At 40.7% G+C, this 144,179-nt stretch overlaps 1 protein-coding gene and 1 pseudogene across 2 annotated transcripts; one reads left to right on the forward strand and one right to left on the reverse strand.

Annotated features, from left to right (window-relative positions):
- The first annotated feature begins 25,543 nt into the window (after nucleotides 1-25,543).
- On the forward strand, nucleotides 25,544-99,091 carry CEMIP2 (cell migration inducing hyaluronidase 2). 2 transcript variants are annotated; one of them, XM_037061679.1, is made up of 24 exons: nucleotides 25,544-25,621; nucleotides 42,711-43,053; nucleotides 46,946-47,086; nucleotides 47,682-48,243; nucleotides 52,450-52,619; nucleotides 55,079-55,267; nucleotides 56,930-57,099; nucleotides 58,565-58,774; nucleotides 59,118-59,323; nucleotides 59,461-59,530; nucleotides 63,319-63,447; nucleotides 65,960-66,048; nucleotides 69,920-70,051; nucleotides 71,130-71,165; nucleotides 71,948-72,103; nucleotides 74,348-74,525; nucleotides 75,796-76,011; nucleotides 79,513-79,721; nucleotides 85,230-85,412; nucleotides 87,732-87,951; nucleotides 91,342-91,440; nucleotides 93,905-94,059; nucleotides 96,616-96,719; nucleotides 97,060-99,091. In XM_037061679.1, exons 2-24 carry the CDS (start codon nucleotides 42,723-42,725, stop codon nucleotides 97,254-97,256), a joined length of 4,152 nt encoding a protein of 1,383 aa, XP_036917574.1. In that variant the 5' UTR covers nucleotides 25,544-25,621; nucleotides 42,711-42,722; the 3' UTR covers nucleotides 97,257-99,091. The 2 variants fall into 2 exon arrangements, with proteins under 2 accessions (XP_036917574.1, XP_036917573.1); XM_037061678.1 differs by lacking the exon at nucleotides 25,544-25,621 and adding an exon at nucleotides 26,166-26,673.
- Nucleotides 99,092-131,341: 32,250 nt separating this feature from the next.
- On the reverse strand, nucleotides 131,342-132,686 carry LOC118997806 (keratin, type I cytoskeletal 18-like; annotated as a pseudogene).
- Between the last annotated feature and the right edge of the window lie 11,493 nt (nucleotides 132,687-144,179).

Below are 144,179 nucleotides of genomic sequence, written 5' to 3' on the forward strand. Positions count from 1 at the left end.
AGTCTCAGGCAGGTGGTGGTCTTTATCAGTTTCCTGGGTGGTGGGTAAATTACACTCAGAATAGAAAACCAGAAAATCCAGTCTCAGGCAGAGGGGAATCAGAGACTGTGTATGTCCCTTGGACTAGAACAGAATTAAGGAATCTACTTAAACTTTCCACAACTTTCTTCAGAACCCTGCTAAATTTACAAAGGAATTGAATTGTTAGAACATTTGATTCTGGCCATCTTGACCTAATCCAATTAATATACATGCTGGGTTATAGGAACAAAACAATGGAATTACTGAATAAGACCTGTTGGGAAATTCCTGTAAAAGAGTGTGTTTTTATTGTTGAAAGCCAGGTCGCCTTAAGAAATGCTTCAGAAAACTGAAATGGGATTTAGAAAGAAAAGAAACTGAAGCAGGCATAGTGTTGCACCAAGGACCACGAGAGGACATTTCTCCTTCTCCTTGCTAATAGTGATGGGGGACTCAAATGTTGGAATATTTTAGTTTAGGTAATAGCTAATAAGCTTAGCAATCAATGTCTGTAAAAAGCTATTGTTCCAGGAACTGAAGGTACAACCTACCCTGAGTCCAGGAGACCATAAGCAGTCCCACCTTTGTGCCTCAGGAGGACTGCAAGCAATCAAGATGGTATCTGAGCCATTGTGCTCCAGGGTGAGATGTTGTATTCTCTAGTGTATTCGTACTCCACCGGGTCCCTACGGGCAAACTGAAGTACTTCTGCTGGGTCTGCCCACATTTGGCCACCGTCATTGTCATGTTTGTCAGAAATGGACAAAAACTGGAAGCCATGGTGATGTTTCGGTTGCCGCTTTAGCTCATGTATTCAGTGACATGAAAGACTGCGTGGGGCCTTGTGCAGGCCCTCCACTGCAGGTCCAGGCTGAGGTATGAGTAGCCCTGTCTTTTGGGCCATGTGATCCTGCAGACTCCATGGCGTTAGAGGTATCCATGGTGGGGAAAAACGCCAGGTGGGTTTTGTGGCAAGCTCCAGTGCGAGAATCACTATTCAGGGCCTTGGGAGTTAGGAGTATGGCCATGCTATCCGCAGTAGAGAATCATATCTTAAAAAAAAAAAAGCAACAACAACTAATGCCCTGCTATGAGGCTTTGGAAGAGACAGGAGACCTGTCAGTGATGACGAAATGACCATGCAGTGAAATTTCTCATCATGAACTGGGATAGATGAACCAAGCCACAACGGGGTCCTAGCAGCAGTCCATCACAAAACGAAGATGCTGTATCCCAGACTGAGCATGAGCAGGACCAGAAGACAAATAAGCAGCAGGATCAGCAGCTCAGACCTAACACTGCTGCCCAGTGCCCCTCCTCAGCTCACACCGTGGCTGTGTCGGGGATTCTGCATGGGCAGCTGGAGGAAGAAAAAAGAGTTTGAGTTTGCAGATGGGTCCACCTTCAATATGAATGTAATCTGGAAATGGATGGTAGCTTCTTTATAGTCCTCTTAGAAGCAGCCTAGAAAACAATGGCAAGGCAAAAATGCTCTCAGTGGGAAGAGCTTTAAATGGTGCATTTGGTCCTTCATTTTGTAAAGAAAGAGAAGTAGCCTGAGGTTTGAATATATACAATTTCACAGGCAGTGGCAAATGGCCCGGTCAAGCTGGCTAAAGGCCTGGAAGGAAAAATAGATTGAAAGGTTGCAGACTTAGAAGTCTGGAGTAGGAGCATGTGGATATCCATGCAGGAGTGGGCATGAATGGCATTAAATGTTAACACCTACCAGAGAACATCTATTGAGGGGGAACTAAACAAGATGGACAAAATGACCTGGCCTTTGACGGACAGCCAGCCTCTGTCATCAGTCAACCCACATGAATCAAGTGGCCATGGCACTGGGGATGTAGACCACGGCAGAAACAGGTGTTATTGATTCCCACTAACCAAGACTGCCACGTATGAATGTCCAGCTGCCAGCAGCAGAACAAAGGGAAGAAGCTGACTATATTGAGGCTTCTTAACCCTGGGAGGGCCAGCAGTTCTTTCTCAGGAATAGCTACCTATTCTGGGTATGGGTTTGCCTTTTTCCTGCACTCTGGGCCTTAGCCAGAACCACTTTGGGGGGCTTACAGAGTGTTTAATTCCATGTAACTTAGTTGTCAGTCCAGGGGCTCTGTAGCAAAAGCAATGTGGAAGTGGGTCCATGACCACTGGCCCCTCATATACCATGCCAGCCAGAAGGTGCCACGCAGAGGGCATGTGGGAACAGCCCACAGAAGGCACCGTTGAGGGTCAGCTCAGAGGCAATATTCCGACAGGGTAGCCTGTGCTGGGATTCTTCACTGGGGCTTGCTCTGAACTCCACAGTGCGTCTCTGACACCATAGGGCCTGACGGCCCGCGCAGCCCGGTGTCAGGGCTGCTGGTACCAAAACTTGGACTTGAGGCAAAGCTTCTTTCTGTTCTGGCTTCACTCAAGTCTGGCAGCCTTTGATATCACTTAGTATAAGGTCAAAAAAAAATACCTTAAAGTGTGAGATGTGTTGTCTTTGGAACCCAAAGAGGCCTAGCAGACATTGTGCTTCCTTCTTCATGGTAGGCGGTGCAAGATGCAGTAATTAATCTTTTACTTTGGAGGGATATCCTGACATACCCCTTACTAATGGGCCCCTTAAAATTGTACAGATGTGGCAAGCTCTGAATCTTCACAGGGCATCTCTCTCACTCTCTGGAGCACATGCATCTTACCAAGGCCCCTTGGAATTGCTAGCTGTTTCTTGCTCATCTAGGCCAGTCAACACAATGTCATTAGTGTAATGGACCAGTGTAATATCCTGTGGGATGTCCAGAAGGTCAAGGTCTTTTTGGGCTGTATTGTGACAGAAAAAGGGAGAGTTGACACAACCCTGAGGGGAAATTGGAAATATATATATCATTGTCTATTACATGTGAATTCAAATGGTTTCTGGTCCTTTGCTGACTGGGATGAAAAAGAATACATTTACAAAATTAATGGCAAAATAAACTGGGATAGAAAAGACACATTTGCAAAATCAAAATCATTGTCTGTGTCCAAAATCATTTGGGCATTGCCATTGTCCAAACCATTGAAGGAGTTTATGGTAATTTACACAGAAATATTTTCAAAGTGATTAACAATAGTGGTCGTTCTTTGGAATACGTACAGAAGTCTGACACAATGTGATTGCTGATGTATGTTCCATTGCTGGAATATGGCTTTCTAGGGAAAGTACAGATTTAGCCAGAGGTGGCACTACTGTCTAAAAATTCAAGGGTAGCAGATACTTGTAATGGCATCCAAAGCTGAAGTAGAAAGTGGACATGAATATTTACAAAAGTCATATAAGAACAGTCAAGTACATAAAGTTGATCCATGCAAAGGTATCTTGATGTTCTTCCAGACTGGAGGGAGAAAGAGACTTCAGCCACTGGCTTCATTCCCAGTGGGATGCTATTGGTTTAGACCTTAAAGGTGAAGACTTGTCTCAGAAATTAAGCTATCAATACATCATCATCTGTGCTTGCAGCTGGTACTGCTGGGTACGTGTATCCAAGAGACGCGCTGTGCCTACACCAATGTCTATTGAAAGATCCTCTTCAGTCTGTATTCTTGAGACCATATTAATCTCCCCTTTCTTAGATGACACATCTGGCCTGGCAGCTGTGTTTAGGCTATGACTCGGTTGACTCTGCAGCAGTCTATAATGCTGCTAGCAAATCCACTTTGCAGGTGCCAGGCTGGGGAATGAATAGAGCCATAATGGGGGGCAACAATCCCTAAATCCTTTAGATCCTAGGATACAATATTGTTTCTTTCTTTATTTCTTTTTTAAAAGATTTTATTCATTTATCTTTAGAGGGGAAGGGAAGGAGAGAGGGAGAGAAATATCAATGTATGGTTGCCTCTCATGTGTCTCCCACAGGGAACTGGCCTGCAACCCAGGCAAGTGCCCTGAGATGGAATCGAACCACAATCCTTTGGTTCACAGGCCTGTGCTCAGTCCACTGAGCTACACCAGCCAGGGCTGTTTATTTCTTAATAAGGAGGTATGGGCTACACCTGCAGCCTCAGAAGGTCCAAAAGAATCCAGGAAATCAAAATCTTTGGGTATGTCTGCCCAGATGTCCCATCCCACGTGTCAAGAGTCCCCAGTGTCCCAAAAAGGACCTGACCTTAGCATGACAGAGCTTCTTTGGCTAGGCTTTTAATCACTTTTGAAGTTCAGCCATTCTGTTAACACCTGGGCTTGGACCTTGACTTTCTCCACCTGCAGGAGATGAGAACTTCGTATGCAACCCAAGGGGCCCTCTGTCTTTACACACAGCTTTCAGTTTCCTGTGTTTTATTCTCAGCTGTTCCCTATCTTCCTGCAGCACACCAGCAATGCTTAGCAACTACCCAGTGCTGTTATTCTCACAGCTACCATTTCTTCCATATGTCTGAAATGTCTGATTCATTGCACCCGCTAGGGTATTCCCTTTCACGGGCCCACCTTCTCAAACCACTGCCAGTGAAAGTTTGTGACAGAGACTGTCTGTGCCTCAGTGATGGAGTCTTTATTTGCCAGTGTGGGCAGTAAGTAATCCAGCTCCAAACCCCATCTTACCACGTGCTCTTTCAGACGCTCCTGGTACAGTCAATGTTCTCCTGAAGAAGATGCAAAGATGGACTGGGTTGCAAGATATTTCTTGGGAGTCCGTACTTTTTTAAGGAAGAGAAAACAGAGGAAGAAATGTGATGTAGGCCTGAAAAAGTTTCCAGTAACTCGGGGGGCAGGGGAAGTGTTGCAATTAATTTGCCTTTCATAGTTGTGCATAAAATAGCGAGGCCTTCATATCCCTCTTCTATCAGCCGCCTGATGCAAGCTACCCTGGGAGCCACCTTGGATGAGGTGGCTCTCTAGCTAGTGACAGACCCAAAGGGACTAATAGTTGGAGGCTGTCTGCTGATTGCAAGCTTTGCAAGAGGCTCTGAACAGTGCATGTCTGACTGCTACATAGACTCATCTCTTTTCATGCACTACTGCCACCCCTTTCAAGGATTCAGGCTTCCACTCTGTCTCTTTCCCATTGACTTTTTCTCTTTTCTCCTCTGTTTGCCCCTACCCTGCAAAACCCTAGCCTGCTCTCCAAACAGACATCTCCAGGGCTGATGCAAGACAGTCAGTCATGGGAGAACATTTTCTTTGTTTTGTTATCTCACTTCTTGTAGTGGCTGCCAGGTCTGAGCTGGATTAACACCTTTTTTTAAATAAAAATTTTATTTAATTATTTTTAGAGGGAGAAAGAGAGGGAGAGAAACATCAGTGTGTGATTGCCTCTCATGCACCCCCTACTGGGGACTTGGCCTGCAACCCAGGCATGTACTCTGACTGGGAATTGAACTGGTGACCTCTTGGTTCACAGTCCATGCTCAATCCACTGAGCTACACCAGCCAGGGCTGGATTAACACCATTTTGTATGAAATTCACAAAGCCCTTTCAAACACATTTTTAAATTTTACTTCTTGTAACTTCTCTGTGAAAAAGCTGATTATTTCTCTTCTTAAAGATGAAGAATCTGAAGTCTAAAGAGATGTGACTTCTCCAATTTATTCAGACCCTGTAAAGTATCAGAAACAGGACTTGACCCAGGTCTTCTGATACTAAGTCCAAGCATGCTGTGTTCCAGCTACAGTGGCTACCTTGTAATGGGAAGATTGAGGGCAAGATAAGCAAGAATTTACATTAAAGAAAATAAGAGCTAATAATATGCTGGTATCAATTCTGGAAACCATTGGGATGGGGCAGTGCCCCCACACTACCAAGGAGTTTTCAGACGCCAGTTGAGTGTGCTCTAATTCAACTCAATTCGGACACTGTCTACCTGGAGATGGGGTCATATTCTACAGGTCAAGGCCTCAGTCCTATAAGACCGCTCCCCGCCCCGCCCACTTCAGATGCTAAACACAAGTCCAGTTTGTTACCTGGGCTTTTGACAGGCCAGCTATAGATTGGAGGTCCCAATGACCCCCTCTTGAAGTTTAATTAATTCACAGCAGGCGCTCATAGAACTCCAAGAAACATTTTACATAGTAGATTACCAGTTTATTGTAAGAGGATAGAACTCAAGAACAGCCAGGTAGAATGGATGCATACGGCAAGGTACAGGGAAAGGGCTTGAAGCTTCCGGGTTCTCCCCAGAGCTTGCCACTTTCCTGAATCCCCAAGTTTTCACCGACTTGGAAGCTCTCTGGACCCTGTCCTTTTGGGGTTTTATGGAAGCTTACATAAAAAACACATAAAATCAAATAAAAACACAACTGATCAAATCATTGGTTCTCGGGGATTGATTCAATCTCCTGGCCCTTTCTTCCCAGGAAGTCAGTGGGTGGGACGGAAAGTTCCAATCTCTAATCATATGATTGGTTCTCCTGGCAACCAGCCCCATCCTCAGGTATAGCCCCAAAGTCACCTGATTCATATGACAAAAGACATTGTTGTCACTCTCATCACTTAGGAAATTCCAAAGGTTTTAGGAGCTCTGTGCCAGAAACAAGGACAAAGACAAAATAATATATATTCTGTTTCTTTTCTTTTCTTTCTTCTTTTTTTAAAAAGAACATGCAGCCCTGGCTGGTGTGGCTCAGTGGATTGAGCGCGGGACTGCGAACCAGATGATCGCGGTTCAATTCCCAGTCAGGGCACATGCCTGGGTTGCAGGCCAGTTCCTGGTTGGGGCCAGTTCCCAGCAGGGCATGCACGAGAAGCAACCATACATTGATGTTTCTCTTCCTCTCTCCTTCCCTTCCTCTCTAAAGATAAATAAATAAAATATTAAAAAAAATAAATAAAAAGAACATGCATATTGATTTTAGAGAGAAAGGAAGGGAGGAAGAGAGCAAGGGGGAGAAACGTCGATGTGAGAGAGAAACATCGATTAGTTGCCTCTTGCACAAACCATGACTGGAATGAAACCTGCAACCTAGGCATGTGCCCTGCATAGGAATCAAACCCACGACCTTTTGGTTTGTGGGACAACACTCCAACCAACTGAACCACACTGGCCTGGACTATATTTCTTATTATAAATGACAATATCACAGTTAACACTAGGTGTATGATTTCTGTCTTGTTTCCAGAATCCACCAGCTGGATGTTAGTGTTGTACTGGGCAGAATGAACTGGTCTAAAGGATGCATTTTTGATCCTGATAATCTCTGTATCTATGTTTTTGATCCCAGGGCCCCCCCAAATCTCTGGTTACCATGTGGAAATAAAAAAGAATTTTCTATTTCCTCTTCTCTGCCTCCACGGTCACCCTCTCCCTTTCCCCACAGCAGCTAGAGTGACCCATCATAAAATAGAAGTCGGTTCAGAATCCTACCCTCCTGAAAACCTTCCAGTGGCTTCCCACAACTCTGAGAACACAACTCAAAGTCCCTGCCAGGGCATCCAAGCCTTTACGTGGTTTGATCCCAGGATACTTCTAGGACTTCCCACCTCCTTTCTCCCTTGCTCACCTCACTCCAACCACAGTGGGCTCCTAGCTGTTCCTCAAACACATGGAATACATCCCCTCCCCGCTGCCGCCGGCCTTTGCATTTCCTTTTCTGTGATCCTGGAAAACTCTTTCCCCAGACACTTGTGTGACTCATTCCTTCATTCCATTCTGGCTTCGGTTCAGGGGTCTGTTGCTCAGCCAGGCCTTCCCTAACTGCCTTCTGTCATTCAGCCTTCCCACTGCGCTCTCTTTCTCCGGCTGTGTTTTTCTCTCGGGTGTTTATTACCATGTGAGATTACATAATAAAATTGTTTGTTTACTTGTTTATTGTTTCCCTCCCCCACCTCAATAAGAAAGCAAGTTCCATGTGGCAGGCACTTTGCCTATTTTGTGCTTCGTACTGGAACAAGGCCTACTGTCTAGTGGGACTTTAGTATAGATTTGTTAAATAAATAAAGGCATCCTCAGTTTTCTTTCTTTTCTTTTGTAAGGAATCATGGACCTTTGTCCTTAATTCACCATTTGCGACTATGGCGAATTATTTATTGTAAAAGGCCTTGTTTTAATTTCAGGTATTAACTAAAAAATGTATTAACTCTCATCCTCTTCCTTCCTAACTTTAAGTGCCTTGTTGTTTCAACTATTTTCAAGGTAGCTAAGATCCCCTATGTCAAATAGAAATACATGGGATTGGCCTCCAAAGCTATTATGGTCAATTCTGCCTATTATTACCAGGTCCAGTCATCTCCTGCTATAGTTTAGCTTTGAGAATTCTTAACATGGAGTTGGGGAACCTACATGAAATTAAAGGTTGGGACTCTGGGGACTCAAGAATCTCCTGAACTTGAGCCAGAATTGCGTGTGCATTTTCTTGGATTTTAAAGGAGACCCAACACCTCTTACAGAGCTTAAGAACTCTTCAAATAGTGGGGGTGGGATATCACCATTCATTCATGCCACTCTTCATTGTTAATAAAGGGCTATTGATTGGGCAGAAGTTTCAGGCACAGCAGAGGTCTGGAGTTCTCCCTTCTCTTCCTTAACAGGCTGTAACGACATTTAAAATGATGGTTATTGTGAGAATAAACTCTAAACTACTAAGGGATGAAAACCTAGGATTAATCTGGCAGTCCACCTCTCTTCCCAGTCACCTCCAGATCCTTTATGTAGTGATATGCCATGCACATTCATAACATACTTAAATCCATTCATCTGTCCACCCATCCACATATCCATCCTTCTACCCATCTACCCCTAAAATGCCTCACAGCATGCTGTTCTTAAATGAGTGAACACATCTTGTTTTCTCTTCCGATTCTAACTCCAGTGACATCACACCATTTTAAAATATGATGTTGGCATGGCTTTCTTTAGTGTAATTCTGATCTTAGACATTAAGAATAATGTCTCCAGCAATAATTTTATAACACTGTTCAACACACTCTTGGGGTGGTTAATATTCACCGGTGAAAATGAAAGTGAAAAGAGGATATATGCTTCTTCTTGCAATAAAATAATAACTTTGTTTTTCCTATTTAATGAAGTAATTATATAAAAAATTCACACATTATTAAAGATAAAAAAATCAGACGTAGCTGGTGTGGCTCAGTGGATTGTGTGTTGTTGAACCAAAGGGTCGTTGGTTCAATTCCCAGTCGGGGCACATGCCTGGGTGGCAGGCTGGGTCCCCAGTTGGGGGTGTGAGAGAGGCAACCGATCGCTGTTTCTCTCACATATCATATTTCTCTGACTCTCTTTCTCCCTTCTTTCTCCTCTCTCTAAAAACAAATAAATAAATAAAAATCTTGTAAAAAAAGATTAAAAAATCAGTTGAAATCAATTCTAGTCTTGCCTAAAGGCCATCATTAGTGATATTTTGGTGTATTTCTAGACTCTTTACACATTTGCTTTTGTAAAAATGGGATTATACTATACATAATATTTCAGAGTTTACTTTCATATATATACAAGGTCTGTCCAGAGAAAGTCCAACCATTATTAATATAACGAGATTTCAATGTAACTTGGCAGCCATGGAGAGTGGACTGGAATGCACGTGTGTGAACAATGACAACTTCATTGCACTAGGCAGTGGGGGCAGTAGATGCCGATGAGTGAGCGTGTATACTGTGTGGCCATCACATTCAAAATGACTCAGTGAGTAGAGCAATGAATCTGCATCAGATTTTGTATTAAGCTTGAACCATTCCTCCACCAAAATTATTCAGGTGATTCAGAAGGCCATAGCTATGGGAAATGTAATTGTCAGCTCCATCGTGACAACATGCCTGCTCATGCGTCATGTCTTGTGCATGGTTTTTTTGAGAAACATCAAATCACCCAGATGACTCAGCCCCCCTGTAGCCCAGCTTCGGTGCCCTGTGACTTCTGGCTTTTCCCCAAACTAAAATCACCTTTGAAAGGGAAGAGATTTCACCAGAGGGGAGAGGAGAAAGGATAATGGGGGAAAAGGGTAAAGGGTTTACAGAAACAATCATAAAGGACACATGGACAATAACCAGCAGGGGTAGAAATAGGGGAAGGAGGTAGGGAGGGCTGGGGTGGTGGAGGTGGGGAGAAGGCAGAAAACTACTTGAACAATTGAAAAAACAAAAGAAAAAGAAGAGATTTCACATTGTTGATGAGACTCAGGTAAAAATGACCCGGCAGCTGGTGGTGATTGGGAGAACTGTGTGAGGTCCCAAGGTGCCCAATTTGAAGGAGACTGAGGTGTCATTGTCCTATGTACAATGTTTATTGTATCTTCTGTCTTCTCTAATAAATATCTCTATTTTTCATTATTACGTGGCTGGATACCATCTGGACAGACCTTGTATATATAATGAACATCTTTCATAAAATATACATTTGCATTATTATTTAATGACCATGGAGAATCTAATATACTGACAAAACAATTTTAAAAAACAACCTCCCATTGACAGACATTGAGATTATTTTCCTTTTCATCTTTACTGTAGACAGTGCTGGTTGAACACCCTTGCACAAACATTCACAGTCTGGGCCATGCCCTTGTTTTCTGTGAAACAAGGAGTTGAACTGGATGATCTTTAAGGTTCCTTTTCTTCAAGCATCCAAATTCTGGAGCATATCTTACATTATAATTTTATTTTCTTGCTTTTGTGTAAACATATCTTACACATCTCAGATAAGGACATTTTTATGTTATTTTGAAAAGTTAAATGAACAAATAAAAAGCAAAGAAGCCCAGACTTTTACAGACCACTAGAGATTCCCTTAGTAATACATTTTAATGTTAAGCGATTATAATCACCTATTGCCTTTTTGCCTAGCTAAGACCTGATCTTGGCGTGTAAATCTTTTTTTTTAATATTTTATTTATTTATCTTTTTAGAGGGGAAGGGAAGGAGAGAGGAAAGAAACATCAACGTATGGTTGCTTCTCGTGCACCCCCTGCAGGGAACTGGCTCCTGCCGGAAAGTGGCCTGCAACCCAAGCATGTGCCCTGACTGGGAATCGAACCGCGATCGTCTGGTTCGCAGGCCCGAGCTCAATCCACTGAGCTACACCAGCCAGGGCTTGTCGTGTAAATCTTTAAAACTAATTTTATTCACCAGTGGATCCCCTCTGAACCCTCTCTCCCTGAGAATAATGTTTTATATATGTACTTTCAAGACGTAACAGTCAAATGTTTTTCTTTTCTTATAAATAATTCAAGCTCTTCTTGGAGAAGAGAGTGGCTGAATGGATAAAATCCTTGGAATTATAGTTTTAGTCTTTAGTCTATAATCATTAGTCTTTCTGCCTGAATGAAGGGAGGTTCTACAAAACAGTTTGCCTGTGCTCTTCACTGTCCATGACACAGGGACTAAAGGACTGCTCCAAAGTAGGAGGGACCGAGAGGCACGATGGCCGAACACAAGAGATGACCCTCAGCTGGGTCCTGACTTTGGGATTGAGAGATGTTTGGACCAACTGGCAAAGTTTCAATATAGACAGTGTCTGCTAAAAATTTTGGTTTTGATCATTATGTTGTTATGTAAAAACAGTCCCCATTCCAGTGAGATACACTCTGAAGTATTTAGGGGTGAAAGGGAATGTCATCTGCTGTTTATTTACATATCATTCAGAAAAATACACATTACTGTGTAGATAAAGAGATAGAGGTAAGCAAATGCGGCAAAGTGTCAGCAATCGATGGATCTGGGTGAAGACTACAAGAGTTCTTACACTATTTTCAGAGCAACTCCTGTAAGTTTGAAATTATTTCAACATGACAAGCAACAAACAAAAGACAAAAACAAAAAACAAAAACAAAAACCCAACCCCAAACCACCATTTTCTTTCCTTTCCTTTCCTTTCCTGAGGCACCTTTCACAGTCTGCGAATTGGGTCCCGGTTTGTAATCTGGTGTGGGTGGGTATGATCAAAACAATTTTAAGCTGCCTAATTCCAGTCAAATGTGAGATCAGAACTTTTCCTCCAGTTTTGTCTCACACCCAAGTTTTCCATACACTGAAAGAGAGTTCAGGAAAAGGTTAAAATACAAAGAATTTAAAAATCCAAAGATATTCAAATGTAAAAGGAAGAATATGGTCACATGGCGCATTATTTTTTAATGTATTGTAAAGAGGCCATGACATTCCACCCCTAATTCTTCAGGGGAAGCTCTAAAAATAAGAACATTTAAAAATATTTTATTTACTTTTAGAGAGGGGGAAGGGAGGGAGAAAGAGAGGAGAGAAACATCAGTGTGTGGTTGCCTCTCATGCGCCCCCTAATGGGGACCTGGCCTGCAATCCAGGCATGTGCCCTGACTGGGAATAGAATTGGAGACCCCTTGGTTCACAGGCCACTGCTCAATCCACTGAGCCACTCCAGCCGAGGCAGAACATTTTTCTTTATAACTACAACACCATTATCATACCTAACAAGACTAACGAAAATTCTTTAATGTCACCTAATTCCTAGTCCATATTCAAATTTTCTGGTTTGATCCTAAATGTGTCTTTCACTGATTCATTCAAACTGGAATTCAGTCAAGGACTACACATTGCACGGTTATTGTGTATTTTAAGTTTCTTTTGATCCAGAACTCTCTCCCTCCTTGTTCTTGGCTATAACTTTTTTCCTCTTGTGACCAGCAAATATAATTTGTGTGTGTATGTGTGTGTTGGGCTTGGGTGGTGGGGGAGGTGACAAAGGCTGAGTCTTTATAAATAATATGGGCTAATCATACAAAAGTATTTAACTTAAAAACTGGGGATGTTTTTATTTCTTGGAGGAAAACAGAACACTGTTTTGAATAGTATTTATCATATTCTTGAACCTCACTTTTCTTGTCAACATTATGGGAGTTTTATTTTATTTTTTTAAAGATTTTATTTATTTATTTTTAGTGAGGGGAAGGGAAGGAGAAAGAGAGTGAGAGAAGCATCAACTTGTGGTTGTCTCTCCCACGTCCCCTATTGGGGACCTGGCCCTCAACCTAGGCCTGTGCCCTAGACTGGGACTCAAACGGGGAGCCTTTGTTCGTAGGCCGGCACTCCAGCCAATGAGCCACACTAGCCGTAATGGCCATTCTAATTCTTGTGTCTGTTCTGCAGGTGTGTCATGAGGATCAAACAAGACAGGTTTGTAAAAGCATCTTGTTCACTCATATGCACATGTAAGTCAGCATTTTTTAAATGATTTCTTCCAGCAGAATGACTTTTAAACTTTGAGAGTTAGCATAAGATCTAAATGCTGCTAAAAGGCAGAGGAGAGCAAAGGAAGAAAATCCTGTTATGACCTATTAATCCCCTTGAACCTTTTCCCCTCAAAATCCAAACTCCAAAACTAAATCCACAGTAGTAACTTTTGAAAATTAAATGTATTGGGGGTGACATTGGTTAATAAAATTACGTAGGTTTCAAGTGTACAATTCTATGATACATCATCTCTGTGTTGTATTGTGTGCCCACCACCCAAAGTCAAATCTTTTGTCACCAGATATCTGAACCTCTTTTTACCCTTTACTACCTGTCTCCAACTCCTGTAAGGTAGGAACTTTTAACACCAAAGTTTCACATATGTAGTGCGGCTTCCCGGCAGCCCCTGTGAACAACCTGAGCCTTGTATAAGCAGCTGCCAGACATGGCCAGGGGCACGGGAGAGAGATGCAGCAGGCGGAGCGGCATGACCAGCTGTAACCTGTGAGCACAAACAGCCGGGTTCTCCCACCCACTCCCTTTCCGCCCTGAGTGCGTCAGCGCCGCACATCACACGCCCGAGGCACTGTGCTGGCGACAGTGTTTATTTCCTGTGTGAATGAAAGTGCAGAAGGATGCACTGGTTACTGGTCGTTCTGTCACAACGGTGACACCTAGGGTCTGACTTTAGGAAACGTCTTTGGTTCGCTGACCTGCTTGTAATGCCAGGCCTTCTCTGCTGCTTTCCCGCAGCTTGGGAGATGCTGCGCCTTTGGCTGCACCAGCTGTGGACAGTCTAGTGCTTTAGGTTTAGGTCGTTGCCGCCAGCATCCACCCAATAACAAGTATGCTCTTCACACTATTGCTAGTAGGCAATTAGAGAAGTGGTTAACACCAAGACTTCCTGCGTTCAAATTGCACCCACTAGCTGTATAGTCCCACACAAATTACGTAGCTGCACTCGGTTCTCTCATCTGGAAAATGTGTATAATAATACATCTCCCTCATAGGGTTGTTGTAAGGATCAGCAGAATTTACCTACGTATCTACATCTGCACCTGTAAAGCTGAATGAGGCACAGAGGATTTGGGAAACCTGCCCAGAGTCAAACAATGATTAAATGGTTCAGTCAGAAATTGAACTTGGGCCTCTTAGGCTCCAATATCTTTTTTAAAATCATTTTTAATTGTTGTTCAATCCAGTATCTTCAAAAATTGGAAAATAACTGTTATTTTTCCCATTGAAACTTTGTTTTTCACAGTGGTTGGCACATAAGTTCTCAAATGATAGGATTTATTACTGTTAATTTCTGTTAATACTTTATATGCTGCTTGTCCTTTAGAATCATCTTTTCACTCTTTTTAAAAATTTTTCCCTGTGCTGAGGCAGGCTGCTTGCGGCATTCTACTTTCCTTGACTTTTCCTGTATAAAATATCAGCAGAGGGGTCTTGCCCCTGGACAGCTGTGTCCCAGAGAAACAGTGACTCAACAGGTGTGGAAGCATATGACCAAGTCCCTTTGGAAGTTCCTTTCTCCTGTAGCGAAGGAACCCTTAGTCAGGATGCAGTCCCTGAGTGGTTCTCAAAGGAACTGCCCTCACTGCATTTTGCTAGGATCATTTCTCTTTCAGACTCAGGTAGGAAAGTTCCATGTATTCTAACCGTCCATCAGACACTTAGCTGTGGTCTCTCTTATACAGCCAGGATGGCGAAATCCTGAAGCAGCCTGTTCCATTTTTGGTTGCTCTTATTATTTACTATTTTTAATTTGTTCATTTATTCAACAAATATTTGTTGAGAGCTGAGAGCTGTTGCCAGGCACTGAGCTTGGGGGTACGATGGAAAGTGAAAACAGCAGGTTCTCTGAAGGACAACCAAATCCTGCATCCCTTGATTTTTCTACCTATTGATACCACTTCTGCCCTCTGGAGAAACAGAATAAGATTAATTTCTGATCCTCACAATAACCCTTTATAGACTTGAAGACAGTGTTCCAATTGCCTTGTGTGCCTAAGAATTTTTTCTCTGGGCTTTCCTTGTAAAGATAGTACTTTAGTTAATGTTGGCAGATGACCTAAAGGTGATGAAAAAAAAGTGGGTCTTATTTATTTTCTCTGAGTCTCAGTTTCTTTATCTGTGAAATGAAGATAATTATACCCAATAGGTGACTGAAAATTTGAATTATTGTGTTACTTGTCTGAACTAGAATAAATATATTCATTAATAATATTAAGAAGCCCTGGCTGGTGTAGCTCAGTGGATTGAGCTCGGGCCTTCGAACCAAAGGATCTCTCTCTCTCATTAATAACATTAAGTAACTTTAACTGTATGCATGTATGTACTGGGTACTCTTTTAATTGCTTCACATTTAACTCATTTACAGTCATAATAGCTCTATGTTGTGGGTACTATGAGAATCCCCTTTTTATGGATAACAGAACAGAGGCATAAAAAACTTAAGGAACTTGCCCAAAGTCACACAGCTAGTAAGTGCCGGATCTGAGACTTGATCTGAAATGGTGTGGCGCCAGAATCCTTGTTTATGGATCTTTAAAAAAAATTAAAAATTGATTTTAGAAAGAGAGAGAGTGAGAGAGAAACATCAGCCTGTTGCTCTATCCATTCATGCATTCATCAATCGACTCCTGCATGTGCCCTGACCAGGGATCAAACCCACAACTCTGGCACATTGGAATGAGGCTCTAACCAACTGAGCTACCTGGCCAGGGCCTGGCTTATGTGCCTTGGTTGGTAGCCATTTTTATATTAGGAGGTTCTAAGAGACAGACAAGAGTGAAATGCTTTAGAAGGTAAACGGGAACTTAGAGGAGGATTTGATCTGTGGCATCATCTACTGATTTAAATAATTGCCATCCATTTGAGATTTAGCCTTTCCGGTCCACAGTCCGGCCGCAAAAGGGGCTCCTTTTTCCCCAGGTGCAGCACCCAGCCCATTCAGCCTCCTTCCCCACTCACACGGGCTGGTTCTCTTGTGAGGTTCTTGGCAGCAAATACTTGTTTTCTTTCCTCGGCACACCATTTGTTAGTTTCTTAGACTGATTCAACTCACCAACATATTTTTTCACTTAAGAGTGGTTTTCTTGGTACAGTTTGGTTTCTAGCTATTTACCTCTCTAATCAGCCTGTTAACCTGGAAAATCACAGTTGTAGCTCAAATCACAAACAAAGGGATAATGTCCTTAATACATACAGAACTTTTACAAATCAATGAGAACCAGAACAACATCGAAGTAGAGAAATATGTGAAAAGACACTCACCCTCAATTATTACTAGAGAAATGTAGGATCAAGTTACTAAGTTTTTTCTATGGCAAAGGTAGGTACATATCTTTCTGTCTATTTATACCTGTGGTCATAAAGTCTGCTGGTGAGGCAGTAGGAAAATAGGTATTCCTACATGTTGCTCTTGGTAAAATATATTGGCATAGCCTCCATGGGAGACTATTTGGCATTTACCTATCAAAACCATAAATGCCTATACCCTTTGTTAAGGTCAGAGTTTCTCATCCTGGGCAGCAGTGACATTGTGGGTCGCATACTTCTTTGTCCCGTGCACGGCAGCATGTTTAGCAGCACACCTGACATCTGTCCTCCAGATGCCGGCAGGACCCATACCCACAGCATGGCAACCAAAGCGGCTTCCAGACACTGCTGAATATACCCTGGGGGACAGAATGGTCTCCAGTCGAGAACCACTGTTGAGGTTCCTTATTGCTGCATAACATCTGTACTAATCTTAGTGGCTTGCAATAACAACTATCTCATTTGCACGTAATTCTGAGATCTGGATTGGGTCCGGCTGGGCAGTTCCTCTGTTATTCTTGCCAGTAGTCACTCACATAGCTGCATTTATTTGGTGGGGCAGATGAGGCTGAACTTAGCTGGGGTATTCAGAGGGCTGGATTTTCTCTCTCTCTGATATCTCCAGTCCTCTTTCCCCAGACATGGTCTCTCCACATAAGAAGAAAATCAAGTCTCCGGCCATACCACCTTGAACATGTCCAATCTCATCTAATCTTAGAAGAAGAAAGTAAAGGCACAACACTGTCTTCATGTGGTTTTCCAGCGGGGTAACCAGATTTTTTTACACAGCAACTCAGGTCTTCTAAGGACACAAAAGTGAAAGTCGATTGGCCTTAAAATTAGTGCACATTTTCAGCTGAGCAATTTTTTCTTTTCCTGTTAAAAATGTTTTTAATTTGTTTAAATTTATTGATTTGGAAAGAGAGAGAGAGACAAACATTCACCCATTGTTGCAGCCGCCCATGCACTCACTGGCTGATTCCTGCCTGTGCCCTGAGCAAAGATCTAACCTGCAACCTTGGTGAATCCGGATGATGCTCCAACCAACTGAGCTACCTGGCCAGGGCTCAGCTAACCAATTTTTCTACATTTCTATGTAAAGTAAGGAATCTGCCCAGAAAATTCTTGGGCCTTTATGACTTTTTCTTTTTGATTTATTTGGCATCTGGATAAGATCAGTTCAAGCAAAATCATGCAAAATGCTTGCCGTTGGCTCTCCTGAATCTACAACATTCCAAGCCTGGATTGCCTGGTCCTCAGGACTTAATCTGCTTTGGCCCTTCCCTTTTACCATCATAACTTATCTTTATTCTCAAGTTTCTGTTCTCCAGGTTGACATCCTTTAGACTCTAGCTTAGCTATCACTTCTTCTGTGTCCTCTGACAACATTATACAGCATTCCCTTTCCCTCTGACAACATTATAGAGCATTCCATTTCCCTCACCCCAGCTGCATGCAACAGGTGGCAATGACCACTTGTGCAAGTGCTTCGAAACCTCTGCTTCCATCAGTGCTGTTGTTGCATTGGCCGAAGCAAGTCACATGGCAGAGTCCTGAGTGAATGTGGGAGGGGACCTCACAGGAACATCGATACTGAGAAGTGTGATTCATTGTGGGTCATCGGTGTCACTTCCATCGTATGCATTATTTCTAATTGTATTTATCTCCTTAACAGAGTTTATCACAATTTGTGGTATCACTTGCTAACCTGTTTGTCAGTGCCTTCTGTTTGAAAGAGGAAGTACATTCGGTTTGCTGTCTCATTCGATTCCAGAATCTATCAGTGTCTGGCATGCAGAGCAAGAGTGGTGGTTGAATAAGTAACAGTTCTGAGTTTTCTAAGCTGGGTTAGTCTTATTTACAAAAAGACTGGTTTTGATGTGTCCGTTGGAAAGGTTGAAATTCCTCCTTTGGTTTTCAAGCACTTTGTACATTTTTAACAGTGGTTGTCTTTCTTTTTTTAAAATAGTAAAATTTAAAAATATTTATTTATTTATTTTTAGAGAGGAGGGAAGGGAGGGAGAAAGAGAGGGAGAGACACATCAGTTTGTGAGATACTGTACATTGATTGGTTACCTCTTGCAAATTCCCAGCTAGGAACCTGGCCTGCAACCTAGGCATGTGCCTTGACTAGGAATCGACCTGTGACCTTTAGGCTCACAGGCCATCACTCAATCCACTGAGCCACACCAACCAGGGCTAATATTAATTTTTAATAGCAAAAGTAAAATGAGTCATTGTTAGTGATTCTTCTTTAAAGAATTTTTTAAACTATTATAACTGTCCCAATTTCCCCCCTTCACCTCCTTAACAGTGATTTTCTGAAAATAATGCCTCAGTTTAAAAGTGATAAATTCTTACATCTAAACTGTTGGGAACCACTCAGCCTGGTTTCAGGAGTTGTAACTGGCCCCCATGGCTAAGACTCAGTGATTGACTTCCAGAACGTGAGCCACAAAGGAGACAAAGCTTGTCTCTGGTAGCAAATGCTGCTTCTGCTTCATCCCCCAGCCCCCAACACTTGGTTGGATAGTCAGAGATGAGTAAGACCCCTCAGAGGAGAGGAAACCTAAGCCAGACATAATCACTTGGGAGGCCATCATGGAAGGACTTGGGGGGGCGCTGCAACAAAGAAGGAGTGATGGACCCTCGCCCCCTGGCTATTCTGACATAGCCCCAGTCCCCTTGTCGTCTGGGAGAAGTACTTCCTGGCTCTAATCCACTTAAGCCTGAAAACTTGTGATGGGGGAGGTGGTGCAGCCCCTTGCCCGCTAGAGCAGAATCTGGGGTGATCAGGCATAAGAAAGAGTTCCTAAAGTCCTGTGAAGCCTGCTTTGCTAAGAGTGCTTTCATTCATATGATAAGGGTCCAAGCAGGAAATGAGCATGTCTCCCAAAGTTTCTGCAACCCCCTTACCTGACAGACACTGACTCAGACACTGACTCAGGCCCTCAGATTTCTTTGAAATGTTATCTACTGTTTGATCCTTACCGCCTGTATTCCTGTGTATTACAACCCAATAAAAGCTGTTGAGGAAGGGACTCTTAGCCTTTCTCCTCTGAGAGATTGACCACTTCTCCTCCCCAAGCAGATTATGTCTTGGTAGTGTTACTTTCATCTGTGGCAGGTGGGGGGACTTACGGATAGGGGGACTTGCAGGCCAAGTTGCCCCCACACTAAACAGAACATAAAATCAGATTTTTTTACTTTTTAAATTTTTAGCATTTTATCATTGTACTCTTAGAAACATGGGGAACATTTGATGACTTTTGTTAGTATTTCAAGTAATCTTGATTGTCTTTCAAAATAGTCCTGGCTGGTGTGGCTCAGTGGATTGAGTGCCAGCCTGTAGAACAAGGGGTCGCTGGTTCCATTTCCAGTCAGGGCACATGCCTGGGTTGCAGGCCAGGTCCCCAGTAGGGGGTGCATGAGAGGCAACCACACCCTGCTGCTTCTCTCCCTCTTTTTCTCCTTTACTTCCCCTCTAAAAATAAATAAGAAAAATCGTAAAAAAGAAAAAAACCCAAAATAGTCTAATATTCTTTTTTTTTTTAAAGATGGATGTAGAAGGAGATGTATGAAATTGAGGTAGACTGGTGGTAACTTCTGACAAGTTAACTGGATTTTTGAATCAGTGATGATCTCAGGTTCCCTGGAGATCTTTTGAGTGTGGCCCTGATATTGTAGGGATATATGATTTCTTTCTTGTTTTTTTAATTTAGTTTTTAAAAATAACTATAAAAATGCAGAAAGCTTTGATATATTTTGGGAAAATTTGACAGCTATGAATTTATGCAGATAAGGTACTCCTAATCTTGCCTTTCCTTTCTAACTGTGTTTTTCTGAGGAGTATACAGATTTTTTAATGTTTCAAGGTAAAGTGGATTTATGCTTCTTTGCTGGTTGTCCAGAAGAGAAGAACAATAAAGAAGGGATAAAACCCAGGAGATAATGGATGACTTCAGGATAATGGTGTTATTTTAAATAAAAATCTCTTTACATAACCAACTTCCTGAAGTTTTATACAATTTTACTATCCTTAGTACACACTTATATGTGAATAGAATGAAAGGATGCCACATTTCTCAGGTGTGTTTCTTCAGCTCATATATGTCACACAGCAAACGTAAGATCGTGGTGGCAACACTGCAAGCATCTCGGGTATCATAAAAGCAAATATTAATCCAAAATAGTAGCAACTTTGTTCTGGCTGAGTGACCTCAGTCTACTCATTTCCCTTCTCAAGGACAGTGTCCTCAACTGTGAGATGAGACAACTGGGGATATGTCCCTTTGGTTCTTGGGTCTGGGTGGCAGCAGCAAGCTTTAGAACCACTTCTGTAAAGATGCCTGTTTGGGTCCTTTAAACAGAAAAATACTAAGGTTATGTAACTTAAGAGGGTTTGTAAAGATGTCAGGTGGGAATCAGGAATCACTTTTTTTTCTGAGAAAAAAGGTCATGTTTTTGAATGAGCAAAAGGGAAGAAGTTTAATCCCTACTTACCTAATGGAATTCAGAGGCCTAACATAAATAAATACTATTTTCCCTGTCTCTGAAATGGCTGTGTCAGAGTTTTGGCTATATGAGAAATGCTTACATCATGCTGTAAAGCCAGTAACCAGAGAGTTTAACCGGAAACATGCAGTCTTCCCAGGATGCAGATCAAGTGTGAGAATGAGGTTAGTTTGTCCGTAGGAGGGCATAAAAAAAGAAGAGATGGTTTTGTAGATATTTGGCTGAACCACAGCAGCGGAAGGTCACACCAACATTCCTGACGTTACTGTACTAGGTCAATGGGGGAAAATTTTTCCAAGTCTTTCAATAAAAGTGAGGATGGCAAACAGCATGTTAACGTCTTCCTAGTGAAGTATTATTAGTCACCTGGAGAATCATTTCCACATCCATCCACTCCGTGTAACAGGGAACAAATACGAACAGGAAAACAGGACTCAAAAACAATCTGTTCAGACCCTCATGGAATGCAAGGCCAGTAGGAATCAGTAAATCCTACAGCCTGAGGGAAAACAGGAAGGGAAGGAGTGGGTGATAAGTCAAGTGAAGTTTTATCTTAAAAGGGTTTGAGCTAGAAAATTCAAGCAAGCAAAGGTTCCAAAGTGCTGAACACAGAGGTGCACAAACTCTTTCCAAATCTTGGTATTTGGTCCTTTCTCTTCTCCCGATGTTTTTGCACATTCCTTTCTCATCCACTCAGCAAGGGGTGTCACTCTGCAAAGTGTGGATTTAGCCATGAGTGAGGTTCCATCTTAAATTCTTAATCTTCAGGTGCCCACTTTACCAGCTCTGAGGAGGTGGGCAGGATGGGAATGGCTGGGGTAAGACTCATTTAATAATCATCGTATGATGTGGAATGGTTGTAGCAGATGTGTGTACAGGGCCATTGGGGCTGAGGGGAGACCCCGAATGGCTCTAGAATGTCTATGGGGTGACATTTAATATAGTCCTCAGGAGATGAAAAGGACAGTGGCAAGTACGGTACAGGGTTGGGCCAGCCAGGCTGTGGAATGGGAGAACTGGCATTTTAGACAGATGGGGAAAGGGAAGCACACAGACAGCCAGAGAGGCATGAAAGAACAAGACATGTTTGGAGTGAGGCTGCCGTTTCTTACTTCCATTTCCTTTAAGTGACGCTCACTGCATGTTTCTCACGGCCTTCACCTCCAATCTAGATCCCAAGAGCACTCGGTTTCCTGTCTCCACTGAAAAAGTCATTTTGAGTGTAACCTGATACAAGATTCCAATGTCGCCAGTCCTGGAGGACTAAGGAAGAGGTGACCAGAGGCACCCATAATACAGTCTGCTCAGCACTTGTGGGTGTGTGGTTAAGTTCCTTACAGCATTGCCATGTTTACTTCTCATAATGACTACTAGACTTGGTACTGTTATAATTCCTATATTAAAATATAAGAATTCTATTTTGAAGAAACTGAGCCAGAGAGAGGTTAGGTATATTTTTTCTTTAAGTTTAAGTTTTAAAAAACATTATTTTTAGTGGAGATGGGAGGGAGAGAAGGAGAGAAACAGGCTGCCTCTCAGGGGCCCCCTAGTGAGGACCTGGACTGCAACCCAGACATGTGCCCTGACTGGGAATTGTACCTCTGGTTCTCAGGCCAGCGCTCAATCCACTGAGCTACACCAGCCAAGGCTAGGCCTCTTGTCTGAAGTTCTATAGCTAGAAAGCTACGGATCCTAGTTCTAACCTAGGCAATCTAATCCAAGGGTGTCAACTCTGAGCCAGAATGTCCTTCTGCCTCAAGACTGAGCACTGCCACTACCTGGAAAAAAATCAGGTAAGTATCCTACTCACCCTGGGACTTCTCTGCTCTAGTGCAGAGGACAGCACAACAGTGACAGTGTCACATATTGTGTGAGTGGGTGACATGGAGGTGTGCTGACCAGATCTGCCTTCAAGGAGGAACATGCTGCCCAGCTCTGAGTACAGCTGAGTGTGGGCCCTCTTAGGGACCATTTCAGCTGCTGAGTTTCCTGGCCCAAGGTCATGCCAGTTCCCAATGACTGATTCAGGATGGCTTATGAAAGTGCAGCCGTGTAGGCCCAACAGTTCTGAAGGACCGTGCTGGCTCCAGGGCCTGTTGTTAGACCCACACTACAGCTCAAGATCTCCCTCGGCCCTGTCCTGCTTCCTGTTCCTCTTTCCTCAGGTGTCTGCTTCATGGGTGTATACCTTAATGGACATACCGCCACTGAGTCTCAGAGCCTGCTGTCCTTCGAACCCAGTTGGTGACATTAATTCCACTGACCAGAGAAATCTTTGCCCTCTCACTTTGCTCTATCTCGTCTGTAACTTCCTTTCACATAATGTTTCTTAATTTTTTTCATGTTCCTGATAAATATCTAAGAACAAGTGTTTATAAAATTCTCAAAGGAAAGCTACACAAAGATTCATTCACTTTTTTTTTCTTGTTAGTATGCTCTACTTAGAGCAGTTTTAGGTTCACAACAAGACGGAGCAGAAGGTACAGAGATTTTGCCTGTATGCCCTGCCACCTTCCCCGATGAATGACCTCTCCCACTATCAATACCCATTTCCCCCGGTTTTGCTGATACAGGATATGCAAGTAAGGACCCTTTAAAGCCAAACATTTTCATTAAAAGAATACATGTAAACTTTTAATTTTTATTTTTAGTGTTTGAGGGGTTGACATGATTCCAAGCTTTTTGAGTCCCAGTATCCTTGTCTCCAAAATTGGAATAATCATTTTTGAGGGGATTAGATAACAGCCCAACTCCAAGCAACGTGCCTGTCACTTAATACAAGTTCATAAAAGGGACATTTTAACGTGAATCCGGCACTACACCAGCCACGGGGGGTGTTTTGTTTCCTGTGGCTGCTATCACAAAAAGTAGGTATTTATTCTCCCAGGCCTGAGGCCCTAAATCAGTTTCTCGGAACTGGAATCCAGCTGTCAACAGAGCTGTTCTCTCTCTGGAGGCTCTAGGGGAGAGCCCTCACTTGCTTCTCTTCCAGCTTCTGGTGGCTGCTGGCATCTCTTGACTTGTGGCTGCATCACTCCAATCTCTGCTTCCAGGGTCACATGACCTTATCTGTGTGTCAGATCTCCTCTCTGCCTTCCTTTTATAAAGATACACCAGACTGCTGCCAGCGCTCATCCTGATAACCCAGGATAACCTCCCCAAATCAGGACCCTTAGTTAAATCCCATCAGCAAAGACTCTGCATATAAAGGAATATTTCCAGATCCTAGGATTAGGACATAATATCTTGGCGGGGAGGGGGGAGGTGTATTTTTTGGCCTACCATATGGGGTGACACAATTCCTGTTCTGAATTTTTTTTTTATTTTAAAGACTTTAGGTATTTATTTATTTAGACGGAGGGAGAAAAACATCAACCAGTTGCCTCTTGCACACGCCCTCCTGGACCTGCAACCCAGGCCTGTGCTCACACCTGAATAGAACTGGCGATCAATGAGAAACCAACTGAGCCACGCTGGTCAGGGCAGGGCTTTATAAGCCATGTTCCTAAACATTTCACCCTTGAACCACTGAAACCGTTGTCATTGAAAGCCAGTTGGTCACTGAAAGCCAGTTGGTCATTGAAAGCCATCTTCCTTATTTTTAAAGCACGGTGCTCCCTCTTTCAGAAGGGACTGTGGCTCCCAAATTTGGGTGTTTCTTTAAGGTCTTACTACTGAACCGTGTTGCTGTTTTGCAGGTATCTTTCCAGAGCTTTAATTTGAGGATGCTCTTTAGCACTGTTTCTCAAACTTAGATATTCCAGGCCCCTCTGATTCAGTAGGTGTGAGGCTTGGTAATCCAATATTTTCAAAATGCTCGAGGGAACTGTTATCATCAGCTAAGATTCAGGAACATTAATTCCTACAAAGTCCTGAAACAACTCTTGAAATAAGAAATTCTCCTTGTCGCCTGCTGGGTGTGTCATGGTTACATGACTGAGTTTTTATTAAAAGGAAAAAAAAACCCATTCTGAAAACGGAACAACTTTATCTATCTTACAGTACTTACTGAAAGAGTTCTCTATCGGGAAAACTCCCAATTCCGAATTAAATAAAGGATGATGACGGCCCGGATTTGGCAATCCTGCTGCTACTCCTAGGTCTGACTGATCAAGNGCTGGGTGTGTCATGGTTACATGACTGAGTTTTTATTAAAAGGAAAAAAAAAACCCATTCTGAAAACGGAACAACTTTATCTATCTTACAGTACTTACTGAAAGAGTTCTCTATCGGGAAAACTCCCAATTCCGAATTAAATAAAGGATGATGACGGCCCGGATTTGGCAATCCTGCTGCTACTCCTAGGTCTGACTGATCAAGCTCCGGCCTCGCCCTCAGCTGGAGCCAAGCTTTTCCTTCCTAAGAGCAGATCCCCGAGGGGCGCGGTGGTGGTGAGCGGTGCCACCCTAACGCCGGTGGGTGCGTCCTTACAGAGGTACTCAGGCACTGGGGTGGGCCGGGGAGGGGCTTCAGCGGCAGCCATTCCTGAGTGGCGCGGGCAGGGGGCGTGGGGAGACGTAGGTGTATTTATTCTGACTTTAGAGCAGTGTGCTGTCAGAGCTGTGCGAGGAGCTGTCCTGACCCGGGGAGCTGGCTCGTTCTTCCCAACAGGCTAAGGACCCAGCGTCCTTATTGGCCAGGTGGGGGCGGTCGTGCCGCTGTGGCTGGACAAGCTGAAAATGTGCGGGAGTTGCGGAAGTCCCTTCGGGGTGATGGGGCGCAGAGTTCCGCTCAGCCGGGAGCGATGAAGGCGCGGTGTCCAGCTCAGCCGTGGGGGATGCGGCCGCGGTGTCAGGCTCAGCTGGGAGGTAATGGGAGTGCACAGTCAGGCTCAGCTGAAGGTGATGCGGGGGCAGAGTCAAGCTCAGCCGGGAAGTACTGGGAGCGCTGGGTCAGGTTTAGCCAGGTCCGGGGCTAGCGGCACAGCAGGGAAGAAGTTCTCGGCTGCAGCTCCAGGCGTAGGTTGGGCAGCCTGCCCCGCCAGCGGTGCGCGGGACAGAGGTCCCCGGGAGCCCAGCGACAGGCTCTGAGTGCCGTAGCCCGCAGCTCGAGCGAGCGGAGCCGGTGTGGCGGGAGGAGCCATGCGCGGCCACCGCCTCCTCCCGCCTCAGGCTCCTCCTCTCCCTCCACCTCCTGGATTCTGACTCCCCGCCCGCCGGATCCGCAACCCTCGGCCCAGGAGAGCCGGGTTGCTTGTCTGGCTGGCGGAGGCTGAGCGCGACCTTAGCAAGCCGCGGCGCCCGCCGACCAGGGACAAGCGCGACTCCGGGGAACGCGCTCTGCCTGGTGCTGCCGCCTCCTCTCCATAGTCGCCGGGACGCTCCGGCCCGCTCCTCCGGGGCTGCGATTCTCCTCCTCTTCCTCCCGAAGGGGAAGGAGCAGGAAAGCGGTGCAGCTGCTCCGGTATACTGCGAGCCGAGGCCCCTGCCCGGGAGGCTCGGGACTGGAAAAGGGGGAGGAGGAGGCGGAGGGAAGGCCGCGTCACTTCAGGGAGGACAGTTTCACCTCCAGGCTGCGGCTGCGGCTGCCAGTTTCATAAAAGCAGCCGCAGCGGCCGAAGGCGCCGAGGCTCAAGGGGCTCCCTGGCCATGGAGAGGAGACCCGAAGCCGAGGACGCCAAGAGCTCGGCCGGGTCTCTTTGGACCGCTGTGTAGGCACCTGAATTAGCCGACGCTAAACGGGAGGGGGAAAGGTAAGAAGAGATGGGGCCACCCGCCCTCCGCCCCGCCTCCCTTGCTGCCCCCTGGGGGCCACTGTGAAAACGCAGACCAGGATTCCCTCTCCAACCCCCGCACCTTCCCTGCTCCCGGCGGTTTGGCATTTGGGCATTTCTGCTGAAATGGAAAACATCCTCTCACTCCCCCCACATCCTCGCATTACCCTCCCCCCACCCCCTTATCACTGCGCGCCTCCTTTTCCTTCTTTGGATTGGAAGTAACGAGACTACCCCTGAGTAAATCTTCACCATAAGAAAGGGTCTTTGGGAACCTTCGGTCTGTGACTTCTTTCTCTCCCTCTCTCTTTTCAGTACGTTTAAGGGGAAGGAAACAATGGACCTTTGAAAGTCTGTGAACAGCCTCAAACTTTCTGGAGAGGGCTGGCGTGGGGGAATAAGCCCCACAGGAAGCCGCCTACAGTGAAAGGTTGATGGAATGTGTGTTGCAGAGTCTCGGCTTCAGTCCGCGCGCGCGCGTGTGTGCCTTTGGGTTGATCTTTGTCTTTTTACTCTTCCCTGGGGTTGGTGGGCCCTTACTCCCACCTCTCTTTCTGTTAAAGTAAAGCGAGGCTTTAAAATCGTGTGCAGCTTAGCACTGGACACCAGCCTCAATGGTGAGGCTGCATCTTTCCAATGCAGAGTTGTGAGGTCTTGGCAAAGTGTGGGGAGAGACCCCGAGGATCCCAAAATGCTGCAGTTCATGCTAGTTGCTACATCCCTGGCGGTAAAACCTAGGACCTGACATCCCTCGATACTCTCTGCTGAGTGGTGATGCGTATCACCAGACCTAGCCGTGGAGCAGAAATCGCTCACTTAAATTCTCTAGGTAAGGTTAGGAAAACAGGCTTTCATTCATGTCTCCTTTCATCAGCAGTAGGGGTTAGGAATAGAGTGTTTAGTGTTAAGAAGTTTCATTACGCATAGGAGCCACTCACAGTGTTGACTCGTCTTGCTTGGGGGTGACAATGTGATGTTGCATAATTATTGCACGTGTAGAGCCTACGTCGCTGTCTTCCTGACCTCTTACCAGAACAAAGTGAGAAGAATTTAGAGGAAATGGGGTTGGAGGAAGGTTTCACCTGACCTGAGGGAGGGCCTGCGTCTTCGTGACAGCCAGGCATGCCTGTTGGAAATAGCTCTGTGTTAAAAACAAACACAATGAAAGGATTCGGCCTTAAGGTTATTTGGTTGGCTAGAATGGAGCTGTCGCTGTTTCTTTAACCCTTGAAAGAAGCTTGCTGCTTTCCAAGTGGGTCTGGGCATCATACTCTGGTTGTGTGCCTTTGGCTATTCAAAGGGCTCTTTGAGTTTTGCATTTTGGGCAAAGCTGAAGAAAATGCTGTATATTTACTGAAATGCTGAAAATGCTGTAATATTTACTTCCTCGGCTTAGTAAATATTGAGTGTAGCACCTTTTGGTGCTTTACATTAAAATCACTCCCCTCAGCTTTCTGTGTATGTGCTTTACAGGATCACAGTGCTTGGGAGTGAAACTGGGAAGTCAGTTTTCTGGCTTTCAAGTCAGCCCCTGTAATGTTTTTTATCTCATGAATGTGTGTTTACAGGCTCAGATAATTGAGGTTGGAAGTGAATTCTGAGTCATCACTTGTTCTGCTTTAACAGTCTGTGCCCAAGTGAGCAAGCTGAGGACTAGTCACTGTGTGTGGACAGGGAAGTTGAATCAATGAATCTTACATGATGTCCCTTGTAACAGCTAATTGAGTAAAGCCTCCCTTCTTGATCTGGCCTGTAACCCACAGATTTTCGGAAGTCTCCGGTTTCACAACTGGAAACCAGAATGGGACAACACCTTACTCGTGTTCCTTTTTAAAAAAGATTTTATTTGTTTCTTTTTAGGCAGAGGGGAAGGGAGGGAGTAAGGGAGAGAAACAGCAGTGTGTGGTTGCCTCTCACACGCCCGGTACTGGGGACCTGGCCCACAACCCAGGCATGTGCCCTGACTGGGAATTGAACCAGTGATTCTGTGGTTCACAGGACAGCACTAAATCCATTGAGCCACACCAGCCAGGGCAATTCCTGTTCAAGCCTATTCTTGAGCAAGCAACCTTGGATATAGAGAAGAAAAGCAAGAGAGTCAAGTAGTTGTGGGCCATACTGAAATTAAAATGCTGCTACTTATTAGCTAGGCACCTCTGGGCAAATTTCTGAAATTGAGAATGATGATGTGATGAACTACACTAAAGAAAAATTTAAAAAACTTATTTTTATATATTGATAGAACAAGAGATAGACAGACAGAGCGAGCGAGGGATTTGTTATTCCACTTACTTGTGCATTCGTCGGTTGCTTCTTGTATGTGCCCTGACTGGGGACTGAACCCGCAGTCTTTGTATATGAGATGACTCTAACCAACTGAGCCACCTGGTCAGGGCCACTAAAGAAAATGTAAATGATTGCTATTAAATTCACAGTTTAAGGCTCACTTGGGATGCTGTAGGTAAATGTGTAGCTTGTAAAGTGCTGTAAAATATGAACATTGCATCATGCACCCTCCCGCCACCATCCATTTAACTAACAATTATTCATCACCTATTGTGTGTCAGACTCTACAGAAGCAAACTGAATGTCTGCCAGCTCTGTGGAGTGTTCTTGTTGTTTGAGGGAGGGAGTTGGATAGAGTGACTGAAGCTTGGGAGGTGGCAGGGAGCCATGGTGATGTGTGGTGGCTTCCATCTGTAAAGGCAGATGAGACAATCTCTGCTATAGAAGAAATGAGTCTAGCCTCGGAGAAAAGGAAATGAACAATGAGGAGGCCCAGTAAATGTGTGTTTAGAGTATTATGTGTAGAATGCTTTGAGAACCCAAAGGAGGACCAGAGCTTTTTGGGGGGGAGGAAGGCAGAGGAATTTAAGCAAAAGTAAAATTTCCTAAATCAGAAAACATAGTAGGGACTGAAAACTCATCAAAAGTACCATTTCAAAATGTAAAGATTAGAGGACTTGAAATAAGAACTGAGTTTAAAACAAGAATCTGACAGTTGCTAAACATTTGTTATTGGGCAAATCCTCCAATTTTTCACACTTTGCTTCTTCATCTGTAAAATTCAGAAAACATAATGGAATTCTTGGAGGATTAACTCAGATTTAACCTGCTGTGTATATGATAAAGTACCACACAAGCTAGTGTCTTTTGGTATCAAAAGGTACTTTCAAAATATGTTCTTTTTAAAGCCATAAATAAAGATAAGTCATAAGGTATTCTGATGGATGTCAGTCACAGATTTCTGTTTTGTTTGAATTGTGCAAGTCTTCAGACTTGAGGTTAGCTCTTGTCACATGGCATTCCTCGTTTGTTCAGGCATCCTAGCCTTTGGAAATCTTTTCATTGCATTTGGCTTGGAGCACTGCTTGGAAGGATGGGCTGTGTAGTGTAGTACATCAGTTGAGAGGAGTTTGTCTGGGTCTGTTCTGTGACTTCCATAGCTTTCCTCTCTCTATCCTAGCACGATGAGTATGAAAAAGGAAGAGAAAGCTGTGCACCTGCATTGTTGAGACCATAAAGTCATCCTTGCTAGATGGGTACTGGATTTTTTGGAGTGATACTTCATTAGGTCTCTAAATGTCTGATCACTGTGTTGTACACCTGAAAACAATATAGTTGTATCTCAGCTGTAACTGAAAAATAAATGGATAAAATCACCCTAGTTTAACTAGTTCTCTCCATTTGTAAAGAGATGTAATTTTCAACTACGCTGAAAAAAAATATGCTGTTCTCTCAATAACAGCAGCTGCTGTCTACGTGAAACTTGACTCTTTAAGCACTACTTATTTAACATACTTGCCTTACTTCTGGTCTTGAAATGGACTGAAGTTCCATTTCAAGACTTGAGGTTAAAATGTCAAGATCTTGACATTTTAATAAATGGCCTTTGACAGAAACCCATACTCGGATGTTTAAAATCATCATATTCAATGTGTCTTTTCTGGGGAGGAGGGCAGTGTGAATGTAAATGAGTTTTCAAGTTTGTGTTAACACATGCTGAATCTTAGCATGCTGTTTTAAAGGGCCTTAAAAATAATAGTAAAATGAGGAAGTCGAGACCCAGAGAGGCAAACTAATTAGGTAAGGTCATATTGTAAATTAATGGCTAAGCAGGGACAAAAACGCCTTTGTCTATTTCCAGTTAGCATTTTTCCCTCCAATGTACTCTAATTTGTTACTGTTTGGTTTTGTTAGTAATTTAGTTATTTTAATGTTTTAAGGTGAAATTATTTGCATTTGGGCTTAGAAATTCATTGCACCCAAGTTTAAGGCAGACACTCTTAACTTTTTTCTTTGGGAGAATTTACACATGATATGTGCATATAATGGGGTAATGTTACTTGCAATAAATGTTTGTCAAATAAGACCCTCAATGTAAACTTGCATTTTCTATATATAGTAAAGAAATTTCAAGTATTGTAGAAGTGAACTTTTAATTTTTTTTAAAGATTTTATTTGTTTATCTTTAGAGGGGAAGGGAAGGAGAAAGGGAGAGAAATACCAATGTTTGGTTGCCTCTCCTGTGTCCCCTGCTGGGAACTGGCCTGCAACCCAGGCATGTGCCTTGACTGAGAATCGAACCTCGATCCTCTGGTTCGCAGGCCCACGCTCAATCCACTGAGCTACACCAGCCAGGGCAGAAGTGAACTTTTTAAAAAGGAAAAAACCAAGTTCCTGGAAATATTATTCGGGTTTGTGTTATGAATCACTGGGTAGAAGCACATAACAATGTTTGCACATTCTTTTCTTTTCCCTGTACTTCCTTTATTGGAAGCCTTTAATGCTGGTCGCCAGGAACTGTGTTTAGCAAATATTTTATTGCATTCCTAAGATGTGCAAGGTGGTGTACTGGTTGTTGTGAACAACACAATGATGAAGGAGGCATAGGGTCTTTATTAAAATGTCTGTTTTAAAAAAAGGGAAACAGACTCAGAAGCTATGTATGACCTAAAACACAAAGTTGCTATCGCCAAACAAATCAGTCCTCTGAACTAGTGGGCACAGGTGCTTCAAAACTGTATTACACTAACCTTTCAGCCAGATTTGTAACAGGGCATTTGTTTTCATCACATGATGACAAGTGATAAACATTTTACATTTATTTTATCAGGACTTCATCTTAGTTTGGACAAGAAGCAAAAACCAGGCAACTCTTGATGGGGTTTTATCTTGTGAAGTTTGCCCAGAAGAGCTCTGGCAGTCTTAGCTTTAATGTCTTTAAAAACCGGCTTTTCGCTGCGCAGAAGTCCAATGGAACGCTATTGTTTCCTGAAAGGGTTGCAACTTTAGGCAATCCATAGTGAGCCGCGGAGAAAAGAATTGTCCTGGTTGATTCTGAGTTTGATGTGTCTTGAAACATGTGAACATCTACCACAAATGAGATGTCCCAGTTACGTTTGATTGCGAAGTTTCTCCAAAGAGTGAAATTGATGTTGATTTGGGGCTCTTTGCCTCATTATTGGGTTGTACTTGGAGCTGATCAGCTTTCTGTTGTCTTAATGGCCTCCACCAATAGGGACTCACTTCCTTGAAGGGTGAATTGTTTCTTTACTTACAATGAGGTTGGAAAACTAATTAATAGTATTACAGTGATTGGAAAGCTTAAGTTCAGCACAGGGACAAGTGCCTGATTTCTGTTTCAGAAAAAATGACTTATTGTTTGGTTTTCTTACTGTGGTACAAAGGAACATACACAACATCGTTTGTTTAATGCCATCCGTGCCACCAGTATAAAAAATAAACTTTATGTGAGGATTTAAAAACTATTATACCTCATTAATGCAAAGGATGTGGCTTTAATTGTTTAACAGGTGTTTCATGATAGCCCTTCCCCAGTCATTCTTGGCATCCTCAAGACAGAAACAAAGTTCTAGCAATGTTGAGAAGCTCTTTGTCCAGTAGGAAGTAGGTTGCGTATGAATGTATAGCTGAAAGGTCAAATGGGAGGTGAATTGTCTTTTCAGCACGGTTAATAATGTTTTTTGATGAATGTAATTGCTGCTTTTCCAAGAGCCTGCACTGATTTAGACACTGTCTGTTCTTACCATGTGGCCAGCCTTCACAATGTATGGTCAGCTCATGGATAACTTTCCCCAGCTGCCTGGTTACTGTCATCTGAGCTTGGCTTTAACCTCAAAGTCTTTCCTCTTGCTCCCTGCTTGTGCTTGCATCATTTGAGCTCATCACGCAGCCCCCTTTTGCATGCCCTGCTGATTGTATTCTCTCTCTGTTCAGCCATGCAAAGTTCCACCACCGCTCTAGTGCTGAGAGGTGCTCGTTCACTGGGGGTCCTGCCTTTTTTCTCTCTGGCACTCTCGAATTTTGAGGAACATCAAGGGGACTGTGGAGGAGGTGTAATAAGGTTCCTTTGGTAGGTGTAGGTTTCATATGACCCAGGAGGACAGGGACTGTGGCTGACTGTTTTGTATTTTGGCCTGGAACTCCTTTGCAAGTGACTCTACCTTCCAGAGAATACAAAGGACGTCATAAGACTGTTCCTCCCGGCCCCCAATGGTCACTGCTAGATGGTCTGTTGTCATTTTAGTGGCAGAGGTCAGTGGTGGATTTTAGTTCACACACACAAAGTAAAGAAACTATTAGGAGTGGTCTGATTATATACATTTGGGCAAGTAAGTTTGCCAGGGCTCTTAAAACTGTAAACTCTGTTCCCTTCGTAGAGATTTAATAAACTCAGGTGATCAGTTCTTTAGATTCATCAGCCCAGTCTCTTTGCCCCAGCATGCATGGTATTTACTTGATTACTCTGGTTATCTCCCGACCCCTTCAGTCCTGGCCTTTGAGCTCCTTGAAGGGAGAGACTATGTGTAGTCTTTTTTGCATTGCTAGGTCCCCATCCTATAGCAGAGTCCTTGTCTTATGGATGCTCAGACTTGAATGTGTTCCCCTTTTGGCAAGGCTTTACCCTCAGTGGTTAGGACTATATTTAAAATAGGCTGTGTTGTAGATATGAGAAATAGTACACTTGTGTTCTGGTCCTGGCCCTGCCATTAATAGACACTTTGCTTTGATCCTGGATTGAGTAGCTCTGGATCTCTTCAGTCTGCACATCTCATTATTCATCTGGAATATTTCTTAGTTGGAAAGGCGTGTCAAAACATACTCGTTATACGTTTCCTATTGTTCCTGCATTTTGATGTTTGTATATCACTAGATCATGAACTTTTGGTACATCTGTGCCTATTTATCAAACACATCTCTACAGGTCATCCCCCCGCTCCCCCCCCCCCCCCCCAGTTAACATTNCCCCCCCCCCCCCCCACCTTTTAACATTCTACCACATAACTTCCCTGGATCTTTCTTCTTGGGGAGTATTTTAAAGCTTTGTCCCTGGTGCTTGACAGAGAATTCAGCGCACAGGCAGCTCTGCCCTTCGCTGTGACCTTAATTAAATCAGCCTCCCTCAGGTCAGACTTTGGTTTGGGTTCTTTCTTTCAGAGGCCAGCTGCAAGGCTGATGACATGCCTGTGCCTGCCATTGTGTGCCTCTGCACAGCCATCCGTCACTGTCAGCAGGTTGGGAGCCTTTCCGCTGTGTCCTCCCAGCCAGGGGGGCGCGAGGGCGAAGGGGGGTGGTCTCAGGAGAATTGGGAGGGAGAAGAGAAAGCAGAACAGCCTTTCAAAGGAAAGAATTAAGGAGAAAAAAAGAATCTGAGGAATAATAGGCGGAAAAAGGAAACAAGTGAAAAGCAGGAGACTGGTAGGTAACGTGACCTTCTTCTTTCTCCAGCTTTCCACCCCGAGAAACAATCTTCCTCCAGTTTTGTTTGCCCCTTAGTTCTTCCACCCAGAGGCCTATGGACTTTATTTTTTAACATTTTTTATTTTTTGATGGGGCAGGGAGTGTAGGATATTCTGCACTGTCACCCTTTCTGTAGATTGTCACACCGTGGGTGTGTAGATCTGTATTCTTCCGCTTCTGCTTCTCTTTTGTTGCCCACGCTAGTGTCTCCCGCCTTTTCGCTCCATCAGCCATCTTGGCTTTAGGGTCAAGCCTTGCTTTTCAAGGACATACTTAATGGACTTGGAAAAAAGACAGGATTAATGAGTTACGTGGTGGCAGAAAAGTTAGACATCTGCCTGGTGTCCCTGGGATAAATGAGAGGAATAAATGAATTAAAATATTTCTTAAAGGTCACTTACCTAACTTTAAAAACAGGAAAGTATTCACTTGGTTTAGTTTGGGCATTAGATATTATACATAAAGATTCTTTGTTTTGAGGGCTCCATATTTTACTAGGAGATTCCGATGTCACTTGCTGAGGGTATATCCACTATCATGATTGTAGCTAACTTGCCAACCTGAATTCCTTTAATACAGATCCATAAGCATTTGTCTTGTTGTTTTCAATAAAAGCAAACTCTTAGACTTTGTAGCTAATTTTTGTTTTCCAAGGATTTACTATTCCTTGACAATAGTTTTCTAGCAAGAGTACACTATAGCTTAACTGAACAGTGAATTTCTAAGCAGGAAAACACACACATGTTTTTTCTAACTCACATGTTTATTCCAGCTCAAATGCTTAGTGGCCCCCCAATTTTTTTTTCAGCAAATTTAGTCCATTTAGGACTCTGTGTTTGAAATATTGCTTATTTTTCTGTATGATGTTTTAACAGTTAACATATACTGGGAGAGTTGTTTCCTTTTCAGGGAGGAGCTAATGAGAACAATACGTGGTACCAAACTAGAAAGTCTGGTATATGTTGGTGTTTACAGATAATAGTAGTTTAATTTGGGGGAATATCATTCATCATACGTGTCTAAGTCAACGAAGTTTGAAAAGAAGGTAGGGGAGTGGAATGAAAGTTTCTCAGCCCCTTATCCTGTCACTTCATTGAGAGAGGGTTATAACGAAAGGTTGGTGCATTCCCCTTCCACCTCTAAACGTTGGCCTGGGTATGATCAGCTTAGTACAAGTGACCCAGAATCATTGTAAGTGAACTAACGGCGGAATGTCTTGTTTCTTGGGAATGTGTCAGACGGTTGCAGGGGATAGTGCTCATCTTGATTTTGACAGTGGGGAGGAAAAGACAGAAGGGCTAAGATAAGTAGAAAAGTACGGTAATGGGTAATGAATGGAGAATGTGTCGTGTGCAACCGTATGAAAGCATTGTCCTGTCTTGAGATCGCAGGGTATTTGATTCTTTGGGACTAAGCCTAAACAAAGCAAAGCGCATCTCTGAACTAAATTGAACTTCATTTACCCTCACCGTTTATCTGTTTTATATTTTCAAAAAGTTATAGGTTTAGACCTAGCATTTATGTTGAATTTCTTCATAGTGGTTGTAGAAAGATGTATTTTACCCTGAATGCTCTGGGAATAGAATATGTAATGAAAGATATTCCTCTAAACTATATGCAAAAGTATCCCTCCGGAAAACTCTTTGTTTCAACATATGTTTCTGAAAATTTTTATACTATGTAACTGTGTATTTAAATACATAGTTTAAAAATCACAGTCTTCATGAGAATATTGATCACATTTAAATATATATTTGATAATTTGACAAATTAAAGGCCCTAAAAGTCAACCTTTTAAGTTTATTCCTTACTGAACACTTTTGTATGATTGACGTGTTGAGCACATTGTTTATCTATAACTGCAGGCATGAGCTGAATCTAAAAAACTAAATGAAACACCCTGTGTCCCAGCCCCTCAAAAAACCCCAAGCCTGAAAATCACCTTGATGTTAATCTCTGTCGTTTTTCTCCTAAAGCGGAAAATTGGAATGTGGAACCGTTTACTGAAAGTTCAAGGCCATTAGGAGTGGTTACAACTTTATTAGCTCATAATTACGGGAGGTTATGAACATCTGTCCTTTGTGTCCATGGAAACCCGTGAACACCTCTCTTCCTGGTGTGTTTTACTTATTGCCGTGATGAGCACATGAGTCAGTATGTTGTAAAGACCGACTTCGACCTCAATAAAAGATTTTGGATAGTTATACTGAAACTCTTGTAAAAAGACTGTAGCCTGTCAGGACTGTAGGTTGGATACTGTTTTAAGAATTATGTCTTTGATCAGAGAAGAAAAATACTTGATGAGACCATGCCAGCTTCTTGCCTACTCGTACCAGCCTGGATTTTCCATGAAAACATATGTTCTCATAACAAGCGTAAGCAGGATTTAAAAGAGCTTACATGAGTCAACACCACTGCATTTTCTGTAGATGTTCAGAGTGGAGGGGCCAAGATGCAGGGCCCGGCGTCAGCAGTAGGCCCTCTGTGTTGGGTTGGTGGGGCTGGATGATGGAGCTTATCTATCATAGGGCCTACAAGGGTATGGAAGTGAATTTATCTTCTATATTAGCATCTCAGCAGTTAGAAAGAGCATGAAAACTCAGCCCTTTTCAAGAGCCCTTCTTAGTTTTGAGTTACTGCTGCTGTCTCTGCATTGAGAAGACTTTCCCGACTTTCCCTTTCATCACAGCATTTGCTGGCTCCCAGCAGAACAATGTGAAGTGGAATGGAACATTTTCTTTTTTTCCTATGTGCCGACTGCATTTCATGGTGGTGTTAAAACTGTTACAACATATTGTGAAAGATTGAACTTGTCTAGATAGCTTGCTGCTCTTTGTCTTTCAAATTCCCGTTAGTGGTTGTTATTAATACTTTTTGCCCACCAGATTGTGTAGTAGGATTGCATTTTGTAAAAATTAGTGCATTGACTTTTTTTGCTTGAAGGAGTAAACATTTTCAGTTTTTCCCCAATTCTGGGAACCTGATACAGAGAGATTAGACACGTTTCTGAGAGCCTCACGGATGTTGAAGAAGGATTGAATGCAAAATTTCTGTGTGTATATGTGTATATGAGATGTGTGTGTGTGAGAGAGAGAGAGAGAGAGAGGGAGGGAGGAGAAAGAGAGATAGAAATTGTGACCTAAGTTCAACAAGCATTTATTGAGTACCTACTATGTGTAAGCTCCTGGGAGAATGCTAAGATCAGTATTAAGACCTCATCCCTGCTTTTAAGAGGCTAGTAGTCAACTGTAGGAGATGGACAGGTGGACAAGTACATATATTAACTGAAACATAAGACAAAAAGCAAGACAATCTAATAAGAGTTTTAAACAGAGAACAGGAGAAAACAGGCAGGGAACTTGTGAAATCCTGAGAAGTTTTCAATGGATGAGATAGGCACCATGTTTGAAAACTTTAAATAATGAAAATAGCTGAATTTTCTTAAAAGCATGTTCTTTTTATAGTTTACCCCCAACAATCTTCTTTAGTATTGAAATTTTTTAAAAAATTACTTTTTTGATTACTTATTGTAACATGCTACCAAATAAATTAATTGAATGCTCTTACCACTGTATAAACCAATCCCACCTTGAGTAACTATTTGAGGTTATACATTCTTTTATCCAAGTAACAATTTTATTTAAAATGACAGCAGGTTTTTAAGATGTTTTTTTTTTTCTTCTTTTTTTGTGAGGGCAACTAAGAATTAGACAAAAGTACTGGGTTTTGAATGTTTACCCCTTTTCAGCATTTGTATTTGCATTTTGTCAATTGGCGTGATGTTTCCATATTCTTAGTAGTTTCTTTCATTATCTACTTTAAATATTTGCCTAAATTTCCTGTGCAGAGTTTTGATTGCATGATTTTATTTTTATTACCAAGCCTTTTGGGCTACCACTTTCTATTAATCACAGTAAATACTTGTAAGATAACTCTTTCAAGGAACGTCAAAATAACAAAAATTGTGCTTGAAAACCTTTGTGGAGTTTTTCCCCCCCCTAAATTCAGTATGAATGACTTTGGTTATGCCCCATTTGGATTATGCTTAGAAGTTTACCAAAGGCTGTAGTATGTCCTAAAATGTGTCATTAACTATGGATGTGTCCCTTCTATATAGTATGTGCTTCCCACTAAGAATGATTTAAATGAATTTACTGTGTATTAAGTAAAAAACATTGGTCTTTAGTAAAAATTTTAAAGTAACTAATAGTACTTGCCGTGAAATCTTGAAAGCCAGAGGAAACTCATCCTCTCTCCTCTATTAGGTTTTTCTTTTGTTCTCAGGATCCCAAACTCAAATTAGTGCTACAGATTTTAACACCCTTATAGATTAAACAGTCACTGTTGAGATAGCCTGGGATCCTGACTGTCATTTTCACAGTATTTCTTTGATCAGTTTCATTCTGCCTTAAATCAAGTGATTTCAAATCGAATTTAGGAATTGCATTTCGAGGGGATGCTGTAAATCTTTTGTAGTTTCTTCCACAAGAAACAACAGGAGCACAAGAGCTAAGGACCACAAGAGCTCACGATTGCTTCTTCAGTGAGTGAATTGTCAGCTTTTTCTCATTAATAATTAAAATCTGTAAGTAGCAATCAGTATATTTTAAAGTAATTGTTTCATAATACTATTCCTAATGTAAACTCATATAAATGGAAAGTGAAATTCTAAAACATTGTATTTGTACCATATATCTTTAAAAATTGTAATAAATTGAGGATATTTGCATAAACTATTTTTTGGTTATACTTAGAAAAATGCTTTTTTTGCATTTATATATGTTTCAGTAAAACAGCTAGTGGGCTCAGAATATGTGTGTAGGAAAGTACAGTTTTGCAGAGGGGTATAGGGAAAACACCACCATGATTATTTTTGATTTATTGATATTTCAATTTGGGGTGGACACCATCTGAGTTTTCTTGGTAGAAAATACCATTTTGTGAATGTGAAGACACAAATTACTCCCAGTGGGTTGGTGACTTCATTTAGCCTCTCCCTGCCCTTTATTTTATTGCCGTACATCTGGTGACACATTGTCTCCCACAGAGGGCTCTGCAGCCCTTCAAGGAACAGTCTTTCTCACCCTGCAACAATGAAGTGTCCGATGATCACAGCCTCAAACAAAAGATTTTCGCTCCCTTCAGAGCACAGCACAGTCACGATTCCCCTCCCCGCCTGGTGAGGCTGGCACTCAAGAATACCTGCTTTGGTCCTGTCTTTGATAGCTGATGGACATAAAGCGGTCTTTGTTATACTCTGTTGGTTCCGGCAGGTTGTTTCCATTGTTTCATACTGCACCTTGGCACACGCGGCACCTTACACTGGCTGTTTTCCCTGAGTCCTGGAGCTTAAGCTTCATCTAAACCCTACAAACTGAGTGCTTTTGACAGACACACACAGAATGTTCTTTGCTGGATGTAAAATCAGCATCAGTTCCTGCTTAGATGTCCTTTCTGTCCCCATTAAGTTCAGGGTCATTTGGTTCCTGGGAACACTTATTTGTGGTTTCTTTAATGACCACATTTTGCATTAATGGATTTGCTGTAGTTTAGAGCAGTTTGGAGATACCCACATTACTAGGATCTTACTGTTTTGGCAAGAGTGGAGGGGGATTCATTATAAGGGTATTGAATGAAGTTGGGTGACTCGGAGATGCTCTAGTTGTTGAGGAAAGGAAGTAATGGAAGAGGTTGAACGTCACATTTCTGAAGCTACTGAGCACATCTTAATTACTCATACTCATTGCATTAAGGGCAGTGTGTAGCAAGACACAGCAAAGATACTATCTTTCTGTGTTTTCACTTGGCAAAGAAACAGTAAAGTTAGTAAAGTTTCATCAAAACTTACTCTTTCATTCAAAAACTCACAAGTGCTTACTATAAAGAATATTTTAAAAAGGACTGTGTTTTTTGTGTGTGTCAGCTTCTTTTGGGCAATAAAGAACCATGTATAGTCTGTTGAACTTCCATATAAAGAATTTCTGAAACATTACTATGCCCTTGCAACACAGTTCTAGCTGCACCCTTGCAAAAACTCACTCTTTGAAATTACCGCCTCTCACTTGCTTTGAAAAACACATTAGTGTAAGTCTTAAGAGCCTGAACTGTAGAGTAAAAGTACTTGGGTTTGCGTCCTGGTTCTCCTGTGTACTAGCTAATTAACCTTTCTTGGTCTCAGTTTCTCGTGTGTAAAATGGGGATAATGCATCTACCTATAGATTTGTTGTATTAAATGTGTTAAATGAGTTAATACACATGAAGTGTTAGGGACAGTGCCTGGCAGTGAGTGCTCTATGAATGTTAGCTGTTTTTTGATCATCTTAATCATATTTGAATATCTGCTATTTTTAAAAAGGAGTTGGAGGATTTAAAGAGATAATACGGAGTTCAGACTTTCCCCCTAAATGAATTCACAGTGTACAGTTAAGAGATCATAAAAGTAAAAAATACGTAACTCCGTTTACCACGAGATGAATCCAGTGGGGAAATGAAACACTAAGCACGAGTGCTTGTCTGTTGGAAGTTGTTAGGGCCTCCCTGGGCTCCTCCTGTGACCTGTGGCCTTCAATTTGAAGATCTTAGAATAATGGTACTCAAATTATGAGCACCTGCTTCTGTGTCGCCAGGATATTGTTTTAAAAATGTAAAGCCCAGAGCTCTTTTTGCACCAACGGACCCAGAATCACAGGGGTGGAGAGCCCAAGAATCTACCTTTTTAACAAGCTTCCCTGGTGATTCTTATGCACAGTGACAATTGAGGACGTTTGCCATAGAAGAGTAGCTCTCAGCCTAGGTGCTCACTAGAAACATGTTGGGAGGGGCACATTTGGAAGGTTACCGGTGCTTAGATTCTGACTTAATTGTTTGAAGGGGGGGTAGGCATTAACATTAGCAGGTGACTATAATGTGCAGCCGGCATTGAGAAGCAGGGGTATTAGAAGACGATTAGTGAAGGTGATTAGTGAAATACAAATAATAGTTTATTATATTAGGTGTCAGTGTAAGAATGTCCAAATCTGTAGAGATTTTTAATAAAAATTTATTTGAACCAAACAGGATATACCTGGAAGCAAGATTGCAAGAGACTGAGAAAACTTAAAAACACTTTCTAGAACAGCGGTTTGCAACTTCTTTCTTGCAGGGAATTTTAGGAAGATTGCATAACGTGGGAGGAAGCAAGGCAGCGGTTAGAGTACAGGATAGTTCAAGATTATGTGCTCTCCTGAGGGTGGTTTTGCTTGCGGGGCCTGAAAGGAGTCATTTCAAAGGAGTGTACACCCACGTGCGCAGAAACAATAGGGCTTGCTTAAGGCAAAGATAAACCTTTTGCTAAATAAGTTCTATACAGAACAGGCTGACAGGGACCAGAGGGGAGAGGGGAGGGAGTTTGGGGGTGGGGGAAGGGGAAGGATTCACAGGAACAAATATAAAGGACACCTGGACAAAAACTAACAGGGGAGGAAATGGGAGGGAGGTGGGGAGAACTGGGGGGAGGTGGGCTGGGATGGGAGTAAAAGACAGAAAACTGTACTTGAACAATAATTAAACAAAAAAATGAAAAAAATAAGTTCTGTGCCTGAGCGTGACTACCTGCCATGACCTGCCCAGTTAGGAATTTATACTCAGATTACCCTGTTAAGTTACTTTCCTTAGAAAGCCCTTAAAAATTTTTTTTAAATCCTCACATGGGGACATTTTTGTTCATTGCTTTTAGAGAGAGAGGAAGGGGGAGAGCAGGAGAGAAACATTGATGGGAGAGCGAAGAATTGAACAGTTGCTTCCTCTGTGCACCCATACTGGGGTGGAGCATTGAGGATTGAATTTGCAACCTAGGTGTGTGCCCTGACTGGGAATTGAACCCGCAACCTTTTGGTTATGGGACAGTGCTCTAACAAACGGAGCCACACCTGCCAGAGCTAGAATCTCTTTCTGTCCACACAGGGATATAAGCTGACTTGGTATTTTAAAAAGTCATTATAGTGTTTCCCAGGGACTGAGGAGAAGGTACAAATGGGGCATTGTTGCTGAAAGGGTGTAGAATTGCTGTTTGGGATGAGAAAGTCCTGGAAGTGGACGGTGGTGATGGTTGTGCACCATTGTGAATGTCCTTGATGCCACTGAACTATACACTTAAAAGTTGTTTTAAATGATAAATTTTATGTTGCATGTGTTTACTACCATAAAACACACTGAACAAAAAGCCATTCCAATTCTCACATTTCTGAGCCTTAATTTTTTTTTTCTTTTCGCAGTGACGGTGTATCATGCATGCCACTAATTCCAGGGGACGCTCCCCTGCTTTCCTGCAACCTCAGAATGGAAACGGCCATCGCTCATCTGGTTATGTTCCAGGGAAGGTTGTCCCACTGCGTCCCCCTCCTCCTCCAAAGAGCCAAGCTTCAGCCAAATGTCCCTCCATCAGACAGGAAGCCCGCGCCAGCTTTGCTTTCTCACCTGAAGAGCAGCAAACCCACGGAGAAAGCCAAAAGCAGAAGAGGCACAAGAATACTTTCATTTGCTTCGCTATTACTAGTTTCTCGTTTTTTGTTGCGCTTGCAGTCATTTTAGGGATATCCTCAAAATATGCTCCAGATGGTAAGTGTGTGTGTGTGTGTGCATATAGAACATGCTCTTTTCTTTTGTTTGTTTGCTTTTTGATTTATGTACTTTATTTTCCGGGTTACCATATTTTGCAGACTTTACGATGTACCCTCCCCCCCATTTGGGAGGAGTAATGGTTGTTAATGCTGTTCTGTTTATATTTACATTGGTGAAATATTATATTATTTATGTTATTAGACATTTTACCACATTTTTTGCTTCAAAAATTTTTTCCCTATTTTCCTCCTCTAAAACCTAGGTGAGTCTTATAGTCTGAAAAATACGGTAATTAACTTGGAAAATAGAACATATTCTAGGAAAGGGAAGGAGGGAAGGAAATAGCAGAGTAAGATTAAAAAATTCTTTTATCTGAAGTTGGCTCTAACTACTTGATATACACGTATAACTAATTAATGTGAGGCATAACTTCTGAAGGAGAGCCATTGTTAAAAGAGTCCACGAGAAATGAAAGAATTAAGGGGTGGCCCTTCCTCCCCATTCCGTCACTTTGTCCCAGTGCTGAAGACATTCTTGGAGTATTTCCATTCGAAGGGCCCGTTTCAGGGTCCTTACTGAATTCTGGTAGCAGCACAGTTTTTCCTTTGTGGGAGGCATGAGTTTCTGCCGAAAGGTTTTAGTGATAAAAATCACTACTGTAATGATAAGCTACATTTGATTGATTTTTTACAAGTATAAATTCAGATGATAAGATTTGCGTTCTGGCCCTGGCTGGTGTAGCTCAGTGGATTGAGCGCGGGCCTGTGAACCAGAGGATCGCGGTTCGATTCCCAGTCAGGGCACATGCCTGGGTTGTAGGCCAGTTCCCAGCAGGGGATGCATGAAAGGCAACCATACATTGATATTTCTCTCCCTCTCTCCTTCCCTTCCCCTCTAAAAATAAATAAATAAAAATCTAAAAAAAAAAGATTTGCGTTCTGCAGTTTGCAGCTGGCTTGCCTGGGGACTGTTCTGAGAGAGGCCTCAAATATTTTAGAGGAACAGTGTATATCCTAGAAGGAAAACATCCATTTGGAGGTGTGGTTTCTGAATCATTTGTCTAAAAATTACTCGTTACTTCATAGTTAAACATCCTGTAGGGAGGCTTTGATTTTTTGATGGCCTTTGCTTTTCCAGGTGGTAATAAGTTGCTATTTGGGGTGATTTTGAAGACATTTATTGTCATTTGGTCTAAACACCGCACCAACAAAAAGTAGCCTTGTAGTGGAATCCCATCTGTACATGTGACCATCACAGGCCCCGGGCGGTGGTGGCAGCAGCAGCAGCAGACCAGAAGAGCCGTAGCTGGGCCCCCTAGTTTACCTTCCTTTTCTTCATCTACAGCATGTTTTTATCAAATTAGATGCCTCCTTAAATGGGTAGAACATTTGAGAAGCATTTATAAGACTTATAAATATTGTTTTAATTTTGTGTTCATGGGTGATTTAGGGGTTTTTATGGGCTTTAGGTTTCTGGGGAGAGGCAGTATCAATACTTCTACATAGACCTGAAGTGAGAGAGATGTTCATATGAACATCTTTCTGGATCACACCAGTAGACCACGTTGTGAACTTGTAACAGTGCTCTTCATTGCACATCGCACTGACATTCTTTCCTCTTTTCTCCTGCAGAACAACCAAGCTCACTTGCTGTTGATTCATTCTTTTCAAGTAATTTTCAGAAAAGGGATGCTAGGTTAGTGGAAAAGCAGAGCTGAGATCTGTGGCTTTAACTGATGTTTTTATATTCCTTCTAAGACATTGAATTGCTGATGAATTGTTGAATCAACATTCTTCAGTTTCAGTTTTGGCAGTATAAGTGCAGAATATCAGTGGAAAGATTTGGTATGCTGAAATATTTTCGGGGCAGCCTCACTGTGGTTATTGCTCTTACATAACTTTGATAATGCACCCACTGCTTAACAAGTGGGTAGCTGGGAAGATGAGGTGGACTGAGCTATTTTTCAGTGCTTTTGGCAGACCACACATTTTCTCATTAAATATACTTTATTGGAGGGAAACAGTCAGGAGTTTTGGGTGATGGTTCTAATGAAACATGCCCTCTTGGGGAATAATTATAAACAATGAAGTGGAGTTGTGTAACTATTTTAACAGTAGTAGGCTCTAGGTGTCAAGACTGGATTTCCTTCTTTGTAGCTGGGTACAGTGTTTGATACATGGGGCATACATTTGCTTCTGATATAACATTATGGGGAATTCCAGCTAGATGTTTTATGGAAAGAGAAGGAGCTAGAAGAAAAGTTCAAGGAATCCTCAGTATTAAGTCAGAACAAATTTAAGAAATTTCTTGTTTATTTGATGGGAAGGAAAGTTTAGAGATTATTCTTAGTAGCAGTGATGATCACTGATTTATCAGAATAAAATAACAATGACTGTGGAGCTCCTATGAGAAGAATTAATTCCATGACATGATGTCCAGGGTCTTAATTCATGGGACTAATTTGAGCTGTAGTAGTTCCTATCACCGCAAAGAGAAAGTGTGAGCCCAGGGCAACATGGGTGCTTAGAAATAACATGTTGTACACCTGAAACATATATACTTTTATTACCCAATGTCACCCCAATAAATTCAATTAGAAATAAGATGTTTGCATGAGTGTTACACATGTTCAGAAGGAGGAATCAGAATTTTCTTTCTATAAAAATATATTTGTGCAGCACTGTTTCTTTGCTTTTACTCATATTATCTCCCAATGTGTATATACCATCTTCATACGATCACCAAGCGTATTTTCCTGTTCTGTTACTTGTTTCACTGACGCTGCCTCAGGTACTTGCTGCCTCACCCTTCCTTTCTCTGACCTCTTTTGCATCTAAAGTAATTACCATATTGTTAAATATGTAAGTATTTCATACATTGTGGCTTTGTCTCCCAAGCTGGAATATAAAATTGGAGGATTGTGGCCTCATTGCTTTATATATATAACTATATTTATAAAATGTAAAGTATATGTATTTTAAATAAATTTTATTATGGCATCTAGTATAAAGTGGACAAATTTATCATGAATAAGTATTAATACTTGGTCTTTAGTTGATCTACATTGGTATGATCCGCCCCCCGCCCCATTCAAATTGTAGCAGAAACCAAAGGGCTCATGCATTAAATAGCTGTAGCAATGAGAACACTTTTATGTTTTCATCATCACCTATTCAAGAGGAAGGTTCTAATTCTAGTAAAGGGCCACTGCCAGTAAAGTAATCCTCGTTTCTGAAAGGGGAACTTCCACATCACTCAACGTGCTCAGTAATCTTGGGTTGGCTTCTCTAACCCCTGGTTTCCTCATCTCTGAAAAGAGAAGTCATGTCTTTGGCCATTTGCTTCTTGCAGTTTTGTTGGGGAAAGTACATGTCTGAAGTTAGCGATATTTATCAGCTGCTGCCATTGGAGGGAAGAGGTGCTCCTGTCGCCTACTAAGGATTCACTGTGCCCAGGAAAGAACTCGGGAAGATCTAATATACATACTGCGTAGCAGTTTCCTTTTTTTATTGACCAGTATGTTGTGAACATACTTTCTTTTCCAAAACAGCTTTCTAGTGTGGGTCCAAGGACAGTTCACTGTTGATTTACTTCTAGAGTGGATGATGATTCAGGGGAATTCCATTTTCACTTCATGGAGGTTGACCGGAATTAGATGGTAGCAATTTAGTTTTGTGGTGACACCTTTTCTATGTGTGGAGGAAGTAATGGATTTGACATTCCTCTGCTGGATTGGCAGGGGTGGGATTTCCATCCTATGGCAGGGAACTAAAATATGTAAGCCCATTAGTTGCACATTGCAATAAATGATGCTAGAGCTTGGATTCGCCTAGAGGTATCCTTGCATTTGGTTGGGCTGATGGGGTATTGAGATTGCATTGTCTTACAGAGAATTGCCCAGATCAGAACCCTCGTCTCAGGAATTGGGATCCAGGACAGGATTCTGCAAAGCAAGTTGTTATCAAGGAGGGGGATATGTTCCGTCTGACCTCAGATGCCACAGTGAATTCTATAGTCATTCAGGATGGAGGTAAGTCATGGTCACTGTCTATGGCAACTGCACGCTTGCTCTTTACTATGAGGACACATCTGATGTTCTTTCTGTAGAAGACTGTTAGTCTTCAGGACGTGGTATCACTCCAGCCACAGAAACGTGAAAAGTTCCTAAGGCAGAACCATGGAATTCAAGAGCCAGAGGACCTTAGAATCACTCAAGTCAACACCGTTGATTTGTAGAAGAGAAAACAGTCCCAGAAAGTGATTTCTTGTAGCCAGATCTTTGGTAGAGCTGTGGAGAATGATGAGAAAATGAACATGGTTAACATGTAAAAATGAGATTCAGGTTTGTAGGCTCCTAGATAGTTTTCTGGGAATGATTTATTTCTAAAGGGAATGGATCGAAGCTCACATGCATGGGCGTTTTAGTGTGTTGAGCTACGAGCTCTTCATTTCTTTCTTCACTATGTTTTGAAAAGAGGTTTAATTTTCTAAGGAGACTCTTAGTACATTCTTTCTTCCCAAGTTAACTGCAAAAGTGTTCCCCTCCTAGCCTAAGATGAAATTATTTCTCTGTGTGTCAGAAAAATGTTTTAGAAGTAGACTGACACCAGTGTTGTTCTCCACAGGACTGCTTGTATTTGGGGACGATAAAGATGGATCCAGAAATATTACTTTGAGGACTCGTTACATCCTGATCAGGGATGGTGGGGCGCTTCATATTGGAGCAGAAAAATGCCGCTATAAATCCAAAGCGACAATTGCCTTGTATGGCAGGTCAGATGAAGGTGAAAGTATGCCAACATTTGGCAAAAAATTTATTGGTGTGGAAGCCGGCGGGACACTGGAGTTACATGGGGCACAGAAGACATCGTGGACGTTGTTGGCGCGGACTCTGCATTCCTCAGGCTTGGCCTTCGGCTCCTATGCCTTTGAGAAGGACTTTTTAAGGGGCCTCAATGTGAGGGTCATTGACCAAGACACAGCCAAAATTTTGGAAAATGTGAGGTTTGATACCCACGAATACCACAATGAGAGCAGACGACTTCAGGAATTTTTGAGAGTCCTGGACCCCGGACGGATTGTTGCTATAGCTGTAGGAGATTCAGCGGCCAAAAGCCTCTTACAGGGAACCATACAGATGATCCAGGACCGGTTGGGAAGTAAGCTGATCCAGGGCCTGGGCTACAGGTGGGCATACCTTAGTACTCTCTTTCCCAGCTCTGTGTTAGAGAGTACGTTTGTATGAGAGGAGAGCGAGCGTGGAGAAAGACACAACACACCGCAGCCAGCCTCAGGTCAGAATGGCCACCACCATTTAGAGGTCTGGTTGTCTCTTTTGGTTTGAAACGTGGGACTGGGGGACAGGATACCGGTTACAGAAGCTGGTTTCTTGGCTTTGGTTTATGAAGCTTTTTATGAACGGTGTCAAGGTTGTGAAAAGAACGGAAACATGGAACTGGGAAAAAAGGGATCAGGCAGTTTAAAGACAATTTACTTTCTTCTTGCATAACCTCCTGAAGTGTGTCATATGAAACTCAGCCTAACTGAAGCAATTTAGGAATTGAAAGGTTAGGGTCCAATTTCTTGCTAACGTGTGAAAGTTGTCTTAAAAGCCTGAGAGGGTGGAACATACAGTTAGTTTCCTTGTTCTTTCTTTTTTGGAATCCTTTGCCTGCTGAGTTGCCTCTGCTGGTTTGATTGACGCAGGACTGTGGAGGGCTGGTGAGAGGAAGGAACCAGTAGGAGGGGTAGGAAGTTCATTGACATAGTAGGAATCATTTCTACTATTTATGGTTCTTGTGCTGTATTCTAGTTAACCATGATTTCCTAATGCAGCCGCAAGCTGGCTCAACACTTAATTCAAAAAACAGAAGTTTCAATTCTGCTTACTGTCCTTCATCAAGTTGGGGAATATTTGCAGTGGAATGTAGGAAGATTTCAAAACTCACATATTGAAATGATTTAGTTATTGTTTTTGATGGTTGATCTGGGTATTGTTTTTTCTTTGGAAATTTGGTTGTTGGAATGCAGTATTACCTACAGAAATTTGGAGAAAGTTAAGTGAGTAGACAAAGGGGATCTGTAATGTTTTAAAAATGCCTTTTGTTCCCGGCCAGGGAGCATTTCCGAGGTGCTGAGAGCTGGGTATCTGTAGAAGCTTAGATAAAATGACACTGTCTCAGAGCCTTCCATTGAGATGGTGGATGAACAGAGACCTAAACAGATAAGCCCTGAACAAGAAGACACTTGCTGCATCTGTAGGCAGTAATGAGAGTGTGGTAGGAGGAGCCCCCACACTGGCCTGGCTTGGTCAGTGGAGGTTTCCCAAAGTCGAGGAGGGTGCTTAGGGCTGTGCTCGCTAGGCAGTTGGATGGAGGTCTGTACAGAGAGGTAGTGCATGTGCAAAACCTCGGAAGTGTTTTCTTTAAATGTTCATAAAATATAATACACATACAGAAAAGTGCTGAAAACAAGGATATAGAATTCAGTGACTTGGTACGATGTGATATCTGTGTAGCTACCATCCAGTTCATGAGATAGAACTTTGCCAGTAGCCCAGAGGCACCCCCCTTCCGTCTCCTTTTCACGGATCACTTCCTCTACTCACCAAAGGTAACCACTCCTGATTTTGTGGAGAATACCAAAGGTGAGGCATTCCTGTTTTTGAACTTGATATAAATGAGGACAAACACTTTATCACATTTTGTATCTCGTTGCTTTGCTTGACTCTGTTATTGGGAGTTGTTCACCCACACTTTGCTGTGTATAATGTGCACCCACGTTTTAGTACCATGTGTAATCTGCGTTATACATGGGAATTAGTACTGTGCATCCTTACTTTCCCCTCAAAAATGTGGGCTAAAAAGTGGGCATTTACACTTTTGTATATACATGGCAAAATATGCTATGTTCTTGCATGTAATGCTGGCTCGTGTTCATTCCTGTCCATTTTTGATTGTGTGCTTATGCCACGATATATTTGCTCCTGCCTAGCTGGTTGGTTTCCCAGTTTGGACCTCTGTTATAATAAGTGCTCCTGAATGTTCTTTTGCCAGCCTCTCGATGCACGTGTGTACATACTTCTGTGGTTCATAGACATTGTGGTGAAGCATGGTCTTTTCTAAGTTAGACTCCTACTTTTTCATTATCCAGTAATGCCAGGGGTTACAACTTTTGTTTCCTTTTTAAAAGATTTTATTTATTTACTTTTAGAGAGCTGGAAAGAAGGGAGAAAGAGAGGAAGTGAAACATTGATGTGCGAGAGGAACATTGAACAGTTGCCCCTCACGTACCCCTCACTGGGGACCTGGCCTGCAACCAAGGCATGTGCCCTGACCGAGAATTGAACTGGCAACCTTTTGGTCCACAGGCTAGTGCTCAGCCCACTGAGCCATACCAGCCAGGGCACAACTTTTGTTTCTTTGTGCTGTTATTGTTCTAGACTCGTGTGATCATTAGCTATGACATTTTCAAATATTTTGTTTGACCTTTTTGGGGGGGACAGTTACATTCTACTGGTGTCTCAGTTGCCTTTAAAATATGGCTGCTGATTTGATGGAGGAATTAGAGTTGTGATCCTTTGCCAGTGTTCCACTGCTTTGACATTATGTCCAGTGGACATAAACACACTCCTCTGAAGATAATGTTCTGGTGCGTTGAAATTTTCCTCAAGTGGAGGAGGAAAGGAGTAGGAGTGTTTTGGGGATAGTGTCGGTAGAATACAACATTGTTTTTAGTGCCCAGTGTAGTCCTGGTAAATAAAGGAAGGCTTTGATATCTCTCCTCCTTCCCTCTCACATAAGAAGAGATCATAAATTGAGACATTCTTCATCGGATTCTTTCTGCTGTGTCGAGGAATAGAAATAGAGCTGTAAAGCATTGTCAGCCAAAGAACAGCTGAAGACAGGCAGGGGCGGGTGTGGAATTTACAAGGACGTGGGCATGCTTAGGTTAACTTTTATCTGTGACCATCCGGCCATCTGTTTGGCCTGGATTACATTGGGTGTATTTTTTCCCCCTAGGGAAAGACGTTGGCATTTTTCTTTTCATGTTTTAAACCAGAAGTCTTAAGGCAAATTTTCTGCCTTTTTGTCTTTGTTCTTTTTGAAAAATTTCTTGCTGGTTTTTGGCAACAAGCTCAAGCAAGTCCTTGGGAGGGTTTAGCACAGTATCACAGAAATAAAATGGCGTTTTCCGATACATTGCTTCTAACAAACAGACGTAGAGCCTGTAAAATCTGTTGGGCAGTAGTTCTGCAGCTTCAGGAACATTGAGAAATGATTAACCCAGAGGTTTTCAGCCTTACTTGTACCCCTGAGATTTTAATAGAGCCTGTTCTGGGGCCTACCCTGGACCACTCAGTCACTTCAGGACCCTGGAAGGTTAGGGTCCCAGGCAGTGTGTGTGTGCCTGCGTGCACAGGCAGTATCCACCGCTCTTTGCTCTGGCCTCTAACAGGTTTTCAGTGTGGTCCCCAGACCAGAAAGCCTCAGTGGCACCTGGGGGCTTGTTAGAAATGCAAATTCTCTGACCTTGTTTCAGACAGGGGGTGCAGCCCAGCAATCTGATTTAACAAGCCTTCCAGGTAAGTTTGAGATCTACTGACCTTGGAGAACCACCACGGTAACTCAGTGGTTCTCGGGTGTGGCTGCACATTCGTATCACCTTCAGAGCTTTACCAATCTGCTAATGCTGGCTCCCCACTGTATCGGTGTGGGCTGCGTCCGAGCATAGGGGGTGCGTTCTCAGAGCTCCGCATGCGATTCTATTATGTAGTTAGATTAGTGGACATTGCAGAAAGGAGAGTTGAAAGAGCAAGTTTTAAAAGAAGGAAAATAAATGGGTTTGTGGCCAGAGTGGTAGTAAGTGAAACGGGTATGTATTGAAGAAGGAAGTCAATGATTAATGGAAGCCACAGTCATCGGTGTTTCACCTGATACAGAGCTGGACAAACAAGGATGTGAAATCCAGGTGTGCCCTGGCTGGTGTGGCTCAGTGGATTGGGCGTTGTCCTGCCAACCCAGAGGTTGCTGGCTGGGTTCTTGGTCAGGGCACCTGCCTGGGCTGCAGGCCAGGTCCCCAGTTGGGGGCGTGCGAGAGGCTACCAATCTATATTTTTCTCCTACTCTTCTCCTTGCCTTCCCTTCTTGATAAAGACAAACAAACAAACAAATAAATGAATGAATAAATAAACTTTAAGAAAGCTCCAGGTGCATTTCCTTCCATGATGTTTACTTCAGTCAACATTTGGACTTGCACCCTCATAAGGAAAAGAGGTGCAGGGACTGACAAGGAATGAAAGGTGGTAATTAGCACCTGACTTAACATCTGTGCCGGAGATCTGGGTGAGTACCTTGGCAAATGATCAAATGCACGTGCTCTTTTTCCTTCCAGGCAAGCCTGGGCTTTGGTTGGTGTCATTGATGGTGGAAGTACTTCTTGCAATGAATCTGTGAGAAACTATGAAAACCATAGTAGTGGAGGCAAGGCTCTTGCCCAGAGAGAGTTTTATACTGTGGATGGTCAGAAGTTTGCTGTGACAGCTTATAGTGAATGGATCGAAGGTAGGCAAATACAGTTTATATAGTCTTGTAAGACATTGGTAAGTATTGTGACAGATTTTATTTAAAGTGATATCATTTGCAAATGACATACCAGTTAGATTTCTCAGCTGGTTGAAGTTAAAGCCTATAGTTCCCCTACTGTACTCGATCTTTTAGACTCAAGGCTCTTTCTGGACTAGAGAGTGGTCTGTTCTAGATCAGGCACCATCAACTGTACTTTGTATAGTGTGGCCAACTACTGAAAATATAGTTGTTTCCTGGATGTGATATGGTGAGCTGTTTTTGGTTGGGCTCTGTGACAGTGAACCTGATCTTGTACTCTGCATCGTCTCTTTTCTGTAGATATGTCAGCAAATTTGGTTTGCTACACAAACCAACTGCTCATTTTCTTAGCTGGATCATGAGAGGGAAATTGCTAATACCAATTGGAAAACACAGAAAGTACAAAGTAAAAATTAATCTTTAACCCTGTCATTCAGAGATCCTTATTTTGGTGCAAGTATTTAATATTTTTATCTTATGTTTCAGCTCACCTTTGTTTTAACCAGTTTTTCTCTCTTTAAACAACATATAAAAGTGTTTCATGTCTTTACCTTTTCTTCAGTATATTTCTAATTATAATCCACCTTTCAGGAGAGCTATAATTTGTTCAAATAATGCCTAGCACTGGGTGTGTAATGATGTTCACTGTATAATTTTGTTACTTACCCACTTTGCTGCCAGAGTTTTGGCTTCAGGTATGGGTTGGCAGCCTCCCGTCTGCACTTGCCTGCCACCTTTGTTCCCTTAACCAAATACTATACCCAAACAAAAGTGAAATGAGTAAGAGGTGCTTTAGCACATCTCTAATTATCCAGCAGGGCTTAGTGTGGCCTTGGTTCACACCTGTTGTCAGAAGCAATGTAGCAAAGTGTTCCCTGAAGTGGATTTGCGGAGACAGGCCGCCTCGGTTCATATCCCAGCTCTTTGACTTACTCCGTGATGGTGGGCATGCGACTTTAACCTCCTAACCCTGTTTCCTCATTTGCTACTAGAAACTACCCTGTAGGGCTGCTGTGAGCATCACATGTGAAGAGCATGAAGTTTTTTTTCTTTTGTTTTAGTATAGTCTATACAGTGAGCACTCAGTAAATGTTACCTATTTTAATGATGAGCAAACACCACTTGGATTACAATGGTGTATTTTGTATTGTAATTAAAGAGTGATTTTTGCTTTAAAACAAAAAGATAAATAGAGTTCTGTTATGAAACAGGGGCTTTCACATGTTGCCTCTAAGCAACCCTCTGGGTTTGGGGTGAGGAGATGGTATTATTATGGAGGAGGAAGCTGGAATAAAGCCTCAGCTTTCTGCCTCAAAGAACACTGCTTTTTCTGCTACATCGTGGTTGCCTCTGGCCAAAAAAAAAAAGATTGGTGAGAAGCATTTCTTAGTAGGAATTTGTATGAAAAGTTTAGTGCAACTGCTTCCAGTAAGATTCCAGGCAAGAGATAATTACTGACAAACTTGGAGTCAACACTTCCTTTGTGGGAAATTCTGTTTTCATGTCCGCATTACTGACGGCTGCTCATTTCTGGAGAGGGTGCGTTCCGGCTGCCTGTCACAGGGTAGTGTCTGTGTCCAGTTTCTCAATGACTCGCATTTTCTGGAAGAGGTGGCAATTCTCTTCAGGAAGGACGGAGGATGAACTTGTTTCCTCTCATACTTCCAATTCAGTGGTGTCAGTAGGAGATAATCTCAGGCAGCGTTTTCTTCTAAAGCCAAAAAAGTGAGGAATAACTGAATAATACAGATCTTCCTGATCTAACCTTCTGGATGTAAAAAAACAAAACAAAAAACGAACAATAAAAAAATTCTAACAATCACTTAAGTCAAAGCTTCTTTACCTAGTTTTTTTAAAAAAGAATTTTTGCTTAAGATCATCTTTGTTATCTTTTCAAAACACTATTGAAGTTTATATGAAATTTTAATTAAAAATTAATATTTAGTTGTCCTTTTTAGATACATTTTTTTGGCGAGAATCTGGAATTTGGGTAGTGATTGTTGTTGCTGTCATGAGTTTTTTTTTTTTTAATTACCTGTGTTCTTATCCTGTTTGTTTTGATTCTTGTGAAGGGAGATTGATATAGAGGTTAAGAACTTGGGCTCTGGAGATAAATTAGCATTCAGTTCTGGGCTCTCCCATTTTTCGTCTGCTATTCAAAGGCCCTGAATTTTTGTTTCTTCATCTCTAATACAGACAATAGTGCCTATCGCTCATAGTTGTTTTGGTGAAAGGTTATTATGTGTGTGAAGTCCCAACAGATTAATATCTACAGAGTGACTTCCACATGGTTACCATTAGTAAAAATTTGCTGACTTGTGTTTATCTTAACTGTCGCTTTGTTAATATGTGAGAGGATCAATATTAGGGAAAAAATTCCGGCTAATACAGCACTCTCTTTCTTGTTTTTGGGTTAGGAGTCTCTCTTTCAGGTTTCCGGGTAGAAGCTGTGGATGGAGTGAAGCTTCATCTGCTCGATGACGTCAGTAGCTGGGAGCCTGGGGCCCAGATTGTGGTCGCAAGCACAGACTATTCCATGCACCAGGCAGAAGAGTTCACGCTTCTCCCCTGTCCTGAGTGTAGCCGTTTCCAGGTCAAAGTCAAAGGTATTGGACTGCTCAGAATGCTTTGTGGGAAACACTCTTTTCTTGGGATTTGATTCCTGGAGTTTTTCCCCAACCACCACCGCCATTACCACGTTTCATGCCTGTTTCTTTGTTTAATAAAAGATGCAGAATTGATGGATTATTTTCTAAGGTTTTTTTCAACTTCCTTTTAATTTTCTACCATCAAATAATAGTAAACTAGATTTATTTTTAATAGAAGTGTTGTTTTCTTTTTTTAAAAAAAAGATTTTATTTATTTTTAGAGAGAGGGGAAGAGAAGTAGAAAGGGAAGGAGAGAAACCTCAATGTGTGGTTGCCTCACGCATGCCCCCTACTGGGGACCTCGCTTGAAACCTAGGCATGTGCCCCAGCCAGGAATTGAACTGGCAGCCCTGTGGTTTGCAGGCTGGTGCACAATCCACTGAGCCACACCAGCCAGGGTGAAGTTTTGTCTTCTTCAGTTAAAAAAAAATACGGCTTTTGAGTGCCTACTTCCTTGGCAAAAAGTAGATTTTACTAATGTTTAAAATAGAACCAGAAAGCTATTTTAATAAGACTGCGTTTCCTATATAGTCATGAATAATGCATCTTTTGAAGGACACTAGTGTACAATCAGCATCTTACTATAAACTGTGTTTAGAAAGAATGGGCGATGTTTGTCAGTTTACTTACTCTGAGCCCGGTAGTAAGCAAATCTTCATGCATTGCCTCCTTTATGGACTTCCTTGTGTATTTCACCCATGATATTGCTTTCCTTACTTTTGTTCTCAAAATTATACATTTATGGTACAAAACAAGAGCGTAGAGTAACTATTTGGTGAGTACTCTAGAGATAATTTAGCGCTTTGAAGTTTAAGGGAAAGTTTGACGGGCTCACTTGGCACTTTTTCTGTGTGCTTCAGCGTTGTACTTTTCCTTCCTGGTAATTCGGGGCATAAGCAGAAAACAGAAAAACCCAGTATCATCTGGCATTACTTTTCATTTGGAAATTCCCACTCTTGTTAACAAGTGTAGATGATAACGAATCTTCGTGGTCTCAACTCCTTGATATACTTGCATTGTTTTCCTGAGTTTATGTAATAAAAATACCAGAGAAAAGCTCATTATTAAAGTGTTTCTAACTATCTAATCAAGGTAGGAATTTAAAACAATGCACTGCAATGTTAGAATAAGAAGAAGTAGGGGAGAAAAGATGGGAATTCTGGTGCTGTTCACATGCAAATGCAGACCACTGTAGCTTTCAAGTGGAACCAAAAGCAACGGAACATCCTGCTGTCGGCCTCCTTAGCTGTTCTGGCCTCCCCATGCATTTGGTTCTGCTTGTGCCCTCAAGGGCGTGGAGCCAGAGAGGGAGAATATGGACTCCTAAGACGATTCCAGATAATTGGTGCTGTTCAGGAGATAATTGAGCTACTTCAGGGAAGAGCAAGCCCTGTGTGTGGATTTGACAGTTGGTAGTAAGGGTTTAGGTATTGCTTGGCTCATTCAACTAGATAATCTTTAATACCCTTACTTCCCGGATTCTGGGATTCTGAGGCAGCAAAGAATGGAAGCAGGCAATACATTTTGATCATGACGTGGGGTTACAGAATAAACTCTCTTGTCAACCTAAGTTCCAGGGTTTCTTTGTTCTGATGCTCTCGCCCTGCCCACATCCACCAGAGACCCCTCAGTTCCTGCACATGGGTGAGATCATAGACGGTGTGGACATGAGAGCCGAGGTCGGGATCCTCACGCGGAACGTTGCCATCCGAGGAGACATGGAGGGCTCGTGCTATGCTGAAAACCAGTGCCAGCTCTTTGATTATGATACCTTTGGGGGACATGTCACGGTAGGCAGAAGGATTTGACGAATGCTTTGAAACCTTGGTTGCTAAATATATCTGAAAATATGTTAGAGTTTTGGAATGAGATCTCTAAGGATGTGAAGAAGTCATTTCATTTTTCTATCAAATGACAAGGAACAGATTTTAAATAACTAAAAGAATATTTGTTTTCATTTAGTGGACCTGGACTTGAGGGTAAGTCGATCGAGAAGACTTGCCTTATGAAGAACTAAATCAATATACTGGGAAAAACCAATTATGTAAACAAAAAAATAGTAATCTTGGTATAAAAGAATCAATTGATTCTTTTTAAAACATGATTAAACAATATACACACACAAAATATGTTTCTGTAAAAAACATGTATAGTGTATAGTTTTAAAATATTTTATTTATTTATGTTTAGAGAGAGGGAAAGGGAGGGAGAAAGAGAGGGAGAGAAACATTGATTTGTTGTTTCTCACATGTACCCTGACTAGACCAAACCCGCAACCCAGGCCTGAGCCCTGACCGGGGATCGAATACCATCTTTCACTTTGTGGGACAACGCCCAACCAACTGAGCCACGCTGGTCTGGGCTGTAAAGACATTTTTTATATGCAGATTTTTATTCTGTAGAAGTATCCAGTGCTTACTATGTGGTAAGCTTTGCTCTGTGTGCTAATTTATTGGACTTCTAGACTGCATTTTGGCTACATGTGTTTTAAAATCAGTTTTTGTGCAATGAGTGAACAGTGCTTATTGGCAGCTGTTCTGTTCCTCTGATTTCCGAAATATCAGTCAGTGTTATTTCTTTGTTTTTAGTGTTACGATGGACAATCCAGTGTTTAAAAATACTGAATGCCCTGATTGTGGGTTGCAGGAAGTTTTAGAAAGAACTGAAGTAAATAATATTATGTGCTAACAAAAAATATTGGAGGACGATTTAGAAATAACTTTTTAAAACTGTAGTGAAAATTATGGAAATACAACAGTACGATGAGACTGGAACTGACCAAAATATTAGAACAATCAACACACACACATAAATTATTTCTGCAGCTTTCCTGGTTACATGTCCTCATTTTATTCTGTATTTTTTAATTTATTGGGTTTTTTGGAGAAAGAGAAACAGTGACTTGTTGTTCCACTTATTTGTGCATTCATATGTTGTTTCTTATGTGCGCCTGGTGAGGATCAAACCCACAAACTTGGCTTATCAGCGACGATGCTGTAACACACTGAGCTACCCAGCCAGGGTCATTTCCTTTTATCTGAGTAAGATGCTATTTCTATAGGTCTTTAAAGCAATCACTGAAGTAAGTAAAGGAGCACTTGCTAAATTATTAACTGGAGTTTGGGAAAATAGGAGGCAAAACCAAAAAATATCTTAATGTGTATTCTCCTTCAGACATTTTCTATTAAAACAATATATTTTGCTACTGCCCCATAATGAAAAGCATCATTTGATTTTGGTTACCATGTCTTGCAGATAAGGAAGAATTTTACTTCAGTGCATCTTTCTTATGTGGAATTGACACACATGGGTCAGCAGCAGATGGGACGGTATCCTGTTCATTTTCATCTGTGTGGAGCCGTGGATTATAAAGGAGGGTACAGACGCAGAACATCTGTGGATGGGCTGTCTATTCATCACAGCTTCTCCCGATGCATCACTGTGCACGGGACAGATGGCTTGCTGGTGAGCAGTCTCCTGTTATGTCGGTGCCTATTACTGAAGCAGTCACGTCTCCTTAAGTCTCGTGACTTCTCAGTTTTTTAGAAGTGAGCCTTGTACCACACGCCTTCCTCTATCCTGTTTCTACGGAGAATTCTGTTTTTCTGTGTGAAGGAAGCCTACTTTTTTAGCTACCCAAATTATTCTCTTAAGAGATAAGTAAAACCTGACAATTGACTTTGCCTCTTCAGATAGGATTAGAAATTCCTTTTGCATTTGTACACAGCATGCGACACTAAATAGCACTTGTTACTTAAACCGCAGTCAATCTTGTTACCAATAACATTATATACCTGTATTTCTGCAGATAAAAGATACCATTGGGTTTGACACACTAGGTCACTGTTTCTTTTTGGAAGATGGTGTTGAACAGAGAAATACTTTATTTCACAATCTGGGACTCCTCACCAAGCCAGGCACCCTCCTCCCCACGGACAGGAATAACTCCATGTGCATCACAATGCGAGAAAAAGTGTTTGGAAATTACATCCCCGTCCCTGCCACTGATTGCATGTGAGTAGTTGGTAGAGAGAAACACTCGTGTGGTGGTTAAAGTCTTTGACTGTTGGGGGAGAGGTCTTGGGGGAAGCTTAAAGAGGGTAGGAATTTTCATGCTGAATACTTAAATCACCTTATAAAATGCCTTGCAGGGCTGTTTCAACCTTCTGGATTGCTCATCCCAATAATAATCTGATTAATAATGCAGCTGCAGGCTCACAGGTAAATAATGCTTTCAGTTTTTTGATCCACGATTACAGATAATCTTGTATTTGGAGTTCACGCTATGGATGTAATATAATGTGTGGCAATCTATTTCCAGTGTCGTTGTTTTCTGGTTCTACCAGCGTAGTGGAGAACAGGATGTGGTTGAGATTCTTTTTCTATTTCTTCTAAATCACTTATGCCAGCTCTTACCTTTCTGCAGTGAACCTTTTAAGCCCCTGAGGCATCTTACTTCACTCCTAGCTCAAGGTGTCTTGTAAATCCCAGTGCCCCTTTCTGTCTCAGAACCTCCCCCGCACGGGGAGTCCCTGGCTGTCTCATGTGCGGGGGTTCCTGTACGTAGTGTATGTACTGAATTTGGTTATTTTTCTCTCACTTATATGTCTCATGTCTCTTTGATTATTAGACCAGGAGAAGAACCTTGAGGGGAGAGGAAACTTTGCTATTAAAAGTATACATAATAAAACATTTTAACTTTTTATAGCATTATATGAATTTTATAATGCTCCATTTTATTCTTTATCAGTAAAGCAACCAAACTTTAAGAGAGTATTTATATTTCACTGGCTTACTTGTAATAAAAAAGTTTAAGTTGGTTTGAAGTGTTCAGTAATTTCTACATCATAGGCCCTGGCCAGATAGCTCAGTTGGTTAGTGTCGTCCTGACATGCCAAGGTTGTGGGTTTGATCCCCAGTCAGGGCATGTACAAGAATCAACCAATGAATGCATACACAATGGAACAACAAATCGATGTCTCTCTCTCCTCACCTCCATTCCTCCCTCTCACTTCCTCTCTCTCTCTCTCTCTAAAACTCAATAAATAAAAAAATAAAAAAATAATTTCTACATCATAAATTTTATTAAGACATGTCACTTAAATTTAGCTCAACGTGCCTTTTTGAGTTTTCAGCTTGTTTAACTGGTGCCCACCAAGTGGATAATAGAGAGAAACTGTCAGTATTAAATACCATGTTGTAAAAATGAGGAAAAGACATGGCCATAATCAAAATTAAGTAAAGAATTATACAACTGTTCCAATAAAATGATCTTGTCAACATAAAAAAAAAATCATTCATGCCAGTTAGTACCTCTGAGTATAGTAAGACAGATTCCAAATGGAGGAAAGGTAGTTGGCTGAGTTGGCCAGTCTCTAGGGTTATCACATCATCTCCACAGTGTAATTTTACTGTGTGATATATAGTCTTTCTGGCTTCTCGTACTTCAGTCAGGTGTGGCCCAGTAACTCTGATTGTTACAGTTTTTAGTGATGATGAACAACGAAAACTAGCTTTTCTTTATGGGAATGAATTTTTCCGTGGAATACTCTCACAATTGTTCCTCTGGTCCCTTAAGGGCCTCATCTTTTTGTTAGTAATATGCACTTGCGGATTTTATCACCTCAGTAAAGCAGCTGAACTCAACTGTGTGCCTTGAATTGTTTCACAAATATAAGAACTACTTAAAAGAATAAATAAATCTGTCTTACTATTTTGGGATGGCAAAAATGCCCCTCAGATAAGCTTCGGGAAATTTACATTCATAATTGAGTATGATTTAAAACTGCTAATTTATAATATAAAATGAATATTTAAGACATTATACTATTAGGATTATATGCTCAAAATGAGCTTTACAGCAATACCTAAATATTCATACTCTTTCATCATGACTATTAAGGTTTTAAAAAGGAAAGAAATATCCAGCATTGTTTTTTCAGGTGAAGTAAAAGATTAGTTGAAGGGTGAGTAGAATACAGGCATCTTTGGGTGATGGTAGAATTCACATCCATGATTTTCCAAAAAAATATAAAATTCTTCACAGGAGTGACCTGGACATTTAATCATTTCAGATTTTCATTCGTTTGTTTTTTTTCATCAAATATTTGTCGAGAGCATGCAGAGTTTGTGTTGAGAGTTTCTAATTGGAAGATGAGTTTTGGGGTAAAGCTCACCGGGAGGCTGGTGAGCAGTGTTACCCCAGATCAGGATGCAGGAGCAGCCAGAGCAGAGGTTCTTTTCAGCTGTTTTCAAAAGTCATGGGTCGAAGATCAAAGCAAATTGCAAATAGTCCGTGAAAAATGTAAGGTGAGGTTGCCAGAAACCCTTACTGGAACTCATGTGAAAAAAGAAAAGTCCATCTCATGTACGTTCTTTTTCCTTTTCATTTTGTAAGTTCTTGTTTCTCTAGGAAAACTGTTCCTGTAAAGCTCGTGTTTTGGCAAGGGTTTTCCTCTCCGAGTCAGTCAGACCCTTTCCACTGGTACCTTTCCACTGCCTTTTACAAAGCTCCCTTTACCTGCTTTGACACCACAGTATTTAACAGGAAACAGCTGCTGTCCCCCTTATTCCCTACTCTCCCCGCTCCCCCAAACTCCATTGCACCCTGGAGAGCTGAGCTCACGGTGCCCTCAGTTCACTGGGCTATGGAGTGGAGCCTTCCCCACAACCCATGGTCTGTTTTGTGCCCCAAACAGAAGAGGTGGTAAATAATTCAAAATTTTTATATATTGATTTTAGAGAGAGAGAGAGAGGGTGGGGGGCAGAGGGAGGATGGGGAGGGGAGAAAAAGAGAAAAAGAAACATACATCTCTGTGTTGTGGTCCCACTTCTTTGTGCATTCATTGGTTGCTTCTAGTACGTGCCCTGACTGGGGATCAAACCCACCACCTGGGTGCAGTGGGACAATGCTCTCACCAACTGAGCTACCTGGCCAGGGTGGTAAATGCATTTTTCAGAACAATTTGTTTTAAGACCCATCCACAAACTTATAGGAAAATATTAAATACTGCATTCATTTAGGTGTGTAGGTACACATATTTTTCACAATTCGTTTCTCCTCTATGCTTCCAAAGAACTTTCTGTTACGGCTACTATAGTACTTATTACGTATAATATATTTTAGTTCTGTCTGTATTTCCCATTGCACTGTGACTTCTTTGAGAACAGTCTTACTGTATACTTGGCATATAGTGGGCACTAAGTAAGTGTTTGCCAAATTTGAATCAGTACTGTACTTTTGGACTGTAAGTTCTAACAACCTGTCTAATCAAAGATCCATCATGTTGCCCTTTACATCGGGCTGGTTTTTAATTGAATTGTAAAATAAAAAAATGGTCACAGGGATTAAGAACATTTAATTTCAATTTTTATATCTTACTTTGAGTGTCAAGATGTTTCAAATGGTTCTGCTTCTGTTAAGGTCAGTAATACCGAAACCGAACAGACAGGGTCCAGACTGAGACAGCATCTTGATTCATGCGTGTGGTGTCTTTTTTTCACTTGGCAAAAATTTGCCCTGAGACAGGAAGGACATTGGAGGCATTTGAAAGAAGTCAGTGAGCTCGGCCTGTTAGTGGATAGTTCCTTACTAGGTATGACTCATCTATTGATCAGGTTTGGGGGTAAACAGAAAAATCCTGTTGCTTCTAAAAGGCAGTGCTGTCCTGTTCCCGAAGGAAGAAGGCTTGTTTGGCTCTGATTCTGCCTAACTTACAATAACAAAAGTTATTTTGAAAATAAATTTTGCTGTCAGCCAATTATTCCTATCTTTTGTCCAGTCCTGAAAACAAAATGTAATGTGCTTTTTTCCCCCAAAGGATAATATAACTGCTCTCAGGGTGCTAGAGGAGTGTGTGACTTTTTGTAGTTAGTTCCTAACCTGCAACAATGAATAGTTAGTGTTGAAGAATTAAATTTGCTTTTGTGAAGTGCTTGGTTCGTAAGGGTGTTTCATAGAGTGGCTTTATAAAAGGAGGCTTTTAACGATCTTGCCCTTTTGATGCTAGGATGCTGGAATATGGTATTTATTTCACAAGGAACCTACTGGAGAATCCAGTGGATTGCAGCTCTCAACGAAACCAGAACTTACTCCACTGGGGACATTCTATAACAACAGGGTCCATTCAAGTTTTAAGGTAGGTTCCTCATTTTTAACCATCAGTATGTATGATTTACAGGGTAAAGGGTGGACCACTGTGGTTACATCTGAGACATGTCAGCTTTAGGTAGACTTGGTCATCAGAGGAAGTAATTTGTCAAAAAAAAAGCAGACTCTTAACCCTTCCATCTTAAGGATATACATACAGTTTTTCTATCTATACACACAAGAATATACATTCACATACACATGTGTATGTAATCTGAATAGCGCATAGGTATATATGCTAACCCACATGTTTGTGCAATTGGAATAATTATAATAATGGACTTGATTCATGAGTCTTCATCCTCTTCCTCCTTCTCACCCTCTTTCCAATCTTTAATAACATTGTATGTTTTTAGGGATGCACACATTAGATAATGTGCTTCTGAGGGTTATATAGCATATTTCTCAGTGCTGACAGAATGTCCTATGGGTATTTAATACTAGTCATGTAAATAGTGAAGTACTGTTTAAGAATTTGACCTAATTAAAAATGATTCAGGTCCAGTAAACTAAAGGCCATTTAGGGGCTCCAGTTTCCCTGGGTATTTGGCTCTCCTCCCTCACCCCCCTGGGTGATAAGTACATTTGGTTTATTTACCCTGATGTGATCTACATCAAAGTGCAATGAATCCTGTCCATTTATGATACTCAAAGGGTCCTTTAAAAACCGGAGTGTGTTGTAATTTGAAGAGCTTAGAATCACTTGATGAAGAGAGAGAAAAAAACTTTACACAGAATTAAATTTTTTGTGAGCTGATTAGTTGATTAACGATAATTGTTGAAAGTAGCATTTCAAAGTGGAAGTCTGCAAAATTTTTTGATTAGAAGTGGTATAAAGAATACCTCATTCTAATTAATTTTTTAGTGTCATATACCATGAGGACATACAGTTATCTACTCTATGGATAAGAATATTAGGTCTAAATAATGAGTGGATGATTAGGTTTTAATGTTAAATTTGGGGCTGAGTGCCCATTCTGCTATTTATCAGCCAAAGGCAGTTGAACCCTGGGAGCCCTCAGAGAGGCACCCGTCCTCATGAGGTCAGTCGTAAACTCACAGACACTGACCTCTGAGGCTTTGGCGGCTTGTGCCTCCCCAATCTAGTCCAGGTCAATCACAGCTGCATGACTGCCTGCTGTGTACCATTTGGATGTCTCAGGGACACGTAAACAAAATGTTTGGAACTAAAATCCTTATTTTTTATCAGCAGACCCATTCCCATACGCGTTTCAGTGAATGAAACCGCCAGCCACCTAACTGCCCAGACTAGAAACACATGAACCTTTATTGCTCCCTCTCCTTCACCCTGAGCCATTTTAGCAGCTACCAAGTGGCACCACCACTACCCAGTAAGGGATTTTCAGTCTCTGTTTTTCCCTGTGAGTACCGCCACAGTCTAGGTCATCGTTATTTCTCTTCTGGGTTACTGCTGTTGTCTTCTTCCTTATCTCTTATCTCTCTCTTTTGACTTTTGCAATCTTTTCCATTTTGAAGATGGAGTATTCTTTCTTCAAATGCAGTTGATTATGTTACCTTTACTTGAAGTCCCATTGTCTTGGCTCTTTAGCTTGTTACCTCTGCGTCGTCTGAAATTCGCTTCTTCTCCTTACCTCTGCACATTTCCTATCAGCCCATCTAAGATTCTTTTTTTGTTGTTATTCTCAGATGTTCATGCCCTCTCTCATCTTCAGACTTTTTGTACAAATGACTCGAGTACTTTCCTCTGGGTTCTTGAGCTGCGTCACACCCACTCCTGGTCCTTCATCCTCGCCCTGTCCTTCTCTGTGATTGATTCGTCCCCATCCTTCAAGTTTCAGCTTCAGGATGCCACTTCTTTTAGAAGACATGCCCCGAATCCTCGACTCCCAGCTTCACTAAAATTCTCAGTGGGATGCCTTTCGTATGTGCCGCCAAAGCACCACCAAATTCCTTTATTGTATTATCATACTGGATTGTAACTGTTTTTCATTGCATGTCTTCCTGCTAGTTTATGTGTCAATAACTGCACTGGAGTCTTTTCATTAATGTACGATGTTTGGTGCCCACCACAAGATGGGCACTACATAAATATTTGCAAATGACCAAATGAGTAAAACTATAAATGTATCCAGGAGCCACCCTGGCCAGTGTGGCTCAGTTGGTTGGAGCATCGTCCCTGTAGATGGAAAAGGTTACGGGATTTGATCCCTGGTCAGGGCTTGGATGAGAAGCAACCAACTGATGTTTTTCTCTCACATCAATGTTTCTCTCTCTCTCTCTCCCCTCTCCTTTCCTCTATTCCTCTCTCTCTGTAAATGCAATAAAGAAATGTCCTTGAATGAGGATAAAAAAAATATCCAGGAAAGTCGCTGTTTCCATGATATCTGTGCTTTGCTCTTTATTCCTTCCTCCTTGTTTTTTGTAGGTGCAATAATCTGAAATTTATTTTTCTGACTCATTACATTCAGAGCCAGAACTTGGGATTCATATTCATTGCTGTCCATTATTATATTTTCCAGGCTGGCTTATTTATTGACAAGGGCGTCAAAACCACCAATGCCAGCGCTGCTGACCCACGAGAATACCTCTGTCTGGACAACAGTGCAAGGTAGAACCAGGCCTTGGAACTCCCACACAAGCATATTCTGCCAAAGCAGAACTCTCCGAGTTAAGCTGTTGTGTTCTCTTCTCCAGAAACACATTTCAGATGAAGTTCTCAAAGTTTGCAGGAGGGTTTGGGAGAAACATTTATTCTGTAGTCCTGGGTCCCGTGGCTAAGCTTTCTCACGCTCTCCCCTCTTCACAGTCCGAAATTGGTGTTAGAGTGGCAGAAGGAGAAAGAAAAAGAGAGATATATTATTTTAAAAAGTCCAAATTTTGCCTAAAGTAAAATAGGATTCATTGAAATACAAGTAAAACGTTTTTGTGTCATCCCCGAAAACCAAGGCTCACAGCATTTGTTGTGGGCGGTCGGAATGGAACAGTGCATGAAGTCTGTTTCAGAGGGAAAGCTTTCCAGCTTGCTGACCAAGCTAGTGCTGCTTTAGGCTCTAAACCACTCATTTGTAGTGTCAGAGTCACTTCCTAGCTCGGCTCTATGTTACTCTTCTTTATGACCACAGAATGCGGTCGGGCAATGGATCAGCCTTTCAACCAAATTCTTTTACATGCTACGGGAGAGCCAAAATAAATAAAATGTCTCCAGTAGAAATACAGTTTTCTGAAAAAAAGATGGCAGCTTAAAGTGATATTCAGTAAGAACAGTGTAGGTGTTATTTTTTCATACTTCAAGTCCATTGACCAACTTAAGGTGTTGAGAGGGTGCTTGGATCCGTTGATAGATGTCAGAGATGGACGCCACACTGTTGTCAGGGGCCACACTGTAGGTTGGTGAGGCGATTTAGGTGTGAGGCAGGATCCTGGTGACACAGTCATGAGGCGTGAGGTCAGGAGTAAACTGTATACTTAGTAAAATTACTCATCAGGATATCTTAAAGGTCAAGTTGAGCCTGAAATATTTTAAAGGAAATATTAGACAGCACGTGAGTTGCTGCAAAACTGTGGGCATTATTAATTGAAACACAAGTTACTGTACACCTTATAGCTGAGCAAGATATGAAATTGAAAACTAGAGGAGATAAACTTAAGATGAAAATGAAGCATTCAGATGATGGCAAATTATGAATCAAGAAGAGTATATTATTTGGCAGAAAAAAGTCTTTGCTAGAGGGTTGCTGCTACTTTTTTAGTTTGAAAGAGTTCGTTATAACTTGTATGTATATTGCAAAGTTAATATTAATGGAGAAATTCTAAACACAATAAAATTGACTCTCTTCCCTGCCTTAAAAAATTATGTATGTATGTGTATGGATGAGGAAATATATTGCAGAATCTATTGATATTTTAATTAGATTTGACAATAAGACAATTTATCCTTAATGGCCCAAGAACTTTTTTATAGGTTATGTGTATATGATATTATGATAATGGTAATTTTTCTCTGCTCTCCATGATTTCTTTTACCAGTTATAAATGCATACATCTTGGTAAGGAATTAGACTCTAATTGGAAGTGGTTATTGAAAAGAACTGATTATAGATGAAAGTAAAAGACATTTGGCAGCTCGTATATCCATTTAATTTGTTTCAGCTAGTAAACGAAATATGCTCACATTCATCCATGCTGTCCAGACATGAGTAAAAATGATAAAACTTTAACACAAGTGAGTAATAGGCCAGTCAGTAAATTAAACATCAGGCTCAAGGGATCTGGAAGATATTCAGTCCGTTTATCACACAGGAAGTTGACTCAGTAGTTAATCGATGAGCCTTTCCCTGTGGCTGCAGATGTGAAATTGCAGGAATCCAAAGATGGGAAATTTTAACTCAGGAAAATTCTTAGTTTGAGGTTGGGAAATTTCCTCTGAAAGTGAAAAAGCATGAGAACCAACAAGTACATTTAAGGTTGAGGACAATTAAGGGAGAAGGTTGGGAAGGATACTGAAAGCCCAGAAATGAGGGTGATGAGAAATAGGGAAGTCGACTATTTTTGCCCACCAAGTGGAGGAGAGGATGAAGAGAAAGGGTAGGCAAGCAAGTGATCAACTATTGATTTATAAAAATAGGAATTTCAGAAAAAAATGAGATAGCTACAGCAGAGAATCAGATGTTTTATTGGTACTCTTTTTTTGGCTTTCTTTTAGAACATTGTGTATAGTTTTCTTTCCAGAACTCGTTCATCTGCTTGATGTTATATAATGACTGCAAAGCTCTTTGGCAGCAACTACAATGCCAGAAGAGTGGGTGGTGGTGCAGATTCGGGCTTTTCCTCCCTTGGTTAGAGCCCTTTAGTGTAAGGGTCGTATGCATAGTCGGAGGGTGGAGATAATGCTTTCCAGACTGGTCCCTTTAAGGTCTGTGCTCTACAGGCCTTTCTCCAAAAAACTGAAATCTGGTCATATCGCTTATCTGATTCCATGTTTCTGATGGCTTTTCATCACTTCTATCTACAGTATATATCTTTCCATCTGTTCACCTGCTTTATCAAGGTGTGGTTTACATGGAAAAAGTTGTGTATATGTCATCCGTGTACAACTTGCTGAGTTTGGGTATACATGCACAACCATGAGATCACTATCTATCCCGGCTATAGACCTATCTATCTATCTAGCACCTCCCACAGTTTCCTCCTGTCTCCTTTATTGTTACTATTTCCTAAACTAAATTTTTTTTTTGTCACAAGAACACTTATAGTATTACCCTCTTAGTACATTTTAAGTATGTAAGACGGTATTTTTAGCTATGAGCACTGTGCTGTATGGTAGATGTCTAGAGCTTATTTATCTTGCATAACAAAGACTTTGTGCCCTTCGACCGTCCCCTCCCCATTTCCTCCTCACCCCGTCCCTGGCAACCATCATCTACTCACTGCTTCCCCTGTTGCATTTAGAATAAAGAACTACATCAGTGCCTGGTGCGTGCCCAGCTTTCTGTCCTCTTCCCCCTTGCTTCTTCTTCTCCAGCCAGATTGTTTGTTCCCTGAATGTGTCCAGCTCATTCACACCTATGGGCCTTTGGACTTGCTGTTCCCTGTGCGTAGCTTCTCCTGTTGTACACATTTAGTGAGCACCTACTATCTGCCAGTTACTGGGAGTAGCGTTTGCACCAATGATACGTCTTGATTATATGAAAAGCTTGACGTGTTGAATTGGTTTTTGAAAAGCTGTCTAGTCGTCTTCTGTCTGCTCCTCCCGCCCTCCTCCCCTGCTGCTTTGTGAGATTAAGATAGAAATGGTTTTCTGAAAAATAGGTGGCCGTATGGTGTTATTTATTTGAGTTGTTATAGGGGACAGTTTTGACACATTTTTTTTTACCTCTCTATTAAGGTCCTGTTAAGTGTTTTAGAAGGAAGAGAAAAGTAAAATGCAGTCTTTATAATTAATATGTCAATTAAAAACAGTATTTTAAATTTAGGCCTTTTTAAGATATTAAACCCAGTTGTATCTCTATGTCTAAGATATGTCACCAGTACACAACTCTGAAACTGTTCAGTTCAAATCTATGTATGTTAAAATATATGATTAATTAATTTAGTAGGTTTATGTTTGTATCATGGAGCTTAAGAATGTGAAAGTATGCCAGTTTTTCTGGTCTGAGGATTTTTATTTTTTGCTTTTTGTTTGAAATGTGTGTTTAAAATGTTCTGCAGTGTCTGGTGTCCACTCTATTATATAAGTTGAATAAAAAATAACTCAGAAGATCTGAAAGACATTTTCATATTTACATAAATGTTTGTTAATAAATGTAATTATTTTCCCATTATTTGAAATACAGATAATTAAGTTGTATCTTAATAGGCTTTCTTTTTTACTTTTGGTCAAATTTAAATCTTTTTGACACTTAAGTTTACAACTATAAAAAGCTGATGTCCACTGCCTTTTCATTACTTTTTAAAACAGTCTTTTTTTTTTCAACACTAAGATTTCGGCCTCATGAGGATGGTGATCCTGAAAAGCCACGAGTTACTGCTGTGATTGACAGGCTCATTGCTTTTAAAAATAATGACCATGGAGCTTGGGTCAGAGGGGGAGACATCCTCGTTCGGAATTCAGCGTGGGTATTTGTACCAAATTATTTTCCGATGATACTGATGTGTTTCTGTTCCTATGCCTGCCTTGAAAAATCCAGTTGACTGAAAGTACAGTGGTGGTTTCTGAAACAATATTATTATTGCGAACAGACAGGACAGGCTGTGAGGGAGTGTGCTAGTGGTAACAGAGTAAGTGCTTGGAGTTGTCTCCTCTAACTGCTTTTACTGGAACCGAACTTGTCTGGTGACATGAAAGTTTTTTGATGAGATGGAACAGAAACTGGGGATTTAACTTTATATAACAAACAGGGTCTATGTCAGAGAACTCAATAAAGATTTTGTAACTACCTGGATTTTTTTTTTCATTTCTCTTGGAAATGCAAAGTTTTTTTGATGCTCTTTTATTGCCATTCAAAAGTTGTCAGTTCCACCTTAGTACGTGTGTTGACTTACATCTTCCCATGACTCTAGGAAGCAAGCGTCTCACTTTTTTCCATTCGTATAATTTCACAAGTTTGATGTATGTTGAGCTACGATTTGGTATTCAAGAGTCTAGAAAAACTTTTGCGGGGCTGGCATTATTAACATTAGCTTCTTGGCATTTTATCATCATCTCTGCCATTTATCATGAAGAAATAGCTTGGGTATTAATGTTGAAAAGTTTTGAAGAGACTACCATGACTGTTTTTAAAACTAATTATAAAAATAATAATTCTAGCTAATACTTGCATACTGCTTACTGTGTGCTGGGTATTTTTCTAAATTGTTGAAATTAATTAGTATGTGTAATGCTCTTGAGTATCCTATGATGAAGTTTAAATTGTTATTTTAACTTATAGGTAAGAAAACTGAGGGAGAGTCAGGTTGAGTAATGTACCCAAAGTCACGTAGCTAGTAATCGGCAAAGCTGAGATTTGAACCAGGTGCCTTCACTGTGCAGTCTGTGCTTTTACTTACTGGAAAGTGAGACTCATTTTTGTGGTCTTGGAGAGTACCAACACTGGAACCTCCTAGATTTTGTGACAATTAAATATTTAGAGAATACCTCCTCTTATATGATGTGGTAAATTAAAATGTTCCCCATCTTTTTTTTCCTTACAGATTTTCAGATAATGGAATAGGACTTACCTTTGCTAGGTTTGTATTTTTATACTTCTCTTATTTTAAAGCAGTAGGTAATGTGGCCCTTAATTAAAAAAAAATTTTTTTTGCCTAACACACTGGAATGTTACACCATTTATTAGCATTAAAAAAATAACACCCTCTTCCTGGTACCGCTAGAGGGCCAAAAGTACATTTTTAATGATAATTAAATTCACACCAAAGTAATAGGTAAATAGAGCTGGAATTCCACAGAAGAGTAGGTCCATCATGTTTTTTTGCTTAGAAAAAAAACATGTGAGCATTGCATTAAAGATCTTATAAAGTATGGGAATAAAGAGGAAGAAAGTAAACATTGGGAGCACATTGAATATTTTCTTTCTTAGAAGTTGGTCAAATTTCTCATTGGTCTTTAAGAACTGAATTTTTTGTGTTATATATTATTTGCCTGATCAGTTATTCTTATTGACATCTTAAACATGCTTGCCATCTAATTGTTGTATTCAGGGTGAGTTTATTGTCCTCATCTGCAATACTGTTGCTTGAGACTAAAGTAATCATTGTCACTAAATTAAATTTCATTTGTTTAAATCAGTTTGCAGACCACTAATTTACAATACAACTAATTTGTATTAATTTAGAAAAGGCAACATTTTCACAGTTTTGAAACACTTTCTGATGACTCAGTAATACATGTTCGCAAAAGTTATGGGCTGCTTCGAGAATTTTTAGCTACTTGAGTTATTGCCTGCCTTTATTGGAGGATTGAAATACATTTTCTAGAGTTGTGTGGCTAATGACTATTCTTATTTTAACAGTGATGGAAGTTTCCCAAGTGATGAAGGTTCTAGCCAGGAGGTATCTGAGTCTCTCTTTGTTGGGGAGAGCAGGAATTACGGCTTTCTGGGTGGTCAGAACAAGTATGTAGGCACGGGTGGAATAGACCAGAAACTTCGGACATTACCCAGGAATCGGTAAGCATTGCTTTACCAGTGGAGTGTTAAATTTAAACAATAAAGGAAAACCTAATCCTTACTGGAAGTTTCTGTAATAATTCTGGATGATTTGTTCCCATTGTGACACTTATCCCCCCTTATTATTATTATAACTATTATTATTGCTGTTACTACTTCTATTATCCTTTGGAATTCCAGAGCATTAACTATTAAACACTTTAAACATTTCATCAAAAAATTTATAACGAAGGAACCTGTCTCTTTTTTTTTCATCCCTTACTTAAGACTTTTATATAAGCTAATGAGTTTTTAAAAATTCTTTCCTGAGCCACAGAAAGTTACCAAACCATAAACTATGACATTAGGTCAGCTTTCCCTCAATTTGTGATGTTGGTTTTCAGAAATAGCCACTGGAAAGAGGAAATTACTGATTGAAAAGAGTCCTAGAAAATAAGGGGTGATAGATGCCAAAGCTGACTCAAAGCCTAACCACGGCTGTGAATTAACAGTGTTTCACATGTCGAAGGGGACACGGGGGTAGACTTTTGGCATGTTTTCTGTCAAAATAATCGAGTCATTAAAATAGCACTTAGCACTAGACAGATTTTTCAGAGCTTTTAGGGAACTATTCACTAATTAATCCATCCTCAGTTCTGAGACATGGATTATCGTTGTCCTCATTTTACTGGTGAGAAAACAAGGTGGAGAGAAACCAGTGTTCTAAAGGCCATCTCTGAGCTGATCTCAGAATTCACGAAGCATCAATTCCCTCAGCTGTATGGACATTGGGCTAGGATGGCTCGCCGGGGGGCCGGGGGTGGGGGCGAGGAGACTGTTGCTCTGAGGGCATGGGCGTTGGTGGAAGGGCCTTATTCTCTTCTGGCAGAGGGTGACCTATGCTTGGCCGCTGTCCCTTGTGCTTGTCATTGGGGAAATATTAAATGTCATTATATGCTACACTCTGTGTAGAACTTCTGTGAGTGAGACCATGGAAGCTGGTAGGAAAGGAACTTCATGGAATTTTAATAGCCAGCGTTTATTTAAATGCTTATGATATATCCGGCCCTGTTCTAAATGCTTTATTCCTCACTTAATCCTCACAGCCCAGGGAGGCGGGTATTGCCATCATCTGTCTTGTGAATAACTTAATAAAGTAGCTGAGGTGGGATTTGAACCCTGTTCCTTTGGCTTCACTTTTGTGCTTTTCACATTTGGGCTTTAGCTGCCTTTTCTACAGTGTAGATTAAAGAAGAAGTAACTATTGGTTGGGGTATGGGCTGCAGTGTGATGGCAGCCAATTCAATTTCCTTCCTTTTATTTTGCATTGGCCTCTAGTTTTACTACAAAATGCTTATTGGTTCCTTGCTCAGGAGGATTTTCCAGAAACAGATTCCAATTGGTCAGTTGATCCAGTTTTATTTGACTGTGTCTATACAACCTTTTCTGTGAAAGAGAACTATTTTGGGATAGATCCTTAGAAGTACATGAAGATGCATAGTGTTTTTGGCCAGGCAATTTGATATTTTTTTCTAGCATATATTGTAAAACACTGCCAATTTATAAACTAATTAGTTGCTATTGGAATCATCTGCAATGCCATCCGATAATTAATAGGGGAGAAACCTAAGGGATACAGAATATTATGGGTTTTATACATTCATTCTGGTTGATAATGTATGACTAAAGTGTTTGTATATGAACAGAAAGGAGGAAAATGGATAAAACTGATCGCTAAATCTAGCTAGCCATAGTAAGCCTTCAGGAATTACACCTCGGTGCTTTCGACTGTATCATTTTACCATATTGCTATCTTTTAGTGGCTCCTTGGAAGGAGCTTCTCTCAGTTTCAGCACAGATTCATCTTTTGTTCTCATGTTAGAGGTTTTGGAACCAAAACTAAAGTTATATGAGTTACCAAATTAAAGGTCTCAGCTGGTTGATTCAAGGAAGCAAAAGTCACCTCCTCAGAGAGGCCTCCTTTCTCTCCAAAATAGCATCTCTCCTCTCCTACCTAATGTATTACTGTGGTTTAACCGTCTCCATAGCCCTTATCTGTCCGTATCCTTTGTTTTCCTGTTTATTTGCCCTTCCCTCCACAGTGTATATTTCAGTTGATTAGGTATCTTGTTGTGGTACCACTGTTTTCTAGAATTGTGTTTTGTGGATACAGAGTATTCAGCAGCATAAAACAGATAATGTAACTTGAAGTGGTATTCAGAGAACGGGCCCATGTGCATTAAACAAAATCTTGCATTTCGACAGGACCTTCCCAATTAGAGGCTTTCAGATTTATGACGGGCCCATTCATCTCACGAGGTGCACATTCAAAAACTATGTGCCAACTCCAGACAGGCACACCAGTGCTATCGGCTTCCTCATGAAGAACACCTGGCAGATAACCCCCAGAAATAACATCTCCCTTGTGAAGTTCGGTCCACATGTGAGTGTGTCCTTACGGTTCCTGCATGGTGACTGCGGGAGGAGAAGGAGGGGTAGCGCGTTCCCAAAGGTAGAGACGGAGACGAAGGGTTCATACCAAGTCTTTATGACTGGGGGGGCGGGGGGGCATATAATACATGCCAAGGAAACTTGTAATGTCATCTACTCTGTCCCATTGAGTTCAAGGTGAGAATGGAAGTCCCATGTGACCTGGGGTATTTTTTAACATTTAGGTAATAAAAAGAGAAATGACCTGAAATGACAGATAATGTAGGGAGAGGGATGGTAGAGTTTCATAAGAAAAGAGGACATGATTTTGGGAAACTCAGTGTACTGATCCATGAGGAGATTTGGGATCTGCGTGGAACTTTACTTGTCTGGGTCTCTTCCTCTGGGGAACTATAGGATAAGAGGTTGGGAAAGGAGAGGGACACCGGCTGGCGGGACCCACGTTGTTTTTAGTGAAGGCCTTTACTCACTTCTGGCAGAGGGTGACCTACGCTTGGCCGCTGTCCCTTGTGCTTGTCGTTGGGGAAATACTGAATGTCATTATGTGCTACGCTCTGTGTAGAACTTCTGTGAGTGAGACCATGGAAGCTGGTAGGAAAGGAACTTTTATGGAATTTTAATAGCTAACATTTATTAAATGCTTATGATGTATCTGGCCTTGTTCTAAATACTTTATTATTCACACTAAGGCAATGCTTAGACTGTGTTTTAATGTGGGGCTCTAGTTATGTGTTTAGTGGGAGGGGAGAGTTATATGAACAAGTAACTAAAGCACTTGGAGAGAAATAGAATAATTAACTAGCTTGGGAGTTAAAGTTATATTTTTATTTAATTGAGGTATAATTTAATACAGGCAGATGCACAGATCTAAAGTGTAAAGTTTATAATTTTCAACAAGTATGTATGACTGCTTAATTCCCCTTCCCACAACCATTCTAATTTCTCTTACTACAGATTAGTTTTTATCTGGAGAGCAGGTTAATAGTTTTTAATTAGAAAAAAGGTGAACCACTGACTATGACCTTTAACCTTCGTTAATTGAACGCCACAAGGCTTTGGAAATTTTTTCCTCCCAACCATGTCATATTTAATGGAAAACTTTGATTGACCGGGCTCCTTAGTTGACAGCTGTGAACTGAGACTCTGCGCTGCTCTGGTCTGAAAGCAGTTGGAATGGACACGCAGAAGGGTCCTTGCAGGGGATGCTGGCTGAGCGGCAGCAGCCCTCATTTTGAGATGTCCTTGTTTCTCACTGCCCTCAGGTCTCTCTGAATGTCTTCTTCGGAAAGCCTGGCCCCTGGTTTGAAGATTGTGAGCTGGATGGTGATAAGAACTCCATATTCCATGACATTGATGGCTCCGTGACAGGATACAAGGACGCTTACGTGGGAAGAATGGACAACTACCTGATCCGCCATCCTAGCTGTGTCAATGTTACCAAGTGGAACGCAGTGGTCTGCAGCGGGAGCTATGCCCAGGTAGGCCGACGCATCAGGACGCCTGATTCTTTTCCAGCTCCTGACGTCACTGCTTCTGTGAAGAGTGCCCTTCTGCTCTTCAGCATGATTGATACTTTCCAAAGCCTGATTTTATTTAGAAAAAAAAATTCAGTAGGAACCGTGAGCTCATAGAATTGTATTGCAAGCTCCCGGACTCCAAACCAGTTCAACAAGTTAAATCTTGAGTCCAGGAGAGGTGAGGTGATTTGCCCTTGGTTAAACATGGTTGGGATGAGTTGGGGCGAGAACCTGTATTTTCTGAGTCTTAGGCCATGTTATAGTTCTGCCCCCAGAGAGGGAGCTTTAGTCTTTGCTTTCAGGGAGGTCATCTGTATTAAATATGGGAATCTGAATTTTGGGGCAGAATATCAGTATCATATGGGAAGTGAGGTGTTCCCAGAGACAGCTGGGAATTAGAAATGAGTGGACAAGGAGGAATCCAAGGCAATTCTTTGAATCATATCAGGATATACTGTCTATTAACATGAAAACACAAATGGGAGGGTATAGATTGGGAAACATCTCTTTAGAAATGTTAAGCTATTGTGCATTTATTAATTGGATGCCTGGTATGAGAGGATGGACTCATTTGGAAGGTAGTATGTTAAGAGCGCAGATGCTCGAGTCATACTCTCTGGGTTTGGCTTACTATTTCCTTAAATATGAGTTGAGCAAGTTAATTAACTGTTCTGTGACTATGCACAATGACGGTAGTAGTAGTTCCTCTCCTACAAGGCTGTTGTGAAGAAGGAATGTATGGTTATATGTAAGGCATTTAGTCCACGACCTGGCACATAGTGAAGTGTTTGCTGCGATTGCTATTATTTGAGGAACAGAGCTCTAAGTTGTCATAATGATTTTAATAGTGATATTTGGATGGATAGAGAGGTTACAGACAGGGGTACCAGTTGCCCAGAATGTTGAAGGGAGCAAACTTTTAGTTCCATATTTTATACAATTAAGTAGTAGAATTTAATATTATACATCAAGGAAGAAAAAAATAAAGGAAAAGAAGAATTAGAGCATGGACAGGAGAATTAAGGGAACCGCAAGGGATCTTCCAAGGGGAATTGGCCTCCGATAGTCCTAAAGGCAGGAAAGAAGCCTTCCTCGTTGGTTTGCTGCTGAATGCTCTTATTTTTAAGGAGGGTTCTTGGGGAAGGACTGGTCTGTGATGAAGCCCCTTTGCGGAGCTCTGGCTGCTTTGCCTGTCAAGGGTGTGTTCATGGGCTTCTGCATTTCAACTTCTTGAGCCTCTTCTGGTTTTTAATCAATGATGCCTTTTGTAGTGGAAGCTTCTTGGAGCAGAATTCTTTATTGCTCCTCTGATTTCTGGATCATGACTGCTAAAGAATGTTATGATTCTTAAGTTAAAAAAAGGACTTTAAAAATATCTTTATCTATCAACAAGACAAAGGACTTAATAAGGATAAAGACTGGAGAGATTTTGTGTGTGTTTTTTTTTAAAATGCAATATTAGCTTCTTTGTTGTGGGATTTTCCATTCCTATGTATTTTATTCTTTTTTTTTAAATTTTTTAAAAAAATATTTTATTTATTTATCTTTAGAGGGGAAGGGAAGGAGAGAGGAAGGAAACATCAATGTATGGTTGCTTCTGGTGCATCCCCTGCAGGGAACTGACCCCTGCCGGAAACTGGCCTGCAACCCTAGCATGTGCCCTGACTGGGAATCGAACCGCGATTCGTCTGGTTCGCAGGCCCGCGCTCAATCCACTGAGCTACACCAGCCAGGCTATGTATTTTATTCTTAATCGTAATCATCTAAAATAAGTTGACTCATCAATACCTAGGAAGTGGTAGAAATTCTAAAATAAAAATAATAAAAACAAAGATTTTAGTCTTTTTGTAGCTGCAGTTTTATTGAAATTTCTTACTATTCGTGTGTATATAAAGGTGCATTCATGTGCTAAAATGATGTATGCTCACTAATGAGAACTTTCTATTTTAAAATTACTACCAATGGGTCTTTAATCTCTTTGGCTTATAATATGTTTGAGACTGTGAGCCAGACTTCTCTCTTACAAACGAGGGTAGGAATTCTGTTTTTTTTTTTAAGATGAAGATATTTCCCAGGAGGCTCTGGGAATACCAGGTCAACAGGGAAATCTGAAAATTTGGAATTTGGGTTGGGAACTCAGATCTGCAGCTGTTTCATGTTGTTACTGAGCTAATGGACGACACTGTATGTTTTTAGGCCAAAGATAGAAGCAGATCTGAAGACACAACAAACATTATTTAGCTATTTGTAAGTTTATTTTAATGGAATGTCTGCTCTTCGGTGACCGAAGGGATAAAAGAGCTCAGGAAGAAAGGTGGTAACATAAGGAGAATTAAGGTTACAGGTGCTACGTTAAAACCCTGTTGGATTTTGAAAATGGCAGAATATATATGTGTGTATATATATATATATATATCTCCTACATTTATATACCTATTATATAAAAACTGTATTTAATTATATATAAGCATATTTATATAGTATAGAAATCTATTTAAATAATATATATAATATACTCAATTATACATTAAATGTGTATTTGAATAAATATATTTATCTCAAAATATATATTTTCTGTCTCTTAAATCTTTAAGTGGTGTCGTAGGGAAGAGTATCGTGTTGAAGTAGTCACGTGTGAATGAGAGTTAAGAAGGTTTTCTGTCTCAAAGGATGTATATTTGAGGAATTAGTTATGGGCAAAACTGTAGAAATGACCGAAAGAGGAAAATAGGAGTATCGTGGCTTAAATGTGATATTCTGCAAATGTTCTAATACTTCTGGGGAGATCTGTTACAGGACACACGTTTGTTTCAGGAAATTGTTCTGAGGTTTGTTCTTTGGAGGATGCATTTGGGGAAGGCTTTGTTTTGGCCCAGCAAGGGGCTCAAGTGCCACTGGAATAAATTCAGGACTTTCAAATAAGTCTCAGTTTAATATGTTTTTCCAGTTTTTGCAGAGTGCTTTATAACCTCCCTTGTTTTTTGAAGGGGTGAAAAAATGACTTCTTGGGCTGATGTAGGTCATGGAAAAATTGAAAGCCAAAACTAGTGTATTTACATTTTCTCTCTCGTTTTAGAGGAAAGTCAGATTTGAGTAGAGGGTATCAGTTTTCACATTAATTTGCTAATTTCTTGTATGTGCATTCTTCAGTTGAGGGATTTCTCTGACAGGCTACATAAGCCACAGAGATTTTGTACTCTGATGAATAAGCTGGCCCATTGTGGTGGAAGAGATGATGACGGTCTTGGCCAGCAGAACACATGGTCTGTTTTTACCATTTCAGTTTAAGCAGACTTCGTTGTAAGTGTGGCTTATGATGAAGTTGGCTACTACTCATTTAGTCTGGCACAGGTCACCGAATCTTTCTTTTGAAAGTAGAGACACGTGCATTTGTGCTGGAAATGTTTTTAGCTGTTTAATTGCTCATGCTCTTCCCTTTAATTCTTAATTCATTTCTTAAAGGTCTATGTGCAGACATGGAGCACTCAGAATCTAACTATGACCATCACACGAGACGAGTATCCATCCTACCCGATGGTGCTTCGGGGCATTAACCAGAAGGCTGCCTTTCCCCAGTACCAGCCTGTGATCATGCTGGAGAAGGGGTACACCATCCACTGGAATGGGCCGGCACCGAAGACTGTGTTTCTATACCTCATAAATTTCAACAAGTATGTTTCCATTACTGTTATTTCAACTTGTTGAGCAAGTAGGAATTTAGTGGAGAAAAATGATAAATAACAATGCTGATTTCACCTGCTTCATTCCTGTCCTAGGGAGGCTGTATATTTTATGTGGATGAGATTAAAAGATTATACAGATTGAATCTTTTCATTTAAAAAAGCATTTCTGTTTTACTGTGGTCAAGTTTTTGTGTACAGAAAGCCATTTACCAATAGGTTCTAATAGAGTCTGCTAAGCACTTTAATTCCCTTTAGTTGGGATGGGAAGTTTTGCCTTTTTATTTTTAAATATTTTGATTTATTTATTTTTAGAGGGGGGGGAAGGGAAGAAGAAAGAGAGGGAGAGAAACATCAATGTATGGTTACCTCTCATGCGCCCCCTACTGGGGACCTGGCCCACAACCCAGGCATGTGCCCTGACTGGGAATTGAACCAGTGACCTTTTGGTTCACAGGCTGTCACTCAATCCACTGAGCCAACTAGCCAGGACAAGGATGGGAAAAAGTTTTATGTGGTATTTAAACTGAGCAGTTGATTACCTAGGAAATAAAAGAATGTTTTTGAGGCCAAGTTTAGATGTGACAGAAGAGACAGTGGTGTGATTGATTAGTAATGTCTGTTGTAGGTAAGAGGTATGAGGGTTGTGGCATGAATGCCAGGGATTTATCACTCCTGCCCAAAAGCATTTTCTATCGCTTCTTGATTTCTTAGTTGTCTGCCAAATAATATCACTTACAATCAAAGGCTCTATGTTTACATTAATTTATTTAACTGTTTACTGTGTGCCAGAAAACAACGAGTAAGAAAAGTACTTGTCCTCTAGGAGCTCACAGTTACAGGTAGAAAAAAACTCGAGAAAATCGATCAACCAATACAATTTTTTTTTTTTACGGACAAAGGATAAAGCAACTAATTCTGCCAAAGGGAGTTGGGCCAGGCTGTGCTGAGAAAGTGATACCAAGTGATCTGTCTTGTTAAAAAAGCAACAGAGCTGGGGAAGGGCTAGTTCTGTTCAGGGACTTATGGGTGCAGTGTGATGGGAACATAGGGTGTGTTGGGGGAAGTGACAGGAGGTGAAACTAGAAAGGAAAGAGGGTACAGTTTCAAAAGGCAGAGTTGAATCAGTCCAGAACTGTATGGTGGCTAGCCCTTGTGACTCCATGAAACTGCTCAGATAAGAGGTAGACACAGAATATGTAGGACATCAGTTCTGAGCAGGTCGCTTCCCAGGATTGGTGAATGCCATGGTGGATGCTCTTATTCTGAGATGTGAGGTCCCTGACCCAGGCTCTCCACAGAACCATTACTGCTTCCCTATGACACTTGTTGCTGCTTTTCTGTGTCCTTGCTAGAGAGTCGCACCTCCACCTGCTGAGTCAATAAAGCCACAAGAGCCAGCACTCATCCTTCTCACTTCGGTTTTCCTCATCTCCCCTCTCATCAGTGACCAAACTTGGCTAGTTCTGTATCTTCAATGTGGTCCCAGTCTCTCCACTTCTTTCCACCCCCACTGCTTGTGGCTGAGTCTAGGCCATCATCATCATTTGTCAGGGTCCTGCTTGGTCTCCCCACCTCTAGTCCTTAGTCCACATTGTGTCCAGAGTGAGGTTTCTAAAAGCCAGCCCTATATTGTCACTCCTGTCCGTGAGCTGCAGTGCAGTCAGTGAAAGAATCAAATGAGGTTGGAGAGGACTGATGAGAAATATCAAAAAGTGATCACTAGTCCAAAAACTTATATTTGGCAGGTTATGAGTTTTGGGTGAGATATTACAACCAAATGGTATATAGGGTTCTATCAGTGTCATGCACAACTTTTGAATGAATACCAAGTACAAACATTTTAAAGTGAAAAAAGGCAGAACCTAGAAGTTTCAAAAATCCACATGGCCTTGAAGTTCGGTCAAACTTTCCCTGTTTAATTAGCTGAAAGTTTGTCAAAATTACATCATGGGCAAAGGCAAGAGGATGAGATGGACAATCTTATTTTTCCAAATTTAATATAATTATAGAGAGGTCATAGATTTTGTCATAGTGCCACTTCTGCAAATAACACTTTAAAAGTTATAAAAGCTGTACTTATTCATTCAATAAAATAAGGAAAATGCAGAAAAACATAAAGAAAATTGAAATAACCTATAGTTCTCCTAAACCGGGTGAGGCATTATAAACATTTATAGTGTTCTCTCTCTCTACCCTCAAATGTTTTCTGAGCATGTAGATGTATCAGCATGTAGTTAACTATTCCCTTCCCCCATATAAATTTGTTTTTGTCCTGCCCCCCCCCCCTTTGCTATTATAAATATATTGCAGCCCTGTCCGGTGTAGGTCAGCAGATAGCACGCTGGCCTGCTAACTAAAAGGCTGACAGTTTGATCCCCAATCAGGACACGTGCCTCGGTTGCCAGCCAGGTCCCCGTCTGGGGGTATCGTGAGAGGCAAATGATCAGTGTGTTTCTCACACATTGATGGTTCTCTCCCTTTCTTTCTCCTTCCCTTCACCTCTCTAAAAAGTAAATAAATAAAATATAAAAGAAATCAGTAAGCCACAGAGAACATTTTATTTTTTTAATTTTTTACATGTTGATGTGGAGCGTTTTTTCATATGTTTATGGGCCATCTGTATGTCCTCTTTGGAGAAGTGTATATTCAGCTGCTTTGCCCACTTATTAATTGGATTGTCTTCCTGGTGTGGAGTTGTGTGAGTTCCTTATATATTTTGGAGGTTAAACCCTTGTCTGATGTATCATTGGCAAATATGTTCACCCTTTTCATTTTGAAGTTGGCTTCTTTAGCTGTGCAGACAGACACTTTCTAATTGATGTAGTTCCATTTGTTTATTTTCTCTTTATTTCCCTTGCCCTAGGGGATATATTGACAAAAATAATTGCTACGTGGGATACCTGAAATATTATTGCCTATGTTTTCTGCTAGGACTTTTATGGTATCACAACTTACATTTAAGTTTTTATCATTTTTTAGTTTTTCTGGTATATGGTGTAAGTTGGTGGTCTAATTTCATTTTTTTGCGTGAAGCTGTCCAGTTATCCCAACACCATTGATTAAATAGGCTATTTTTACTCCATTGTATGCTCATTCTCCCTTTGTTAAATATCAATTGACCCTAGAGACATGAGTTTATTTCTGGGCTCTGTATTCTGTTCCATTGACCTATGTGTCTGTTCTTAAGCCAGTACCAGGCTGTTTTGATTACAATGGTCTTGTAGTATAGTTTGATATCAGGTGTTGTGATCTCTCTAACTTTGTTCTTTTTTCTTCAAGATTGCTGGGGCTATGCAGGGTCTTTTTTGGTCCCATGTAAACTTTTGAAATATTTGTTCTGGATCAGTGAATTATGCTATTGGTATTTTAATAAGAGTTGTGTTAAATATATAGATTTCTTTGGGTATTACGAACATTTTAATGACGTTAATTCTTGAATAGGGTATATGCTTCCATTTATTTGTATCTTCCTCAATTTCTTTCTTCAGCATTCTATATTTTTGTGAGTATAGGTCTTTTGCCTCCTTTGTTAAATTTATTCCTAGGTCCTTCTTTTTTGCTGTTGTTGTTGCTATAGTAAATAGGATTTTTCTCTTAGTTTCTCTTTCTGATATTTTGTTGTGAGTGTACAAAAATGCCATTGATTTTTGAATATTGACCTTGTATTCTGCTCCTTTGCTGAATTCACTTATTAGGCTGAGCAGCTCTTTGGTGGAGCTGATAGGGTTTTCTAGGTACACTATCATGGTGCCTGCAAATAACAGTTTTACTTCCTCCTTTCCGATTTGGATGCCTTTTATTTCTCCTTGTCTGATCACTGTGGCTAGGACCTGCATTACTTCGTTGAGTAAGAGTGGTGAAAGCAGACGCTCTTGTCTTCTTCCTGATCTTAAGGGAAACACTTGGTTTTTGCCCCTTGAGTATGATATTGGCAGTAGGTTTTTTGTATATGGCCTTTATTATGTTGAGGCATGCTCCCTCTATTTCCACTTGGCTGAGTGTTTTGATCTTAATGGGTGCTGTACCTTATCACATGCTTTTTCCGCTTCTGTTGATAGGATTGTGCAATTTTTGTATTTCATTTTGTTTATGTGATGTACCACATTTATTGATTTGTGAATATCGTACCATCCTTGCATCCCTGGAATAAATCCCACTTGATCATGGTATATGATCTTTTGAATGTATTGTTGAATTTGGTTTGTTAGTACTTTGTTGAGGATTTTAGCGTCTATGTTCATCAGAGATATTGGCCTGTAATTTTCTTTCATTGTTGTTTCTCTACTTCGTTTTGGGATTAATATAATACTGGCCTCATAAAAAGAGTTGGGGAGTCTTCTCTCCTTGAATTTTTTGGAATAGTTTGAGAAGGACAGGTATTAGTTCTTCTTTGAATGTTTGGTAAAATTCACCTGTGAAGGCAAAAACATTTTTTAAGTACATTTTGGTCTCCATTTTAAATTATTCTTTAGTGGGATTAGTGGGTGGAACCTATGTGAACAATGTTAAGGCCGTGTTATCTATTGTTTAAAAATTCTTTGGAATGAGCCCTGGCTGTTGTAGCTCAGTGGACTGAGCACGGGCCTGCAAACCAAACAACTGCAGTTCGATTCCCAGTCAGGGCACATGCCTGGGTTGCAGGCCAGTACCCAGCGGGGGACACACGAGAGGCAACCATACATTGATATTTCCCTCCCTCTCTCCTACCCTTCCCCTCTGAAGATAAATAAAATTTAAAAAAATTAAATAAGTAAAAATTCTTTGGAATGATTTAAGTTCTGGAAATGGATAGTGTTGATGTTTGCACAACCGTATGAATGTACTTAATACCAGTTAACTGTACAGTTAAAATGGCTAAAATGATAAATTTTGTATTATGCATATTTTACCACAATTAAAATATACCCCCCAAAAGAAAATGTTAAAAAGGGGAAATATTTTAATGGTTTTTAAAGGTATTAATTTTATATCTAAGGATTTTAGGTAAGAAAAAAGACAATGGCAGTTTGGTCTCATGCATCAAAAGCTTTACAAATATACATACCTTTATATTCAGATTTCACCATACTAGGTATTTATCCTAATGTAATAATGAAGATAAAAATTGATGTAAGAACAAAAAAATTATTTGAAAAGATTTTACCAATGTATACTTCCACTGTCAGGCCACTCCAACCATCTCACTTAATGGTATTATCTGCTGGCAGAGTCTAAGTCCATCTTATTCAACTTCCGCTCACATTCCTGCACATCCTGTTGAAACCAGAAAGTTACTGTAAGCCATGCGATTGTTGTAAATCTGTTGATGGGAGGAATTTGGGTAACATTTAAAGGCGGATGATTCGTTAGGGCGCAGGACTTCCATTGTTAGTGGCTCAACGTGCAGCAGACATTTAAGGAGGAAAATCATGGCTGATATTTACATATGCTGTGATGCCCAAAGTATATTGGTTCAACTGTGAACTCATTTTTAAATTTTCTCTCTTTCTCTCATAGGAATGACTGGATTCGAGTTGGCCTCTGCTATCCATCAAACACATTTTTTCAGATTAGTTTTGGCTTTTTACAGCGGCATAATGGCTCCTTATCCAAAATGGAAGAATATGAGCCTGTGAATTCACTGGAAGAATTGCAGAAGAAGCAGTCTGAGAGGAAATTCTATTTTGACTCTGGCACGGGGTAATTCAGTGTAACTAGTGAATGAGAGTTGTTGGTACTTTTCTTTAATGGTGAAATTACTAGCTCTGCAGCCTAACTAAGAATAGGCTGTGATGTGATGGCCCTTCAGACAAGCAGCTGATGTGGGTAATTCTCTGCTCATCCACTATTACGGGCTTAGAGGGCTAGAATGACTCATAATTACAGTTGGCAGTGGGAAGTGAGCGAAGATGTTTTTCGTATGCCTATTAAAACAATTTAGAGAGAGAAATTATCCTTGTCAATAAAGAACCAGTAGGCCCAATGGAAACTTAAACTGATTTCTTTTCCATAACCACTCTTTTAGATGATTATTTACGTATGATATAATTCATATCTCAGTGAAAGCTCTTTTTTTCTTTAAAGCTATCTCTCAAGTTGACCTTGAGTTTTAAAACAAAATCACTGTATAACCATGGCATGTTTGCTTTCAACTTTCTCTAGGCTGCGTCTTTCCACTTTTTAATTCTAATCCTGTTCACCTAGGGTCCTGTTGGCTTTGTCTGCTCTTATCCAGTTACAGTCTCTCAGCCTTTGGGTGATGGTAGGCTCGATCTCCTTACTCTTCCAGCAACTAGCATGCTCCTTAGCTGATATTCCACCTACACACCATTGTCTAGGTACCATAGTAAAGATACTAAATGAGATGCATTTCTTCTGCGAATTCATAGACTATTGAAGGATGTGGGCATTTAAAGTAGGTAATTGAAGAGTGAAAAGAGCAAATGGTAAAAGTCCTGTTGTGGGGTATTTAGTGTACTTTAGACATAGCCCAGAAGTTTGGCCTAAGGTAATCAGTGACATCCCAAGAGAGTGACACTGGGGTGAACTCTTGAGGAAGGAGTAGGAGGAGATGGGAAAAGAAATGGGTGAATTGTCCCAAGAACAATGTGGATGAATGCATGGAGGCATGGAAGGACGCAGCATGGCATGTTCGGGGGAAGACAGACGTTCAGGCTGGGGTGAGGGGGGTTCAGGCTTTGATGCGGGGAACAAGGGTGAGGGCTCAGTGAAGTGCCTTGTTAGGCTTTGAGTAAGGTACAACTTATTTGCCCTCCAGGGTCCCTCCAGCAGCCAATGTGATTAGCTTAAATCTTTTTTTTTTGAATCATAGTTATCTTTGACTTTCAGTTTGTAATTAGACTTAAACTACTTGGACTTTTAATCTATACATGACAGAACTTCCATGTGCTTAGTTGATTTTTCACAAAAACAAATAGAACAACCAAATTTGTAAGGACAGTCTGGTGATCATGAATTAATGATTAAACATGTAAAACGATGAGAAATGTGTTATCATCTGGGTATTCCTAGAATCCTTCATCCTTTGGGGTTATAATTCTTTTTAATTCTGTTCACTTTGATGACTTTAATTATACGTCAAAAGGCCCATACTAATCAGGTTTGTGTCATTCCATATATATATATATATATACATATATATATATATATATATATATATATATATTAAAATTACTGGATGTTGGGACAATGGCTGATTTTTACCTTATAATTGCTACTTTGCATTGTTCACTGACCTCATATTAAAATGTGAGTTCTTGATCTTCAGTAATCAATCACATCTGGTCAACCTTGACTTCCTTTGCTTTAGTAGGACTAGGTTTGCTGAGGCCTGTTGGACTGCTGCCTGGAAGTTACTTCTCCATTCATCTTGGCAGTAGGAGGAGAGTTTGGAGTCCGTGGGACTGCTCATTTCATTTGATTTTGGCCAAAGTACAGACAGAAGGACTTCAGGCCCATCTGAGCTTAGTAAACATCACAGGAATTGATTTCAAACTATTTCTTCATCTAAGCCAAATGAATCACAGTTTCTGTTTTTATCTGAATTTTGTGCTTTAAACTAAAACAATTCCTAAACCGAAAAAAAAAGAGAGAAACAAAGAAAGAAAGAATAAACCGTGCTAGTGCTCCAAATTCTAAACTCAACACGAGTATAAAGTGTTTCTAAGGGATTCTCGAGACAAGCTGTATTCCATCCTTTCAAATCACCTGTTGAATTCATTCAAACCAGAAATCAGCTTTGATGTCTTCTACAACAGCTGACTTAGGTCACCACTGTACTTTCTACAGGAGTATTGAATTTGACTCAGGTGTGTAGGGGGATAGAGAGGAAAGAGGAACAGTGGAATTAGCTTTGTAATTTATTTTTATTATAGGGAAAATTGAGCTTATTAGAGGAATATCCTTTCGGCCGTGAGTAAATGTGAGGAATATTTTTTTTGTGTGTAAGTTTTTGAGAGTCAGTCTAACACCTAGCGGGTTGTTTTCTGTTTTGTGCAGGTTGCTGTTTTTGTATCTCAAAGCCCAAGGCCACCGGGATGGCCACAGTTACTGTTCAACTCAGGGATGCGAAAGAGTCAGGGTCCAGGCAGCAACAGACTCAAAAGATACCAGTAACTGCATGGCCAAAGCATATCCCCAGTATTACAGAAAGCCGTCGGCAATCAAGCGGCTGCCAGCCATGCTCACGAAACCCTGTCAGGGCTGCGGGACCCGTCAGGTAAATGAGGATGCAACGTACGTAGGCTGTGGCCGTGAGAAAAACTCAAAAGGTTCCTTGTGATAGGTGCACTTTATTATTATTTTTTGGAAACAGCTGTGTTGCCAGTTTGTAAATATTGCACAGTTTCTCCTGAATGGTGGCCCATTCTAGAATGTAATACTCATAAGAAGCAAACTTGTCCAAGTTATAGTAAAAATACCTTCCCTCTGTGATGCATCAGTTTGCCCTGGATGACAGTGCGTTTGTTGGCAGTTATCCTTTCTTTCTCAGATGTGTTTCTGTTAGAGTCTTGTTTCTGGGTTTACATGTCAGTGATGTAGAAAAATACTTTGTTTTATTGGCAGTGTGAAATTTCTCTCCTGAAAATGCAGCTCTTGGAAATTGTGTTTTTTTAGATTTTATTTATTTATCTTTAGAGAGGAAGGGAAGGAGAGAAGGAGAGAAATATCAATGTACGGTTTCTCCTGGTGAGTCCCCTGCCGGGAACTGGCCTGCAACCCAGGCATGTGCCCTGACTGGGAATCGAACCTCAATCATGTGGTTTGCAGGCCCACACTCAATCCACTGAGCTACACCAGCCAGGGCTGTTTTTTTTTTTTTTTTTTGAAGGTGGAAAGCCACTCTTCATTTTGAAGCATCTGCTATTACATTTACCTGTAATTAAAAGTACACACTGACCCTGGTTAGATGTGAAATGCTTCTCCTGACATATTTTTAAGTAGATGGACTTCTTTTGTTTCTTGAAGAAGCATGGCAATGAAAGTAAATCCAAAATATGACTTAAAATCAGGCATGGGGTTCCAAAGGAAGTCAGATCAGTTCCAAGTGCGAAAGAAGTATAGACTTATTACTGCCCTAACTAATACTTAATCTTTGTATAAACAAATATGGGTTAAGGAAAGTGGTTCTCCAAGTGTGGTCCCCTAACCAGCAACGGCAGCATCACCTGATGATTCTTGGACCCAGTGCCAGTCGTACTAAACCAGAAATACTGGGGGTGGGGTGGGGCCAGCAGTCTGTGCTTTAAAAAGTCCCGCGGGGGGATCTGATACATGTCCACATCGGAACTGCACTGGACTAGATCATTTTTTTAAAAGCAAAAATTGCCACAGTAACACACACTGCCTATTAATATGGAGGAAACCTCTAAATTTTTCCATTCTAAGTGGTTTTAGAACACAAAAATTCTTTCACTGCTTAGGTTCTTTATTTCTCACCTTCCTCATTTGTTTCTGCCCACTGGTGCCATAGAGAGGCGAAGGAACATGGATTTGTGCTTCTTGTATGTGATGAGTATCGGCGTGCAGCTCACCATCAGTTATACTCTCATATCCCTGTGCCACCTCCTTTCTCCAGTTCAACTAAAACAGACAAACAAACAAACAAACAAACAAACAAAAAGCCGTGGACCTGAAGAAGTTTATATGAGTTCTTGCCTATCCCATGCAGTGTTTTGACAGTTAAAGTGGCATTTATAGTTGATTTTGTGGAGAAGTAAATGCTCCAGCCTAAATCATTAGCTGAGTTTGTAGAGAAAGTCCTTCTTTACTGAGAAGACTTTATCTAATTTATAATTATAATTATAATAAATGTTAAAACATAAAACTATTTAATCATCATTGGCCTACCTTGTTAAATGGTCCCATGCGTTAATATTTAGCATTTTTTATTCTTTGTGCTTGAAGCATTGATTGCAATTCATTTTTTAAAATGCAGTGATTACTGACTTTGTACAGTTGCAAAGTATTTGAAGCATCTGGGGACATCTCTTTTACTTGGAAATTTGAGGGGAAATTTGGGTTGAATATCAAAAACAAAACATACAAGGTCTGTCCAAAAGGTATCCAGCCATATAATGTGAAACAGATATTTATTAAAAAAGATACAAGACACAAGAAGCACTGTACATAGGACAGTGGTGCCTCAGTTCCCTTCACAGTAGACATCTTGGGACTTCACACAGTTCTCCCAATTGCCATCAGCTGCCCCATTGTATTTTCCTGAGTCTCATCAGTGGCCTGAAATCTCTTCCCTTTAAAAAGTGAGTTTAGTTTTGGGAAAAGCCAGAAGTTTCAGGGTGCCAAATCTGGGCTCTAAGGGGGCTGAGTCACCGGGGTCATTTGATGTTTGGCCAAAAAACTCTGCATGAGGCGTGATGTGTGAGTGGGCACTTTGCTGTGACAAAGCTGCCAATCACCAGTTGTCCATAGGTGTGGCCTTCTGAATCATCTGAGTAGTTTCCATGGAGGAATGTGCAAGCTTAGCACAAAATTGGATACAGGTTTTGTTGCTCTCCTCACTCAGTCATTTTAAATGCAATGGCCACACAGTACACATGCTCACTTAATGGTGGCTACCGCCCCCACTGACTAGTACCATTAATTCATCATGGTTCACGCATGCACATTCCTGTCCTCTCTTGGCTGCCAGGTTATGTTGATGTCATGCAAACCATTCTCGTTATATTAACAGTGGCTGGACTTTTTCCTGACAGACCTCGTCTATTAGAACTAAGTAGGGAAAAATCACATGAATGTTTGACCCCAAACCTGAGACTTCAAAGAAACATCCAGCTTTAGAATACTTAGTATCCGAGTGATTAGTTGCCCTTTCAATGAAGTTGCTAATATCAAGGAGGACATATGCTTTAGGTCCAAGAGCACCTGAAGAGTTTAGGTTCTCTTATGGGAGAGTTAAGAGGGCTTTTGAATGATAAGAGAGCCTTTAGGAAGGAGCTAGGAGACTTGGAAACTGGGAGTGAAACTTGGAAGAGAAGAAGGAAACAGGGAAGGACATTTTGTGGAGGAAACAGCATCTGCCAAGGCAGAGGGTCAGGAAAGGAGGTCAAGCGCTTGTGGGAAAAGGAGGGAACTGCCCTGTCTGTGAACGTGATGGGACAGTGGGAAATAGGAGCCTGTGTGCTGGGTGTGACTGGATTTATGTGACACTTGGCAGGCCAGGCAGAGGAATTTAGACCTGGTGATGCACAAGGCTACTAACGGTTTTTAAACTTGTCATCTATACTTCTTTTCCTTAGTCCTGGAGTGACTGAGTCCCAGTTCGGGATAACTGGCCTGAAAAGGACCTTTGAAAAGATTTGCGTAAAATGTTTACAAAGATGTAAATACAAAACACACTTGTTTAGTCCTTTGTAGAATTGATTTTATTAACAAGATCACAATGATTTGAGACTGGTGTTGGTTCAGACAATGAGGAACATGCCCTCCTCGTATTAAACCCTATGTCAAGAATTCCAGGTCATGAAATAGGTGCAAAAAGTTGAGAGGGGGCAAAACCCCACTCATTTGTTGTGATTGAGTTTATACTGAGGCGCCCTCTTTGAGGAGAACACAGTTGACTTCATTATGGTACTTCTTTCCTGTTTAGATGGTATTTACTAGTGATCCTCATAAAAGCTACCTCCCTGTGCAATTCCAGTCACCCAGTAAGGCGGACACTCAGCGCGGAGACCGATCGGTTATCTCTGTAAGTACCTTCTGGCGTGTAGACTGCTTTAGCTTCTGGCTTTTATGTTTCACCCCAGTGACACGATTATTTCCGGGAACAACGGCTTGTTTGTAATCACGTTTTTGGTTATTGGGGACAAGCCATACAATAGAGGTCTTTATACCTTCTAGACATTTATGTTTTTAGGTAAATATATTACAGTTTTTTCAGTAGGTTGTATTTATTGATAACTTTTAGGCAAATGTTAAACTGTTCACGTTACTTTTCATTCATTAACAGTGTAACAGGTGACCCCAATTTCATTTCTAAAAAAGAAAAGGCATCTTTGGTTAAAAAATAATTGCCACAGGCAATCAAAATGTAGGAAACTGTGTTTAACTTTGATTTTTGAAATTTAGAAGGAGCTTTCAAGTTGTTTGTTAAAAATGTTGGAAATGAGTTTTAAGTTTTTTCCTTGGCCGGTTAGTTTGAGGTTGCCGGGCCCCCATCTTTTAAGACCAGGAGAGTGAAGATTCAGGGTATCGGCTGTCTTTCCTGCAGGGGTTAATTGAAGTATAGGCCCAAGCCTTGGTATCAGCATTAGAATTTGGGCTAAGGGGCAAGCTGGCCAGAGGTAACTGGCTCTTGACACACGGCCTGGTCAAAGTCGGGTTGACCAGAGAGAGCCATCATATAACGGGCTCTTTGGGGAGCAGGTGTCTAGCCATCTAGCTCTGTCCAGCCAGGGCCTGGGCCCAGTCTCACGTGGTCTCTTCAGGAGCTCTGTTTGTTTTTTAAAGTCATGGGCAACACAATTACATGTCCACATAAATGTGGAAAAAATTGTCTTTGTTTCTTTCTTAATTTCTTATTGTGTTAAAATATCCATAACATAAAATTCACCATCCTCCTCATTTTAAATAGATGGAAAGTTCAGTGGTACAAAACACATTCATATGGTTGTGCCACCATCCCTACCCCCCATCTCCAGAACATAAATTAGACTCTTTAACATCTCCGAATTAAGAGTATTCCCCCTTAGCAGGGAGGAAGAAGTAGGGAGCTATTAATCAACAGACGTAAAGCTCAGTTGAGTAAGATGCATAAGCTCTGAAGATCTGGTGGGAGTCGGTTGTAGAAAGGGAAGCAAGCGCTGAGTGCTCGCTGCTCCACTAGGTCACTAGGTAAAATACTGAAGTTACAGCGCAGTTGGCGTACAATAAATAGATCAGTTCCAGGTGTGCCACTGGGTGACTCCACATTTAGAACCTTGCAGTGGCATCACCACGATACAGCTAGTCATTACGCCTATGCCCGAGGGTCTGAAGACACTGCCTAATTCTGGTGCTGTACAGAAGGTGCCTGGGACCCTAGAAAAGTCATAGGACACTTTTTGGTCATTTGCCACCAGTACTTTTCAGATGCATTACCTGAACAGTCTTTGCTGGGACATGGCGTTGCTTTATTTTGTTTTCAAGGACAGTTTGGTGTTTCCTTTAAGCAGTAAGTTTGGGGGGAGGTGGTTCTTTTCAAGAGGACAGTTCGAGTTGAAGATTATTTTCTATTTTTTCTCAAATGTATTTTAATTTTAAGTATTCAGATTTTTTAAAATAAGAGCATCACTTCCAGTCTTTCCAAATATAAAATTGCACTTTACTGCAAGCATTTCCAGAATCATCTTCTGAATTAGAGCAATTTAAACACAGCTAGAAGACCATTTTGCTTCCTGGGAGATTAATAATGATTAGGAATAAAATTTGAATGTAATTTCCCCAGGCAAGGACAGGGGTAATGCTGAGAGTATTTCTTCTTTGTTAGCTTTTAGCGTAGTTTATAATTTTACACAATTTAAACAGTGTTGAATCATGTTTCAATCTGGTAAGTTTTTTTTCTTCCTTTTTGGCTGAGGAATTAATGATACTTGGATATGTCTAGAGTTCCTTTTTCTTGAAAAGGCCTCAGACAATTACTTTAAAGAGGATGACTGAAAATATATTTGTGGCTTAACTCCTGTGAAATTACCACCTTCCACCTTGATTTCAAAGGACCAGCCATACATGAAAGGAAGGAGATGAGGCAATCTGGCTCCTCCGATGGTCCCGATGTGAGGGGGTTGTATGTTTTATGAACCGATGTGACAATAAGTGAGTGGAGCTGCAGGTTCGAGGCTGCCTTGTGGTCACTGAGTTGAAAAGCTTTGACTCCAGTAAAAGAGCGTGCGTGTGAGAGTGAAGCCCTTGAACCTGCAGGGAGAGTCACCCTGTTCAGCTGAGTGTGGGCTGCCAGCTTGTGCCCAGAGCATCCTACCCAGTCAGTATAGTCCAGTCAAAGCCAAGTCTCCGAGGACACAGCACAGTTCCAAATATTGGCAGAAAGAGTAAATACAACACAGAATCTGACTCCTGGCAGTGATTTGGTGTGTGGGTTAAGAGACGGGGGTAAGGCTGGAAAGACAAGTCATCCTGGGGATGCTGAAACAGTGACGACACCTTTGTATTCTCAGGTCAACGGCACCGACTTTCCCTTCCGGAGTGCGGGTGTCTTCCTCCTCATTGTGGACGCCTGCAGCGTTCCCTTCCGATTGGTGGAAAAAAAGTTTTTCTCTCTTGCTGATATCAGTCTCCTCAAGGAATATTTAAAAACAGGCATCCCTCCAAGGTAGGTGGAACTTGCTCGTAGAGGGACAAGCCACATTAAAGGTGGTACCTGGTTTGCTCTGAGCTTTTGTTTGTTTACCTGCCCTAACCTGTGGGCATTTGGGACTCTGGGAAGGTTTTTATTCCTTCCTCATCTTAGATTGATGCCTGTAAGCTTCTTATCATTGTAAACCTCTGCTTATCAATAGCAAGAGCTTAAGTTTATGTATCAATACATTGCACCCAACTCCCTCAGAGAAGGCTCATTATCATTTTAAAGCAATTATTAGAGTTTTACCTTTGTGCTGTCTGTTCCACTGATGGGACCTCAAACAGCAATGCACCGAGACTGTGGCATGGGAAGTCATCACCTCCGCCACTTGGAAGTTACTAGAAAAGAGTAAATTGTTCTTAAGTGGATGAGTGTGTGGTCTTTTTTAATAGCCATAGTCTGATTAATTTTTCTGTCTTGGTTTCTGAAGAAAAGTGCACAGGAGAGAAACACACATTTATTTATTTATTTATTTACTTATTTACTTACTTACTTATTTTGAGTTGGTCAGACCCTGTCCGGAGGCAAGGAAATAAATTCAGATTTCTTTTTGCTTCCTTGGCTTTGCTCCAGGTGTTGATTTACTCACGAGCCTTCATGTAGTAAAACCACTAAGGGAAGAAGATACACTTCCCAGGGATTAAAGGCCCCTCTCGCTTTTGAATCACCTCAGTTGATCCAGTGCTTTGCAGTCTTTACACATTACTTTACACAGAGCCGGATCTCGGTAAATCCGATAAAGCCATTGGATTAGTTGAGTGTCATATTCAGTGTGTACATATAGCTCTATCTGGTTTAAGGCACTTATACAGAATTCCTTTCCAAGGCCTCTATTTTCTTTAAGGATTTAAAGATTTTTTCCTAATGTTAAAAAGTCATGTACCTACTCCACCTACAACAATCCAGTACATAAATCTTACCACAAATATTTAGGGCAACACGATCATCCTGCAAGGTACCCTACAGATTTATAAGTTACAACCAACTCATTGACATGTCACTGGGTTGTTTCTGGAAAGGAGACACAGGGAAGGCTTTTGAGCTACTTGTAGTGTGCTGTTTCTTGATCGGAGTGCTGGTTACTCAGTATGTTTAGTTTGCAGAAATTTAATGTGCTGTACACTTAGGAATACTGTTCTGTATGTACAGTGTCTTAACAAAGTGTTAGGAAGTTATTGGGCAACTGGCTGTGACTTCTAGGGAAACTGAGCACATGTGGGATGTGGGGGGGGGGCTGTAAGTGATCACATGGGACCCAGAGTCACTGTGACCCATTGAAGAAGGTCAGGCCTTCGGGGTGGCTATAGTCAGACCTCTGGTCTGACTCTGCATTTAGTCACTGCTACTGTTAGAAAGACTTTAACAAAAACCCACACCAACGTAAAACTTAAGAATCTTAATAAGAGATGTCAAAATGAATTGAGAAAACACATGCTCAACTAAATCATATAGAAGAGTTGAAAAGATGGAGAGACTTTTTTCTAGGTGGAAAAGTTAATGTTGTAAATATGTCACTCTATCTCCATTAAATAGAAATTTAACTAACTTCCGGTAGTGTCCTAATCAGGTACTTTTCTATTGTATTTCAGGTATGATACTGAAGTTTATCTGGAAGAATAAATGTGGGAAAGTTCAAAAATATAATTTTTAAACCAATTATACTAATACAAGGGGCTTATTTTATCAGATATTAAAATAAACCATGGAGTCACAGTGATTAAGCTGGTGTGGAATTGGTAGAGGAGAGGTCGCAAGAGAGAATCCACAAATAAATCTTGAGTATTTGTGTTGATATACTGCATAATGAAGATGGAAATTTAAAGCAAACCATGGGGAATTGACTTCATTTTGTTTCTTTCTAGAATTGGTGTTTATCCATTTGCTTAATAAGTAGATTAATAGAGCACCTGAAACAGACAAAACTAGCTTCCCCTGTTACAATAGTTTATTCTGTACAAGGTCTGTGCCCCAAGCATTCACTATGTCAACTGACCTGAAATAACTTGTTTTTCTTACATTAAGAGACCTCTTGTAATAGCAATGTACGTTCTAGGTGGGGCAAGGAGGTCGGATCTTGTAATAGGGGGAACAAAAAGGCATCTGTGTTCCTTCTGTTTTGTTTTGAATTCTGTTTTTATCTAGTATTTCTCTTCTTTACTGCAGTGATTTTCAGCTTGCAGCACATGGGTGAACCACAAGAATTTTTAAAACAGGTAGTACCTGACCATTGAGTCAAGCACACTGACCTCTTTTCCTTCAGATTGTCAATTTTTTTAAAAAAGCCAACACAACAATAAGTGTCAAGGGTGAATGAATCAAAATTATACCTATATTTTTGTTAGATTGGCAAAAAAATATGAGTACATTTTTTGGTGTGCTACGGAATTTTAGTAGTTTGTTGATGTGTGCCATGAGATGAAAAAGGTTGAAAATTGCTGCCCTACTGTATACACTTCAGAAAAGAACCCAGTAAATACATGCTAAATTACTGAAATTTGCTCTAATTTTTCTAACTTGTACATATAGGTCTGTTGTTCTGTTGAGCACAAGAGGAGAAATAAAGCAGTTGAATATTTCAGATTCATTAGTACCTCTGGGATTAGCCAAACCAGCTCATCTTTATAACAAAGGTTTGTATTTGTATTCTTCTATGAGGTTCTTGTAATGCCAGCTCATTTTTTATGGTGGAATGTAGGTACCAGCCCATTTTCATGAGCTTGTTTTGCTAGAGTACGTATCATGAAAATTCTTTCTAAATAAGGAGACTGTGTTAGAGGAAGTGTGTTGGGATGTGGTTTGCTATTTAGGACATAAGGTGGGTGGTAAGCATTTATTTGCTGACGTAAGGAAGTGTAGTTTTTTTGTGTTTTGTTTTATAGCCAGCCAACTTTGTTTTGTTCACCTCTGACATTATCTTGCCTAAAACTAGGAGATATACAAATTGAACTTTTCTTTTCTTTTTTTTTTTAGGGAGTACCATATTTTTGGGATTCAGTGGAAACTCTAAACCATCATGGACTAAGCTGTTTACCAGTCCTGCTGGACAGGGCCTGGGGCTGCTGGAACAGTTCATACCTTTGCAGCTGGAGGAATACGGTTGCCACAGAGTCGGCGCTGTCCACAGGAGAGACCTGGAGCTGTTAAAGCAAATTTCAAAAGCACATTAGAGACTAACTGTAACTTAAGTGCTGGGGGAAAAATGTGAACTAACTTATTTAATTTATGGCATTTTAAAATGACACTGTTAACCCAATGGAACCATTTTCCTGTTTGATACAGAAGGGGAGAAAAGAGTTTAAAGTGATTGCTTGAATACCAGCTCATGCACCTTCTAGTTGTACAAAATGTTAAGGAATTTATTTGTATTTTCTAGGCTGGTGTTTCTTTTATTCCTCACCTTCCACCCCAGTGTTTTGTAGAGACCATAAGCAGTGCTTCACCTCCTGTATTATGGGATGTCATGTGGTCTGGTGGGGTGGGGGCTTCTGGGAGTCAGCCTGAGTCCCCGAGAGAGTTCTGGCTCTTCGTAGCACCTTGGATACTTGAAGTCTATTGCTCAGTGTGTCATGGACTTTGGGTCAGCAGTTGACTTGGGTGGCTGCATGTTCAGCGATGCTTTGGGCCCCAGTTCTGGGCAGCCTTTGAGTATTTTATATGATACCGAATGATAGAGATTTAACTGGCAACTCAGGCCCAGCTCATGCCCTTTTTTGCCTGGACATGTGCTATTTTTATTCATTTGTATGTCGATTCCTTCTAAGAAATCAACTTTCCAACAGGAAGTACATTGGGACTAAAGGGCTTTTAAGGATCAGACATCCCTTTGGTCTGTGACCATTGGGCAAAAATTTGACCTACACCAAGGTCTGAGGTTGTGGGGACCATTTTTGCAGCTTTAATCCTTAACCTGTTTTGACTGTACATTTGTATTTAAAATGCAGAGCTGAGCTGAATATTTAGCCTTTTTTTTTCTTTTTTAAAAGAAGCAGGCCATTTTCCTGAACATTAAACTCATCATTTCAACTTGCACAAAAGAAGTCTGTTCTTAGAGTTGCTCCTGCATCCAGGTTTTTTGTAGTTGTTTTTGTGTATAGATTTTTTAAAAGCTTTTTCTGCTCACCATCCTGCCAAGAAAACTGCAGAAAGCTTAATGATACCCCAAAATATTGCACTCAGGGGGAGAAAAAAGGAAGAGCCTTTTAAGGGTCCTGTCGTAGAGGGAACATTAAGAAATGAATGTCTTCATAGCCTTAGAGGAGTCAGGCACTTTTAACACACTTGTTAGAGCCAATTTTAAAAGGTGCCACGATGGCCTATTTCCCTTCCCCTGGGTGCGCGCACCTCCCGTCAATGAGGGTTGCGTGTGGCAAGAGGAGATTGGCTCCTGGCCTGGGACACAACTGCACCAAGAGTCAAGAAGCATCAAAATGCCTTTACCTTCCCCTAAACCCACAGTGCACGGAGTGTGGTGGAAGAATGGCCGCAGTGAGATAGTAGGAAGTGTGTTCAGGCTGACGTTGGCAATGAGTACAGACAAAAATTACTTTCGTCTACCAAGAGCTATGGCTGATGGCCTCTCCCTTGTGTCCAGGAGAAACTGCAGAGCAGCTCTGTGACTTATGTTACTTTACAAAATATGCTACCTCAAAGTGCCACCGATAAACCTTTCTAACTGTAAGTGCTCTTCCTAAGGGCACAAGTCTTAATCAAAGTTTAGGGGTTTTTTTTTGTTGTTGTTGTTCTTTATTTGTTTTGTATATTGATGAGTGAGATCTTACCTTTTAAATATATTATTGGATCATGGTTCCTGAAGGTGATTAGTTCGAATGTGTGTGTGTTTTTTATGACTTAAATATTTTTATGTGTGTTTTTAGAGTTTGGCTCTTTAAAGATTTGGAGAGAATATGTAATACAGTTCTGAGGCACTCAGTTTTTCTGATTTATATGCTAAGTATCAAGTCCTAAGTTAAATAAATAAAAATATGTGTGCATGTATTTTTTATATGTGTGTCTGACTATCTATCTAGCAATCAATCGGTCAGTCAGTCTATCACTTTTAAATTCCATATTCCAGCCATAAAGAAGTTACCAGCAGAAATTAGAAAGGGGGAAATGTCCACTAAGCGGATTTTCTAAGACTAAGCTTCAAAAGCATAGGAATTATTCTCTGATGCAGAGACACTCAACTTGGGCTGCATAATTGAAATCACTTGGGAGCTTTAAAAAATATGGCGGCCAGGGTGCTACCCCACCCCCACCCCCTCCATCCAAATTTAATTGGTGCGGGGTGCAGCCTGGGCCCTGGAATTTTTTAAAAGCTCCCTGGTGACTCTAACCTGCAGCCGGGTTCAGGGACGGCTGCACTGGGATAATAGGCCCACTGTTTTGCTTCGGTCTGTAATTTTTTTGTGATGAAAACAAAATTACATTTATCTATTATTTTTATTCGCGATTCCTGTGTTACAGAACTCCTAGCCCTAAACAAAGCATTTTACTATCCTTTTTTTTTAAATAGAGCTTTTAGATACAGTTTTCAGTCCTTAATTGCCTCAAACCCTTAAATTGGACATCTAAAGTAATATACACATTTAGGCACCTGGGAGCTGGCGATCTGTTTCATTTCCACTGAGAAAATATATTCAAAGGTAATGTCTAAGAATTGGTTGAGCTCCAGAAATGTGGCCGTCCACAAATGAGCCAGCTGATGAGAAACACAGGGCCCTCTCATAAGCCAGCAAGTCGGGTTTTGAGTCTTTGCTGTGAGATTCCTGCCTGTCCACCTGGACCAGCATGCCATATATTATCTTCAGAGGCTGGAAGAGAGTGCTTGTGAGAAGATGAAAGGCAGACACACGGTCTCACAGAAGAAGACTCCAAAGCAACCGCTAAGCTGATGTTTAGACATGGACGGGGCTGGTCGGGGGGAGTATTTATGACTCCTCTGTTCTCTAGTTTCATCAGAAGAGAACACATCCTCAAGCCATTAAATGCGTTACCCTGCTTTCAGGAGGGATGGGATAGGAGGTGGTGGATAGAGGCTTGAATGTTTCGGATAACTAGGTGCTCATTCTTTGAGAGATGAGGTAATGTTTGGACAAGCCCGGTTGAAAGGCTTTTCAGTGAGCAGGAATGCGCTTAGTTAATTCAGTGAGTGTTTGTTTTTTTTTTTCTCCAGGTGGTCCTAGCAGTTACATATTTAGATTCCACTGTGACAGTGTTTGTTGTTTTCATGTTGCAGCATTGGAGTTCATCCTCCAGAATTCTCTCTGGGTTCCGGATACTTAGGATATGTTTAATAACGAAAAATTCCCCTAGAGGTGTTGACTGAGTGGGAATACTTGGGTAACAGATTTGTATTACTGTTGGTCTTGCTTGGTCATAGTTCAGTCTGCTAGAAATGCGAGCAGACATTCTGGACTGGACCAAATTTTCAGCTTAAGGTCGGAGAGGAAAACATTAAGGAAAGGCTTCCCCACTCCCTGTTCACAAATGACAAAATGGTGCTCATGTCTCGCTGGATCACTGGAGTCCTTGAGAAGATGTAGAGGTTGTTTTTTTTTTTTACCCTAATTTATCTTCAACATGAGAGAGAAGCTGAAAAAAGGATGCTAATTTGGCACTGGTGTTTTGGGGAAGGGCGTTCACACTTTTTTATGTGATAAAATTAGAGAACGACTGAACTATGACATACACGAGGGACTGTGCCCCACAGGACATCCCAAAATACCAGCCGTAGCAAGCAGCAAAATGTTGTATGTGAAAATATGACAAAGAGGTGGGAGAATAACTTCATAGATTTGCTTTTTAAAATTCCTAAAGATGGACAATGTGACTAGTTTGGATGTGGAAAGCGATAACTGATTTAAAGCCCATTCTGAGACAAGCCGAGGGGTTGCCACGCTTACCCATTCAGGCCAGACCTGTCCCCGACTCTTTGTACCAATTTTGAGCTTCGAAAGCCTTTTACATCTTTAACTACAACATATTGGAAAAAGTCAAAAGAGTAATTTATGATGTGAAAACTACGTCCATAAATAGTCACATGGGAAAGAGAGGCACACTCATTTGCTCGCCTGCTGACCGACGTCCATGTTGCAGTGGTAGATTTGAGTAGTTGCCACGGAGACTATATGGCCCGCCTGCAAAGCCTGGAATATTTACTACGTGTTCCTTTACTGAAAAAGTTTGCTGACCTGATCTCAGCGAAGGGTATACTGGTGTTCATTGTACTGTTCTTGGAACTTTCCTAAGGTTTGAGAATTTATAAAAATAGAAGGTTAAGGAGAAAACTTGCAGTTTGAATCATCCAAGGTGCTTATTGGAAAATGCAGAACTCCAAGCCTGCCCTGGCCAGGTAGCTCGGTTGGTTATGGCATCTTCCCCATTTGCCAAGGTTGTGGTTTTGATCCCCAGTCAGGGCACATACAAGAATCAACCAATGAATGCATGAAGAAGTGGAACAGAATCCTAAGTCACAGCTCGGACTGGAGAATTGGCGTCTCTGGGGTTTGAAGCTGGCAATAGCATTTTATGACAAGCTTCCTAAGTGTTTCTGAGGAACAATAAAGTTTGAGAACCCCACAGTGATGAACCCCTGTTATTTCTTTCCCTCTTCCTTAAATAGAGAACACATTTGAACAAATCTGAATGTTGTGTTTTTTTTTAAACCCCAGTGGCTCCATTCTCCACTGTTTTCCCCAGAATTCTTTGTGACCAGTGCAGGGCAGGTCTGAGGCACAGCATGCATGGTATATGCCTGGTACTGGGACAAAGGTTTGGGGCCCGTAGTGAAGTCCTCTCTCCGTTGTGTCTGAACTCTCACTGTCAGTCTGATTCCATTAGTTAGTTACAGTTATTCCTACAATGAAATCCCAGCCGTCCTTCGTTTTCTGTAAGTTCTTTTTATTATTCTAAGGAGTTTAAAGGAAAATGCCGATAGAGCCACATCAGGCTGTGCAGACTAACAAAGACATAGGCTTCTTAGCTTTTAGATATACCCACTTTAAAGTTTTTACAGTTTGGGGGAACTCTACCCACCTTAGTTACTTCACATTCATCAAAGCACTGATTGGTAATTGTAGATTTTTTTAAAGGTAGGATCATTTATCCCATACAATCAGTTTACTTTAGAAGCAAAGCCTTTCAATACATGAACTTCATGGCAGAGGTGGGAGGTGGTTGGATGGACTTGGGGGATAATAAAATTGACCTTTGCCAGGAAAGAGGGTGCTGCACTGCCTGGGAGCGCCTGGCAAGTTTACTTTGTCCCACCAACTTATATTGATCAAAAACACCCAGTTCTTGAGGGAGGAAGGCTCCAGTCAGATAGGTTCCTGATGGGGGAGAAGGTAGGATTTGCAAATCTCAGGAGGCAGGGAGCATCAGTAGCTCCCACGTGGAGAGGAGGACTTCTGACAGAAGCAAGACCAGCCAAAACTTGTCCCCTTCTCAAATGTACATGTGAGTGGTCAGAGGATTCGAGACAGGGAAGTAAGTGCCTGTACAGTCTGCTGCTGTAGGTGTGTGTGGTAGATGCTTTGGTCACCAACCTTAGTTGGATGCCAGCTAAGGCTCTTTACCAGGGGTGTCACTTTTGAGAGGTTTTCTACTGCAGATCCTCAGCTTTCTCATCTATACAATGGGACTACTAATATTTTTGTAAAGTTACAAAGGGCGTTAAGTTAAAATAGTCATGGTGCCCAGACGAGGCTTGTCATTGGCAATACCTGGGTGGTTAGTCCCAGGTAAAAAAAATCAGTTTTCCAGACATCTGTGAATTCTAATTCAGTCATTTTTCAAGGGCTGAGGATTGGAAAATATGCATTTTTCAAAACAAACTTCCGAGATTATGCCAGATTTGGGAACCACTGAGAATACCCTGTGAAAGCCCTTGCCCTGCTTTTAACACATTTCCCACACTCAGTTGTCGGTGTCTCGAAAACAGGACCTCAGGCCAGGCGGTGCTGGCTTAGGGAGCTGGCTCGAGCACTCCCTGAGGTTTGCAGGCATGCCCTCAGTAAACCAGCCGTGTGGGCTGGAGCTAGGAAATGTGGAAAGGCAACTCTGAAACCAAAACATGTGGCTGCACCCCGTTCTGCAGCTGCTGTGTGCAGTCTTCTGTTCCTCATTCTCGGCAGGGAAAACCTCAGTTCAGCTAATAGTTTGTCTCTTCCAATCCCTTTTACCGTAAACTAACACAGAGTTAAAAACTCATTTCTTATGAGCTCTCAGTACTTTAACCAACCACATTTTCACTCTTTCTTATCAAATAGGAAATATGTGCACATGCAATGAAATGGTTCAAAGCCGATTCATATGACAAGCTGAACCTGGCTTAGAGGACTGGGAAAACTAATGCCTTCGGCAACCAACTTTCCCATGTTTCCGCACCCCATTTCTTCCTGGTTGCACCTCCATCCCCTCCTTACTGCCCAGGGTCCACTGCTGCAGCCTTACTACACCAGGAAAGACCACATTCCCAGACCTCGTACTTTTACTCCCCACCACTGCTCACATATTCTGTGTTTGACATTCAGGACCCTTAGCTCTTGCTAAACTAATTCCAAGTCAGGTCAGTCCTCACATCTGAAACAAATTTCCCTCTTAGGTAACCATGCTATTTTTATATCTGTTTACAGTGTCTGTAATGTGAAAACTAATATGTTGCTGGAAGTTTTGCTTATCTGATTTGGTTGTTTTTAAAGCAATTTTGCCCTCCTGCGTACTCCACCTACGTATGAGGCTGATGCCATCCGTCAGAGAGGAAGTTACAAACCTGGAAAATCCACAGACTGAATAAGCATTTACTGGGTAATAGAGTCAGTACCATCTACAGGATACGAGTACTTGTGTTGGAACGGAGTCCCTCCTGATCATCCTCAGGAAGGCTATGGATAAAACTGTGATTTTGCTCCTGAACACTGAAACTACACAAGTAACCCTACCTGGCTTGGAAACATATAATCCATTTGGATTCCAGACCCAGGGTCTTGGCCACAAGAAAGCGTACTTATCCCAGCATCTTCCTGGAAGCTGTGTTCTGTGAGCACTGGAAAATCTTTGTTTGCAGTGTCTTGCATTTCTGTAAATCACCTTTTTTAATAGCTGAAAGGAAGAGATTTAGTAATTATAGCTTTCCTTTGTTGCAGCTTTATATTGAAAACATATGCCAGCCAGGCTAAGTAAGGATCCAAGTGGATAAATGATACATAAACAAGATTAGGAGTCACGAGGATTAGGGGCTTCCTGCACAGTTTCATCCAGAGGAAGAAAGTCAATTACAAACACATTTTTCTCTGCGTGTGAAGGGGGAGTAAGTTTATTACATCGACGATCTCTACAGGGTGGGGAAAAAGTTAATTTATAGTTGTTTGTAAGGAAAATCATACAATAATTAATAAATAATAACAAAAAATAAACTTTGTATTTTGAATACTCAAAACTGTAAAGCTCCTCCTCCCCCACACTCTGTACTTTCTGGCTCTTGTTTCCAATCCCTTAAAGTTAGTTAATTTGTTGATTTTAGTTATACATTTTTAATTTAATATCTAAAATAATTAGATTAAATTATTGATAAGTATAATTATTAGATATTTGGAATAGTCAACTTCTAAATTATAAACTTAATCCCTATATCGCTGCTACATATCTGATTAAAATAGCATTTTATTTAATTTTATTTAGTCTTTTATTTTATCTGCTTATAAAAGACATATAACTAGTATGAAGCATAAAGATAACCAGTTTGTTGTGTGGATATCATCACTACAATCTTGAATTTAAAGTCTTTATCACTATGACCTTGAACTTAGTGTTCTATGCTACTGAACTTTAGTTTTCAACACTCTGACCTTAAAGTCCTAACACTGCAAATCTTTATTGTATGTTTTACATTTCATCATTTTTGAAATGTGTATAAAAATATGTATTGTGTTGCTTATTAACAAAAGATTCTTCACAATGTCGGCATAGTCCAAATTTGTAAATCCTGTGTCTGTTTTGTTTCTCTTTTTCACACTTAACTATGTGGTGACATAAATTTTATGTTAAAGATAAGTAGGTTTCCCTGAAACACGATTTTGTTTTGTAATTATATAATTGAGAGTTTGAAGTGCACTTCACCCAAGTGTCAAAAACCTCATAATTTAAATGCAGATTTTGGTTCTGGTGCTGTTACAAAAATTATCTTGATGAGGGCTGCATAGAGACTATTATACTGGTTTGTGCGGTGGTAAAAAGCAACAACAAAACTCAGGACACTTGTTAAATATGGCAAGGCAGACTCTATGGAAAGCGGCTATTACTGTGGAGTTTTGTACTAGGACACACAATTCAGCTCAACTTGGAATACAAGGACAAATGGAGATGGATAGCCAAGGAGCAAGGTAGGGATTGGCGGATGGCAACTTACCAGGAGGAAGCATTGGGTTTGGAGGGATTCTGTTCGCCAGGAATTTTGCTGGCAGCAGATCCAGGGTGATAAAATTCTGACACTGAGGATGAGGAATTTGATCAGGTATCAAAGATGAGTGATATTTCCCTAAACTGACCAACCCACCAGGATTCTTGCTAAAACTGGACTAAATGGGTCAAGGCCAGAACCCAAGGTCAGGGGCCTAGTCAGAAAGAGGACCCAGAGGAGCCTGATTTATGTTTAGTCAGGGAGAGAGTCTTTGTGGGTAGTAGGTAGAGTGAAGTTAAGGGTGAAGTTAAGTTACTCTTAAACACCATGGGGAAGGTAGCTATTTAGATGTACACACTTTCTTGGAATGAGTTTCTAAGTTCAGAGAGAAAGGGTTTAGCCTTTGCAATTAGACTAGTGTGAGTCAAATTGCCTTGAAACGGGCTGTCACTAGTGAATGTTAAGTTTTCAGGTAACGCATGGAAAAGAACAGGTTATAAAGGGGGAGGAATCCCCATTATGGAACATTACGGGCTCTGCCATTCTTTATAGTTTTTCAAAGCCCAGGACTTAAAGTGTGATTTTTAGGCCATTTCCATTGGAACCGTGGGGTTTATTGTTAAATTGCAGATCCATGGTCTCCATTCTAGATGGACTGAATTAGAATCTTTGGTCAAAACCCAGAAATCTGCATTTAAATAAGCAGCCTAAACAGTAGAATGAAACGTGGCACCCAGAAATAGTCCACTTGTTGCAAAGGTGGTATTACAATCAATGGGAATAGGATGAACTATTCAATAAATAAGGAATAATTGGTTTTCCACGTGAAAAAATGCAGTTAGATCCCTATTTCATACTATTAAGAAGAATAAAATTTATATGGATTAAACCCTGGCTGGTGTAGCTCAGTGGATTGAGCTCGGGCCTGTGAAGCAGAGGGTCACCGGTTTGATTCCCAGTCAGGGCACATGCCTGGGTTGCAGGCCAGGTCCCCAGTAGGGGACACATGAGAGGCAAGCAAACATTGATGTTTCTCTCCCACTCTTTGTCCTTTCCTTCCCCTCTTTCTAGAAATAAATAAATAAAATATAAAAAAAGAAAAATATTCATATGAATTAAATATTTAAGTGTGACAAGTAGAACTATAAAACTTTTAGAGAAAATGTACAATATATTTGTGACATTTGAATTAAGAGGATATCTTAAATATATTAAAAAATAACGAACCCCCCCCACCAAATTTCTACTAGGTTGCATTTAATTAATTTTGTCTGACAAAAGATACCGTAAACAAACTTGGATATTTGTAACAAGTATAACCAGCAAAGATTAGTATCTAAAATAGATAAAGATCTCCAAATCATTAAGGAAAACAAAAGCAAACCAAGGAAACATTGGGAAATATTAACCATAATCAGGTCATGGAATGGAAAACCTGAGAGTCAGGTCTAACTATGTGAGTATTAGGGAAATGTCATTTAAAAAGTGAGATACCATTTAAATAGTTCATGAGTATGTAGAAAAAATGAAATTTTTGGATACATTACTGACTGGAAAGTAAACAGTACAAATGCTTTGGACATCATATGGCAGTATCTGATACCTTTGTATACAAGCAACCCTAGTTAGATGGATAGCTATGAATTTCTTGCTCTTGCATGCAAGAAAACATGTGTGGAGATATTTGTTTCTGTGTTTATATGGGCGAAAAACTGGAAATAACCTTCATCGCTGAGGGACCACATAAATACATTATACTTACTCACACATTGGACTGCTATACTTCGGTTAAATGGAATGACTATTGCCTAACTATCAATACAGATATAACTAGAAATGTGATGCTGGGTAGACAAGGTACGGATGAATACATATGAAATAATACATGATGATTATGAATACAAACCTATTGTTGAAGGCACCTGATCCAATTTCCTATCTCAGATTTTCTTTCTACTCTTGCCAACCTAGGAGATTTGTTATTTTGTGTTTAGATATCAGAATATTGAGGCTAAGTAGTCTTCTAAAGAGCATCTCATCCAATCTTTTTCTTTATTTTGTTTAAAAAGATCTTCTAAAATGAACTTTTGATTTTAGAATTGTTTAAACTTTATAGAAAAATTGTGAAGCTAGTGAAGAAAGTTCCCACATACCCTGTATCTGCTTTCTCCTATTATTACCATCTTTCATTAACTGGTACTTTTGCTACATGAACTAATATTTATATGTTACATGACATTTATGTTTTATTCAGATTATCTTAGTTTTTACCTAGTGTCCTTTATGTATTCTTGAACCCCGTCTAGGATACTATGTAAATGTATTATTTCTTTATTTGTTTCCTCAGGCTCCTCTAAGTTGTAGCAGCATCTCAGACTTTCCCCTTTTTTTTCTTATAACTTTGACAGTTTTGAGTTATATTGGTCAGGTATTTTGTAGAATGTTCTTCACGGGAGCCTATTTGATATTTTTCTCATGGTTGGACTGGGCTTGGAGAAGAAGGCCATGGAGGTAAGTCGCATTCTCACCACGTGGTGCCCAGAGTGTGTATTATCAACACAGCATCACCTTTGATGTGATAGCCTTGATCACCTGGTAGAGGTGTGTTTGTCAGGTTTCTCACCTGCAAAGTTATTCTCTTTTCTCCCTTCTTTCTGTGCCATACTTTTTGGAAAGGAGACGCTAAGTACAGACCCACCAGAATCTTGTTAAGAGAATTGTAGCTCAGGGAGATAGAGTAACTTGCCCTAGGTTGTGGAGTTTATCATACCTAGCCCAAGGTACAATTTGGGCCACAGTAAGAGGATTACTTAATGTACAGTAATTTAATTTTATTTTCAAATTAAACAATGTGATTCAATAAATTTTTATTTCACATAAATTTTACATTTAATTTGCATTTAAAATTAAGGTTAAGGCAGTTGATTTAGCACATACACAGTTTAGCTTCCCCTCTGCTTAACAACCCTTCTCCTCAAAATGTAGAATTATTAGATCATTTGTTTTTCGTATTAACACACCCAGATTTGAGCTCAAAAAGAATGAAGGAAAATGTATACATGTTGGAACCTAGGAAGGGACTAGTTCAAAGAGCAGGAGCTAACGTTCCATGGGGACCAGAAACATATAGTGCAACCCAGCCCCTAACCCATGCCGCCGGGGCAGGAGATCCCGGGGTCCAGGATCTTTGGAACATGGTCCGGGACAGGACAAGAAACGCACGTGCAGATGGATGTTTCATCTGCTCCTGGATTCCTTGCCTCTTCAAGATGAGGACTGTGGATGGAGGCCCAGAGGGACCTTCTAAATGCTGGCTCACACTCAAGAGACCCAGATCCAAAGACCTGAGAGTGCACTCAAAACAGCCACGGGGACTATACCTGAGAAAGAAGAAAGGTAGCGGCAGTGTGAAGGTGTGAGGTATAAAATAACCGATGAACAAAGGATGCAGTAAGACATTGAGCACAATTTTTAAAAAGTGCTTTCCTTAAAATAACAAATGTGACGGTATTTGTGTTTGCTTGAAAACAAACTGGAGGTGCAATACTCCATAAAAACCTGAAAGTTATGAGGCAAAAGAATTTACTGTGAGGTTCTTGTCTTTATCAGTAAAGAGATACAGACAGACTTTGACTTTGCCAATATATTATAAATGTCAGTATGTATGCTAACAATAATCAAAATGCATAACTTCCAAGCTAGAAAGTGAAAAGAAAGCAGCTGAAGAACCTATTTAATGAAAGAGAGTAAAAAAGAAAAAAAAACCCAGAAAGAATGAATAACAAAAAAACCCAAATATGGTAGAAATCAATTCAAATATATTGATAATTACAATAATTCAATGCAGGTCACACTCACTTTTCTAAATAGTAGACACAGAAATCTCTGTCTGGATTAAAAAATAAAATCTATAGGAGAGTAGATCTTAAAAATTCTCATAACAAGAAATATAATCGACAACTATGTTTGATGACAGATGTAGATTAAACTTATTGTGATTATTTTGCAGTACATATTTCAAGTCATTATGTTGTACACATGAAACTAATATAATCTTATATACCAATTATACCTCAACTAAAAAAACACACCTGTAAGTTATTTATAGGTAGACACGCATTAAACAAAATAATGTAGAATGATTTAAAAATGACATGAAAAAGAAAATTATATACTAACCCCCAAAGTTGATACAACAATATTAATATTGCATGTTGATAGAATATTATCGACAGAACACTAATAGAATGTTAAACAAACAATGCATTGGAAAAAGGGAAAACATGCAATGCTAGGAGGTAGTGGAACAAGGAGGAGAATCCCCTTCAGACGCTGATAGATCAAGGAGGCCAAATGCAGGAGCCAGTTACCCCGATGAATTCTGAAAGTAGGACGTACTGACTTGTTCTCCAATTCAAGAACGAGGTTGCAGCCCTCCACTGGCTTTACGGTCTGTGACACATATTTCCCCTTTGTTTCTTAAGGAAATATTTTCAGTTCTCCAAACGCACCACATGTTCTCTCATCTTTAGGCTTCACGCATGCTTTTCTCTCTACCCGGATATTTCTCCTCCTCACTGCTTTTCTTGGCTGGTGCATGCCTTCCCTCCACTGCCCCGAGTTCAACTGTCATATCCTCCAGGAAATTGTCCCCATGCCAGGGACGCCCAGAGCACCACACACTTCTCCCACAGCGGCCTGTGTAGTTCTGCATGTGTTCCTTGCCTGTTACTTCTTTGCCCCCCCCCGTGCAAACTAAGCACTCAAGGACTTGGGCTATGCTCTTTTCTCTATTGTGGCATAGTGCCTGGCGCAGGATTTGCTTCTTGAAGTAAATAAATCAATGGAGGAGTGAGGTATATAAAAATGTAATAAGACCACAGATGGAGGAGTTAACTTTACCTAAGGAGATGACTTCGAAGAGGAGGTGACATTTAAGAAAAAAGCTTGGAGAGTGAATAAGGACGAAGGCTGTTCCAGGTACAAGGAACATTGTGAACAAATGCCTGGAGGCCAGTGAGAGCAGGGCATGGCAAGGAATATTTATCAGGCATATTTAGTGTAGTGGGAACATATGTGGCAGTGAAGAGGGGGAAATGAACCTGAAAATTAAAATTGGGGTTTCTATATGGAGCCTGGAATGCCATGCTTTGGAGTATAAACTTCAATTGGCAGGTGAGATATACTGAGGACATTTAAACAGAACAATTGTGGTAGTTATGAGAACTATTCACAGAATATTTCCAGTTCTTACTTCTAAGCCTGTATTAGAATTGGGTTTCCCTGCATTTGAAGTTACCCAGGACCACACAAATTACTTTGACTATTGCTAATGACATGTGTCAATTCTGGGTAAAGAATTGACAAATTCTTTGACAAATTGACAAATTTAAGAAATTTGTTGTTGACCCTTGTCCTGCCTTAGCCATTATGGAAGCGTGAGCCCTGGCCCTTGAGTGAGAGTGGCGTAGATGAGAGCCTCAGCTATTTTTTAGGGAAGACGCTAGAACACAGTGGTTATGTGGTATTGCAGCATAACCTTGCCTGTTTTGGTAAGGATAGGATTTGCAGGATTTTTTCTCCAAATCAGACACCACTTGGATTTGAGGCTGGGAGAAACATTAGGAGACCATTCCTGCAGGGCTTTTGCAGTAGGGAAGGTGAAGAACAGACTGTAAGCATGGAGACAGGGACGGCACTGATTTACTCATATACGGATTTCTGGTGCCTGGCACCATTCCTGGAATAAAAGAGAGGAAAAGGGAGAATCCTTGTTCTCATGTTTCATAAGGTTGCTTAGTGTTCTCCCAGAAGATCTGCCCAAGTCTTAACCCCAATTACCTGTGAATGTGACCTTATTTGGAAATAGAGTTTTTGCAAATGTAATTAAGTTAAGAATCTTGAGATGAAATTATCCTGGGTTTAGGATGGGCCCTAAATCCAATGACTAATATTCTTCTAAGAGACAGGGTGGGGGGAGATTTGGCAAGGAGACAGAGGCGGAGTTCATAAGAAGATGGAGGCAGACTCCAGTTATGCAGTTATAAGTCAAGGAATGCCCAGCATTGCCAGCAGCCGTATCACATAGGGAGGGGGAAAAGAATGGATTCCACCTCAGATCCTCCAGAAGGTAGTAATGATACTCGCCTTGATTTTGGACTTCTGGCCTCTAGAACTGTGAGATAATAAACTTCTAGGTGTTCTCCCCGCTCTGTTGTTTTAAGCCACTAAATTAGTGATCACTTTTATAGTACCCCTGGGAAATCAGTACGAGACTCGAGCTCCACGTCTCAAGAGGAAACAGCGCTAGAGTAACATTTTCAGCTATACTGTCTTCTTCTGTCCTGTATTCCACCCTCTGTGCAGGAATAAGACTGATTCGTCTGATCTGTGAGATTGGGGAATCCACTCGTAGCCGCTGATGTCCTTCTAGGACAGCCTGTGGGGAGTGCATAGGCTCTTCTACTCATCATTGCTTCTATTAAGTATGCAAACTTGACTGATGGCCCTGCGCCTGTTTTCTAGAAGCTCTCTAGGCTTGAGGGGTGCAAGGCAACATACAGCCCTCTGTGCAGGTGGCTGGGCACATGTGTGCCTTGCAGACTGTTCCTCCAGATGGACTTCAACTTTGGAGGTGTGTGTGTAGTTAGTTACTCTGAAGGTGTGAGGGCCTGGAGGGCACGAGGATGAGTTTCTGTGTGAGTCATAAGTGCATTACAACACACTGCTTCAAACTCCTATTAATATTTACTTGGTACTTAACCATGATGAAGAAGGGATAGCTCATCAACTCCAAGTTTCCACTGGTTGCAAGACTCCCCATTATTGTATGTACTATTAGGTATTTTATGTGAAGGAACAATTCCAGCTTCTCCTACGGTTCCCAGGATTCTGCCTGCAGGCTCTGGGGCAAGTAGGGTCACCAGGAGGTGCCATCCTTGTCACCGGAAACTGCAGAGGAGGAAAAATAATTTTCCCTCTCCTCTTGATGCTGAGCACTCGGCTGAGACTGCCCCCTGCCCCACTTTTTTTTCTCTAGAGCATCTCATAAATGTATAAACTTGTCTAGGCTAAAAGTTCTCCACTGTAACTTCAGTTCGCTACTGTAATTTAAGATTATCTTTGGGAAGTTTAAGCTGATTATTTAGCCTTTTTAAAAAAATTGTTTATTGAGAGAGAGAGAGAGAGAAAGAGAAACAGATTTGTTGTACCACTGACTTATGCATTCATTCCTTGCATCTTGTACATAGCCTGACTGAGGATTGAACCCATAACCTTGGAAATTGAACCTTCGACCCTGGTGTATCAGGAAAATGCGTTAACCAATCGAGCTACTTGGGTAGGGCTGCTTATCTAGCCTTCAAACAAAATTTTATTCACCTGAGGTCTCACAGTAACCCAGTTCCATTTAAGTCTGCCTAGTCCCGCCACAAACCCAGGTCGGTTTCTTAGTCCGACCCCGGACCCAGATCTGCTCTAGCCGGTTTAAGGCCCAACCTGGAAAAATAAATACTCAGGTTAAGTCTGAAAACTCATCACACGAACACTGTGGAGCCAGGATGGAAGAGGGACTCACCCACCAGCTTCAGAGGCAGCCAGAAAGCAGTGAGCTGAAGGGGCTCAGGAGGTACGGATCGCGGCCTCCTCGCTTGTTGCTCCTGCACACCATCCCGGGAGGGGGGAAGGGGTTTCCATTGGCTTCTTCTTCTGACATCAGAACGGTGAAAAGACAACTGAGGCATATTAAAAGTTGTAACAGTTTATTTGGGCAAAAAATCTATTCAAATCAGGAGGGGCCAAACTGGAAGAAGTTAGGAATGTTCCACTACAAAGTGCTTGGGGCGAGGCTTTTATAGGCAGGGAAGAGGCCGAACCAGAGTCGGGACATTATGGATTGGCTATAGCTTAAAGCCTTGTTGGCTATTTGTGATTGGCTGTTCTTAGTGTTTTGATTTTGTAACCTTGAGACATTTACCCCATAAGCTTAGGTTTTGGTTTGCTTGTGTAGGCTGTCACAGCATGACAGCCACCTTAGTTTCCTGGCTTCCTTGTTTAACTGAACAGAAGGCATGGTTCAAAACACTGGTCAGGTCTCCTTCAGCGTCTATCGTACATTCCCTCAAACAAACCCTCTCCCCCATCTCTAAGCTCTTGCCTTCTATCACTCACACCTATCTCTTGTCATTTCCTTTTGCCTTCTTTGTTTTCACCCCTTCTTGGGCCAAAGGTTTGTTTGTTCTGTGGAAATAACAAATGCTTGATTTCCCACTCATGAAAGCTCTGGGGAGAGTTAAATCTGCAGATGTTTGTGCGTGGTGACAACCCCCACTGGCAGATGCAGTAACAGTACTTTTGTTCAGGAACTGGCTGCACTGAATGGTGCCAGCTGAAGGGGAATCCCAGGAATTTGCTTTCATGTAGATCAGACACTTGAATCCGTTGAAGAGTGGGCCCTTTTCAAGCTCTTCTAAGCTCGCATGAAGCCCAGAATTCGCCTGTGCAATCTGAGAACTCTGCTTTCACCTGGTGTGGCTGGGCGTAGTGGGTGTGGAAGACAGTTGTTCAAAAGGAAGCTCTTTGTTCATCCTGACTCGAATCTGTTTCATAGAAAAATTTCTATAGAAATTCTAGAAAGAGAAAAAAAAAAAACTGGCTTAGCCAGAGAGCAACATTTGCTTTATTAAACATTCCAGTGGCTAGGTCTGTGGCCGGTGGGGTAGCCAAGCCATAGGAATTCCAAGGAGCACAGCACTTTTAAAAATTGGAGCCCTATGTCTGGCCACAATGCTAATTGTTTCACATCAGCAACTTGGTATATAGTGCAATGGGGATTTCAATGAGTTCTTTGGTCAGAAAGAGCTAGTGTTCATTCAACAATGTTACACTTTAGGAACTTAGTAGAATGGAGCTTGGGAAAGTAATCACCGGCATCAGTCTGGCCTTTCATTGTGAATCGCTTCCTCTTCCCGGCTTCTGTAGTAGTCAGATGCTGAGAGTTGTAATCTTCTTGGGGTTCTCCTGTCCTAGTTAAGGAAGGACACGGTGTAACCTGGGGCAGCAGATATTTGAATGCAGTAGTATAAACAGCTGCCATGGGAAACAGGCATGGAAGTGGAAGCTGGTGGTGATAGGAACAAAGCCCCAACATGCCTGGGTTAATTCGATTTACAGGAATCAACAGAACCTGGAAAAGAACCAAGTTGTGAAGCTTTTGTTTGGAAAGTTTTACAGGCTAGCCAGAGCTAAATAAAGCTTTTCCGTTGGTATTTCAAAACAAAACATTGAACAAAGCAGAGGGTGCCTCTAACTTTCCTTTGCTACTGGCCGGGGTTTGAGTTCAGCTAGAGGACGAGTGAGCTGGATGCAGAAAAAGATGCAGTCTCTTTGAACAACTCAGGAATCTGTCCCATCCCGGAACATGCAGCAACCACTCTCTGGGCACACGTGGGCCCCTGCCTGGGCAGCTTTGTCTACAGGCTGGAAACGGAGGCTCCTGTGAGGTTGTCACTCATTCATCCTGTAACATGGGTCACAGAGTGATGAGCAGCAACACACATGGCTGGCTTTGCCTTTTGTTTTATTTCCACCCAGAGAAATGGTTATATAATAGTCAATGCAGGGTTGGGTGTATTTCTGTTGCCCAAGGCAAAAGCCAATTAGTTAATTTTTCCTGATTTTTAAATTGTGGTTTAATATTTGCAGGACTCACTATAATTTGGGGACAATGTCATGTTGACACAGGAAGTGTAAGGGATGGGAATGCATACTGAGGGTGGGCCCAGGCACCTCCCATTCTTAGCTGCCCTCTCTGGCATGGCCACCAGAGGAAGGTTTAGTCTCGTTGTCCTCCTCTGTGCAGTGGTGATGTTAAAAATACTGATTAAAAAAAAAGTCAAGTGAAAAACTGCATGTAAATGTAAACTGTGAAGTTTCCAGGACTTTGTATAGTGTCTATTCCCTAAACACTGTCATCTCCCCATCCCCTCACCGAGATTGATTTATCTATGCATCCAACAATATTTATGGAGTCAGAATACACATGGGCACTCGGTAGTTTTTGAAGGAAAGAATGTTTTGTGGCAAAGCATAATCATGGTCCTCTACAACAAAGGTTGGCAAACTGTAGCCCACACAGGCTTCTTCTCCTAAATGAAGTTTTATCAGAACACAGCTACACCCAATGATGACGATGGTTTCATTTTTTGCTGCCATTGCAGAGGCGAGTAGTTGTAACGGAGACCACCTGACCTGCAAAGCCCCGCATATTTACTCTTTAGTCTTTTACAGAGAAATTTTGCCAACTCCTTCTCTACCTCCAAACTTCTCTCCCTTTTCCTAAACAATGCATCCACAAATGTTTCTAGAATCATATTTCTCAAAATGTGTTTCAAGCAATAGCCATTATATGTGCTATTCCTTCCTTGGTTAGAAAGTTCAGGAAATAGAAATTTATAATGTATAGTGTTAAGTTTGACAGTTAAAGAAAACCTGTATAGTTTTGGTTCAGTAGTTTCAAATTCATTTGAATTTGAAAACTATTCTTCTTCTTCTTCTTTTTTTTTACCAATTAATGTTTAATGGAAGGACGTTGCCACAGAAACACCTTAGGAAATGTTACTAGATCAGTCAAGGTATGTGTGCCAAGCATTTGTCAACTCTTGTTTATTTTTTATTTTTATTTTATTTTTAATATATTTTATTGATTATACCATTACAGTTGTTGTTCTATTGCCCCCCCTTCATTCTCCTCCACCCTGCACACCCCCCTCCCCCACCATACCCCCCCTTTAGTTTATGACCACGTGTCTCAAGTTCTTTAGATTCTATATTTCCCCCACTATTCTTGCCCTCCCCCTATCTATTTTCTACCTACTGTCTATGCTATTTTCTGTACCTTCTCCCCCCTTCTCCTCCTCCCACTCCCCTGTTGCTAACCCTCCATGTGTTCTTCATTTCTATGGTTCCACTCCTGATCTAGCTGTCCTCTTGGTTTGCTTTTGTTTTAGGTGTGGTTGTTGATAACTGTGAGTTTGCTGTCCTTTCACTGTTCATATTTTCCATCTTCTTTTTCTTAGATAAGTCCCTCTAACATTTCATATAATAAGGGCTTGGTGATGATGAACTCCTTGAATTTGATCTTATCTGAGATCTGTGTCAACTCTTGTTTCGACCTTACTCAAATGACTTTCCAGCGACGGCCTCCGTGGTTTCTACATTGAGCCCTGACGCATGTGAGATGCGACTTCAACGATGCTTTTCTTGTGTGGCCTATAAAGTAGTTAAGAGGAAATTTCACAGAGAATTCGAGTGAGAGTATTTGTTTTATCTTCCAAGAGATTGCTTAGAGGATGAAATTTAATCGGTCGTGTAGATACAAACTTGATTATTATACATCACTCTGGTCCTGATTTTGCCATCACACTTACGTTATACGTTTTGTAGTTGCTCCACAGTCCTGGGATATTCTGGGTTTCTTCAGCCTTTGTTTTCTTTTTCTTTGCTTTTCAGAGGTTGAAGCTCCTGCTGACATATGCTCAAGCTTCAAGATTCTGTGCTCAGCCTTATGTGGCCTATTAATGCATTCTTCATTTCTGTTCCAGGGTTTTTGACTGCTAGCATTTCTTTCTGATTCTGTCTTAGAATTTCCTTTTCTCTGCTTACTTTACCCATCTATTTTTGTATGTCGTGAGTTTTTTGCATTAGAGTCCTTAGCATATTATTAATCCCAGTTGTCTTAAATTCTTGGTCTTAAAATGACAGGTCTAATACTAGGCCTTACTCCTGCCATATCTGAGTCTGGTTCTAACAATCACGCTGTCTCCTCAAACTGTTTTTTGCCTTTTAGTATGCCTTGTGTTTTTCTTGTTGTTGCTGAAAGCCAGGCGTCATGTACTAGGTAATAGGAATTCCAGCAGATAGGCTCTTAGTGATGTTGAGGGTAAGGTATGGAGAGAAGGGGGCGTGTAGTGGGGTCCCATGTAGTCCTGCCATCTGCTCTCAGTCTTTTAGTGAGCCGGTGTCTGGGGACTGTGAACTTTTCACCTCCCCACACCCCTCCCCTGCAGGCAAAAAAGAGCTGCAGTTGGGTACTTCCCTTCCCCAAACTGGTTAGGCTTGACTTGTAGTTTGTTCAGTTTTTGTTGTTTAGATGGAATGACAGCTTCCAAACTCTACGTGCTGCGGTGGAAACTGGGAGTCCACGTCATATTGTATGCCGCCTGGGCCCTAAAAACAAAACAAGCCAGATTTCACCTGTAACTTTTGACTCCTTGGGGTCACTGAGAACACACAGGTGGTGGGCCCCACCCTCAGAGTCTGATTCATTAGGTCTGTGGTAGAACCTCAAAATCTGCATTTTAAAATAAGTACCAAGTGCTACTGCTGCTGGCCCAGGCCCACAGTTTGAGAATCTCTCCTTTGGACTTTATTTAACAATAGTATAGTTAACTCTCTAGGTCAGAAATTAAGGGTGGCCATTAAAAGAACAGAAGCTATGTATGGCTTTAAAACACAGAGAAGGAAAGAAGAATGTGTGTAACAATAAGTACAACAGAAGGCAAGAAAGGAGAAAGCATAAGAAAATGAGGAGGAGCCCTGGCTGGTGTAGCTCAGTGGATTGAGCGCGGGCCTGTGAACCAGACGATCACGGTTCGATTCCCAGTCAGGGCACATGCCTGGGTTGCAAACCGGTTCCTTGCAGGCTAACTACCAGCAGGGGATGCACGAAAGGCAACCATACATTGATGTTTCTCTCCCTCTCTCCTTCCCCTCTAAAAATAAATAAATAAATAAAATCTTTAAAAAAAAAAAGAAAATGAGGAGGAAAAGGAGAATGGTAAACACAAATTAAGATGGTAAAACTAAATCCATAGACTGAAATTTCATGCAACACATAAAACTAAACATAAATTTGTATCCAGAATATATTGAAAATTTGCAAAGGAGCCCTAGCTGGCATAGCTCAGTGGATTGAACATGGGCCTGTGAACCAAAGGGTTGCTGGTTCGATCCCCAGTCAGGGCACATGCCCTGGTTGTGGACCAGGTCCCCAGTAGGGGATGTGCAAGACACAACCACATACTGATGTTCTTCTCCCTCTCTCCTTCCCTTCCCCTCTCTATAAAAATAATAAATAAATAAATACATTTAAAAAATTTGCAAAGGATATGATGAGGCAATTTACAAAAAGAGAAACCAGCATGGCTGATAAACATATGAAAAATGTATAGCCTCACCAGTAACCAGGAAAATGCAAAGTAGGACATGGATTCATACCCAACAGCTTGGTGAAAACTTAAAAGTTTGACAATTCTAACTGTGAGTGGAGATAGGGAGAAACAAGACAGATGTCTCATGGACAGGCTATGAGAGGGTGTAATGATATAACTCCTTCGAGAACAATTTGACGATATTTAGTAAGGCTATGATTCTTCTATCATGTAAAAGTAAAGATGCACATTGTCTGTGACCCAACAGTTCTGCTTATGAGGGTCTCAGAGAAACTCTCACATATGCACACAGAGGTTGTGTGTGCAAATGTTTTTGCAGCATTGCTTGTGATAATGAAAAAGTAGAAATAACCGAATTCTTTCCCTAGAGGGTGGACAAAAATGTAGAGTCTTTATAAACTGGAATACTGCAAAGAATAAAAATGAATTGGTCCTATGCAAATATAGATTCTACCTATAGATTCTTTAATCTATAATTTTCTATTATGCAATATTATTAACCCTCAATGTTTTAAATGAATTTCAGTTAACACCACACCTGAAACTATAAATCACATGTTCCAGTGCTAAATAAGACACTTCAGTGAAGTTATTGGCACAAGCGCTGTGAGGATAATGGCTACTTGGGTAGCCATTAATCTTTGTTTAGATTAGAAAAATAATACAGAAGGTTGGAGAATATTTACATTCCGGTAACCACAACTTTTAAATTAATCTATGCTTGGTTTGTACTTTGTTATTAGAAAGTTTTCTCTGTGAAAGTCTGTTTACTTAAAAGAACAAAGAACTTTCCTATAATATGCAGAAGTTTGTATAATAGTTATCGTTCAAAGACTGTTGACTTGTAAACTTGGGATGAGATCTGTTTGTTTTAAGAAACTCCATTTGTTTAAATGTTTGTAGTAGAGAATTTTGCTTTGTACTTAAGATTTAAACTATGTTAACCATTCTGTTCTTTTGTAATCAGCACAAACAGTATAGAAACACTCTCATTTAAATTAGCAAGTGGAATTCAAACCTTTCTCCCTGCCAAAAGATTTTTTCTGAGTAAAATAAATTAGTGCTTCTAATATTAACTTAAAACTATAAAACTAAACCTAATTTTTAAGTTACATGTATTAACATGGGAAATCTCAAAAACAAAGAATAGAGTGAAAAAACAAATTGTGGGACATGTATAGTAAAATGACATTTGCTTAAACAAAACATTCAAAACAACACTATATGTATTCCATATAATATTATCTTGCCGGATATTATAGTGTCAAGTAAACATCAGTATTACAGATAATATACTTTGGTGATCCATTATGGGAACACACAGGGTAATCAATCAGTCTGGCGATGTCTGGGAAGAAAGGAAGGAAGAGGCACAAAGACGCTTCAAACATATTGGTCCTGTTTATTTTTTTGTTGAGATGTTAGTTGACTTATAACATTGTGTAAATTTAAGGAATACATGTGTTAATTTGATGCACTTACCTATTGCAAAATGATTACCACCATAACCTTGGCTAACACCCCTGATCCATGACATAATTACCTTTTAAAAATCTTTTTGGTGTAGTGAGAACATTGAAGATCTACTGTCCTAGCAACTTTCAAGTATATAAGACAGTATTATTAGCTGTAGTCACCATTTGTTAATCTTATAACTGAAAGTTTTTGCCTTTGACCATTATCTCCCTACTCCCCCGACATCCAGCCCTTGGTAACTGCCGTTGTCAGGTTTGTGTCTTAAAGCAAATGATGACAATCTGGCAAACATAACTTATGTTGAATATAGCTGGTGGGTACTTGGATGTTTGGATTCTTAGGTTTTTAAAATGATAAATCTTCATGCATTTTAAAAAAAGATTTTATTTATTTATCTTTAGAGGGGAAGGGAAGGAGAGAGGGAGGGAAATATCAATGTATGGTTGCTTCTCGTGTGTCCCCTGCTGGGAACTGGCCTGCAACCCATGCATGTGCCCTGACTGGGAATCGAACCGTGATTGTCTGGTTCACAGGCCCGTGCTCAATCCACTGAGCTACACCAGCCAGGGCTCTTCATGCATTTTTATTTAGATGATAGAACATAGATTTAAAAATATATGAAAAATGTATTATTTTCCTTATATATATAATTCTTCTAAACACTTGCACATGGAACATCACTCCCCCTCCCCATTGCCCCAAATCAAGTCTCCATGCCCCTCAGCTTTTGTGAGAACATTGGCCTTTATTGTATATTAACTTATCCATCTGTGTTCTGGATCTTCTTTTGTTTTACTGTCTCAGAATATCGATTTATCAATGATGCCTCTGATTCTTCTCTCCTTCTCTCTTCTATGTGCTTTTATTTCCCTTTGGTACATAATTATGCTTAAATATCTTCCAACTTGAACAATACCTCCCTTGATTCCCTGTTATCTTCCCATTTCTACTACACCTAGTTATTCCTCCCTTAATAGCATTCATTTCTAAAAATTTTTTTGCTAAATGAAGAGTGATTATGGTGAAATCCTTTATAACCCCTGACTGCCAAACTTCTGAAAGAGAAATGCCCTCTTACTTTCACTACTGTTTCCATCCACTTGCATGGTTCTTTGATTTCTGCCTCTCTTAGTTCACTAAGTTCTCTTGCCAAGAACTTTGCCAATTCACCATCTTGCTTGTAAGTACAATATTTTGACTTGTCTTCTTGGAAGTAGTTCATAGAGTAGATTATTTCCTCTTGTTTGAATGCCTTTTCTTCCTTGATTACAATTTTGTTGAACAAACACTGGTTAACGGGCCAGATACAGTGTGCCAGAAACCATCCTCGGTACTAGAGATGTGGAGATGAGTAAGACATAGACCTTGCCCTGAGAGCTGTAGAGGTTGGAGGTTGGCGGTGGGGAGAAGACAGCTAAATGCTGCTTTAATGTCATGGGTGCTGAGCTGTAACTCAGCTTAAGAGCAAAAGGGAAAAGCATTTAATGTGGTCAGGTGGGGAGAAGAGGAGAGAAGCCTTTTTTTTTTTGGTAGAAGGTGGTATCTGAACTGAGTCTTAAAACCTCCTCCTGCCCACCTCCTCCTTTCTAAATTTAGCTTACATGAACCCACACTCCTCATAGCATCATAGCAATGTTTGTATTTAGCATTTCTCACACCATACATTTATTGCCAGTTGACCTATCTATATCTTCTTTTGTTCTCTGGGGTTCTTGAGGCCAAAGACTAATTTTTCGTTCTCTGTGACCTCAGGTCCCAGAATAGTGCCCGGCACACAGGCATAGGGCATGTATACAGTAGATGTGTGTGAATGAAAAATGGACCTGGCTGCCCTAAGATCTCTTCCCATGGCCAATAAACAGTTCTGCCTTCTTCTCAGTCCACATTATAGAAAAAAAAGGGGGAGTAATAGAAATAAGATAAATGACTTCTCAAAAATGATAAAAATAAATGTTGACCAAATTAATCTTTTAAAAAAATTGGATCTATTTGTTTTTTAAAGATTTTATCTATTTTTAGACAGAGGAGGAGTGTGGGAAAAAGGGAGAGAAACATCAGTGTATGGTTGCTTCTGCCATGCCCCCTACTGAGGACCTGGCCTGCAACCCAGGCATGTGCCCTGATTGGGAATTAAACCAGTGACCCTTTGGTTCACAGGCCGGCACTCAATCTACTGAGCCACACCAGCCAGGGATGAGCAAATGAATCTTGAATAAGGTTTTAAAAAGTTAAAACCAACATGTAAAGAAAAACCACCCATAATGATTTCTACCAGGCAAAATGGCATAAAGAATCACAAAAAATCTTTTGGATAAATTAAAAAGTAACAACACAATGGAATATGCCCTGAAATGTGAGTTTGAGATTTACTTTAGGCACCTGTTTTAAGAAAGTCTTAGGTGAAACTTCTCAAGGACTGAAAAGATGTTCTTAATAATAAGCAGATATACTTAATCATAATTTCAGCTAACATTTATGAGTATGTTTTCTGTGCCAGGCAATGTACTCAGTATTTTATACTCAGGGTCTTGATTAAGAAGTGTGTATAATTGAGAAGTATCTACGAACGCTCACTATGAAGTATGCATTACTATGTATGAAAGGAAGACATACAGCTCAAATTCCCTAGGGACAACATTCCTTCAAACTCATTATCATCTTTTGACCCACAGGGCAAACCAATTCCTTCTTGCCCATCAGTGCCTTCTCACTTCTCTCCTCATCCACCTTGGTCCCATTACAATACTTCTGCAAATTCCTGAACCACCACCTTCTCCATTCCTGCATCCAAATGGCTGAACAAAGCTAGAGAAAAATCACTTAACTGAATAACTGTTACCACTTTACGTTTATAATCAGCCACCCCAACCGAGCTCTCAACAGTGCCCATTAATCTTACAATTTTTCTCCAGTAGTAGCTTTTTCATTTATACCTTTTCCAATCCCCTCAAATATTTCACTCTCACTCTCAAGTAATGACTGTTTCCAACTTCACTGAGATGATAAAAGCAATGAGCTATCAAACCCCTTAACTTCCCACTACTGACTAGATCTACACACTCTTCTGCACCAGCCTGCATGCATCTTCTCTTTTCTCCCTACTTTTACAAACTCTTCTGAACAAAGGATCCTTCAGAATGGTCTCTAGAAGACTCATTCACTCTCCTCTTCTCTGGAAAAGACCTCACACCACAGATCATCTCTTCCCTAATGATGCCACATGTACGCATCTTTGCCTCTGAACTTTTTCATCTACATTCAGATATATTCTAGTACCTCCTTTCTTAAACAAGTAGCAGACTAACAAAGGTTTGGATGAACCCTGTTTAGTTGGATCCCTGTGTCAATACTCCCCGACACAGTTAGCTTCTCAGAGGAATGTGTTCTGTGCAGACGCAGTCATTACTTTTTCATTACCCGTGTACTATTTTCAGAATGATTTCATTGATGCATGATCTTTATTTAAATTTAAGTAATAGGAAAAAATGAAAGAAAAAAGAAAAACTCGCCAGAACTTTCACAGCACAAAAGTAATCATCTCTTTTTTTCTTTGTGACATTTTTTTCCTATTAATGGATACCAACAGGTGTCCATTCAGGATAAATAGGTAGAGGAAAAATGTAAAATGAAATGATATTCTATATGAAGCAAGATTTAATTGTTCTTGAATTTAACAGAAGAAATGTTTAGAAAATGAAATTAAAAGACTTATTCCTTACTTTGAACAATTTCCTTCATATTCTTAGTTTTATAAGTTATATTATTTTAACTTTGTCAAGATATTTGTGTTTGTTTGTTTTACCAAATGAATACCATAAAGGGAGAGACAGAGGCCAGGCAGTTAAACTCTTGCTTTCCCAGGGATTGATTGCAATAACAGATCTGAATCAAAGCCTTCCATATAATAAATCTTGTGCTCTACACCAAGCACGAGCCTTACCAAAAAGGCTATTGTTCCACCAGAAGTTTGCCAAAAAACTCCCAAGTAACTAAAAAGTATTGTTCAGATTTTTAAGGAGTGCTTTGTTAGTTTAAGTAACTTTTTATTTTCCAATTACAGTTGACATGCAACACTACATTAGTTTCACGTATATACCCTGGTGATTAGACATTGTATAACTTCCTGAGAAATCATTCTGGTAAATCTTGTACCCACCTGACACCATAAATAGTTATTAGAATATTATTGACTATATTCTCTATGCTGTACTTCACATTCTCATGACTGTTCCATAATTACTAATTTGTACTTCTTAATCCCTTCACCTTTTTCATCCAACCCCACCCCCTCCACTCCTGTTCGGCAACCATGAAAATGCACTTTGTATCTATGAGTATGTTTCTGCTCTGCTTGTTCATTCATTTTGTTTTTTAGATTCAATTGTTAATAAATACATATTTATTGTCATTTTATTAATTATATATATATATTTTTTCTTCTTCTTCTTAAAGAATATCCTTTAACATTTCATATACTGGTTTGGGGGTGATGAACTCCTTTAGCTTTTTCTTGTCTGGGAAGCTCTTTATTTTGATTCTAAATGATAGTCTTGCTGAGTACGGTAATATTGATTGTAGGTCCTTACTTTTCATTATTTTGAATATTTCTTGCCACTCCCTCCTGCCCTGCAAAGTTTCTGATAAGAAATCAGCTGACAGTCTTATGGGATCTCCCTTGTAGGTAACTCTCTGCTTTTCTCTTGCTGCTTTTAAGATTCTCTCTTTGTCTTTAACCTTTTGTATTTTAATTACAGTGTGTCTACTTGTGGGCCTCTTTGATTTCATCTTGTTTGGGGTCTTTCTGCACTTCCTGGACATGTATGTGCATTTCTTTCACCAGGTTAAAGAGTTTTCCAGCATTATTTTTTCACATACGTTTTTAATTTCTTTTCCTTGCTTCTTCTGTCATCCCCATGAGGTGCATGTTGGTATGCCTGACATTATCCTTGGGCTCCTTATACTATCCTCATTTTTTGGATTATATGTATTTTTTGCTTTTCAGATTGGGTGTTCTCTGGTTCCATATCATCCAAATCTGTAATTTGATCTTCTGTTTCATCTACTCCAACCCTTGTCTTGAAGCCAGACAATTCAGTTTCTCCCCATAATGTCCCTGGTGAATTTCAAGCTGCTGACCCAGTGCTGCAGGTCAGAGCAAATGAGTCTGCATAATTCTACGTGCAGGCTCTTTAAAAGGAGCACCTGGAACTCCAGAAGCCCTTCAGCTCACTCAGTTACAATCCCTGCTACTTTTTCACCCAGAAGTTATAGGGACTTCTTTTTACCCTGTGCTGGAGGACTTGGTCTGGGACAGGGACCTCTCACTTCTCAGGGAAGAGCTCCACAGCTGATTTTTACCCACCACACCTGGGTGTGGGACTAGCCCGTTCTGCCTCTCCACCCATCCTACCAGTCTCAGTGTGGCTTCTTTTTTATATCCTTAGTTGTAGGACTTCTGTTCAGCTCGATTTCAGGTGGTTTTGAATGACGGTCATCCTTTAGTTGATTTGTAATTTTGATGTGGTTGTAGGAGGATGTATGTACCACATTTATCTATGTTGCCATCTTGACCAGAAGTCTAAGAAGTATGACTTTAAATAAATCTAAGCTGAAAACAAAAGGAGTAAGTATATAAAGCTTGATGAATAGTGAAAAGTGGTAAGATGAATGGATGGGGATCGGAATGAAAGAGAAGAATTTGCAGGGTGTGAGCAAGAGAGAGACGGAGTGCCAGTGATGGTGACCTCTGTTCTAATTCCTTTCAACTCTTGCATTTCTCCTCTTTGTTCACTATGATTACCTTCAGCTTTTTCTCTATGTAAATAATTTGATTATCAGCTGTGTGTACTGCTTCCTTTGTGGTCTCCAATTTATATATAAGATTTGTAATGATGCTATTTTGGTTCTTAATTCGTTCTCTTAGCTCTAAAATCACTGTATGCATTTTATGCTATTGTTTACCATTCTGTCCCTGAATTCTTACTTTTTAATATTCCTGTTCTTAATAAGAAATTCTTACTCATAATTTTTGCATGACATGAAGCACCCATGGACATGTGATTTGAACTATTCATCTGTGTTTTGCCCAGTATGTCCTTCTTCCTTCCCTCTTTCATCCTCAGCTTTTCTTCCTTCCTTCCTTCCTTCCTTCATTCCTTCTTTCCTGCCTTTCTGCTTTCCTCCCTTCCCTATTCTTAATTTATCAAGCACCCCACCCCTATTTTCCCCTATACAAGCTTAAGGTGGTCAACTCTGACAAAATTTTTTTTTTCTCTAATAAAATTACAAGTCAGTTCTCTTGACACCTTTTGCAGCTCATCTGAGACTGCAGTTCTATAAACTGGTTCTCAGTAGGTGGTGGGAAGGGAGCCCTGATTTGTAGGCTTTGAAAATTTCTGTGTACACATACTTATACCACACCATTTCAAACTACTAATAATTTAATAACCAGCTTGAAAAGTCCTGAATATTTAACAATGGGCTATTGTGAGCCAATACCAGACAGCAAAATGCGAGCCTTTCAGCCTGTGAGCACGTAGACTGCTTCTCTGGAACCCAAGCTCCAGTCCTTATTTTTGGAGAGACCTTGAACACGGTATTTAACCTCTCTAGTCTCTTAAGTTTCATCTTTTAAAGATAATTAATGATCTCTAACTGATTAAAATTTATGAAGGTTAAATCAGATAATGATTAGTGCATGAACTCTTCCTAATTCATAAAGAACACACATGGCAGGGGAGAGAGGGCCTATTGTGAGCTGAGCTCAGGCTAGATCTTTTGAAGACCCTCAGAATAATTGAAGACAGGTTTCTGCACTCGGTCTCTGTGTACTCAGTTGTGGGGTTGCATTTCCTTCCCTCGGGGCCTCTTTCTTACACCCATACATGTGCAGTTTAAGACATCTGAATGTCCCATGGTGACAATTCAGCCTCCTGCTTTAGTCTCGACTTCCTTGGGGACTTCTTACAAGTTATTCTGGCTCTTAGCCTTACCATTTCCTCATTTGGATGAGGAAGCTCATAATCAACACTCGAATCCACAGACCTCACAGAGAAACTTTCCAGGGTACATGGGATTAAACAAAAATGTTTATCTTCTTCCGCAGCCTCTGGTCCATGTTATATGTAACTCTGTGAGTCTCTTTCCTCAAAGATTCCCAAATATTGACATCTGCACAGGGCAGTAATGGGAATACAATGGAAATGTGCCTTGGCTGGTATGGTCCCTACCTGTGCATTACCTGAATATTCAAGTTCTTTCTCCCAAGGACTATCCTCCTTATTCTAGGGCAGAAAGTCCTAAGTTTAGATCCAGCCAACCTGACATACAAAGGCCTCAGTTTACCATCAGTAATCTGTGCATAATAATTATGCATACTTCATAGTGAGCATTCATAGATACTTCTTAATTATACATACTTCTTAATTGAGATCCTGAGTATAAAATACTGAGTGTAGTGCTTGGCACAGATTAACTGGAGCATTCATTTTAAGGGTCTAGTCCTAACCTTTCTGATGTATATAGCTTTATGGTTTGGCTCAAGCTCAGTTTCTTTATCTGTAAATAAATTAGTTGAACTAGATCAATGTATCTCCAACTCTAGAATTCACACAAATTCACTGAGCGTCTCGTTAAAATGCAGGTTCTAATTTAGTAGGACTTGGGTAGGGTCTGAGGTTTTGCATTTCTAATAAGCAACCATGTGATTTCAGTGTTGTTAGTCACACTTTGAGTAGCAGGAAACAGATAAATTCTGTAGGCTTCAAAATTCTGATTATGAAATCTTGGACTTTGAAATATATTTCTACCTCTTTCTCATCTTCCTTTTCTGAGCTTGGCCAATTCATCTTGAAACCAAGTTTTTGGACACTTCCATAGTTTTCCCTTAACTGAGCAGGAAGTTAATAGAGAAAGATGCAAGTCCTGCAGAACGGCCAACACCCAACAACGGAAACAGAAAGGGTTCTGATGACGTCTTACAGCTGTGTCTGCCAGGTGGGGGTAAATGATACTGCCTTTTCCCAGGCATGGCTTGTCAAACAGAAATGTACTATCATGCAGGAAATGGCTCTGATGCAAACAGGGACACCAGGGATCAGGGTTGGATGAGAGACCGATCACAGCAAATGACACTCAGATCAATTTCCTTCCTTTGTCATGTCAGAAGTTTTAACTGTATCAAGCTTTCTTTCCTTAAAAAACAAACGTCCATAATCTAATATGTACATATATACATATATATGTGTGTGTATACACACACACACACACACACACACACACACAAAGTCACCTGAAGTTCTCCTTTATTGAACCAACTTTAGGTTTCATTTTGCCTTAAAGCTGGAGACTACCGGAGATCATCTGATACTGACTCAGAGAACCCCCTTTAAACTGCTTCCATATTGTATATTTCCCATATGTAACTTCCCTATTTCAAAAGGTCCCAAACAGAAGGATGTGTTTTTCTTGACTGAACACAGTTTTCACAGGCCATCAATTTACATTTCAGTCAATAAAAAAATAGTAAGCATTTTAGCAGACTGAATATGATTTATTAGATCCAAAGGGAAATTTTGTTATAAGGAGAAGTAGATGAAAGAAAGAAAGAAAATTTTTGTAACAGACTTAACAGCTTGAGGACGCTTTTCATTTAATGAGTTGGGTGTTACTGATGGTAGGAAATGCTGAGTATCAGTCATTGAAGGATCAGAGTCAACGTTTCCTTTCAGGATCTGTTTCAGTGGAAGAGGAAATCATTCCAAGAAGTACTTCTTGGCTTATATTGTACATGAAACTGCCTGTAGGTCAAGTTTAGAAAGGATTGAGAAAGACACTCAGGATCGAGATGTCAGCTTCCAGCCTTTCATTCTGTGGGGCAATTTGCCACCCTTCAGACAAATAAAGGGGCTGATATTATCAAATGGCTTGTTATTGCTTTCTGGAGGTCAGTGGACCCAGCATTTGAGGATGGAAAAAATTAAAAGAGCCATCTTATCTTAGGTCTCTCTGTTGGGTTTTGTTTAAATACCCTGACTTCATTCCAGAAGTGTCTTGGAATGTGTTTTACGCTGTACTGGAATCTAAGCCATCTTTATCTCCAGGAAATACTGGTTGGGTCTCACAAACAAGAGTGAGAGTGTTTACTGATCGCAACTATTTGTAGAGGAGCCATCCACTGAACTCTGAAAAGAGCAGTCACAAAAGCCCATTTCCACAGGAAAAGAACAGTATACACAAGGAACACAAATGAACTTCCAGCTGCCTCTCCTCCCCCAGCTTGCCCCACACCTCCCTACATACTGTTAAATTCACTGGCCGTGGAATAGATGGCAACATGGACCAATAAACTGAAGTACCAGGAGAGGTCACTCTAATGATAAAGCCAGAGTTCATCTACGGATTGAAATGAGGAAGAAGAAACTGATACAACCTTGCTCGTATTGCATTCAGTTATTATTTTGCAAAGTCAAGAAATTCCGAGTGTAAGCACTGTGGAGATTTTTTTCACAATGCTTCACAGTAGGCATTATGGAACATTTTTCCCCCAGGGCTGGGTGTGGGGTGAGAGTGGATTATGGGAGTTTGCAAATTACTTTGAATAAAGAAGATTTTTTTTTTAATGAAAGAAGTTTCTACTACTGTACCAAATTAAGTTCCAGATGTTCATTGCTAAAAAATTTCTACCAGATGTCGCAGCTCATGGCGGCGGTAGATGTTTATTGCAAGGGAGGCATTTAACACCTGTCCTAGGAGACCTCCCCCTTACCCTTTCATGTGTACTAGCATGTTCATCATCCAGGAGTAATGAAACATTTAGCCTCATCTGTAATTAAAGAGCCTAGAAAAATTTCTAAAACTATTAATTACATTGCTCTAAATGCCAGTTAAGTAAATGACTATTATTCCTCCTGGGACATTGTTTTGAAGACTTATTAATCACATTGTTTCAGAGTAGGGGATTCATTTTGGAAAGCTAGTTCAAAGTGGGAAAAGGACTTCAGATGAAGTAATTCAACCCAAGGGAAAGCCGTTGACACTGAGCAGCCCCGCTTTCTGCTATAAGGTAACACATTTGCTAAAGAGTCACTTATTGTGGAACTTCTACTTTTACAAGCCACCAGATTGCCTCCGTTTTTTTTCTATTTCAAGGAGCAGATAAACATCATGTCATCAGCACATTGCCCATCTTTGGGGCCAGGCACAGCCAGGCTGTTGGAGGATGGACCTTAAGCAAGTCACTTCTTCTGGTGTCATCATTTAGTCTGAATGTCAGTCTGAGTTCTACAGTTTGGGGTGTAATTTAAAAATAAGAGTTAAGATTAAAATCAGGGCTGCTTTGGAGTGAATGCTTCCATTTCTACTAGTTGAAAATTAAACCCCTTCTAATGATGGTCACTGTCTTGAGAGGTTGCTGCTTGGTGGGGAGACTGGACAAGAGGAAAGAAAGAAGGTGGCTTTCTTTGAAGCTCACACTGCCACACAGCTCATGACATGGGTGTCCTCTCTTCTTGTCTACAGCCTCTTTAGATTGCAGGACAAACATATATTAATGATCTTTGGCCTTCTGAGACCTGCCCTTATGGAGCATTTAGCCTGAATTGATTTTCCTGTATTAAATAGATTTTATTTTTTAGAGCAAAATTAGATTCACAGCAAAATTGAGGAGAAAGTACAGAGTTCCCGTATATATCTCCTGTTCTCTGACCAGGAAACCTCTTTCCTGACTGTCAACATCCCCTGATACACCTGTCAACAATCAGTGAGCCTATGAGGAAACACCGTTATCACACAACGTCCATAGTGTGCATTAGGATGGCATCCTGGTGTTGTACATTCTATGTGTTTGAACAAATGTGTAATGACACGTATCCACCATTATAGTATCACACAGAATAGTTTCATGGCCCTGAAAACTCTCTGTGCTCTGTCTATTCAGCCTCTGGCAGCCACTGATCTTTTTACTCTCTCCGTGGTTTTACCTTTTTCAAAATGTCATATAATTGGGATCATACAGTATGTAGCCTTTTCAGATCGACTTTTTTGATTTAGTAAGTAAAGCAGTAAAGTTTCCTCTGTCTTTCATGGTTGAACTTCTTTTTATCCACTTTTTTATTATTGTGAAAGTTTCTTTTTCTTTTTCCTTTTCTTCTTTCGATGAACTTTTTATCAGCCTCCTGCCCTGCCAAGGGATGCCCCACTTCTGCTGCCTTTAATGCTTCAGAATTTGGTGTCCTTGACCTCAGACATCACTCTGCTGCCATCCACAGTCCCATCAGTTGTCGTCTTTTGGATGGTTTATAAGGACTGGCTCTTGTCCAGGGCATCAACAAGATTGAAGTCCAGTAGACTGCGGTAGACGGCAATGTCAGCCTCCTTGACCTTGACCTTGATGTTCAGCAGAGGGCCTCATACTCCTAGGCCTGGTGCTGCCCCCCTGCCCGGGTCTGGGCCAGCTCTGCCTCCAGGTGCAGCAGGATCCCATTGAGTTGTTCCATCTGCTGGCATAGTGCATCTCCGCCTCCTCTGGGGCTGTTCTCAAACTGACCTTCAGATTCCTCATTGAGTCTAGGTCAATCTCCAATGACTGGACAGTATATTTCAGCTCTGTGGGTGTTACCTAAGCAGCACCTATCTCAGTGGTCTGTGAGGTGACCACTGTGGTGCTCTCTTCAATCTGATGGGACCAGTACTTGTCTAGTTCCTCAGTTCTTCTGAGCCAGCTCGTCATACTGGGCATGGATATCTGCCATAATTTTGCCAAGGTCCTGAGATTTGGGGACTCCCAACTCCACAGTCAACCCAGAATTGGCAATCTGGTTTTATAGACCATTTACTTTCTCCTCCTGGTTCTTCTTCATGAAGATCAGTTCCTCCTTGGGAGCCTTGATCTCTGTCTCCAGCTGCAGCTGAGTGATATTGGTGTCATCAGTGACCTTTCAGAGCCCATTGACATCATTCTCCACAGACTGGCGCATGGCCAGCTATGTCTCATGCGTGACTCTGAAGTCCTCAGCAGCAAGACAGGCATTGTGAATCTGCAGAATGATGAGAACATTGTCCATAGTATTTACAAAGATCTGAGCCCTCAGGTCCTCGATGGTCTTGAAATAATGCCCCCAGTCTCTGATCTGGGGTCCCTTCTTCTCTAAGTGTTCCCAGATTTTGGTCTCCAGTCTTTGATTATCAGCCTCCAGGCTTCTCATTCTCTCCAGGTAGGAGACCAGATGGTCATTCAGACATTGCATAGTCTCCTTCTCACTCTGGATGCCCTCTATGCCCACCAGACCCCCGCTCATTCCTGCAGACAGGCCCCTGGCTCCTCAGCTGCCCTGCAAGCTGGTGGAGTGGGACACAGAGCCAAGAGCCTGAGCCCTTGGTGCCTGCATAGACACTGGCCACAGTGCTGGTCAGCCGCACTGGTAGCTGGGTGATTGCACAGAGCCCAGGGTCTGGTAGCTTGTGGAAAAGCTGGAGTGTATACTGAAGCTCATGTTGTTCAGGGAGAAAGGTGAGATGCCAAGACTCAGGTTGAAGCTGCTAAAAGTTTCTTTTTATCCACATTGCAGCAGGGAGAATAAAAACATATAGTAGATTGCTAGGGACTCCAGTGTTGCTGCCATCCTGTGGAATGGCCTAGGCTAATACACCTTGGATTTTGATAGCCCATCAGTCACCAGGAAAAGTTTTTACGTGCTAGTCAGTCTAAGTCTGTTTAGCCTTTGGGGCGTTCACATCTATTTGACTGATGTTCTTTGATTCTTCTCTATTGTCTCCCAATGAACATGAGAATTCAACAAGGGTCAAGATCTATTATTGCTAGGAGAGGAAGATTATTCAGTTCTACGACTAGAAGGGTGTAGAGAATATTTTTATATAGGCAGAGTTAGAATAGTTTGTGTTCTCATTCTTGCTTCCTATTTCAGTAGAGGGCACTCTGACCTTACCTAGAGCCCAGTGGTTTTTCATCTGACCTGTTTTGGAAAGAAGTGATCTTATCATATCCACCCTTCAGTTTAACAGTCAGCACCAGCATATTGTCAAAGAAGAAACCAGATGCATCCTATCCTGTGTGATCCTGAAGTCCTTTGCTGTTCCCTCTCCTGCGGCCCCTCCTGTTCTCTATGTAATCCATGCATTTACATGTGGCCTTTCTGACAAGTCTGTGAACTCTTTAGGGCTGGGACCCATATACTTCATACCCATTCACTCAATAAATATCTATTTAAAAAATGAAAAGAAAAAGAGGCAGAGTCTGACCAGACTGGTAAACAAAGGCAAGATTGTGCATGTGTTTGATGTTTCTCCAGAAGCCACCATTTTGCCCTGTGAATTCAGTAGTGTTCCTGGCTGAGGTCATGCCCATTTTCCATATGGTTATACAATGAGGTTTGTATAGAAAAAGTTCAGCCATAGTTAATCTAATGAGAACTGTTTGCATGACATGATGTAATCTGAGGAGAATGGACTGGAAAGTGCATGCTAAACAATGATGACTTCAATGTACTAGTTGGTGAGGGCAATAAATGCCATCGAATGAGTACGTGTTTTATGTGGCCATCGCATTCAAAATGATTGAGCAAGTAGAGCAATGAGTCTGCATCAAATTTTGCATTAAGCTTGAACATTCCTCTGTAGAAACTATTCAGAGGATTCAGAAAAACCATAGGTATAGGCAACTGGTGATTGGCAGCTTCATCATAACAGCATGCCTGCTCATGCATCACGTTTCATGCAGAGTTTTTTGGTCAAACATCAAATCCCCCAGGTGACTCAGCCCCCTTACAGCCCAGATTTAGTGCCCTGTGACTTCTGGCTTTTCCCCAAACTAAACTCACCTGTGAAAGGAAAGAGATTTTCAGACCATTGATGACATTCATGAAAATACAACAGGGTAGTTGATGGTGACTGGGAGAATTGTGTGAGGTCCCAAGATGCCTACTTTGAAGGGGACTGAGGCATTATTTTCCTATATAAAATGTGTCTTGTATCTTCTTCATTAAATAATTCTATTTTTCACACTACGTGGCTTAATACCTTTTGGACAGACCTCCTGTATCAAGGGGCAAAAATGGCATCTGCCTTAGAACCAGAGTGGAGGAGCCTACTACGTCCCTTCATTTATATGGCTTTATGATTGGTGCCCATACGGCCTGCTATAGCAAGTCATACAGGTAAATAAATGCTAGTACTCTCAGCAAAATTGGAGCTGCCCAAAGTCCAAGACAAATCCAGCCTGCTAATTTGCCTATACTTATTTCTAGCCCTAAAATGAACCCCCTTCATGTCTGAATATCAAAATCCTACCAAACACTCAATCACTGGCTCAAATGTTACCTCTTTCATAAAGTTCTATTCTAGGCCAGCAGGAACCCTCTGTCTGGCCTCCTAGACATTAAAACTTCATGTAACCCTCACTAAACTTATTCTCTCTTGTTTTATAATCTTTCATATTTGTGTTTGTCTTTTCTTTTAGAGTTTTAGCTCCTTTAGTAATGAACTTGCTATTTTTTGATGCTGACTGCATGTGTTATTTCATTTAATCCTTACAACTTTTTATTGGTAGGTATTATATTCTCATCTTGCTGACAAAAATACTAAAGCTCAGATGAATAAAATGTCCTGACCGTTATTGCCTAGCTAGCAAATGATGGAGCCGTTTTAAAACCCATTTTGTCGAATGCCACAGTCTGTGTTCTTTATATTACATTATACTGCTTAAGACTAGGATCCATGAGGCTCCTGAGAGAGTTGAAGCTTAGCAAGTTGAGGAAGATAAATTCTTTTTACTTTGCCTTGTTTATAGGCCTTCAAAGTCATTGTGCTTTTCTTGTTTGATGACTCCTGACAACCTGCTCTTAGAAGAGACCTGTGAACCTGTTATTTGTATTATCTATATTTTTAAATTAAAAAATGAGTATATAATATCCATGCAATAAAACAGCAAAATTATTTTTTATTTTTATTTTTTGCTTTATATTATTTTTTTATTGAATTCATTGGGGTGACATTGGTTAATACAATTATATAGGTTTCAGGTGTACAGTTAAAAAATACATCATCTTTATGTTGCATTAGGTGCTCAGCACCTGAAGTTGAGTCTCCTCCAATCACTATTTATTCCCCTTTCACTCTCTTCTACCTCCCCCACTTTCCTTTCCCTCTGGTACTCACTGTGCTGTTGTCTGTCTATGATTTTTTCTTAATTCTTTCACCTTTTTCATCCAACCCTGCAACCCCTCTCCCTCTGACAGCTGTCAGTCTGTTCTCTATGAGTTTGTTTCTATATTGTTTGCTAGTCTATTTTGTTCATTAGATTCTATATAGGAGTGAAATCACATGGTACTTATCTTTCTCTGACTGGCTTATTTCACTTAGCATAGCACTGTCCAGGTCCATCCATGCTAAAGAGCACCATCTTAAATGCACAGCGTGGAAAGTTTTTTTTAAATGTATTGTGCAAAAAAATTAGCATAGCAGGCCTGACTACTATCTTTAAAAAGGTCTGCTTTTAAAGTTGGTCCTTTGCTAGCATCTAGAAACTTGAATTTAAGGAAGGTTTGTATTGTTTTCCTGTTAAGAATGGCTCATTATATATTTATGCAAGCAACATGATTTATGATAAACTTATTTATACTTTCCTTATGAGAGTCTGAAATTTTGGTAAATGCTTGGCAGAAGCTCCCTGTTTGAGTAGCTCCTAGTAAAACCCCTGGCACTGGGTGTCTAATGGGTTTCTCTGGGAGAAAACACTTTACACATATCACAACTTGTTGCTGCAGGAATTAGTCTTGTGTGACTTCACTGGAAGTGGTCTCTTGGAAACTTGTTCTTGGTTTACTCTAAACTTTGTCCCATGTGCTTTTTCTGTTTGCTAATTTATACTTTGCACCCATATAAAATTATAGTATGACCATATGCTGAGTTCTGTGTGTCCTCCTCATTGAACTTGGGAGTGGTCTCGTGGTACCCTGGCTCACATATGTATAAATATGTCTGTAACCATCAAGCAGAGCAAGATACAGAACATTTCCATTATTCCAGAAAGTTCCATCATGCTTCTTTCCAGTAAAAACTCTTACTTTTAAAGAGAGGTAACCATTTTTCTGACTTCTATTGCCATAGGTTATTTTTGCCTGACCTTGAATTTCAAATAAATGAATTCATAACAGTATGTACACTCATGTCTGGCTTCTTTCACTGAAAGTAATGCTTTTTTTCTGAGATTTATAAAAACGTATCTGATACAATATCCAATACATCCAAAATATCCAACATAATATTCATCATAGTATATATCAGCAGTTGATGTATATATCACAGTTTATTCTTTCTTCTGTTGATGGGCATTTGTGTTGTTTCCAGATATTTAGCTATTATGAATTATAGCTGTGGTGAATATTGTTGTATAAACCTTTGTGAGAGCATACGCATTAATTGCTCTTGGAAAATATCCAGGAACCAAAATGTTGGATGATAGGGCAGATGTACTTTTTACCTGTAATAAAAGCTGCCAAACAGCTTCTAAGGAAGCTGTACAATTTTACATTCACACCAGCACTGTGTAAGAATTTCAGTAGTGCTATATCCTAGTAAGCACTTGGTATTATCAGTCTTTTCCATTTTAACCATTCCAGTGGGTGTGTAATATCTTGTGGTTTAAATGTGAAATTCTGATTAGCAACATTGAGCATTTTTTAAAAAGATTTTATTTACTTATTTTTAGAGAACAGGGAGGGGAGAAAGAAAGAGAGGAGAGAAACATCAATGTGTGGTTGCCCCTTATGGGCCCCCTACTGGGAACCTGGCCTGGAACCCAGGCATGTGCCCTAGTTGGGAACTGAATCTGTGACCCTTTGATTTGCAGGCTGGCACTCAATCCATGGAGCCACACCAGCCAGGGCACCTTGAGCTTTTTTTTCACATTATTAGTGGCCATTTGGAAATCTTCTTTTGTGATGTAGTTCAGGTTTTATATTTTCCAATAATTAAAATTTTTTCTTGTTTTGTCTTCAGTTCTTTCACCTCATTTTTGAGTTTTTCTAATTCTTATTTATGTTGTTCTTTCATATAATTAATCCTTTAAAAATTTCCTTCAGCTTACTTGAAAATATTAGGCTATTGTTTTCATCTGTTCTTTGGGAATTTTTCAGGAGTGCTTTCATTTCAAAATGTATTCCCATGCCTAATTTTCTTATAAAATATATATAGAATTCAATTATGATTCTTTTGTATTGCTCATTTTTACATGAGATTAATTTTCCTCAGCTTTTAGAAAAAAGGGACAAGTCAGGATTGCTGTAGAGATTTTTCTGGATTTATTGTTTTTTGTTTTTCTTTTGTTTCAAAAATATTTTTTTCTTAGCTCCACTGCCATAAAATTTTGTCTTTTTGTTTATTTTTTTTTGTTCAAAAATATGCTTTCCTACTTTCGGAGGTCTTGTGGTTTGTCCCTCATCCCCACTTTCTGTGGGCCTTCTCCCCCACACCCCTCTCAGTCATTTTGGGTTCTATTCCCAGCAGTTTCTCCTTGGTGTGGAGCTCTGCCCTGTGGGGGCACTTTGGCAAATTAGTTTCCACAGTTCCTAAGTCCCAGATTAATCCAGTCTCTTAAAACCTTAGTGCCATCCCATCGCACTCACTTGCAAACAACCCTTCCAGTTCAGCTGCAGTCCTCAAATAGACTGCCCATTCCCGCCCACTCCACCCCCAACTCCCCGGACAATATATACTGGCAATTTTGAAGTTATCTTATTCTCAGATCTGTTAGATGCTCCTTTACCTTCCTTGGCTTCTTCTGGTGTAGAGGTTGATACTACATGGGTCTTGGTGACTTGTCCCCACGTACTCCTATTCTGGGATTCATGAGAATAACTTAATTAACATTGTGGCTTTTTGGTTTGGCTCTGTTTTTATGGGGTAATTTAGAAAGGAAAAAAACTACGCAGCCTCACCACTAGGTTTCTATATTCTATTTTGAATTTAAGCCATGTGTTTTTTCCCTCAGGGTATTTATAATTTAGGTGTTTTCTCAAATTGGGGAACAGCACATCTCCAGGGACTCTCGGAATGGAAATAAAGTTTGCAACCCCTTGAAATCATACCATGGTGGATCGGTGTCTGCTGGGCCTCTGTAGCTTGGGAATAATTTATAACTCTGTTTGGCTCTTTTTCCTTTCTTTTCTTTTTTAAACAATCCCCCAACTTCCTTTGCTTGTTTTCCTTTTGTCAGTTTAAATTCCTGGGAGTATACTTCACCGGTTTCTTACATAAGGGATGGCTTAGCAAAGCTGTTCCCCACTTCCCAGAGCAACGATTGACAAAGGTATGGGTTTCAATCCAGACCTGCCGTGGAACTCATGGGGCTGTTCGAGTCTTTGCATAATGCCATGTCTCCACGGAATTCTTTCTTTCTTTCCTGTCTCATCAGGAGTCCTCCTCTACTGAATTTTGATAATGAGTTTTTTTGGTGAGGGATTTTTTCCCCCTTCTTATTCTGTGGCTAATGATCAATTTTAGAGTGCTACCAATTGGGGTAACCACATAATCCAGTGGTTCTCTTAACTTTGTCTACATAAGAATCACCTGGGATTTTGGGTATCACAAATTGGAGATCTGGATACAATATTGTGGTAAACCCAGGAATCTGTACAGAATATACATCCCAGGAAATACTGATGCAGTTTGTTAGTCCAGGGACCTTGAAAAACAGTAGCTTAAGACAAAACTATTTATAGAGACTAAACCAAAACTACATTTTGAGGCTGTATTATCTAACATAGGCAGTGAGCTTGCAGAAAGAAATGCTCTGTATGGACACTTATTCATTCATCATTTCAGTTAACGTCTTAATGCTCCTCATGGGTCAGGACATGCACTCACCTGTTCTGAGGTGAGTGAGAGATGGATCTACACTTTACAGCAAATGGAAGGCAAACATTCAAAGGAATAATTTCAACCCAATGTTAAAAGGGCAAAAACGTTTACTCCCGATATTCCAAATTTGCCACGTAATTCCTCCCTCAAAATATGTCTGTACTCAAGAACGAAGAGCAGCATTTTCAGTGAGCTGCAGAGTCGGGGCTGTTATAGACTTTTTTTCCAGTGAACAACCTCCACAGGATTCTGTTCCAGTTTTCTTCAGTGAGATGGTAACTCCATGTCATGAACCTTCTCTTTTATCAAGGGCATTAAATCCAGAATTGCCAAAGGTCATCTGAGATTACACTATTGAGGAATACTTCTTCTTAAATTTAAGCAACCTTGTTAAACCCCAGGTTCCCAGACCCTACTCCCAGACATATGAGCGCTCAGTCTTAATAATCTCCCAATTTATGTAGTTGTTGCTGGTCTAAGGACTACATTTTCTTTTAATTAATTAATTTATTTATTTTAGAGAGAGAGAAAGAGAGAGAGAAACACTGATTTGTTGTTCCACTTATTTATGCATTCACTGGTTGATTTTTGCATGTGCCCTGAGAGGGACTGAACCTGCAACCTTGGCATACTGGGACGATGTGCTAACCAACAGAGCTACCCAGCCAGGGCAAGACTACATTTTAAACAGCACAGTTTTAAAAGACCTGCTGGTAGCACTGAGGAACTAGTAATTCATGGCCTAGAGTGGGGAGTGACAGAATGTGGAGATGAGGAGGCTCTTCACAAAGCACCTGGGCGTTGGAAATTCAACGGGATTTCGTAACATGGGAGAGGGTGAATCATAGGTGAGGAGGGTTCCAGGCAGATGGCATAGGATGCGAAAAGATACAGAGGCACAACACAGCACAAAGTTGTCTATAGACGCCTCTCTACAGTCTAAAAGCCTACAGTGACTCTGGAGACAATGGAAAAGAACTGAGCTTCTATGGGGGCAGCTGAGGAAATGAAGGCAATGGAAAAGCTACACTCCTACTTGAGCAGTAGAGGAAATGAAGACAATGGTACCAGCCTCAAGGAAGCAAATTGTGCCAAGAGATAGCAGGATGCACTGGTGTGCGATGTCCTTTTGAGGTGTTTCTGAGAAAAGGGTGGATGCTTTCAGGGATTAGTTAGGTTAGAGTTCTGCCTGTGTGAGGCAGATAACATTTAGAGATCCCATCCAAATCTCTAATTCTGTGTTATTAAAAATGCATTTAAACTCTGGAGATATGAAGAGGAAAATATATGTATTTCTATTGTAGTAGACTTGAAGCATGCAAAAAAGTAGAAAATCAATTTCTGTCAGAGAAGGGGGAAAAATCGCCCAAGTTCTCCTTGCAATGCCTCTGAATACATACACATTTGTGGCTGCAAATTCCACTTAAACTATGACTATTCAGCTGTATTCCTGAGCAAAGAATCCTGCAAAAACCCAGTCTCCCACTAGAACAAACTCTCAGAAAATGGTGTATGATTGAACAGCAATACATGTAATAATTGGGCATTCTCATTAGTAGCATCGGGAGGTTATAGTGAAGAAAACCATATGAGAAAGAAAACTTCTAATTGTGGCTTTCCCATCACTGAATCTTCATTTCTTTTACCAGGAGGACTGATAAGCCTTTTGCAAGAGGAAATAATAAGTAAGACCAAGCAAGACAAACAGTTTTTTCATGTGTTTTTACAGAAAAAAAAATCCACTTTTACCACACATTTTTCTGATGAAAGGTGAATTTTCTTCCTCTTTTCCCCTTCAACAGCTGCTGTGTACTTCTGGAGCCTGAAGTGCTTTTGCTCTAATAAAAATTTTCATGTTATTTCTCAGCAGCAACTAATAGCAGACCCTAGGCATATGTGAATAGCCTAACACACTCTCTCTTTCTTCAATTTTAACTACCTGGATCTACAGGCAAAGTTAGCTCTGCAGGCTCAGCTGCAGAACAAAAGCCAGAAGCTCCTTATTTGCTACTGATGGGCTTGGTCACGGAAATCGTCTGTGACCCAATCCTCTGCAAAGAAGTAACCCAAGTCTGTTGGCTTCTATTCTTTATTTTATGCTGCTAAGAACTGGTTCTGATTCTGGATTTTTAAGAGAGCCTTCACAGCACATTCAGTCATTGTTTCATTTATGAGCATATAGAGAACATCTGCTATGTGCCAAGCACTGTGCCAGGCACGGGGATACTAAGAGCAGTGATGCTTGGCTCTAGAACTGTCTTTTTAGAAAGGGGATTAGATAAGTAAGTAACTTTTCTCATTATTTTGAGATATAAGGAGTACCTAGTCTACCTGGGGAAGCTCTGCAGTCAGGGCAAACTGTAGCGTGATTACTGGAAGAAGGAGCAGTTTGTCTCCCAGAGAGAGGGTTGGTGGGGGTCAAGGTGCTGCTCTTGGAAAGCTGAGGAACACACACGGGGAAGCCGGGGAAGCCTTAATAGCAAATGCCAAGTCACAGGAACTCTGCAGTTTGGGGAAAACTGCAGGAAATTTGGATTGAATTTGGATTGAGATAGGTGGTGCCAGGAGTTGGAGATAGAGATTCAGGAAGGGCCACCCAGTGACAGACTTAATACACAGGCATGGGGAGAATCCCTGGTATCTCGGGAGGGTCTGAGTCTCTCTCTGTGTTCGTTATCTCTATACCACACACTTTATTTGTATAGTGGGATGCTAGTTGTGATAACTTCACAGGATTGTGGAGAATATAAAGTGAGATAAGGTTTTTCCAGGTCTTAGCCTGATTACTGGCCATGTTTTGCTGTCCCTAAACTACAGTAATCACAGTGACAGTGGCTGTAATCGCAGTGATAGTGGCTGTCCTTGTTGGTTATGCCTATTATAATACTTCTGCAGAGTCTCTTTCCTTTGCGCTTGTGAACAACTGTGGCAAGTCTGTTATGGTCCTAGAGGGGCTGGGATGGTTAGGACACTGCTTGGGAAAGAGAATTCTGGGTTTTCTCCCTGAGCTGAGAATCACAAAACCTTAATCAGGACAGTGAGGATGAAGAGGCAAATTTAGTAACAAAAATGTCTCTAAATCTTCGCCCCAAACTAGTCTCTGCTGAACCTGACTCTGCTCCAAGGTGCTCTCTAGTGGCCTGTAAGAAAAGAATACTTCCTCTCAATAGGAGCAGGACTGAGTAAGTTACACAATATATGCAGATCATAGAGCACTATGTAGTCATTAAGAGACAATGAATTAGAGCAATCCCAATCAAGTTGGAAGGATTTCCATGGGAAGCTGAAGGAGAAAAGCAGGATGCGGAAAAGCGTAAATAATGTTGGCTCTCTCTTGTAAAGCAATGACTGAAAAACCTTGTCCCTATAATGTGTAAGTATGTGTGTATCTATACATATATATCATATAATGTATATGATTAAATAGAATTATGTCAGCATAAATAACATATAAAAGGATATAGACTAGGCTGTAAAAATGGATACTCTTGGGATGGGAGTAAGGGCTGATGTACATAGGTAGAAAATAAGAGATTGTAAAAGTCAAACAAACAAACAAACAAACAGTTTGTTCTTTGTTTCAGTGTCTCTGGTTATATTTTGCTCACTTGTTTGTTTTGTTGATTAGGTTCCATTTATAGGTGAGATCATACAGTATTTGTCTTTCACTGGCTGGCTTATCTGACTTAAGGATAATGCTCTCCAGATCCATCCATGCTCTTATGAATGGAAGGAGCTCCTTCTTTCTTTCCACTGCATAGTATTCCACTGTGTAAACGCACCACAGTTTTTTGATCCACTCATTTATTGATGGGTACCCAAAGGGGAGGGCAGAGGGAGATAATGGAGGAAAGAAGAGGAAGGGTCATAAAGGAACATGTATAAAAAACCGAAGGACAAAGCCAAAGTGGGGAAGAACGGAGGGTGAAAGGTGGGGGTGGGTGGGGCTGGGGAAAGTGGTGGTGGGAAAGTGGAGACAACTGTAGTCGAACAATAAAAAATGATAAACAAACAAACAAACAAATAAACAAAAAGCTCCACGTTATGTACTTATATAAAATTATGTCTGAATAGATATATTCATAAATAAAATTTATCTATAAGTAACATAATCCAGATGATGGAATTTATGAAAAAATGTTTCCAAAACAGTGAGGTTGTATGGAAGATAATTTACTTGTCAATTTATAGTTTTTTATTTAGTGCCTTTTATTTTTGCCAAAGTCTAAAGTGACCACTCTTTGAAATGATGATGCTATTGAAATTCTATGTATATAAAAGGATTTGTTGAGCTATTTCTAAAGTTCTTATACTATAGTTTCCTGAATGCTCTTGTGTTTTCTTCCTTCCACAAAAGTGTGAAAAGAATCTCGAGTCTAGCCCTGGTGTTGTTTCTTCCATTTGTAGCAGCCTTTGTGTGTGATAAAACTATGTTTGTCATTATTTGCTTGTCTTGTAACGACTTATTCTTCACTTTCACATGAAGGTCAGTACAACTCTATCTGATGATGCTAATTAATATGTATACTAATAATATGGTGTCATGGAAAGTTGCCAGACTTGGTTCTCAGTTCTGTCACTCAGTCCTATACCTTGCTAAGGTGAACCTTAGCAAGTTATTATACTTCTACTCTTCAGCTTCTTCGTTTGCAAAATGGGGATAAAAATAGGACATATGTTGTGAAGATTGAATGAAATAGTTACGGTAAAGTGTTTAGCAATACTTCTGGCATATGATATTCAATCATCCATCTATCTATCCACCCAAGATATATTTACTGAGGACCTACTGTGTGTCAGGCTCTGTGCTGCCACTGCACAGAGGATACAAAGATCTAGGAAGCCCCAATGAGCCTACATGGTAGCAGAGAGATAGACAAATCCAATGGCCACACAGTGAATAGTGGAAAACTGTGATATGCGCAGAGAAGAAAAGATATAGGAAGGAATGTCATGCCTGATTCTGTTGGTGGAGGAGTCAGGGAAAGTTTATCTGAGTAAGCAATATTTAGGCTGATATATGAAGGATAAATATATAATAATTGGTTGAAACCAAGCCTGCACAACGTTATAGGCAAATGGAAGATCTTACGCAAGGCCTGAGCCAATGG

The sequence above is a fragment of the Sturnira hondurensis genome, unplaced genomic scaffold (assembly GCF_014824575.4).
Source record: "Sturnira hondurensis isolate 20B ecotype Veracruz unplaced genomic scaffold, ASM1482457v3 Scaffold0013515, whole genome shotgun sequence".
Classification (NCBI taxonomy): domain Eukaryota; kingdom Metazoa; phylum Chordata; class Mammalia; order Chiroptera; family Phyllostomidae; genus Sturnira; species Sturnira hondurensis.

Excerpts from the sequence above, each read along its gene's own strand:
- CEMIP2 (XM_037061679.1), top strand. The coding sequence starts at position 42,723 with ATGCATGCCACTAATTCCAGGGGACGCTCCCCTGCTTTCCTGCAACCT. Across the intron at positions 52,620-55,078 it reads TTATAGTGAATGGATCGAAG|GAGTCTCTCTTTCAGGTTTC; the intron begins GTAGGCAAATAC and ends TTTTTGGGTTAG. Across the intron at positions 57,100-58,564 it reads CCTTTGGGGGACATGTCACG|ATAAGGAAGAATTTTACTTC; the intron begins GTAGGCAGAAGG and ends CATGTCTTGCAG.